General features: G+C 38.4%; 2 protein-coding genes across 12 annotated transcripts; both read left to right on the top strand.

Annotated features, from left to right (window-relative positions):
* The first annotated feature begins 62,202 nt into the window (after positions 1 to 62,202).
* ZMAT1 (zinc finger matrin-type 1) lies at positions 62,203 to 97,558 on the top strand. 11 transcript variants are annotated; one of them, XM_032330695.1, is made up of 7 exons: positions 62,203 to 62,548; positions 76,798 to 76,904; positions 83,386 to 83,487; positions 83,565 to 83,739; positions 85,415 to 85,696; positions 93,586 to 93,685; positions 95,035 to 97,558. In XM_032330695.1, exons 1-7 carry the CDS (start codon positions 62,269 to 62,271, stop codon positions 96,347 to 96,349), a joined length of 2,361 nt encoding a protein of 786 aa, XP_032186586.1. In that variant the 5' UTR covers positions 62,203 to 62,268; the 3' UTR covers positions 96,350 to 97,558. The 11 variants fall into 11 exon arrangements, with proteins under 11 accessions (XP_032186586.1, XP_032186587.1, XP_032186585.1 ...); XM_032330696.1 differs by having other exon boundaries at positions 85,412 to 85,696; positions 93,643 to 93,685; XM_032330694.1 differs by having other exon boundaries at positions 62,204 to 62,548; positions 85,412 to 85,696.
* Positions 97,559 to 121,142: 23,584 nt separating this feature from the next.
* Positions 121,143 to 131,331, top strand: LOC116583508. The gene is given in 5 exon segments (XM_032331582.1): positions 121,143 to 121,784; positions 121,787 to 122,031; positions 124,718 to 124,888; positions 129,704 to 129,811; positions 129,973 to 131,331. Coding segments are annotated over 2 exon segments (807 nt in total). The 5' UTR covers positions 121,143 to 121,169; the 3' UTR covers positions 121,979 to 122,031; positions 124,718 to 124,888; positions 129,704 to 129,811; positions 129,973 to 131,331.
* The last annotated feature ends 12,848 nt before the right edge of the window (positions 131,332 to 144,179 follow it).

Here is a 144,179-nt window from a genome sequence, read left to right as displayed (position 1 = left end):
TTTTGCTCAGCTTCTTTATTCTCTGTCATTTGGTCTTCTATATCACTAATTCTTTCTTCTGCCTCATTTATCCTAGCAGTGAGAGCCTCCATTTTTGATTGCACCTCATTAATAGCTTTTTTGATTTCAACTTGGTTAGATTTTAGTTCTTTTATTTCTCCAGAAAGGGCTTTTATATCTCTCGAGAGGGTTTCTCTAATATCTTCCATGCCTTTTTCGAGCCCGGCTAGAACCTTGAGAATTGTCATTTTGAATTCTAGATCTGACATATTACCAATGTCTGTATTGATTAGGTCCCTAGCCTTCGGTACTCCCTCTTGTTCTTTTTTTTGTGTTGAATTTTTCCGTCTTGTCATTTTGTCCAGATAAGAGTATATGAAGGAGCAAGTAAAATACTAAAAGGGTGGCAACAACCCCAGGAAAAAATGCTTTAACCAAATTAGAAGAGATCCCAAATCGTGAGGGTGGAGAAAGGGGATAAAAAGAGGTTCAAAAAGGAAGAACGAAGAAAAAAAGAAAAAAGAAAAAAAAAGAAAAGAAAAGAATTAAAAAAGAGAGAAAACAAATAGGAAAAATATAAAAAAGAAAACATATATATATATATATATATATATATATATATATATTAGATAAACTAGTTAAAAAACGTTAAAAAAGAATAAGGTAAAAGTTAAAAAAAATTTAACCAGAAGGTGAGAAAAAAAACAAAAAATGAAAAAGAAAAAATTAAATTAACTGCAAGACTTAAAAAAAATCACAGGGAAAAGCCATGAGTTCCATGCTTTGCTTTCTCCTCCTCTGGAATTCTGCTGCTCTCCTTGGTATTGAAACCGCACTCTTTGGTAGGTGAACTTGGTGTCGGCTGGATTTCTTGTTGATCTTCTGGGGGAGGGGCCTGTTGTAGTGATTCTCAAGTGTCTTTGCCCCAGGCGGAATTGCACCGCTCTTATCAGGGGCCGTGGTGAGTAATCCGCTCGGGTTTGCTTTCAGGAGCTTTTGTTCCCTGAGCGCTTTCCGTAGAGTTCCGGAGGACGGGAATACAAATGGCGGCCTCCTGGTCTCCGGCCCGGAGGAGGCGAGAGCCCAGGGCCCCGCTCCTCAGTGCGCCCTCAGAGAACAGCGCCCAGTTACTCCCATCTGCCTGACCTCCGGCCGCGCTCCGAGCTCACCGAGCCTGCGACCGGTTCAAGGTAACAACCGAGCTGTGAGCTTACTGTCGGCTCTGTCTTTGTAGCCGGCTTTCCCTTTCCAATACCCGCAAGCTCTGCGACACTCAGACACCCCCGATCCTTCTGTGACCCTGCGGGACCCGAGGTCACGCTGACCCCGCGTGGGCTTCGCCCCGGTTTAGCCTCTGGAGCGATGTCCATCAGCGGAACAGACTTTTAAAAGTCCTGATTTTGTGCGCTGTTGCTCCGCCGCTTGCCGGGAGCCGGCCCCTCCCCCCGGGGTCTATCTTCCCGTCGCTTTGGATTCACTTCTCCGCCGGTCCTACCTTTCAGAAAGTGGTTGTTTTTCTGTTTCCAGAATTGCTGTTCTTCTTCTCTTCGATCTGCCGATGGATTTTCAGGTGTTTGCAATCTTTATTTAAGCTATCTAGCTGATCTCCGGCTAGCTGAAGTAGTCTCAGCCTGCTACTTCTCCGCCATCTTGACTCCTCCCTCAATAAAATCTTTTAAACAAAGAAAAATACCATATGATTTCACTCATATGTGGAATTTTTTAAAAAGATTTTGCTTATTTATTTGGCAGAGAGTGAGACTACAAGAAAGGGAATACAAGCAGGGGGAGTGGGAGAGAGAAAAGCAGCCTCCCTTGATGTGGGGCTCAATCCTAGGACCCTGATATCATGACCTGAGTCAAAGGCAGATGCTTAATGACTGAGCCACCCAGAGTCCCCCACTCACATGTGGAATTTAAGAAACTCAAACGAGCAAAGGGACAAGAGAGAGAGAAGCAAATGAAGAAACAGACTCTTAACTATAGAGAACAAGCTGATGGTTACCAGAGGGGAGGAAGGTGGGGACATGGGTGAAATAGTTGATGGGGACTGAGGAATGCACTTGTGGTGAGTGCTGAATCACTATATTGTGCACCTGAAACTAATATTACACTATATATTAACTAACTGGAATTTTTTTTAAATTTTTTAAAGTAGATCAAGGAAATAACCCCATAAATGCCAGTGCACTAGTTAAGCTTGAAATTGCTCTAAAACTTTCCCATTGTATTCTGAAGCTGTCAGGGCTCTGAATGCTCTAATCTCCCTGGGCAATTGATGATGGCTAGGGTATTGCTTAATTTCTATTACAATGATCTGTATTGCTTTAAAATCAACAACAACAAAAAAATTAAAACGCCTCTGTTTGGCTGAGAGTCCAAGAGAAAATGTCTGTAAACAATGTAGAGCTAATATCCATAGTTTATGAAGCATGCTTACTATTAAGCAGAGAGAGGCAACTGGATGATATCAACAGATTATTTGTGCAAAGAATAATCAATAGTTATACATAGCAAATAACTGCAAGTATTCCAAAACACATTAGCTAATAAAATACAAATTTAAATCCTAAGAAAAATATGCACGAATACATATTCATGTTATGTAAATGTGTTTATTTACATATGTACATATGTAAATACAATATGTATAGGCGAATACAAATTACATTAACATTTACAGAGAAAGGAGAGTACATGTACAGAGACAAGGAGAGACACTGGAGAAATACATACCAGTCTACAGACAACGGACAACTTTAGGTCAGGAGTGGAGACCAGGTAGGTGGGGGATACAGGATAATTTTATTTTATAAATTTATTTTATAAATATACACTCCCATATTGTTTTAAATAGTATAATTAGGAAAGTCATTGAAATAAAAATTTAAAAATTCAAAACAAAAAATAAAATGCTTTGAAGAGATGTACTCATGAAGTTATTGCTTCAGAAATATATTGAAAGTAAATTTTATGCAGAAGCAAATTTAACAAATTTATCTGAAAACAGGTATTTATGTGTGACTATTTAGCTGAGTCTGTTTCTATGGTAGAAATCTGTCAGTGAGTGTGTGTGTGTGTGTGTGTGTGTGTGTGTGTATGTTTCTATGTCTTAAACTCTTTCACTTCAAATATTGTCATGCTCACACATGCCACTTTCTCATTAGGGCTACACTTCATGTCTGATTTCAAAACATTTGGGGTACCCGGGTGGCACAGTCAGTTAAGTGTCTGAATTTTGGTTTCTGCTCAAGTGATGATCTTAGAATCATGGGATTCCTCAGCATGGATGGAGTCTGCTTAGGATTCTCTCTCCCTCTTCCTCTGCCCCTCCCCCTCTGCACTCACTCGCTCACTCTCTAAAATAAATAAACCTTGAAAAAAAATAAAACATCTTAGAAAGTCATGGATTTAGAAGGATTACTGCCAATGAGTGAAAAATTCCAGAAAGTTCTGCTAATTTCATCAAGACAGACCGTTCTCTCACTTCCACACCCCTTGATAGACTGAGACTTTCAGAGGTGCAATTCTGGCTCTGACTGCCAGGCATATTAGGCTCCATTTTCTACATGTTTTTTCCCCCCAGTGAAAAGGCATAATATTTAGAAAGAGAAAAAATGATTGCTCTGAACCCCAAAATTTCAAACAGTATTTGTAGTAGTTTCCAAATCTTTTTTTTTTAAGCTTCCAAATCTTTTTGAGCAAGTTTTGACATGTTACCTTCTCTGATAGGATCTTATTCCTAGATACAGAGTTGGATATAGAGGGATGGATGAGGCAACTTTTGGAATGCTTTGATTATTACTGACCTTCAAGAGCAGGAAGAAGTTTTAGACACAGTGTCCTCTATAACTTTGCTTAGTCATATATCAAAGTGGGAGATTTCCTGACTTGTTTTGTGCCTGTCTTATCTCTAGAAGTCTGCCTTCTCCCATTTAGTATTCTCATTGTACACTGTGTCAGAACCATCACCCTCAAAGTGACACAGAGTTTCTTTTTAATATACCACTTGTTCTAGTCTTGAAGCTCAGGGTACAGACAGACACATAGATGAATGTAAGTGAGAATAGTAGGGCCTGGGTGTCTGGTTGAGGAGACATTAAGATAGTGACCATGGTCAAGCTCATTTCCAGCCACTCACAGACTCACTACATCACAATGTCCAGTGTTCATCTTATATCAGGGAAGAGATTTTTTTGCTAAAGGTAAGCAGCAGGGGAGGGATGTTCTGAAAATCATCTCACCATCCCAAGGTTTTAATACCTATTTTTTTTACATCAACAATTTTTATTTTTTTAATTTATTTTTTATTTATTTTCAGCATAACTATTAATTTTTTTTATTTTTTCATTTTTTTAATTTTTTAAAAGATTGTATTTATTTATTTGATAGAGATCACAAGTAGGCAGAGAGGCAGACAGAGAGAGAGAGAGAGGAGGAAGCAGGCTCCCCACTGAGCAGAGAGCCCTATGCGGGGCTTGATCCCAGGACCCTGAGATCATGACCCGAGCCGAAGACAGAGGTTTAAGCCACTGAGCCACTCAGGTGCCCCTTTAATTTATTTTTTATTCATTTTCAGCATAACAGTATTCATTATTTTTTCATCACACCCAGTGCTCAATGCAATCCATGCCCTCTATAATACCCACCACCTGGTACCCCAACCTCCCACCACCCCGCCACTTCAAACCCCTCAGATTGCTTTTTAGAGTCCATAGTCTCTCATGGTTCACCTCCCCTTCCAATTTCCCCCAACTCCCTTCTCCTCTCTGACTCCCCATGTCCTCCATGCTATTTGTTATGCTCCAAAAATAATGAAACTATATGATAATTGACTCTCTCGGCTTGACTTATTTCACTCAGCATAATCTCTTCGAGTCCCGTCCATGTTGCTACAAAAGTTGGGTATTCATCCTTTCTGATGGAGGCATACTACTCCATAGTGTATATGGACCACATCTTCCTTATCCATTCGTACGTTGAAGGGCATCTTGGTTCTTTCCACAGTTTGGCAACCGTGGCCTTCGTTGCTATAAACATTGGGGTACAGATGGCCCTTCAATTCACTACATCTGTATCGTTGGGGTAAATACCCAGGAGTGCAATTGCAGGGTGATAGGGAAGCTCTATTTTTAATTTCTTGAGGAATCTCCACACTGTTCTCCAAAGAGGCTGCACCAACTAGCATTCCCACCAGCAGTGTAAGAGGGTTCCCCTTTCTCCACATCCTCTCCAACACATGTTGTTTCCTGTCTTGTTAATTTTGGCCATTCTAACTGGTGTAAGGTGATATCTCAATGTGGTTTTAATTTGAATCGCCCTGATGGCTAGTAATGATATCTATGAAAGACTCACAGCAAATATCATCCACAATGGGAAAAAGCTTGCAGCCTTCCTGTTGAGATCAGGAAAACAACAAGGATGACCACTCTCACCACTCTTGTTCAACATAGTATTAGAAGTCCTAGCAACAGCAATCAGACAACAAAGAGAAATAAAAGGTATCCAAATTGGCAAGGAAGAAGTCAAACTCTCTCTCTTCGCAGATGACATGATTCTTTATATGGAAAACCCAAAAGACTCCACCTCCAAACTACTAGAACTCATACAGCAATTCAGTAATGTGGCAGGATACAAAGTCAATATACAGAAATCAGTGGCTTTCTTATACACTAACAATGAAAATACAGAAAGGGAAATTAGAGAATTGCTTCCATTTACTATAGCATCAAGAACCATAAGATACCTGGGAATAAACCTAACCAAAGAGGTAAAGGATCCTTACTTGAGGAACTACAGAACACTCATGAAGGAAATTGAAGAAGACACAAAAACAAGGAAGACCACTCCATGCTCTTGGATCGGAAGAATTAACATTGTTAAAATGTCTATACTGCCTAGAGCAATCTATACTTTTAATGCTATTCCGATCAAAATTCCACCGGTATTCTTCAAAGAGCTGGAGCAAATAATCCAAAAATTTGTATGGAGTCAGAAGAGACCCCGAATCGTTAAGGAAATGTTGAAAAACAAAAATAAACCTGGGGGGCATCACGTTACCTGATTTCAAGCTTTATTACAAAGCTGTGATCACCAAGACAGCATGGTACTGGCATAAAAACAGACACATAGACCAGTGGAACAGAGTAGAGAGCCCAGATATGGACCCTCAACTCTATGGTCAATTAATCTTCGACAAAACAGGAAAAAATATCCAGTGGAAAAAAGACAGTCTCTTCAATACATGGTGCTGGGAAAACAGAGCAGCTATATGTAGAAGAAAGAAACTCGACCATTCTCTTACACGGTACGCAAAGATCAACTCAAAGTGGATAAAAGACCTCAACATGAGACAGGAATCTATCAGAATCCTAGAGGAGAACATAGGCAGTAATCTCTTCGATATCAGCCACAGCAACTTCTTTCAAGATATGTCTCCAAAGGTAAAGGAAACAAAAGCGAAAATGAACTTTTGGGACTTCATCAAAATCAAAAGCTTCTGCACAGCAAAGGAAATAGTCAAGAAAACAAAGAGGCAATCCACGGAATGGGAGAAGATATTTGCAAATGACAGTACAGACAAAAGGTTGATATCCAGGATCTATAAAGTTAAACTCCTGAAACTCAACACACACAAAACAGACAATCATATCAAAAAATGGGCAGAAGATATGAACAGACACTTCTCCAATGAAGACATACAAATGGCTATCAGTATTCATTATTTTTGCACCACACTCAGTGCTCCATGCAATCTGTGCCCTCTATAATACCCACCACCTGGTTCCCCAACCTCCCACCACCCCCACCACTTCAAACCCTTCAGATTGTTTTTCAGAGTCCATAGTCTCTCATGGTTCACCTCCCCTTCCAATTTCCCCCAACTCCCTTCTCCTCTCTAACTCCCCATGTCCTCCATGCTATTTGTTATGCTCCACAAATAAGTGAAACAATATGATAATTGACTCTCTCGGCTTGACTTATTTCACTCAGCATAATCTCTTCGAGTCCCGTCCATGTTGCTACAAAAGTTGGGTATTCATCCTTTCTGATGGAGGCATACTACTCCATCGTGTATATGGACCACATCTTCCTTATCCATTCGTCTGTTGAAGGGCATCTTGGTTCTTTCCACAGTTTGGTGACTGTGGTCATTGCTGCTATAAACATTGAATACCTGTTCTATAGCCAATAAAAGTTAATCATGCCTTAGACGTGAGTGCATGTTTATAATTAGATTCCCATTGCATCCATCTGAAATCAATGATTTTCAATAAAAAGGGGCTTTCTTCAAGCTGGGTCTTCAAAGGACTATTGTAAACCATCTCTGTTGCCAGAATAAAATTCCCACCTATTAAGGTACCCACCCTATAACAAGATACCAGTGAGATCTCTATTTTCTGGGTCTATTCATCATACTCCTAAGAGCTGTTTCCTAAAATGCTACAACACAGAGAGACCCCAGTTTAATGCCCAGGATGGAGAGCAGCGTTGTGTTTGGACTCCCCTAAGGGACCTGGCTCTGGGTTTACAGAGAAAAAGCATTTAGAACCCCTAAAGATGCTACCATTTGACTCTGGAACAAATGTATTCAGTGGCTATAAGTTAGGGGTGCTCAAATCCTGCTTCCTTGCAGGCTGCTATGTGAAGATGTGGATGCTCACCTCCAGACTGAGCCCAGTAGTCATGTCCATTTATTCACGACCACATGTTGGGTGGTTGGTTTATGCCAAGCAGGAAGACAATTCTGGCAGTAGATCTGAGGAGCAGCCAGGCCCTACTTCTGTGTCTCAACATTTAAGGAGCCACTGAAGTCCCACTACATGCTGTATTCTTTGGGCAGGTTTTCTCATTTACCCCTGGACACATGAATAATTAAAGTGTTAAAATATGCCAAACCACAAGAAGTAATAAGATGCAAATATAAATCCTGAGAAGTCATATTAAGTGGAAAAGACAAGATACAAAAGGAGATGAGTAATGTGATTCCTCTTGTGGAAAAAACCCTGTGTGTGTGCAGGTACCTATGCCCTTGTACCCCTCACCTACAAGGACACATCTTGAAAGGAGGCACCATTCTATGACAACAGACCCCTTTGTGTCAGGGGGTAGGAAACCAGTGGAAAAGACAAGAGACACAGGATAATTTCAATTTATAAATATACTTTGTTTATTGTTTGAAATGTATTTAGGAAGAAAGCATTTTCATAAAAATTTGAACAGAAAATACTTAAGAGACTGGCAAAGGTAATATGAACATATGTTCATTACTTTGGGAAAGCAGTCACTGTATGCAATTTCACATGGAAACAAAACAGATTTAAAAATTGAACCAACAGCACATCTGTGTGTGTGTGTGTGTGTGTGTGTGTGTGTGTGTGTGTGTGTTTCTGGGTCTTCTCTAGCTCAATCACATCAAACACACAATCACAAGTACAGTTTTCTCTTCAGTTCATGCCAAAACTGGACAGTCAATCTCAGGTTTAGACAGCATAGAAAATAGCTGACACAGAGGGACTGCTCACAATAGGTGCAGAATTCCAGAAAGTACTGGCTGAAACCACTAAGCCAAGATCACAACTTCCATCCTTCTCTCCCTCATGAGTCCTTCCATTGATCTCAGCCTCTCAGAGCTGCAATCCTGGATTGGCCACAAGGTGGCATCATCCCCATTTTTCTTTTCTAGGGGAAAGGCTTAGCAAATGTTATGAAACGGTTTATTTACTGTGATACTAATTCTGTTTGAAAAGTTCATATGTATGTTAAAGCAGTTCCGTTTGCTATCCACCCCAAGTCTACATCGCGTTCATTTATGTATATATTCCCTCATCATTGTGGATTGACTTGTCCGCCCTGTGTAACAGTTCTTCCCAGATAACACGGTGTTCGCCTTCATTACCCTCACCCCTATACAGGCTTCCCAGATCTTCTCCCCACTCCTATCCAGGACACATGAAACAGCTGCCCAGACCCTACTGCAACACCCCATCCTTTCTCAGTCACCTCCTGCCTGCCTTGTGCTACCTTTTCCGTTCCTTCTGCTGACTGCTAAGGCGTGCTAACTGCCGTTGGTGTTTCATCGTCGACAGACTCCAGAATATATGGTTTTACAATCTTCTTTTACACCTATAGGTTTTTCAGGTAGAACTAGAATCATTATGTACATAGTTTCAAAGGCAAGGTTTTAAAGGAGGGTATCGTAGGGTTTTGCTCCTTGAATGAACTTTGTAGAGAAGTGTGATGACGAAGATAACATTGATGCCACCTCGTAAGAGAAGCCTGAACTATAGCCTGAATATCACGGAAATGGAAGATAGGAGGGGAGAGGCTGTGCCTAAAATTCAGCCAACAGTTTTCTGGAAGTCTGGGTGGATGGAGTGAGGTGATCGTTGACAGGGTACAGGGATATTGATAGCTTCCAGACAGAAAGTTCAACCTCTTCCTCTACTGAAGAGAAAGCAGTATGTGATAACCAAAAGATCATTTTTATATTTATCCTTAGACCTATGGGTAAAAAGTTAGAGACCAGGACGCCTGGGTGGCTCAGTCGGTTAAGTGTCCGACTCCTGATTTCAGCTTAGGACGTGATCTCAGGGGTGATGATCAAGCCTGGGGCTCCTGCTCCGTGTAGAGTCCTCTGGAGATTCTCTCTCCCTCTCCCTCTGACCCTCCCCCTACCTGGGCGCTCTCTCTCTCTCTCTCTCTCTCTCTCTCTGTGTCTCTCTCCAAAAATAAATTAATAAAAACTTTAAAAAATAGAGACCAATATAAGCAAAAATAGATATATGCCACTTATGGTCTTTGTTAAGCTGCACCTGCATTTATTATGACCATATTTTCATGTAAACACATTGTTAAAGTACATTTCTATGATAAAGTTTTAAGTCACAGCAAAATTTCAGGGTTTTTTTTTTCACCATCTACAAGAATTTATTAAGTACCCCTTCACACATGCCATTTTATAGAATGAACCCTTTGTATGTAGTATCAAATATTTGTCAGGAGCGAGAGGAAGGATTTAGGCAAGATCCTCAGAACTAATCATTCAATTGAATACATTCGATATATATTTTCAATATGAAGTTTCCTAACAACATACCTTCTTTATATTCATAAATATATATTTTTTGCTATTGAAAAATAACTGACAATTAATAGATGAAGAAGATGTGATAGACAGATAGATTACTCAACCATAAAGAAAGAATGAGATCTTGCCATTTGCAGCAATATGGATGGGCCTCCAGGGTACTCTACTAAGTAAAATGTCAGACAAAGAAAGATAAATACCATATGATTTCACTTATATGTGGAACCTAATAAACAAAACAAATGAACAAACAAAAATAAAAACCCATACAGACTCTTAAATACAGAAAACAAACTGGTGGTTGCCAGAGGAGAAGTGGATGAGGGGTGGATAGGCGAAATAGATAAAAGGGATCAAGTGGTACATACTTCCAGTTATAAAATCAATAAATCATGGAGAAGAAAAGTACAGCATAGGGAATATAGCCAACAATACTGTAATAACATTGTGTGGTGATAGATGGTAACTATACTTATCGTGGTGAGCAATGAGTAAAATATAGATTTGTCAAATCAATGTTATATATGTTTCCTTTTTTTACATTGATGTAGTGGTTCATGATTATGGATGCTGCCAAATTTATTTCACTAGCATCACAGTGATGAAAATTTAGTTCCTTTACCATATCTTCTATTGTAAACAATAATACATCTTTCCTTACTATGTCTTCACATGGTGGTAGGGACAAGGGAGTTCTCTAGGGTCCCTTTTATAAGGGTACTAATTCCATTCAAAGGGCAACACCTTGACCTAATCACCTGCCAAATGTCCCACCTCTTAATATCGTAACATTGTGTTTTTAATATGTGAATTGGGGGTGGGGATGGTATATAGACATTCAGTCTATAGCTGAAGAATTAATATATTACCTTTGTTTTGACAACATAATTGCCCAAATTGCTCAGCTTCAAAGAACTTACAGAAAGCAAGGAAAACACAAGGTGAAACTGGAATATTTTGTTGTATTCTATATTTATGTATAATTTGCATTTAAATATACTTCATGATTTGATTAGGGGTAGACTCAAATATTTATGATGTAAAAATGAAATGAACAGTGGTTTAACTGCACAAACTAGTAATCTTACATTAAAAAAAAATCTAGAAGTAGACAATCCAGGGATGTTCCATTGGTTCCATAAAGTGGTAAGTGATCCAGGTTTCCTGCATTCAATATTGGGAGACAATTTTTCATGACATTTCTACATGTCTGTGAGAGTTTTTATCTAGAAGCACATTTTTAAGGATGTTTCCAGAGAAAACAGCCTTGAGTGATGAAATAATGTCTCTCCTCAGATCAGAGGGCAGATTTGATTCCTGGACACGGTAATAAAGATAATGCCTCTCCACTGGGCAACAATTGGTCACAATTCTTGGTCACGATTGGTCACAACTGCTGCAGTCTTTGTATAAAATTGGGGTGTTGTTAAGCTCGGTATTCCTTAGTTGTGACACAGATCTGTTGAATATGCAGTATCAACCTGGATGCTCTGCATTATCCCCATGGGAGTTAGTGGACAAGAGAAAACAATGCAAACAGAACGTCATGTTACATGCTGTGCCAGAAGTAATAAACTGTCTGAATTCATTTAGAAGGTTGTCTTGTCTCTTTACCTAATCTACTAAAGTGTGTCCAGCTAGTGTAGCAGACTCAATAGTCTCTGTTGTGTACGAATTGCTTGACCACTTGAAACTGACAACACTGTCACACATGGTGTATGGTCCTCATTCTCCTGGTTGAAGTGAACTCATCTAACCATAAAGATGGAGAAAAGGGAGAAGAAAGGGAAATGGCATAAAGATGGAGAAAAGGCAGAAGAAGCAATGGCATATGCTAGCAAGGGACTGTCCTGGAGTTGCTTAGAAAGAATACTTCTGCTTACACCCAATAACCCTTACATACCAACCTCCCCAAAGTAGTTATCTCTGGGAAGTGAGGATCTACATTTTATATTCTCTGTATAAGTTTAGATTACTACAGCATACACGTTGAGTATTACCTTCATATCCTTCAACATCATTGGAGTTATACCCTTTAAAATATAAAGAAAATGGAATCGATTCTCTAATTTCCCTTTCTGTATTTTCATTGTTAGTGTATAAGAAAGCCACTGATTTCTGCACATTGACTTTGTATCCTGCCACGTTGCTGAATTGCTGTATGAGTTCTAGTAGTTTTGGGGTGGAGTCTTTTGGGTTTTCCATATAAAGAATCATGTCATCTGCAAAGAGAAAGAGTTTGACTTCTTCACTGCCAATTTGGATACCTTTTATTTCTCTTTGTTGTCTGATTGCTGTTGCTAGGACTTCTAATACTATGTTTAACAAGAGTGGTGAGAGTGGACATCCTTGTTGTTTTCCTGATCTCAACAGGAAGGCTGCAAGCTTTTTCCCATTGTGGATGATATTTGCTATGGGTCTTTCATTTGATGAGGTTCAGGAGTGTTCCCTCTATCCCTATACTTTGAAGCGTTTTAATCAGGAACAGATGCTGAATTTTGTCAAATGCTTTTTTCTGCATCAATTGAGAGGACCATGTGGTTCTTCTCTCTTCTCATATTAATTTGTTGTATCACATTGATTGATTTGTGAATGTTGAACCATCCTTGTAGCCCAGGGATGAATCCCACCTGATCATGGTCGATTCCATTTACTATAGCACCAAGAACCATAAGATACCTGGGAATAAACCTAACCAAAGAGGTAAAGGATCTGTACTCGAGGAATTACAGAACACTCATGAAAGAAATTGAAGAAGACACAAAAAGATGGAAAACCATTCCATGCTCTTGGATTGGAAGAATAAACATTGTTAAAATGTCTATACTGCCTAGAGAAATCTATACTTTTAATGCCATTCCGATCAAAATTCCACTGGTATTCTTCAAAGAGCTGGAGCAAATAATCCAAAAATTTGTATGGAATCAGAAGAGACCCCGAATCGCTAAGGAAATGTTGAAAAACAAAAATAAAGCTGGGGGCATCACGTTACCTGATTTCAAGCTTTATTACAAAGCTGTGATCACCAAGACAGCATGGTAGTGGCATAAAAATAGGCACATAGACCAGTGGAACAGAGTAGAGAGCCCAGATATGGACCCTCAACTCTGTGGTCAATTAATCTTCGACAAAACAGGAAAAAATATCCAGTGGAAAAAAGACAGTCTCTTCAATACATGGTGCTGGGAAAACAGAGCAGCTATATGTAGAAGAAAGAAACTCGACCATTCTTTTACACGGTACGCAAAGATCAACTCAAAGTGGATAAAAGACCTCAACATGAGACAGGAATCTATCAGAATCCTAGAGGAGAACATAGGCAGTAATCTCTTCGATATCAGCCACAGCAACTTCTTTCAAGATATGTCTCCAAAGGCAAAGGAAACAAAAGCCAAAAAAAACTTTTGGGACTTCATCAAAATCAAAAGCTTCTGCACAGCAAAGGAAACAGTCAAAAAAAAAAAAAAAAAAAGGTGGCAACCCACGGAATGGGAGAAGATATTTGCAAATGACAGTACAGACAAAAGGTTGATATCCAGGATCTATAATGAACTCCTCAAACTCAACACACATGAAACAGGCAAACATATTAAAAAATGGGAGGAAGATATGAACAGATACTTCTCCCATGAAGACATACAAATGGCTATCAGACACATGAAAAAACGTTCATCATCACTAGCCATCAGGGAGATTCAAATTAAAACCACATTGAGATATCACCTTACACCAGTTAGAATGGCCAAAATTAACAAAACAGGAAACAACATGTGTTGGAGAGGATGTGGAGAAAGGGGAACCCTCTTACACTGTTGGTGGGAATGCAAGTTGGTGCAACCTCTTTGGAGAACAGTTTGGAGATTCCTCAAGAAATTAAAAATAGAACTTCCCTATGACCCTGCCATTGCACTCCTGGGTATTTACCCCAAAGATACAGATGGAGTGAAAAGAAGGGCCATCTGTACCCCAATGTTTATAGCAGCCATGGCCACAGTCGCCAAACTGTGGAAAGAACCAAGATGCCCTTCAACGGATGAATGGATAAGGAAGATGTGGTCCATATACACTATGGAGTATTATGCCTCCATCAAAAAGGACGAATACCCAACTTTTGTAGCAACATGGATGGGACTGGAAGAGATTATGCTGAGTGAAATAAGTCAAGCAGAGAGAGTCAATTATCATATGGTTTCACTTATTTGTGGAGCATAACAAATAGCATGGAGGACAAATAGCATAACAAATAGCATGGGGTGTTAGAGAGGAGAAGGGAGTTGGGGTAAATTGGAAGGGGAGGTGAATCATGAGAGACTATGGACTCTGAAAAACAATCTGAGGGGTTTGAAGTGGCGGGGGGGAGGTTGGGGAACCAGGTGGTGGGTATTATAGAGGGCACGGATTGCATGGAGCACTGGGTGTGGTGAAAAAATAATGAATACTGTTTTTCTGAAAATAAATTAATTAATTTAAAAATATTAAGAAAACTTGAGGGAAGGTAAATGGCACCATTGTAAATATGGCTTTCCAAAGTTATTTTTAAGTATATACTTCTCTGCTGTATGTGGCAACATGATTAAAAATGGAAATTCCACATTCATCTCAAGTTTTTCACTCCTAAACTAGAATTACGTAAGGAAACACTAAAGAGGGAAAAAGTGGGAATTCAGCAGTAACCTTAGTCCTGGCCTTTGGGAGTTAAGATTGTGTGGAGAAGGAGGGAAAGTAGCAGAGTCCTTCCATTGGAGGAGAAGTTTCAGGAACTGATAAGGACCTAAGGACTGGAATCGAAGTCCCACACCGTTCTGTTTCCTCCTATCCTTCTCTTCCTCCAATGAGAACTTTCTCTTTTGTTTCCACTATTTCATCTTAATTTCTTTCAAGAAACAAGGATCACTTTCCTGGCAATTCTTAAATCTCCATAATAAGAAACACAAATACAAACAAGCAAGCAAACAAAAATAAGGTTTCTTCTCAGTCCCTGAGGTGGAAAATCTCATGAAAGACCTTACTGGTTCACTTGTTTCATATATCTATTCTGAGTAATCACCGTGGCTGGCATTCAGAAAGGTCAAGTGTTTATTGGCTGAGCCTCTGGTAAACACTCCACTCTAATTGGTCCACTGTGGGATTCTTCCCCCATACTATAAATCAGGAAACATTTGCCAGTCAGGAATAGCATTTTTAAAAAAGGAAACACAATAGGAGAAAAAAAATAACAGAATACAAAGTAATAAATTAGAAGATTAATCTTGTCCATTGCTCAAAGTTCATGCTATTTCAGCATTTTGTTTAGCTATTTTGTGCATATGTATTTCCCTGTGTTGCCTGTTTAAAATATATTTCTTAATGCTATTAGTGGTAAATAAAATCTTTGAAAAACTCTGAAACTGAAATCCATAAAACTTAGGTGCTGTAGGCAGGGGTCTTTTCAAAGAACTCTTGCTGGAGGTCAGCTTCAACTACTTTCTAATAGCCTTTTGCTCTCTCATTGGTTGCTGCCAGTAGGAGAACTATCCAATCAGAGTTGAGCTGGCAATGTCTCATTTAAACTAATCCCCTGTGTTTTTAATCCAAACAGTCTTTGGGTTAACCCAATGCCTCTTTGAATATTGTCTTATTATTCCAGAGCCCATCCTCCTTTTTTCCAAGGCAGTCTCAGGCCTGGTTTATTGTGCCATAGGACTTCACAAAACACAAGACTAGGCCAAATCCAAAAGAAGAACCATAAAAGAAAAAGATGTAGTGTAAGAGTTGTGGTAACTTTGTCTACAAGTTTCAAGGAGTAGTACCCCAACACAGAAAACTTTTCTAAGACTATGTGCTTGGAGAACTGCTTTGAACACATTGAGCCTGTGACCACTAATAAGAAATGCTGAACAAATCTCCTGGAAAGGCTGGACACTTGTGAAGCTGCTGTTGCCAGCGAACTGGCTCAAATCACCATTTCTGAGAGCACTGGGCCTACAGCAAGATCCTAATAACCCTAAAGATAGGATAAGGACCTGTTCGCAGAAACAGAAGGCGATTATCTTCATAGCCACTAAAAGTGAGGTGTGGTTAATTAATGTGCTTTTGTCCATTTTGCAATTCTGTCTGTTGTTCTTTTTGGGATTGCCTTGCTTGTGAATAATTCACTTGTTCCCTAGCTTGTCATTTTTTCCAGTTTTTATTTAAATTGAGGGGAGCCTGGGTGGCTCAGTGGGTTAAAGTCTCTGCCTTCGGCCCAGGTCATGGTCTCGGGGTCCTGGGATCGAGCCCCACATTGGGCTTTCTGCTCAGAGGGGAGCCTGCTTCCTCCTCTCTCTCTGCCTGCTTCTCTGCCTACTTGTGATCTCTGTCTATCAAATAAATAATATCTTTTAAAAAAATTCAAGTTATGTGGGGTACCTGGGTGGCTCAGTGGTTTAAGCCTCTGCCTGCAGCTCAGGTCATGATCTCTGGGTCCTGGAATCAAGGGTCCTGCTTCCTCCCACCCTGCCTGCCTCTCTGCCTACTTGTGATCTCTCTATCTGTCAAATAAATAAAAATAAAATTTTGAAAGCAAAACAATAAAAAAGAAATAAATTCAAGTTAGGTAACATACAGTGGAATATTAGTTTTTGGTGTAGAATTCAGTGATTCAACCCTTCCATACAACAACCAATGTTCATCAGTCCAAGTGCTAGCCTTAATATCCATCATCTGTTTAACCCATTCCCCTGCCACCTCCCCTCCAACAACCCTCGATTTGTTCCCTATTGTTTAGAGTCTCTTTCCTAGTCTGCCTCTCCTTTTTAGCCCCGTGTTCATCTGTTTTGTTTCTTAAATTCCACATATGAGTGAAATCATATGGTATTTATCTTTCTCTGACTGACTTATTACACTTTACATAATACTCTCTATCTCCATCCACATCACTGAGCATGACAAGATTTTATTCTTTTTATGGCTAAGTAATATTCCATTATATATATATATATATATATATAATGGAATATTCCATTTATCAGTTGATGGATATTTGGGCTCTTTCCATAATTTAAACATTGTTGATAATGTTGCTATAAACATCAGGGTGCATGTGCCCCTTCAAATCAGTATTTTTGTATCCTTTGGGTAAATACCTCATAGTATAATTGCTGGATCATAGAGTAGTTCTATTTTTAAATTTTTGAGGAACCTCCGTACTGTTTTCCAGAGGGTTCCACCAGTTTGCATTTCCACCAACAGTATAAGAGGGTTCCTCTTTCTCTATATTCTCACCAATATCTGCTGTTTCTTGTGTTGTTAATTTTAACTAGTCTGGCTAGTGTGAGGTGATATCTCATTGTAGTTTTAATTTGCATTTCCTTGATGATCAGTGATGTGGAGCATCTTTCCATGTGTCTGTTGGCCATGCGGATATCTTCTCTGTAACAAATTCTATGCACATCTTCTGCCCATTTTTTAACTGAATTATTCATTTCTTGGGGTGTTGAGTTTCATAAGCTCTTTATATATATTCGGATACCAACCCTTTATCAGATATGTCATTTACAAATATCTTCTCCCATTCCATAGGTTTCCTTTTAGTTTTGCAGATTGTTTCCTTCTCTGTGCAGGAGCTTGTCAATTTAACATAAAACATTTTATTCCTTGAATAATGCATAATTTTCTGTATAAATTTGCCTAGTTTTTTCTTGTTTTTGTTGTTGAAGTTTGCATATGCTTACATCGTATGTATGTTTTACCACATCATATGTATGTTTTATTTTTTTTTTTTTAAAGATTTTATTTATTTATTTGACAGAGAGAGAGATCACAAGTAGGCAGAGAGGCAGGCAGAGAGAGAGGAGGAAGCAGGCTCCCTGCAGAGCAGAGAGCCCGATGTGGGACTCGATCCCAGGACCTGAGATCATGACCTGAGCCGAAGGCAGCGGCTTAACCCACTGAGCCACCCAGGCGCCCCATATGTATGTTTTAAAACTTTAGAAAAGTTTTAACTTTTCTAAACTATGAACCAACCAGGACTTGCTTCAGTAATGTAGAATTGAGAATCATTTTTTATGTCTGCAAGTATTTTTTATTCTTTACAGTAATGAAGATAATTTGCATTAAGTTCTAAAACTGCCCCTTGTTCTGATTGATCATTGAAATTTCCTCTACTTGTACCAAAAATTTCCTTTATGCTTACTGTTACTTTTTACTACACAGAGACAGATAGACAAACAGACACACACACACACACACACACACAGAGTTAATGCTCCACGGAAATCTTTACATGAATTGAATTAAATTCATTAAATAATTCAGGTACAATTTGATCTTTTCAATTCTGAGCTTTTCTCCCCCAAAAAACACGTCCATTTTTTCAAACCTTTTATATCCCTTTCTAGACTTAAATGTTTTTAAGGTTACACATTTTGCTCCACAATATTCATCTGAATTGTGAAATTTAAGTTGAAATGTAAAGTTTAAGTTGTTGAATTCTGTGAAGCATTGCTTTATTGTGCTTTACTGGCTTGCAGCTGTTATTTCTGCTTTTCTTTTTTCCAGGGTTTTCTAGGCATGCAATTGATCCAGCTTGAGAATGCTATTTTGTGTTATCATTTCTGTGGTTCCCTTTCTTGCCTTGATACATTGTCTAATATTTCAGGATAATCACAGTATTGTTGGGTACGAGGGCTTCCTTTGTTCCTAATGTCAGGGACACTATGTATAATCATTAATGCTGGTATTGTTCTTTCTTTTTAGAACTGCTGGACTGACAGAATTATTGCAAAACTTTCAGCTATCTAAAGGTATTTAATTAACATAAAGTACTGAACATTAGCAAATATATTTTTCACATATGCTGAGATGAACATGTTTTTCTTTTGATTAATTAAATGTTGAGTTTTCTTGGGGCGCCTGGGTGACTCAGTGGCTTAGGTGACCAACTCTGGATTTCAGTTCAGTTCATGATCTCAGAGTTCTGGGATAGATCTGTACATTGGGCTCCATGCTTAGCATGAAGTCCATGCTTAGCATGAAGCATTGAGATTCTTTTTATCTCTCCCCTCTCCCTCTGCGCCTCCCCCACAGTTCAATCTCTCTCTTTCTCTCTCTAAAATAAATAAATAAATCTTTTAAAAAGAAAATAATAATAATAAATGTTGAGTTTTCTTTAAATTCTTGGAAAGAATCACACTAAAGCCATTGCTAAGTACCTCAACCATCAACAGAATCCAAAAAACATGTTAAAAACCAAAATAAGTTTCTTTTTTAAGATCCAAAGGTCAAAATTTAATTGAGTTTTAAGAAATGGTTGCATAATAAATCTTCTGTAAGAATTTCCCTGAGGCTAATTTCTTCAGAATTCCCCGTTATATCCAGAGTGGAAAATTATTGCTCTGCAGAGAACACATATAATCATCAGATTTCATATGTGCAGTGGTTCCACATTCTGATAAAATCTAAGCTCTTTTTCTTTAAGTTTCTGAAATAAGTGCTGCAGTCAATAAGGATGTTTTTTTTCTTTTGTGATTTACTGCCTGTGAGTCGCCTAACAAACCAAAAACCAATCTTGTATATAGAATCCGTCATTTCTATTTCTTGTGTTTGTATCTTCTCATTTGTAAGCATAAGCTTAACATCCTGATGAACTAGATTTAATTTCAATTATGTCTATGTTCTAGAAGTTTACCAAGATGGACTTTATACTTGCTTAGGGGCTATAGTCAAACATGGACTTTTCCTCCAAGCTTTACTTCATCAACCTCTAAAGGAGCATCACCTGTGAAACTGCAGGATTGTTATAAAATCTCCTGGAGATTACCATATAGATACAAATTGCAAATGGCCGAAAGGATGACCATCATAGGCAATCCTGTAAGTACCCACAACTTACCCATGTAGGTGTGTCATTTGTGATATTCTTTTAAAAATAAGCTCAATGTCTTGGGGTGTATGGGTGGCTTAGTTGAGCATCTGACTCTTGGTTTCAGCTCAGGTCATGATCTCATGGGTCATGGGATCAAGACCTTCATCAGGCTCCATGCTTATCAGGGAGTCTGCATAAGGATTCTCTCCCTCTGCCTCTCCCCCATTCTAAAATAAATAAATAAGTCTTAAAAAATAACCTCAGTGTTTTCAGGACTGAGTCTGCATTTTTGAGAGGAGGACTAGGCTGTCACACTACTGGAATATAAGAAAGCCCGAGAATGCAAACAGTTGAGGACTTTGGAAAGTAGAGCATGGGACCATTGGGAGCATGGGAGTTTTGACTTTATCTATAGCCATCTGTAAACTTCAAAAAGAAGTTCTTCCCATAGTCCAGCCAACTTCACTTAGGACCAAATTGTAGAATTTGAGTCATAAATTTCAATAGTAATGAGGTGTCCCTTTGTGTGTCACAGATGAATGATTTATTGAGGACAGGGTAATATATGTGCAGACTTGAGTTTCTGCTCTCTTTCTCTAAGAGATTCTTATGTTACGTAAGAAATGAATACCAAAGTATGAGAGTCACATTTCTGACTAGATCTCATTGGTGCTGCCCTAAAACTGGACAGATACTTGCCCCTACACCCAAATCCAACACACAGACAGGGTTGCAGCCACTGCATTCTTATTTGGGCTGTAACATTCCACATCTGGCCATGCCACTGCCCCCTTTATGCAAACACCCTCATCACCCTTCTGAACTCATTACCTCCTCAGACTTCAACATTCTGCCCTCAGTCATCTCTACTTGTTCCCATGACCCACATGGCCAACTAATCTATTCATTTTCTCTAATTTATAATTTAAAAAAATATTTTGAAATAATGTATTTATAAGAAGTTGCAAAAATAGTACAGAGAAGTACTGGTACACTTCCCCCAGTTTCTTCCAATGATAACATCTAACTAAATTAGTACAATATCAAAACTGGGAAACTAACATCAGTATAATCAACAGAATTTAATTAGATTATCACCACTTTCACATGCAATAATTTGTATTCATGTAACAACCACTGCAATCAAGATACAGAACTATTCTATCACTACAAAGTTCTCCTATGCTACCTATTTATAGTCACACTTATTTCCCTATTCCCTTAGCAACCATTAACTTGTTCTCCATCACAATAACTTTTTCATTCCCAGAGTCTTATTCAAATTCAATCACACAGTATGGAACTTTTTTAAAAAATTGAGATAAAGTTTATAGAACATAAAACCAACCACTTTAAAGTAGCATTGAGAACATTCATAGTGTTGTGCAATCATCACCTATATCTTGTACCAAAATTATTTTCACATCTCAAAAAGAAACCACATAACCAATGAAAAGTCACTCCCAATGGTTAAGTGCAGGGATTTCAGGGTTAATCAAGGAAGACAGGATGATGAGAGGCAATAACGCATAAGCTTTATTTGGGTAATACTTGGATACTGTTGCATTAAAGAGAAGTCCCTCCCAGCAAAATGCCATTCAGGGACAAAGACCTGCATGAGGCCACCACCCAGAAGAGGAATAGGGAAAAGAAACTCTCATGAGAAAGGAGGAAATCAGAGAGAAGGCTTACAAGTCTAGGTATTACCACTCTACTGTAAGATGGGAAGTTTGTGGGTCAGAGAACTCTGAAAGGCTGCAGCAATTTGAAGTCTTTTTATTCCTACAGGGTTTATGTTACCTGTGGTTATATGTTGGGTACAGTTTTGTGGAATATGTAAAATTAATATATCTAAATGACTGAAAATATACTTTTGAATATATTTAAAATGATAAAATGTATGCAAATTTGAGTTTGGCTCCGGTGGGGTTTGTAATAATGGCCCAAGCCTGCTGTGAAGAAGTAAACAAGATGGGGTCCATTTTAGGCTAATACACAGAGTCCATCTCTGGCCCATTTATATAATACTCCCCATGCCTCTCCCACCAACTTAGGACAACTACTAGTCTGCTTTCTCTTTATATGGACTTATCTATTCTGGATGTTTCACATAAATGGAATCATATAATCTATGACCTTTGTGACTTGCTTCTTTCACTAAGCTTAATGTTTTTTCAGATTTTTTCACTTTGTAGTATGTATCAGTATTGCATTCCTTTTTATGTTCAAATAATATTCCATTTTGGGATGTATTACATTTTATGTACCCATTCATCTGTTGATGGACTATTGGGTTGTTTACATTTTGAGGCTATTATGAATACTGCTGCTATGAGCATTCACAGGCAAATATTTGTTTGAATACCTGTTTTCAATTTTGGGAGGGTAACATACCTGCTTTTGGAATTTGGGGGTCAAAAGGTAGTTATGTGTTTAACTATTTGAGAAACTATCACACTATTTTCTACAGTGGCTGCATCATTTTATATTCCCACCAGCAATTTTCTAGGGTTCCAACTTCTCCACAATCTGGCCAACATGTGTTATTGTCTGTATTTTTAATTTTTTAATTGTTTTTAAATTTTAAAATTTATTTACGCGTTATTTGAGAGGGGGAGAGAGGCAGAGAGAGAAGAAGAGAGAATCTCCAGCAGACTCCTTGCTGAGCATGGAGCTTGTCCTGGGGCTGAATCCCATAACCCTGAGATCACAACCTGAGCAAAAATCAAGAGTCAGATGCTCAACAAACAAAGCCACATAGGTGCCCCAGTATTTTTTTATTATAAACATTCAGCTAGGTGGGAAGTGTTTTCTTATTGTGGCTTTGACTTGCATATTCACAATGACTAAAGACGTTGAGCATCTTTTCATATGCCTGTTGGTCATTTGTGTATCTTCTTTGGACTAATGTCCACTCAAGTCCCTTGCCCATTTTTTAACTGGGTTGTTTTTCTTGTATTGTTGAGTTTATATACTCTGACCCTTATCAGATATACACTTTTCAAGTGTTTTCTTCCATTCTATATGATGTGTTTTCACTCTTTTGATAGTGACACTTGATGCATAAAATATTTTAATTTTCATAAAGTCCAGTTTTTTCTTGTTGGTTTTTGTGCCTTTGCTATTATTTCTAATCTGGTATTCTTTTTCTCATTATTTCAAAGATGTACAAATGGTCAACAGACACATGAAATGATGCTCAACATCTTTAGTCATTATGGCTTGCTTCTTCAGGCAGGCCTGTATTGCTAGAGATTTCCCCTCTAAAACCACTTTTCCTGTATCCTAAATGTTTGAATCACTGTGTTTTCATTTTTATTTGTTTCCATCCAGATAATTTTTTTAACTTCTTCTTTGAGTTTGTGGTTGACCCATTCATTGTTTAGTAGCATGTCATTTAACTTCCAGTTGTTTGTGGCCTTTCCAGATTTTTTATTGTGGTTGATTTCTAGTTTTATAGCATTGTGGTCAGAAAACATGCATGATATAACTTTGATTTTTTTGAATTTGTTGAGACTTGTTTTGCAACAAGTGATCCACAGATCACAATATGTGATCTATCCTGGAGATCACATGTGGACTTAAAAATAATGTGTATTCTGCTGTTTTAGAATGGAATATTCAGAATATGTCTGTTAAATCAATCTGCTCCAGTGTGTTATTCAAAGTCACTGTGTTTCCTGAATTTCTATTTGAATGATCTGTCCAATGATGTAAGTCAGATGGTAATGTACCCCTACTATTATTGTATTACTATCAATTACTTCCTGTATGTTTGTTATTAGCTGCTTTATGTATTTGGATGCTCCCATGTCGAGTACATAAATATTTACTATTGTTAAAACTTCCTGTTGGATTTTTCCCTTTATGATTATATACTGTTCTTCTTTATCTCTTGTTACATTTCCCTATTATCACTGTATTTCTGTGAATTATTTCCATTATCTTTGTTATAAACAGTTTGGACTCCTTCAGCTCTTGTTTATCTGCTAATAATTTAATTTGTCCTGCATTATTTAAGGGAAACTGCTGGGCATAGAATTCCTGGTTTACTTTTTTTTTCTTTCATCCCTTTAAAAATGTCCTCCCATTGACTTCTGGCAACATGGTTTCTGATATGAAATTGGCTGTTAATCTTATTCAGTAGCCCATATCTATAAGAAGTCCCTTCCATCTTACTGCTTTCAAGACTCTTTGTCTTTTGACAGTTACACTTTAATGTATCTCTGTGTTAATATCTTTGGATTTTTTTTTCCTTAGGGTTTACTCAGGTTCTTAACAATGTAAATTCATATCTTCATCAAATTTGGAAAGATTTCAGCCACTATTCTTTCAATTATTCTCTCTTCCCCCATCTCTCATCTCCCTCAGATTCTCATATGTGTGCTTGATGGTGTCCCATAGGCCTCTTCTGCTCTGCTCATTTTTTTCTTTCCTTTCTTCTTCTGCTCATATACCTGGATAATTTCAAATGTCATATCTTCAAGCTTGCTGATTCTTTCTTCTGCCTGAAGAACCAATGAGGCAATCTAGCATTTTTTTTCATTTCAATCAAATTACTCTGCTCCAAATTCATACTTGACTCCTTGTTAAAATTTCTGTCTTATTCTCTGAAAAACAATCTGAGGGTTTTGAAGGGGTTGGGGGTGGGAGGTTGGGGGAACCAGGTGGTGGGTATTGGAGAGGACACGGATTACATAGAGCACTGGGTGTGGTGCAAAAACAATGAATACTGTTAGGCTGAAAATAAATTTTAAAAAATTTCTGTGTTATTATTATTATTATTATTATTATTTTCTGTCTTATTACTGATATTCCCTTTTGGCGAGGTATTTCATTCCTGACTTATTTGCATGCGTGTGTGTGTGTGTGTGTGTGTGTGTGTGTGTGTGTGTGTGTTTCAGGGCTTTTTTTTAAAGATTTTTATTTATCTATTTGACAGACAGAATTTATAAGTAGGCAGAGGAGAAAGGCAGAGAGAGAGAAGGAAGCAGCTTCCCATCAAGCAGAGAGTCTGATGTGGGCCTCGATCTCAGGACCCTAGGACCATGACCTGAGCCGAAGGCAGAGGCTTTAACCCATTGAGCCACCCAGGAGCCCCTGTTTCAGTTTTTTTACTTAAATTTTAGTTAGTTAATATATAGTGTAATATTCCTTTCAGGAGCAAAATTCAGTGAACCCTCACTTACAGATAACATCCAGTACTTAACACAACAAGTGACTTCCTTAACACTCATCACTCATTGAGTCAATACTGCCACCCACCTCCCCTCCAGCAGCCTTCAGTTTGTTCTTCATAGTTAAGGGTTTCTTCTGATTTGCCTCCCTCTTTTTTTCCCTTTCCCTTATGTTCATCTGTTTTGTTTCTTAAATTCCACATATGAGTGACATCATATGGTATTTGTCTTTCACAGACTGATTTATTTCACTTATAATACACTGTAGCTCCATACATGTCATTGCAAATGCCAAGATTTCATTCTTTTTCATGACTGTAATATTCCACTGTATATATTTACAACTTCTTTATACATTCATCTGTTGAAAGACATCTGGACTTTTTCCATATTGTCCTATTGTGGACATTGCTGCTATAAACATTGAGGTGCCTGTGCCCCTTCAAATCACTGTTTGTATCCTTTGGGTAAATACCTAGTAGTGCAATTGCTGGGAAATAGGGTAGCTCTATTTTTAACTTTTTGACAAACCTCCATACTGCTTTCCACAGTGTGTGCACCAGTCTGCATTCCCAACAACAATGTAAGAGGGTTTCCCTTTCTCCGCATCCTTGCCAACATCTCTTGTTTCCTGATATGCTAATTTTAGCCATTCTGACTGGTGTGAGGTGGTATTTCATTATGGTTTTGATTTGTAGTCCCTTGATGCTAAGTGATGTTGAACACTTAGTCATATATCTGTTAACCATTTGTATGTCTTCTTTGGAGAAATGTCTGTTCATGTCTTCTGCCCATTTCTTGACTGGAATTTTTTGGGTTGTGTTTTTTTGTTTTTGTTTTTGTTTTTTGGTGTTCAGTTTGACATGGTCTTATACATTTTGGAAACTAGCTCTTTATTGGATAAAACATTTGCAAATATCTTCTCCCAATATGGAGGTTGCCTTTTAGTTTTGTTGACTGCTTTCTTTGTTCTGCAAAAGCTTTTTATCTTGGGGCACCTGGGTGACTCAGTGGGTTAAAGCCTCTGCCTTCAGCTCAGGTCGTGATCCCAGGATCCTGGGATCGAGCCCCACACTGGGCTTTCTGCTTAGCAGGGAACCTGCTTCCTCCTCTCTCTCTGCTTTCCTCTCTTCCTACTTATGATCTCTGTCAAATAAATAAATAAAATCTTTTCTTTAAAAAAAGCTTTTTATATTGATGAAATCTCTATAGTTCACTTTGCTTTTATTCTTCTGGCCTTTGGAGGCCTGTCTGGCAAGAACTTGCCATGGACTAGGTCATAGAGGTTGCTGCCTCTGTTTTCCTCTAGGGTTTTTATGGATTCTGTCTCAGATTTAGGTATTTCATCCATTTTGGGTTGATTTTTGTGTATAGTGTAAGAAAGTGGTCTAGTATCATTTTTCTGCATGAGGGTGTCCAATTTTCCTATCATCATTTGTGGGAGAGACTTTTTTCCATTGAATATTCTTTCCTGCCTTGTTGAAGATTCATTGACCATATAGTTAAGGGTCCATTTCCAGGATCTCTATTCTGTTCCATTAAACTATATGTCTGTTTTTGTGCCAATACCATACTGTCTTGATGATTACAGCTTTATAATACAGGCTGAAGTCCGCCATTGCGATGCCACAAGGTTTTTTTCAACGTTACTTTGGATATTTGGTGTCTTTTGTGGCTCCATACAAATTGGAGAATAGTTTGCTCCAGCTCTGTGATAAATGTTGATGGTGTTTTTATACAGGTTACTTTGAATTTGTAGATTGCTTTGGGTAGCATAGACATTTTAACAATACTTGTTCTTCCAATCCATGAGCATGGAATATTTTTCCATTTCCTTGTGTCTTCCTCAATTTCTTTCATAATTGTTCTATACTTTTCAGAGTACAAATCCTTTACCTCTTTGGTTATATTTGATTCTAGGTATCTTATGATTTTTGGTGCAACTGTAAATGGGATTGATTCCTTGATTTCTCTTTCTTCTGCATCACTGTTAGTATATTGAAATGTAACTAACTCCTGTACATTGATTTTATATCCTGTGTCTTTGCTAAATTCCTGTATGAGTTCTAGCAATTTGGGGATTGAGTCTTTTGGGTTTTCGACATAAAGTGTCCTGTTGTTTGTGAAGACTGAAAGTTTGATGTCGTCCTTCCCCTTTTGGATTTTTTTATTTAATTTATTTTCAGTGTTACAGAATTCATTGTTTATGCACCACACCCAGTGCTCCATGCGATACAGGCAGTCCATAATACCCACCTCCAGACTCCCCCAATCTCCCACTGCCGCCCCTTCAACTCCTTCAGATTGTTTTTCAGAGTCCATAGTCTCTCATGGTTCATCTGCCCCTCCAATTTCCCTCAACTCTCTTCTTCTCTCCATCTCCCCACATCCTCTGTGTTATTTGTTATGCTCCACAAAAAAAAATGAAACCATATGATAATTGACTCTTCCTGCTTGACTTATTTCACTCAGAATAATCTCTTCCAGTCCTGTCCATGTTGCTACAAAAGTTGGGTATTCATCCTTTATGATGGAGGCATACTACTCCATAGTGTATATGGACCACATCTTCCTTATCCATTCATCTGTTGAAGGGCATCTTGGTTCTTTCCACAGTTTGGTGACCGTGGACATTGATGCTATGAATATTGGGGTAGAGATAGCCCTTCTTTTCACTACATCTGTATCTTTGGGGTAAATACCCAGGAGTGCAATGGCAGGGTCATAGGGAAGTTCTATTTTTAATTTCTTAAGGAATCTCCACACTGTTCTCCAAAGTGGCTGCACCAACTTGCATTCCCACCAACAGTATAAGAGGGTTCCCCTTTCTCCACATCCCTTCCAACACATGTTGTTTCCTGTCTTGCTAATTTTGGCCATTCTAACTGGTGTAAGTTGGTATGTCAATGTGGTTTTAATTTGAATCTCCCTGAGGGCTAGTGATGATGAACATTTTTTCATGTGTCTGATAGCCATTTGTATGTCATTCTTGAAAAAGTGTCTGTTCATATCTTCTGCCCATTTTTTGACATGGTTATCTGTTTTGTGTGTGTTGAGTTTGAGAAGTAATTTATAAATTCTGGATATCAACCTTTTGTCTGTACTGCCATTTGCAAATATCTTCTCCCATTCCATGGGTTGTCTCTTTCTTTTGTTGACTGTTTCCTTTGCTGTGCAGAAACCTTTGATCTTGAGGAAGTCCCAAAAGTTCATCTTCGCTTTTGTTTCCTTTGCCTTTGGAGACATATCTTGAAAAAAGTTGCTGTGGCTGATATCGAAGAGGTTACTGCCTATGTTCTCCTCTATAATTCTGATGGATTCTTGTCTCACATTGAGGTCTTTTATCCATTTTGAGTTTATCTTTGTGTACGGTGTAAGAGAATGGTCAAGTTTCATTCTTCTACTTATAGCTGTCCAGTTTTCCCAGCACCATTTATTGAAGAGACTGTCTTTTTTCCACTGTATATTTTTTCCTGTTTTGTCGAAGATTAATTGACCATAGAGTTGAGGGTCCATATCTGGGTTCTCTACTCTGTTCCACTGGTCTATGTGTCTGTTTTTATGCCAGTACCATGCTGTCTTGGTGATCACAGTTTTGTAATAAAGCTTGAAATCAGGTAACGTGATGCCCCCAGGTTTATTTTTGTTTTTCAACATTTCCTTAACGATTCGGGGTCTCTTCTGATTCCATACAAATTTTTGGATTATTTGTTCCAGCTCTTTGAAGAATACCGGTGGAATTTTGATCAGAATGGCATTAAAAGTATAGATTGCTCTAGGCAGTATAGACATTTTAATAATGTTTATTCTTCCGATCCAAGAGCATGGAATGGTCTTCCATCTTTTTGTGTCTTCTTCGATTTCTTTCATGAGTGTTCTGTAGTTCCTCAAGTACAGATCCTTTACCTCTTTGGTTAGGTTTATTCCCAGGTATCTTATGGTTCTTGGTGCTATAGTAAATGGAATCGATTCTCTAATTTCCCTTTCTGTGTTTTCATTGCTAGTGTATAAGAAGGCCACTGATTTCTGTACATTGACTTTGTATCCTGTCACATTACTGAATTGCTGTATGAGTTCTAGTAGTTTGGTGGTGGAGTCTTTTGGGTTTTCCATATAAAGTATCATGTAATCTACAAAGAGAGAAAGTTTGACTTCTTCATTGCAAATTTGAATGCCTTTTATTTCTCTTTGTTGTCTGATTGCTGTTGCTAGGACTTCTAATACTATGTTGAACAAGAGTGGTGAGAGTGGGCATTTTTATTGTGTTTCTGACCTCAACAGGAAGGCTGTCAGCTTTTCCCCATTGAGGATGATATTTACTTTTGGCTTTTCATAGATAGATTTTATGAAGTTCAGGAATGTTCCCTCTATCCTTATACTTTGAAGCGGTTTAATCAGGAATGAATGTTGGATTTTGTCCAGTGCTTTTTCTGGATCAATTGAGAGGACCATGTGGTTCTTCTCTCTTCTCTTATTGATTTGCTCTTTCACATTGGTTTATTCATGAATGTTGAACCATCCTTGCACTCCAGGGATAATTCCCAGCTGGTCATGGAAGATAATCTTCTTAATGTACTGTTGGATCCTATTTGCTAGGGTCTTATTGAGAATCTTAACATCCAAATTCATCAGTGATATTGGTCTGAAATTCTCCTTTTTGGTGGGGTCTTTGCCTGGTTTGGGGTTCAGGGTAATGCTGGCTTCATAGAAAGAGTCTGGAAGTTTTCCTTCTGCTTCAATTTTTTGAAACAGCTTCAGAAGAATAGGTGTTATTTCTTCTTTGAAAGTGGTAGAATTCCCCAGGAAATCCATCAGTCCCTGGGCTCTTGTTTTTGGGGAGGATTTTGGTCATGGCTTCAATCTCGTTACTAGATATCAGTCTATTCAGGTTGTCAGTTTCTTCCTGGTTCAATTTTGTAAGTTTATAGTTTTCCAGGAATGCATCCATTTCATCTAGGTTGCTTAATTTATTAGCATATAACTGTTGATAATAACTTCTGATGATTGTTTCAGCTTCCTTGGTGTTAGTTGTGATCTCTCCCTTTTCTTTCATAATTTTATTAATTTGGGCCATCTCTCCTTTCTTTTGGATTAGTTTGGCCAATGGTTTAGTGATCTTATTGATTCTTTCAGAAAACCAGCTTCTAGTTTCATTGATGCATTCTACTGTATCTCTAGTTTCTATCTCATTGATCTCTGCTCTAACCTTGATTATTTCCCTTCTTGTATGGAGTTGGCTTAATTCGTTGTGGATTCTCCAGTTCTTTAAGGTATAGAGACAGCTGCTGTGTTCTGGATTTTTTCCATTTTTTTGAGGGAGGCTTGGATGGCTATGTATTTCCCCCTGAGGATTGCCTTTGCTGTATCCCATAGGTTTTGGACTGAAGTGTCTTCATTCTCATTGGTTTCCATGAATTGTTTCAGTTCTTCTTTGATCTCCTGGTTGATCCAAGCATTCTTAAGCAAGGTGGTCTTTAGCTTCCAGGTGTATGAATTCCATACAAACTTTTCCTTGTGATTGAGCTCCAGTTTCAAAGCACTGTGATCTGAGAATATGCAGGGAATAATCTCAGTCTTTTGGTATCAGTTGAGTCCTGATTTGTGACCCAGTATGTGGTCTATTCTGGAGAAGGTTCCATGTGCACTTGAGAAGAATGAGTATTCTGTTGTTTTAGGATGGAATGTTCTGTATATATCTATGAAGTCCATCTGGTCCAATGTGTCATTCAATGCTCTTGTTTCTTTACTGATTTTGTGCTTGGATGATCTATTACTGAGAGTGGTGTGTTAAGATCGCCCACTATTAATGTATTCATATCAATATGATTCTTTATCTTGATTAACAGTTTTCTTGTGTAATTGGCTACTCCCATAATGGGGGCATAAATATTTTCAATTGTTAGATCTTCGTGGTGGATAGTCCCTTTAAGAATGATGTAGTGTCTTTCTGTATCTCTGACTACAGTCTTTAGTTTAAAATCTAATTTATCTGATATAAGAAGCACTACCCCGGCCTTCTTTTGAGGTCCATTAGCATGAAAGATGCTTCTCCATCACTTCACTTTCAGTCTGGGTGTATATTTAGGTTCAAAATGGGTCTCCTGTAGACAATATATGCATGGGTCCTGTCGTTTTATCCAATCTGCAACCCTGTGTTGTTTTATGGGCGCATTTAGGCCATTCACACTGAGAGTGATTATTGATAGATATGTTTTTATTGACATCTTGTTACCTTTGAAGTCTTTCTTTCTGTAGATTGTCTCTATATTTCTGTTCAATGCTATTCTTAGGATTTTTCCTCTTTTATAGAACCCGCTTTAATATTTCCTGCAGTGTCGGCTTGGTGGTTGCATAGTCTTTTAAGCCTTGCCGGTCTTTGAAACTCTATATCTATCCATCCATTTTGAATGTCAGTCTTGCCGGTCTTGGAAACTCTTTATCTCTCCATCCATTTTGAATGTCAGTCTTGCTGAATTAAGTATTCTTGGCTGCATGTTTTTTCATTTAGTGCCCTGAATACATCTTGCCATCCCTTTCTGGCTTGCCAGGTTTCTGTGGACAGGTCTGACATTATTCTGGTGGGCTTTCCTCTGTCCATAAGGAATTTTTTTGTCCTAGCTGCTTTCAAGAGCTTCTGTCTACAATTATGATCTATCATTCTCATTATCAGTTGTCTTGAGGTCTTTCTAGATTCTATAATCTTGAGGAGAGACCGTTCTGCCTCTAGTACAGGAATGCTGGTTCCATTCACAAGATTGGGAAAATTTTCATGGAGAATTTGTTCAACTATATCTTCTAGCTTTCTTTCTTTCTCCTCCCACTCAGGGATTCCAATAATTCTGATGTGGAACACTTCATAGCATCATTTATTTCCCTAATTCTGTTTTCATGGCTTCTAAATTGTTTGTTCCAGGCTTCCTCCTGATCCTTTTTCTCTGTTTGTCCTCCAGATCACTAATTCTATCTTCTGTCTCAGTTACCCTAGCTTTTAGAGAATTTAGATTAGATTGGAACTCATTGAGAACATTGTGAACATCATCCCTGGTGTCTTTCACTTCTGCCCTAATCAATTCTATTTTGTAATCCATGGCTTTCTCCAACCTAGCTAATGCCTGGATAATTGTTAGCCTGAATTCCTTTTCCAACATATTGTCTAGGTCCATAGCCATTAGCTCTGTTGCAGAAGGCCCAGCCTCTGAATTTTTCTTCTTTTGGGCATTCCTCCTCCTAGTCATTTTGGTGAGAGATGGCTGAATGGATGTAGCTAAATGTATCGACCATGGTGCAGGCAAGGTTTACCCTGGAATGCTTCTGAGCAATCAAGAGTCCCCACCCAAAAGAAAGAAAAAAAGAATCAAAAGAGAGAGAGAGAGAGAAAGATAGAGACAGGAATAAAAAAAGAAAGATAAAATAAAAGAGAAGGCCCAGCCCAAATGGGCCCCAAGGTAAGATTTATGAATTATACAAACAAAAACAAACAAAAAGACTGATAAAATAGGTGACAAGAGAAAAATAAATAAATACATAAAAACAAACAAACAAACAAACAAACAAAAACAAAAGGAACATCGTCAAAAAGAACTCCAAGTATAAGATTTATATACTACCAGGACAAACACAAATACACAGAAACAGTGGCAGAAGAAAAAGATGGGAGAGTGGTTATAAATTCTCAGTGTGGGTGAGGAAAGTTATTTTGATTCTTCCTGGATGTATCTTGATATCTTTGTTAAAGGACTCAACTTTCCTAAGATAAAGGGGGATTAAAAACTGGTTTACCTATAGGGGTAGCATTGATTGGGGAAAGGGGATTACCTTGAAGTTTAACTCTATATGAATATTAAAAAATAAAAATTAAAAAATGAATAAACTAAAATAAAATAAAATTTAAAAATTTAAAAAATAGAAAAGCAAAAGAAAAACACAGTATATGTATCAAAAAGATCAGGTTAAATGCTTATTATGGAATTTGATGTGCTGGACATCTCATTGTGTTGCTAAATAGGTTAAAAATTATCCATAAAAAAAAATGAACCAGAATAGTGGGATCGAATTAAAAATAAAAGTTGTATCTATGAAGTAGTGGTGGTAGTTTTCTTGTCTTTTTGTTTGTTTGTTTGTTTGTTTGTTTATTGGTTAGTTTTCTGGAGATGGGTCTGTTGATTGGTTTTTCAGGCACTGTTCCCTGAATTAAGTCCTCCTGCCCCCGTCAAGGGGGTGGGCTCTGAGGAAACCGGTTTTTCAGGCTTTTGTTCTCTGGAGGTTTTGTTTGTTTGTTTGTTCATTTGTTTTCTCTCGCCTTGGCAGCTTTTAATGGTTTCTGGAGGTTTAAAGGAAAGCAAACTGCCTCCAGACCTCCCTCTCAGAGAGAAGCCTCAGTTCATTCTCCTCTGGGTGCTCCAGAGTACATAAATTCCCCCTCAGCCACTGGCAGAGCACGTTCCCATTCACAGTCTCTGGGGTCACAGGAACTCTGGCTTGTACCCAAAACCACCATAGCCGCAGCTGTCTGAGCAGCTCCAGACCGCCATAGAGGTTCCAAGCAGCGGTAGCACACTGAGATTTTCCCACTGGCCGAGCTGGGAGTGCTCAGACTCTCCCGGGTGCACGGTCCTCCCTCAGGGGAGGATGTGGGATGCGACTCAGACTCTGGTAGCATGGCGCACATGGAGAGTGCAAAGGGCTGTGGTTCTGCTGGCTGGAGCTGGCGAGGCTCCCTGCCCCTCATGGGAGCTGCCACCCAGACGCTCTCAGGTGCTGGCAGCTCAGGGACCAAGACCTGGCTTCTTCACTGCACTCTCTCTGGCTCAGCACCAGGGGTGGCTGTCCTGGGTCCGGGGACTTAAGCCCCTGTCCCTAACCACCCCAATTCACACAATTCCCCCCCACCACGATCCTTTGCTCTTTTTGAGTGCTTTCAACGTGACTCCAAGTTAATGCTGGTCTCCAATCGCAGGGCACTCTCATATTGGGGTATTACTTTCCAATGGGTTGCTTCTGGTGGCTCCCTCCCCCTTTTGTTTATGTTCCGATATCAGTCTGATGTTCCCACCCGCTTTACCTGCCCACTGGTGTCTTCTTCCCGTAGAGATCCAGAAGTGGATAATTCTAATCTCAGGCTGATTTCATGGGTGATCAGAGTACTTTGGTAGGTATCAGCTCGCTTTAGGGTGCAGGTTGAAATGGTGCCTCCTCCTACTTCCCTGCCATCTTGTCCCAACCCCCCCGGATTTTTTTTTTTTTTTTTTTTTTTAGTTCTTTTTGCTGTCTGGTTGCTGAGGCTAGGACTTCTAAAACTATGTTGAAAACAGTGGCGAGTGTGGACATCCCTGTCATGTTCCTGACCGTAGGGGAAAAGCTCTCAATTTTTCCCCGTTGATCCTGATATTCGTTGTGGGTTTTTTATATATGGCTTTTATGATATTGAGGCATGTTTCCTCTATCTCTACATGGTGAAGAGTTTTTATCAAGAAGGTTGCTGTATTTTGTCAAATTCTCTTTCTGCATCAATTGACAGAGAGAAAGAGCACAAGCAGACAGAGCAGTAGGTAGAGGGAAAGGAAGACACAGGCTCCTTGCTGAGCAGACAGCCCTGTGTAGGGCTTGCGGGGACCCTGAGATCATGACCTGAGCAGAAGGCAGACACTTAACTGATTGAGCCACCCAGGAACCCCATTTCTGCATCAAAAGAGAGAATCATATGGTTCTTATACTTTCTTTTATTAATATGATGTATCATGTGGATTGATTTGGGGATGTTGAACCGCCCTTGCAGTCCAGGCATAAATCCCACTTGGTCATGGTGAATAATCCGTTTAATGTACTGTTGGATCATAGCAGCTAGAAAGATTCATGTGATATTAAGGGCTTCTAAGGCCTGAGCTGTTTGATATATATGGTCTTCCAGAAGTCATGATATTGTATGGGTGTGCATATAACAAAGGTCAATTTGTATAAGGTAGGAGGAGTGGAATGGAAGAGTAGAGTATGTGGCCCAGCTGAATGAGAGTGGTACCACAGGACAACAAGTAGCCCAAGGGGGCTTGGAGGGTAAAGTTTCTGGTGGGAAAATATTAATCAGTTCAGACATATGAGGGCCAAATAGTCTTTTTTTTTTAAAGATTTATTTATTTGAAAGAGACAGAGCACAAGCATGGGGAGAGGCAGAAGCGGAGAGGGAGAGGGAGAAGCAGACTCCCCACTGAGCTGGGAGCCAGAGGTGGGACTCGATCCCAGGATGTGGAGATCATGACCTGAGCCGAAGGCAGCCGCTTAACTGACTGAGCCACCCAGGCACCCCAGGGCCAAATAGTCTTAATGGAGGGACAAGGCCATGTATAATATTGATTCATGGTGGGAAGCAGGAAGGGTGTGGGGTCCATGAAATGAATGGTGATGAGGTAAGGAGAATGCTGGGAAGAGATGCAGGGATAAGAGTGGGAGAAGATGATGAGCAGTCATTTTGGATATCAAACATCTCCACGAGGACAGGAATTAGATGCAAAAGTAGTTGTCCAGGCTGAGGCACTAGGTAGCAGATCCAGCATTGCTAGAGGTTTAGCTCTTAGGTGACATGCTGTTATATAGATATTGTCCAGCAGATCTGAAAACACAGAAATTGGAGATGACAACTGGGGAATAGTGGACAGTGAAGTGTGGGTTGTTGGACAAAGGAAAATCATAGTTACTGCAGTTGTGGCGGTCACAATGGGAAGTAATATGGGGGCAGTTATAGGGATGGTTTCATGGCTAAGTCCCAAATGTTAAGCATAGTAGGGAATAGAGTCTTGGGATATTGTGAAGGGTACATTTCCCTTCATGTACCCAAGAGGGGAAATTAAATGGTATGGCATCAGTTGGAGTAAATCGGCTAACTGATAGGCTGCTAACTTGCACCAAGAGGGCATGCATGAAGATGGAAAATAGTGGGTCAAGAATAAATCTAAACAATCTACCTGGAATTCCTTGATGCATCAGGGATATATAATGGAGACTGCCAATAAGTTTTAGTTCCCCAAAAGTTGTCCTTATATTATATAAGAGAGGATATGGAATCACAGAGATGTAGATAAGCAAAATGGATGGGATCTTCACTTAAGCAGTCGACAATAACCATGGTGGCATTGACATTAGGTAGTTATGGAACAGAGGCTTGAATACATAGAAATTGAGGCATAAGGTAGTGGGACAGAGAAAAGAGGGAAGCTGGGAAAATTATAGAGCATCCAGGCAGGCATACAAGTGAGGTGGAAGAACCAAAGGTTGAGTTTGGGAACAGAGAAGAGGTTAGATCTTTATTTAGCGGGTTTTGGATTGGGATTGTAGGAGCAGGACATCTTAGGGCATCAGTGTCAAGGTTTGAACTGTCAAGTTGTACTGATATCGCTATTTGAAATATGTATATCTACTAGGTAATTGTCACCAGTAACCAAACTGTGGAAGGAGCTGAGATGCCCTTTAACAGACAAATGGATGAAGAAGATGTGGTCCATATATACAACAGAATATTACTCAGAAAGGATGAATACTCAGCTTTTGCATCAACATGGATGGTACTGGAGGAGATTATGCTGAGTGAAATAAGTCAAGCAGAGAAAGTCAATTATCATATGGTTTCACTTACTTGTGGAGCATAAGGAATAACGTGGAGGACATTAGGAGAAGGAAGGCGAAAATGAAGGGAGGAATTAGAGGGGGAGATGAACCATGAAAAACTATGGAATCTAAGAAACAAACTGAGGGCTTTAGAGAGGAGAGGGGTGGGGGGATGGATGAGCCTGGTGGTGGGTATTAAGGAGGGCACATATTGCATGGAGCAATGGGTGTTACATACAAACAATAAATCATGGAACACTACATCAAAAACTAATGATGTACTTACTGTATGGTGACTAACATAACTTTATAAAAAATTAAAGTGTTGGGCTGCTGGGCTAAGGCTGTCACTCTTGAAGTGACAGTACTTGTCTATATTATTGTCATATGTTATTGGTTTGTGGATGGTAACTGCAAGGATTCTGCTGTGGTAGGGGCTGGGAACTCCTCACATGAATTGGAGCTAGCTTCAAGACCTTGAGGCAAAGTTCTGCACTTGAAAAACTGTTACAAAAGTGGCTGAGTATCTGCCTTTTGCTACCCTCCAGGAGTCATGGAGTAATTTTTTTTTATGAGAAATTGTGAAGTACTTGAACATTCCAAACAAATAAGATAAAAAGAGCCCACGTATTCTGGCCTTGAATTGAAGCAGTAGAATCTCATATCCAAGCCAAAAGTCAAATAAGACACAGAAAAGATGAGCAGAACCAGAATGCTCACATTTGGGGGTCTTTGACATATAGTTTCTGGTGTGCTAGGTGTGCTAGGGGTGCCTGTTTATTATTATGGGAGTCATGTGCATTGTCATCTTGGATCCTATAGTGTCTCCTTATTTGATATCACTGTAATGAGGTAGATCCAGAGATGGTATCCTATTTAATAATGCTGCCTCTGAGAACTAATTTAAGATCTTCTTTTCTTCAGTGGAAGATTCATACAGTTGTTGGCATGGTATCAGGTGTGAAGACCTCTAATTCCTGCAAAGAGAAGCTTCAGTTAACCAAATTTTAAAACTGTGACACTGGGGGAAGGACAGCCGACTTTGGCAGAAAGCTTTCTTGTGGCATATAGAATAAATATTGGGGGTAGGAGTAGATTCTCAATTTTCAATGAACCTCATTCTATTATTTGCCTTTCACTGGACCTCTTTCTATTATTTGTTAGATACCAATCTAGCATGATTTATGCTAGATAGAAAAGTGAGAGTAGAATGGGGAGAAGTCATTAAGTTGAAGATGATGTTACATTTGAGTATTGTACATCTAGACTTATAAGTGAGAAATGCCTGTTTTTGACTATAAAGGGGATGATGAAAGGTTAAGGAATAAAATACCAAGCACAAAAAGAGATCTAGTATATAGAAATATTTAATAAAAACCTAACCCCAAACTTCTAGCCAATTCCATGATAATTGACCAGAGTTATGTATTTTTTATGAGCACTTTTCTCATCTGTGAAACAGAAATGGATGTACACACCATGTAAGTGTAGTGATGAGTAAAAGAAAGAAAGCACATAACTTATGTAGTGTTGTTAGTGGCATTTAACAAATTATCAGTATATATTAAATGAATACATTACTTGTACTCCTCCCAGCCAGCCAAAGGAAAATAAAGATTAGTGGTTGGAAACTGAGGAATCTTAATGCATTCTGTCTAATCCAGTACCCTCCCTCTGGCACTGTTACATGAACAGACCCATGTAGATCCTTGGCTGGGAAATGGGTGGTCTGGGAAGTTCCTTGGTGGTTTAAGGAAAACTGGTCAGTTCTGTTTGTAGGTGGTTGACATTCTGGCATCCACTGCTTCAGTCTGCATCCAGGCCACCGTCCTAGGGTCCCTAAATCCCTGCACACTATAGTTTCATTGGTCTGACTACAGGCCTTTGACATTGACCTACCAGCACCATGTGATAATGTATCCACTTGGTAAATGTGAAATTGTATTATTTGCATTCATAATAATAATTTTAGAGGAAAAATGTTATCACTGAATATGGCTATTAATTATGTTTTCTCTATACCTTTTCACAATCTGTATTTAAAATAGATTGCAACAGAGGCACCTGGGTGACTCAGTGGGTTAAAGCTTCTGCCTTCAGCTCAGGTCATGATCCCAGGGTCCTGGGATCGAGCCCCACATCGGGCTCTCTGCTCGGCAGGGAACCTGCTTCCCCCTCTCTCTCTGCCTGCCTCTCTGCCTGCTTGTGGTCTCTCGGTCAAATAAATAAATAAAATCTTTAAAAAAAATAGATTGCAACAGATATGGTTTTGAGTCATAGTTCAGTGCCATGTGGTGAAGAAATCCAAAATTGCAGCTTGGACATGACATAGCAAGTAGCAAGGAGTTGAGGGGACATGAGGGGATTTTATAGGGTATAGAATAATCAGAGCACTCAAACACCAAATCACATGACAAAAAAGTATCATTTAGCCCCTTTCTCAACTAAGAAAGTTATGGGGGTGTGTGAAAGAGAGATAGAGAAAATGAGAGAGAAAGAGAGAGAGATCAGATGTGTTCAGGAGTTAGAGACATACTAAGAAAATATATGGCATCATATATTATATTATTGAAAAATATGTATGTACTATATGTAAACACCATAAATATACTATAATATATGCTTGAACAAAAAAATGCAGTCCTTTTGTAAAAGGTGCTTACAACCTCATTTTTTTTGTCAATGATACATATTTAACATCTTTGAATTAAAAGGAAATACATTTAGACCAAATCATTTTTCCATTTTAATTAAAAACACCACTTATCTTTTTTTTAAGAATTGATTTACTTAGTTGAGAGATAAATTGCACAGTCAGAGGGGTAGAGGGGGAGGGAAAACGACAAGCAGTCTCTGCACTCAGCTGGAGCCTGACTTAGGGCTCAATCTCATGACCCTGAGATCATGACGTGAGCTGAACCCAAGAGTCTGACAGTCATTTGAATGAGACACCCAGGTGCCCCTAAAAGCCCGATTTTATCCTATGTTTTAAAATTTGTATCAGTTTCTTCTGCTGACCAAATTAACAAATTTAGGGCACAAAATATATATTTAGGGCAGATATATATTTCCATACAAGAGGATATTTTTATGTTGCTGCCTCTTTCTTTGCCATATCTCAAGATAAATCAATACCAATATTTAGATGTATAGTCTCCAGATTTTGTGTGTGTGTGTGTGTGTGTGTGTGTGTGTCCATACCAGGAAGTGTAAGTTACCTCCTGTGACTCAGGGATTGCCCATCTTCAAAATGGGAGCAAAGAAAACTTCCTTATATGATCTCTGGGAGGAGAAAATGAGAAAACCTAAGAAGGCTTGTCACATTGGGCACTGCCTTCTCCCGCAACATAAAAAGTTACTTTGATATTTACCATTCCAGGTCTATTGTTGTGTAAAAAACCATCACAGAATTTAGTGGCAATAAACAACTGTTCTCACCAACACTGTGGGTTGGGAATTTGGACAGGGAAGAGCAGAGACAGATTTTCTTTTTTCCATAATCTCTAAGGCCTCAGATGGAAAAAAGCAGAGGTTCAGGGTGACTTCATGGCTAGGGCTGATATCATATGAAGTTATCCAGTTGATGCTAGTTGTGGGCTGGGGCCTCAGCAGAAACTGCTAACCAGACATCTGTATGTGATATCTCCATTGATCTGGGCTTCCTCATGACATGGTTATAATGTTCCAAGAGCAAGTAACCCAAAAGAAAGGAAATAAAAGCTACAGTTTCTCCATGCTTGTACCCAGAAACTGCCAAAGTGTTGCTTTGATGTATTCTAATGGTTAAAGGTAGGTCATAAGCATGCCCAGGTTCAAGGGGAAGGACCACATACCCTACCTTTTGATGGGAATGTCAAAAAATTTGTGGACATGGTTTAAAATCACCATGCTTCCTTTTGGTTCCTTTTTTCCTACTGACTTTTCACAGTAGTAAGTACCAATAATCCATATTATTTTTAAATTGTTGTTTATCTTTTAGTGTCCACTTGGATTTTCAAGGATTGAAGAAAGTTTATATGGTCCTCATACTTTGAAAAACCCATGGAATTCTGCATGACTTCTGTGTACCAGGCACTGTGCTTGCTCCTCAACATAAATTACCCCAGTTACCCCTACAGCAAACCTATGATGTAAAATATTAGCAACTGCATTCACTAAATGAGGTCTTGGGTAACAGAGTCACTGAATGAAAAGATTGATATTGTAACCCCAATCCTAAAGACATTATATTCAATGCTATTTCTTTTAACATTGGAGCTGTTTTTGAAAAGAACCCCTGAAGTAAGATCAATAAAAATGTGAAAATTGACTCCATAAGTTGTATGTCCTGTAAGCTCAAATATCTAATATGGCAATATATTAATAGAGAATGAGCTATGGAGACACAGTGTTTTATAAATTATATGCGTTCCACAAATGAGAACTGTAGTTCAAATATGTGTTGAAAATACAGTTGAAAAAAAAGGTTGAGTGTATTGGCTGTTTTTATGATCCTGGTGCTCTTAGGCAGGTCACACACTGGATGTCTTGGGATCGAAGTCTTGATCAATGACATATTCATTGCATAAGTGTATGATCTCATGGGTATGGAACCTATATGGGAGAGCAGTCCTGGTTTACATTTTAAATTCTAGTGTTGGTGAGGAAGGACAGAAATGTATCTCATTACTTCATTGTTACTGTAATGGAGAAACAGGACTCAGTTGAGAAAAGGAAGGCATTGTATACAATCTAGGAGGGAAGCTGGCTGCTCTTAAGGCAAGGGACACATTGTTCATTGGGAATTGTGTGGACTCTCATCAGATAAAAGCTAAACTAGATTCCATTTTTGTAGCAAAATGATAATTAATAACTTTAATTCAGGGTGCTTTAAAGCACTTTCACATCTTTTTCATAAAGCTGAGACCTCCTACCCAGGGTTACTGAACTCAAGGCCTTTTCTCTTGCTAATAATTGACCTCCATCTGCCTGTTGATGCTCCTATGCTTTAATATCATGAGCCGGAAGGCAAGTAATTAAAATAATTCATTTAATCTTCATATTCCTCTGCATTTTCCTGGATGTTTGAGAAGCATAGCAGGTGAAAATCAAGCTGATAGGTGAAGTAAAGAAGCAAGGTAAAGGGATTTATTCAAGGTTCTTATAGAATTATGGGGTTAATTCTGGTACCAGGACCCAGACAGTTCTCCTGAATTTACTACAGTGGCTTCTCCAGCAGCCAAACTATTGGCTTTATTCCTTACTGGCTTTTTTCCTTGATAAGTGGTATCTCATTTTTAAAAGAATCTGTGTATAGATAGATAGATAGATAGATAGATATAGATATAGATTAGATATAGATATAATCTTTGTCTCTCCCTCTCTCTCTCTCCCTGTATGTGTGTGTGGACAGAGAGACAGACAGATGGACAGACTTATCACATTGTTTTCAAGATTCAGTGATTATAGGATGAAGAAGAAAATAATAATTTTATCATTTTTCTCTTTGTTCATGTATTTTCTTAACCCCTGATTTTATTGTATAGTATGATTTAAGAGAAAATTCTCCAATGAGCCCCAAAATGAAATGATGGTACAGAGGACAGAGCATAATGGTGGTACAGCTAGACAGAGAATTAAATTCAGGAGAGCCATCCTGTTGGGCCCATGCATAACTTACATCCTTTCCATTAATAGTTACTCCCTTCAAGTGACCATTTTGCTGACACTATACTAATGGGAACTGATTAAGGTCAGTTGGCTAGATTATTCTCTCTACTCAATTGTTTGGTACCTTATTCCATGCTCCCTAATGGATGTTAACATATACAATACAAAGGTGTTCACTTTTTGCCTACTCCCAAGAGTCAACCCACATCCCTCCTCACAGACATTTTTGTACTGGATTTTCTCATCTCTCACCTTCCAGGACCCTGAACAACTTGACAAGTCATTTCCCACTGCCTGTGTATTCATATATATCCTCACCTTGGGCCAGTTTTCTTTGAACTAAGGTGAATGACCAGATGTTAAGCACATTGGGAAGCTTTACCCTTAAAATGGGTTTCTTTCAGCCATGGACAGACATTTCTCCAAACAAAATATACAGGTAGCCAATAGACACACAAAATGATGCTCACTATCACTTATCATCAGGGAAATGCAAATCAAAACTAAAATGAGATATTACCTTACACCTGTTGGAATGGTTGAAATTAACAACAGAAAAATCAACAGGTGTTGGTGAGAGTGTGGAGCAAAAGGAACAGTCATGCGCTGTTGGTGGAAATATGAATTGGTACAGCCACTCTGTAAAACAGTATGGAGGTTCCTCAAAAAGTTAAAAATAGAAACATCTTATGATCTAGCAATTGCACTCCTGAGTACTTACCCAAAGAGTACAAGAATACTAAACAAAAGGGACACATGCACCCTAATGTCTATAGCACCATTACTTACAATAGCCAATATACGGGAACAGCCCAAGTGTCCTTTGACTGATGAATGGATAAAGATGTGGTTTATATATACAATGGAATATTATTCAGTCATAAAAAGAAGGAAATCTTGTCATTTGCAACATGGATGGAGCTAGAGAGCATAATGCTAAGTGAAATAAGTCAGAGAAAGACAAATACCATAGAATTTCACTCACATGTGGCCTTTAGGAAACAAAACAAACAACAAAAGGGAAAAAATGAGAGAGAGAGAGACAAACCAAGAAACAGACTCTTAATTATAGAGAACAATCTGATGGTTACCAGAAGAGAGGAGAGAGGGGGATGTAACCCAATAACAAATAAGCCAAGGGAAAAAATAAGTGAGACTGAGAGACAAAGCAAGAAACAGACTCTTAACTATAGGGAACAAACTGACAGTTACCAGAGGAAAGATGGGTGGGGGGTGGGTGAACTAAGTGATAAGGATTAAGGAGTGCACCAGTGCAGATGAGCACAGGGTGTTGTATGGAAGTGTTGAATCACTATATTGTACACCCAAAACTAACATAACACTATATGTTAACTAACAAATTAAAATAAAACACTTTTAAAAAAAGCATCATCTGGCTCTTTGTTGAGGAAAAAAAAAAGCATCATCTGGCTCTTTCTTGAGACTAGACTGAAAGATGATAAGTATAAAAGATGGGAAGTTATAAAGCTATCAAAATAATATAGACAAAAGACTCAGGTCTCTCATGTCAGCATGGTAGCATTAGAGGCCATCATAAATGAATGAATGCTGAGCAACCTAGCAAGTCTCAACTCATTTAAACAGATTTAAATCATACCGAGAGCATTCTCTGACCACAATGTAATGAAATTAGAAATCAGTAACAAAAAGATATCTGAAAACTCTCTAAATATTTGGAAATTCAGTGACAAATTTAAAAATAACCCGTAGATTGAAGAAGAAATTTAGAAAGGTGAAACTATAAAACTTTTAGAATAGAATTAGAATAAAAACAGAATATACCAAACATGTGGCGTGCAGCTAAAGCTAAAGGGGGGAAAAAGAAGGAAAACAGAAACAAACTCATAAATACAGACAAGAAACTGATGGTAGTTGGAGGGGAAGGGAATAGAAGGATGAGAAAACTAGAAGAATAGGATTAAGAGGAAACAACCTCCAGTTATAAAATAAGTAAGTGTCAAGGATGAAAATTATAGCACAGGGAATACAGTTAATGATATTATAATATTGCTTATCATGACAGATGTTAACTACATTTATCATGGTTAACACTGAGTAATGAACTGTCTAATCACAAATCTTCTACACCTAAAGCTAACACTGTACATCAACTATAATTCAATAATAAAACTTTTAAAATATATAGCAATAGGTGCTTATGTTAAAGAAAAAGAATGACCTCAGGGGATGGGTGAATAAGTGGAGATTAAGAAAAAAAATAGATATCTTTCAGAGCTACCTCTGAAAGAGACTTATTGAAGCAGCATTACATTTTCAACTTACACATACCATCCATGAATCCATGAATCAGGGTCAGGCCATTTCTTTCTCAGTCAGCTACTCATAAAGGAACTCTCATGGCCATAAATGTGAGTTGAGACCTGAGGCTGTGATGTAAAAGTATTCTTTTTTCTTTCTTAAGGATTTTATTTACTTATTTGTCAGAGAGAAAGGGAGGGAGAGAAAAAGAGAGTGCATGTGGGTGCACAAGCTGGAGGAGCTGCAAGTAGAGGGAGAAGCAGGCTGCCCACTGAGGAAGGAGCCTGATGTGGGACTCCATCCCAGGACCCTGAGATCATGACATGAACCCAAGGCAGATGCTTAATCACCTGAGCCAACCAGGTTCACTTAAAATTTAATAATTGAGCACCACAGCTACCCACTCCAGTAGTTTAATTATGTTCTCTGGATGTGCCCATGCCAAAACTCAGCCATGTTTTTTCTTATTTATTTATTTGTTTGTTTGTTATGTTCTTTTAATTTACAATGAATTGTGGCTGGGTCCAATCAAACTCAAAATTTACTGGGTCTGACAGTATCCAGCTCATGATGGGAAAATCTGGCTATATGTTCACTTGGTGTTGCAGAATCAGGTGTTCTGTCTCAATAACATGACACAGGCTCTTTTTTGAATGGTGTCTAATTTCCGTTGTCAGTGGTATGGTCTTCATCCAGAACACCATACAGTATGTTGTAAATCTCCTATTGATGCTTGCTATTAATTCTATCTGTAATCTATTCTTCTACATGTACCTCTGATACCATAAGATCTGTTCAGTCTTACGGCCCAAGCAGAGGGTTGTTTATACCCCAACTGGACCTGTTGCAGGGCATTTTCCTACTAGACTCTTAAAAAATTCACTGGTATGAATTTGTGATGGTTTTATCTCCCACTCTCTGGTCCATAAATGTTTTACTAAAGACTTAAATGTACCTTTGAGTTCTTTCTCATCTAATCCAATTAAATGATGTCATCTATATAGCAAACCAAAAGGATGTTCTGCAGAATGTCCACGTGTTCCACATCTCTTGAGACTATATCATAACAGAATTTTAGTATTAACATATCCCTGAGACGAAGCCATAAATTAGTAAGTTGTTTAAATCATGTGAATGTAAACTGCACTTGAACATTCTTCGTGGTTAGGATGAAAAAGAACATATTTGTTAGATTAGTGGCCACATAGCACGTACTTGAAGCCATGTTAATCTGCTCTAGCAAAGATACCACATTCAACACAGCAGATGGAACTGGAGCTAATACTTGTTCGAGTTTGCGATAGTTTACTCTCTTCTTTCATAATCCTCTGGTCCAGACTGATAAATTAAATGAGAAAATGATGGCATCATTATTTAAGTCCTGCATCCTTTTAGTATTTAAGGGTCTCAACAAATTTCTGCCACTCCCCATAGGATTGTGTTTTTTTTTTTTTTTTTTTTGATTGACTGAAGTGTAGAGCTTCAGAGGATTCCACTTGGATTTCCCCAGATGATAACTTTTTCCTCACAGGCTAAGGAACCAGTGTGGAGGTTCTGTCGCCTATCATGTATATCCATTCTAATCATATTATTTGTGGATCACAGAGATGGCAAGCAGATTATTTCATGGACTCATTAGAACAACAATGAACCAAACATTGACAGACTCATTAGAATCACAGTGAGTCAGTCTGGGCTAATTCATATGCTCCCTCTCCAGCAGAAGACCACAAATATGCTTCATGTCTTCAAACATCAATATCAACTAGAGTCCTACATCCAAAAGCTAAAAATGTCCTCAGTGTACAATTAGCTAAGGTTATGGATTGTCCCTTTGGAAAAAGACTAAGAACCATTAACATGGGGGGAGACAAGATGGCGGGGAAGTAGGAGGAGGCGCCTTTTCAGCCTGTACCCTAAAGTGACCTGATTACCTTCCAAAGAACTCCAGTCACCCATGAAATCAGCCTGAGATCAGAATTATACACGTCTGGATCTCTACCTAAGCAGAAGACGCCAGTGGGCAGTCTTTTTGTCTGTTTTTATTTGTATACTTCATAAATCTTGGGGCCCATCTGGGCTGAACCTTCTCTTTTATCTCACCTTTTGTTCCTCTCTCTCTCTCTTTCTCTCTCTCTCTTTTTCTTTTCCTTTTTTTTTTTCTCTCATTTGGGTGGGGAACCCTGATTGCTCAGAAGCGTTCCAGGGTGCACCTTGACTGCACCACGGTAGATACATCCAGCAATATCCATTCAGCCATCTCTCACCAAAATGACTAGGAGGAAGAATGCCAAACAAAAGAAAAATTCAGAGGGTGGGCCTTCTGCAACAGAGCTAACGGCTATCAACATAGACAATATGTTGGAAAGAGAATTCAGGCTAACAATCATCAAAACAATAGCTAGGTTGGAAAAAGCCATGGGTAACCAAACGGAATTGATTAGGGCTGAACTGAAAACGACCAGAGATCATGTTTTCAATGTTAGGGAAGAGCTGAAAGCTACCAGGGATGAGCTTCACAATGCTCTCAATGAGTTCCAATCTAATCTAAATACTCTCAAAGCTAGAGTAACTGAGACAGAAGATAGAATTAGTGATCTGGAGGACAAACAGATAGAGAGAAAGGATCAGGAGGAAGACTGTAACAAACAGCTTAGAAACCACAAAAACAGAATCAGGGAAATAAATGATACCATGAAACGTTCCACCATCAGAACTATTGGAATCCCGGAAGGGGAGGAGAAAGAAAGAAGTCTAGAAGATATAGTGGAACAAGTCCTTCATGAAAATTTTCCCAATCTTGCGAATGAAACCAGCATTCATGTACTAGAGGCTGAACGGTCTCCACCCAAGATTATACATTCCAAAAAAACAACACGACACCTGATAGTCAAATTAAGGAATTATAATTGTAGGTATAATCACTTGAAGGCCGCTAGGGCAAAGAGGCTCCTTACTTACTGAGTAAAGCCCATCAGAATAACATCAGAACTGTCCACAGAGACCTGGCAAGCCAGAAAAGCCTGGCAAGATATATTCAGGGCAATAAATGAGAAGAACATGCAGCCAAGACTACTTTAGCCAGCAAGACTGACATTCAAAATGGATGGAGAGATAAAGAGATCCAAGACTGGCAAGGCTTAAAGGACTATGCAACCACCAAGCCGACACTGCAGGAAATATTAAGGGGGGTTCTATAAAAGAGGAAAATCCTAAGAATACCATTGAACAGAAATATAGAGACAATCTACAGAAAGAAAGACTTCAAAGGTAACTCAATGTCAATAAAAACATATCTATCAATAATCACTCTCAGTGTGAATGTCCTAAATGTGCCCGTAAAATGGCACAGGGTTGCAGATTGGATAAAACAACAGGACCCATCCATATGTTGTCTATAAGAGACCCATTTTGAACCTAAAGATACACCCAGACTGAAAGTGAAGGGATGGAGAAACATTTTTCATGCCAATGGGCCTCAAAAGAAGGTTGGGGTAGTGATTCTCATATAGGATAAATTAGATTTTAAACTAAAGACTGTAGTCAGAGACATGGAAGGACACTACATAATCCTTAAAGGGACTATCCACCAAGAAGATCTAACAATTGTAAATATCTATGCCCCCAATATGGGAGCAGCCAATTACATAAGAAAACTGCTAATCAAGATAAAGAGTCATATTGATATGAATACACTAATCGTAGGAGATCTTAACATGCCTCTCTCAGAAATAGACAGATCATTGAAGCAGAAAATCAATAAAGAAACAAGAGCATTGAATGACACATTGGACCAGATGGACCTCATAGATATATACAGAACAATCCACCCTAAAACAACAGAATATTCATTCTTCTCAAGTGCACATGGAACCTTCTCAAGAATAGACCACATACTGGGTCACAAATCAGGACTCAAACGATACCAAAAGACTGAGATTATTCCCTGCATATTCTCAGATCACAATGCTTTGAAACTGGAGCTTAAATACAAGGAAAAGTTCAGAAGGAACTCAAACACCTGGAAGCGAAAGGCCACCTTGCTTAAGAATGCTTGGATCAACCAGGAGATCAAAGAAGAACTGAAAGAATTCATGGAAACCAATGAGAATGAAGACACTTCAGTCCAAAACCTATGAAATACAGCAAAGGCTGTCCTAAGGGGGAAATACACAGCCAACCAAGCCTCCCTCAAAAAAACTGAAAAAACCAAAACACACTAGCTGTCTCTACACCTTAAAGAACTGGAGAATTAACAACAAATCAAACCAACTCCACACATAAGAAGGGAAATCATCAAGATTAGAGCTGAGATCAATGAGGTAGAAACCAAAGATACAGTAGAACGTATCAATGAAACTAGAAGTTGGTTTTTTGAAAGAATGAATAAGATCGATAAGCCACTGGCCACACTAATCCAAAACAAAAGAGAGAAAGCCCAAATTCATAAAATTATTAATGAAAAGGGAGAGATAACAACTAACACCAAGGAAGCAGAAACAATCATCAGAAGTTATTATCAACAGTTATATGCCAATAAGCTTAGCAAACTTGATGAAATGGATGCATTCCTAGAAAACTATAAATTCCCAAAATTGAACCAGGAAGAAATCGACAACCTGAATAGACCAATATCTATTAACGTGATTGAAGCAGTGATCAAAAACCTCCCAAAAAACAAGAGCCCAGGACCTGATGGATTCCCTGGGGAATTCTACCAAAATTTCAAAGAAGAAATAACACCTATTCTCTTGAAGCTGTTTCAAAAAATTGAAGCAGAAGGAAAATTTCCAGACTCCTTCTATGAAGCCAGCATTACCCTGATCCCCAAACCAGACAAAGACCCTACCAAAAAGGAGAATTTCAGACCAATATCACTGATGAATATGGATGCTAAGGTTCTCAACAAGATCCTAGCAAACAGGATCCAACAGCAAATTAAAAAGATTATCCACCATGACCAGGTGGGATTCATCCCTGGGAAACAAGGATGGTTCAACATTCACAAATCAATCAATGTAATAGAACAAATTAATATAAGAAGAGAGAAGAACCACATGGTCCTCTCAATTGATGCAGAAAAAGCATTTGACAAAATCCAGCATCCATTCCTGATTAAAACGCTTCAAAGTATAGGGATAGGGGGAACATTCCTGAACTTCATCAAATCTATCTATGAAAGACGCACAGCAAATATCATCCTCAATGGGAAAAAGCTTGCAGCCTTCCCGTTGAGATCAAGAACAAGACAAGGATGCCCACTCTCACCACTCTTGTTCAACATAGTATTAGAAGTCCTAGCAACAGCAATCAGACAACAAAGAGAAATAAAAGGTATCCAAATTGGCAATGAAGAAGTCAAACTCTCTCTCTTCACAGATGACATGATACTTTATATGGAAAACCCAAAAGACTCCACCCCCAAACTACTGGAAATCATACAGCAATTCAGCAATGTGGCAGGATACAAAGTCAATGTGCAGAAATCAGTGGCTTTCTTATACACTAACAATGAAAATACAGAAAGGGAAATTAGAGAATCGATCCCATTTACTATAGTACCAAGAACCATAAGATACCTGGGAATAAACCTAACCAAATAGGTAAAGGAACCTTACTTGAGTAACTACAGAACACTCATGAAGGAAATTGAAGAAGACACAAAAACAAGGAAGACCACTCCATGCTCTTGGATCTGAAGAGTAAACATTGTTAAAATGTCTATACTGCCTAGAGCAATCTATACTTTTAATGCCATTCCAATCAAAATTCCACCAGTATTCTTCAAAGAACTGGAGCAAATAATCCTAAAATTTGTATGGAATCAGAAGAGACCCCGAATTGCTAAGGAAATGTTGAAAAACAAAAATAAAACTGCCGGCATCACATTACCTGATTTCAAGCTTTATTACAAAGCTGTGGTCACCAAGACAGCATGGTACTGGCATAAAAACAGACACATAGACCAGTGGAACAGAGTAGAGAGCCCAGATATGGACCCTCAACCCTATGGTCAATTAATCTTCGACAAAACAGGAAAAAATATCCAGTGGAAAAAAAGACAAGTCTCCTCAATACATGGTGCTGGAAAAACTGGACAGCTATATGTAGAAGAATGAAACTCGACCATTCTCTCACACCGTACACAAAGATAAACTCAAAATGGATAAAAGACCTCAACATGAGACAGGAATCCATCAGAATCCTAGAGGAGAACATAGGCAGTAATCTCTTCGATATCAGCCACAGCAACTTCTTTCAAGATATGTCTCCAAAGGCAAAGGAAACAAAAGCGAAGATGAACTTTTGGGACTTCATAAAAATCAAAAGCTTCTGCACAGCAAAGGAAACAGTCAAGAAAACAAAGAGGCAATCCACAGAATGGGAGAAGATATGTGCAAATGACAGTACAGACAAAAGGTTAAGATCCAGAATCTATAATGAACTACTCAAACTGAACACACACAAAATAGGCAATCATATAAAAAAATGGGCAGAAGATATAAACAGAGACTTCTCCAATGAATACATACAAATGGCTATCAGACACATGAAAAAATGTTCATCATCACTAGCCCTCAGGGAGATTCAAATTTAAACCACATTGAGATATCACCTTATACCAGTTAGCATGGCCAAAATTAACAAGACAGAAAACAACATGTCTTGGAGGGGATGTGGAGAAAGGAGAACCTTCTTACACTGTTGGTGGGAATGCAGGTTGGTGGAGCCTCTTTGGAGAACAGTGTGGAGATTCCTCAAGAAATTAAAAATAGAACTACCCTATGACCCTGCCATTGCACTACTGGGTATTTACCCCAAAGATACAGATGTAGTGAAAAGAAAGGTCATCTGTACCCCAATGTTTATAGCAGCAATGGCCACGGTTGCCAAACTATGGAAAGAACCAAGATGTCCTTCAACAGAGGAATGGATAAGGAAAATGTGGTCCATATACACTATGGAGTATTATGCCTCCATCAGAAAGGATGAATACCCAACTTTTGTATCAACATGGACGGGACTCGAAGAGATTATGCTGAGTGAAATAAGTCAAGCAGAGAGAGTCAATTATCATATGGTTTCACTTATTTGCAGAGCATAACAAATAGCATGGAGGACATGGGGAGTTAGAGAGGAGAAGGGAGTTGGGGGAAATTGGAAGGGGAGATGAATCATGAGAGACTGTGGACTCTGAAAAAAAATCTGAGGGGTTTGAAGTGGTGGGGGGAGAGGTTGGGGTACCAGGTGGTGGGTATTATAGAGGGCACGGATTGCATGGAGCACTGGGTGTGGTGAAAAAATAATGAATACTGTTATGCTGAAAATAAATAAATTTAATTAAAAAAAAGAACATAGTAGGAGAGATAAAAAGCTTCCAGGACAAACAAAAACTGAAAGAATTTGCAAAAACACCAAACCAGCTCTACAGGAAATACTGAAAGGGGTCCTCTAAGCAAAGAGATAGCCTAAAAGTATTAGATCAGAAAGGAACAGAGACAATATACAGTAACAGTCACCTTACAGGCAATACAATGGCACTAAATTCATATCTCTCAATAGTTACCCTGAATGTTAATGGGCTAAATGCCCCAATCAAAAGACACAGGGTATCAGAATGGATTAAAAAAACAAAACCCATCTATATGTTGCCTACAAAAATCTCATTTTAAACCTGAAGACGCCTCCAGATTTTAAATTGAGGGGATGGAAAAGAATTTACCATGCTAATGGACATCAGAAGAAAGCAGGGGTGGCAATCCTTATATCAGATCAATTAGATTTTAAGCCAACGACTATAATAAGAGATGAGGAAGGACAATGTATCATACTCAAAGGATCTGTCCAACAAGAAGATCTAACAAATTTAAATATCTATGCCCCCAACGTGGGAGCAGCCAACTATATAAACCAATTCATAACAAAATCAAAGAAACACATCAACAATAATACAATAATAGTAGGGGACTTTAACACTCCCCTCAATGAAATGGACAGATCATCCAAGCAAAAGATCAACAAGGAAATAAAGGCCTTCAGTGACACACTGGACCAGATGGACATCACAGATATATTCAGAACATTTCCTCCCACGGCAACAGAATACACATTCTTCTCTAGTGCACATGGAACATTCTCCAGAATCTATCACATCCTGGGTTCTAAATCAGGTCTCAACTGGTATCGAAAGATTGGGATCATTCCCTGCATATTTTCAGACCACAATGCTCTGAAGCTAGAACTCAATCACAGGAGGAAATTTGGAAAGAACCCAAATATGTGGAGATTAAACAGCAACCTTCTAAAGAATGAATGGGTCAACCAGGAAATTAAAGGAGAATTGAAAAATTCATGGAAACAAATGATAATGAAAACACAACAGTTCAAAATCTGTGGGACACAACAAAGGCAGTCCTGAGAGGAAAATATACAGCGGTACAAGCCTTTCTCAAGAAACAAGAAAGGTCTCAAGTACACAACCTAACCCTACACCTAAAGGAGCTGGAGAAAGAACAAGAAAGAAACCCTAAACCCAGCAGGAGAAGAGAATCATAAAGATAAGAGCAGAAATCAATGAAATAGAAACCAAAAAAACAACAGAACAAATCAACAAAAGTTCTTTGAAAGAATTAATAAGATTGATAACCCCCTGGCCAGACTTATCAAAAAGAAAAGAGAAAGGACCCAAATAAATAAAATCATGAATGAAAGAGGAGAGATCACAACTAACACCAAAGAAATACAGACAATTATAAGAACATACTATGAGCAATTCTATGCCAACAAATTTGACAAACTGGAAGAAATGGATGCATTCCTAGAGACATATAAACTACCACAACTGAACCAGGAAGAAATAGAAAGCCTTAACAGACCCAAAACCAGTAAGGAGATTGAAACAGTCATCAAAAATCTCCAAACAAACAAAAGCCTGGGCCAGACGGCTTCCTGGCGGAATTCTACCAAACATTTAAAGAAGAACTAATTCCTATTCTCCTGAAGCTGTTCCAGAAAATAGAAATGGAAGGAAAACTTCCAAACTCATTTTATGAGGCCAGCATCACCTTGATCCCAAAACCAGACAAGGATCCCATCAAAAAAGAGAACTACAGACCAATATCCCTGATGAACACAGATGCGAAAATTCTCACCAAAACACTAGCTAATAGGATTCAACAGTACATTCAAAGGATTATTCACCACGACCAAGTGGGATTTCCAGGGCTGCAAGGTTGGTTCAACATCCGCAAATCAGTCAATGTGATACAGCACATCAATAAAAGAAAGAACAAGGACCATATGATATTCTCAATAGATGCTGAAAAAGCATTTGACAAAGTACAGCATTCGTTCCTGATCAAAACTCTCCAAAGTGTAGGGATAGAGGGCACATACCTCAATATTATCAAAGCCATCTATAAAGAACCCACCGCAAATGTTATTCTCAATCGAGAAAAACTGAAAGCTTTTACGCTAAGGTCACGAACACAGCAGGGATGTCCATTATCACCACTGCTATTCAACATAGTACTAGAAGTCCTAGCCTCAGCAATCAGACAACAAAAGGAAATTAAAGGCATCCAAATCGGCAAAGAAGAAGTCAAACTATCACTCTTCGCAGATGATACGATACTATATGTGGAAAACCCAAAAGACCCCACTCCAAAACTGCTAGAACTTCTACAGGGATTCAGTAAAGTGTCAGGATATAAAATCAATGCACAGAAATTGGTTGCCTTTCTTTACATCAACAACAAGACAGAAGAAAGAGAAATTAAGGAGTCCATCCCATTTACAATTGCACCCAAAACCATAAGATACCTAGGAATAAACCTAACCAAAGAGGCAAAGAATCTATACTCAGAAAACTATAAATTACTCATGAAAGAAGTTGAGGAAGACACAAAGAAATGGAAAAATGTTCCATGCTCCTGGATTGGAAGAATAAATATTGTGAAAATGTCTATGCTACCTAAAGCAATCTACACATTTAATGCAATTCCTATCAAAGTACCATCCATCTTTTTCAAAGAAATGGAACAAATCATTCTAAAATTTATATGGAACCAGAAAAGATCTCGAATAGCCAAAGGGATATTGAAAAAGAAAGCCAAAGTTGGTGGCATCACAAATCCGGACTTCAAGCTCTATTACAAAGCTGTCATCATCAAGACAGCATAGTACTGTCACAAAAACAGACATATAGATCAATGGAACAGAATAGAGAGCCCAGAAATAGACCCTCAACTCTATGGTCACCTAATCTTTGACAAAGCAGGAAAGAATGTCCAATGGAAAAAAGACAGCTTCTTCAATAAATGGTATTGGGAATATTGGACAGCCAAATGCAGAAAAATGAAATTGGACCATTTCCTTACACCACACACGAAAATAGACTCAAAATGGATGAAGGACCTCAATGTGAGAAAGGAATCCATCCAAATCCTTGAGGAGAACACAGGCAGCAACCTCTTTGACCTCAGCCACAGCAACATCTTCCTAGGAACATCACCAAAGGCAGGGGAAGCAAGGGCAAAAATGAACTATTGGTATTTCATCAAGATCAAAAGCTTTTGCACAGCAAAGGAAACAGTTAACAAAACCAAAAGACGACTGACAGAATGGGAGAATATGTTTGCAAACAACATATCAGATAAAGGGCTAGTGTCCAAAATCTATAAAGAACTTAGCAAACTCAACACCCAAAGAACAAATAATCCAATCAAGAAATGGGCAGAGGACATGAACAGACATTTCTGCAAAGGCATCCAGATGGCCAACAGACACATGAAAACGTGCTTCATATCACTCAGCATCAGGGAAATACAAATCAAAACCACAATGAGATATCACCTCACACCAGTCAGAATGGCTAAAATTAACAAGTCAGGAAATGACAGATGCTCCCACTGTTGGTGGGAATGTAAGCTGGTGCAACCACTCTGGAAAACAGCATGGAGGTTCCTCAAAATGTTGAAAATAGAACTACCCTATGACCCAGCATTTGTGCTACTGGGTATTTACCCTAAAGATACAAACGTAATGATCCGAAGGGGCATGTGCACCCGAATGTTTATAGCAGCAATTTCCACAATAACCAAACTATGGAAAGAACCTAGATGTCCATCAACAGATGAATGGATCAAGAAGATGTGGTATATATACACAATGGAATACTATGCAGCCATCAAAAGAAATGTATTCTTGTCATTTGTGACAATGTGGATGGAACTAGAGGGTATCATGCTTAGCGAAATAAGTCAAGCAGAGAAAGACAACTATCATATGATCTCCCTGATATGAGGAAGTGGAGATGCAACATGGGTGATTAAGGGTATAGGAGGAGAATAAATGAAACAAGATGGGATTGACGGGGAGAGAAACTATAAGTAATTCTAAATCTCACAAAACAAACTGAGGGTTGCTGGGAGAAGGGGTGGGGTTATGGACATTGGGGAGGGTATGTGCTATGGTGAGTGCTGTGAAGTGTGTAAACGTGGCAATTCACAGACCTGTACCATGGGGGATAAAAATACATTATATGTTAATAAAATAAAAAAATTTTAAAAAATCTTCTAATGGACACTGTTACTTGTGCAATACATGTATTTAACTTCACTGTCACTTAAATGCACAGAACAGTCTCTAGCGTAAAGAACAACTCTAGACAAGACCTATGCTGGTGTTTCCTAAAGCAAGAGCTGCATGGTGGTGTAAAGAGAATGGACAGCACAACATATAAAAATCATGGTCAGCAGAGCAGAAGAAACAAGACAGAATGAGGGGCTGAAACCGTTGCATGACTCCAAACTCCATTGAGTGTTTAAATAACAGATTCCTAAACATATTCTTCCCTTAACCAATCATAGAAAATAAACATATTATGTAAAACACTTCCCTATAGTTCTCAAGCAACAAGAACTTTTTGGAACTTTCTAGTATTTATGTGGCATAGGAATCATTAAAGTGATTTTGGTAGAAGTTTGGATGCTAAATTACATCTAGGATGTTCCCTTCAGACTTTCTCTAGACTAACATGAAAGTTATTTGTGTGTTTGCAATGGAGGTGGGGAGCAGAGAATGAGGAAGAGAATATATGAAGATGTATACAGAGATAAATACATTAGGCATACACAGATATATTTTCTGTTAAAGCTCTACATACTCTCCTTCTCACATATATGTATGACAATAAATATATTTTTATTGACAACCTTTCATGTCAATAAAAATATACTTCCATAACATCAATTACCAATCAGATACACCCTATGCTATCATAGTTTTATCTATAACTATTTCTACTTAAATAGTGGAGAAATATGTAAACTATTTTGTATTTTCCTCATAACCCTGATTTGCCATGTCCTCTCTATTCTTAGTATTTTTATATATTTTCCAGATATATTTTATGTATATTTATATATAATTCAAATGCTATATATTCATTCATAAATATGTTTATTTAAAACCAGGTAACATTAGGGGGACCCGGGTGGCTCAGCATACAACTCTTTGGTTTTTTGGCTCAGGTCATGATCTCAGGGTTGTGAGCTTGAGCCCTGTGTCAGGCTTCAGACTCAGTGAGGAATCTGCTTCTGTTTCTCTTTCTCTCCCTCTGCCCTGCCCACCACTTGTGCTTCCTCTCTAAATCCTTTTTTAAAAATAAATAAAACTAAGTAACATTATATGTATGATTTTATGCATTTCTTATTTGTGTGTCTCAATCTGTGTATTTGCTTTTCTTTAATTTCATTGTTGTTGAACAACTGTGGACATTTGCCATTGTTTTTCACCTTTGATTTGTTTGTTAATAAAACATCACTGTTTTACTTAGATTTGTTTTTATGTCAGATATATTATTTATATGCCACTAAATTATGTTTTGATTATTCCTTTCATTTTATTTTTTTTAAGGTTTTATTTATTTATTTGACAGACAGAGGTTACAAGTAGACAGAAACGCAGGCAGAGAGGAAGGGAAACAGGCTTCCTGCTGAGCAAAGAGCCAGATCCCAGGACCCTGGGATCATGACCCAAGTTTTTTTTTGTTGTTTTTTTGGGGGGGGGTTTTACTGGTTTCTCAAATATGCAGATATATTCCTTCATTTATTTTGGTATCTCTGACTTCCACCTTAAACCTTTTACACATGCCTCTACCTGCCTTTTCTTTCTATGATATGGGGAGTTGGTAGTTAAAGCTTAGTTGAGGCAATACAGTGCCCTCCCTGTAGCCCAGTGATGTAAACAAACCATTTCAATCACTAAATTAAAAACCACAGAATAGTTCATTACATTAACAAGGTTCAGTTCACATTCCTTAAGTGGGATTAATGAACCCAATATAACATCACTGCTGTAAGAAGACAAAATTATGGAAAACGTCTAGCCCATGGCAGGGTTTTGTCAATTTTTACATTCTGCAACATCCCACTTCCTTTCTCTCCTGTTAAAGAAATTAATTTGGCATTCACTTAGTAGCATTACTGTCAGAGAGAGCAGTGATAAGTGTAAAAGGAAGAAAGGAAAGTAAATGCTCATTGTCATAATGTATGACTGATATCTGGCGGCATTTTTTGTATTATGACACATCACCAAATGGAACTAGGGAATGCGGAGAAAATTAAGTAACTACTTTGTTTTATTTCACGCACTATACTCTCCCCCCTATTTACTGTTTGATTTAACAGCAGGCACATTATTTTCTCTGGAGTTTAAGAGGGCATAATTAATTCCATAATTTAATAAATATTTGTTGGTGCACTGTTGTGGAGGGGAATGCAAACTGGTGCATACACTGTGCAAAACAGTATGGAGTTTCCCCAGAAAGTTAAAAATGGAGCTACCTTATGATCCAGCAGTAGCACTACTGGGTATTTACCCAAAGAATATAAGACTACTAATTTAAAGGGATACACGCACCCCTATGTTTACAGCAGCATTACTCACAATAACCAAATATGGAAGGACCCCCAAGTTTCCTTTGATGGAATGGTTAGAGAACATGTACTATATATACAATATATTTTTTATCATAAAAATAATGAAATCTTGCCATTTGCAATGACATGGATAGAGCTAGAGAGTATAATGCTAAGCAAAATAAGTCATTCAGAGAAAGACAAATACCATGAATTCACTCATATGTGGAATTTAAGACACAAAACAAAACAAATGAAGAGAAAAATAAGAGAGAGAGAGACAGAGAGAGGAAAATCAAGAAAAAGACTCTTAACTATAGAGAAGAAACTGATGATCACCAAAGGGGAGGTGGGGGGGGGAGATGTTTTAAATAGGCGATGGGGATTAAGGAGTACACTTGTGATGAGCACAGGAAGTGTTGAATCACCATATTGCACACCTAAAACTAATATAACACTATATGATAAGTAAGATAACAATAGAAACTTAATAAATATTTATTGAAAGCTATAGTCCAAAGATAGGAAATTATAACTATCACACAGAGGTCAGGGGACTGCAGAATACTATTGTTAATTTTACATGTCCTCCAGAGACTTTGGGTGCAAGAGTTGTGTAAGAATGCTAAAACCACCACAAAAATTCATATTTTATATCTTTCGAATCCATATAAAGATTGACTTTCACCCCCATTCCATTTTAAGATGTCATACAAATGTGTATCATTGGTAAGACCTAAACCATATTCAGAATCCTGCTGGCCAAGAAATCTGAGAAATATAATTCATAGGCTTCCAATTTTTGCAACACATGGGAGTGCATAGAAAGAGGTAGAAAGGCTTCCCAGTGTTAGCTGACAATATCAAAAAGGTCCTCTGAGTTTTATTCCTCTAACACTTCTGATGATTTTTTAACATACCAGATTTCCTATATTAAATCTTTTCTGTTTATAAAAACCTAGTGCAGGGCACCTGGGTGGCTCAGTGGGTTAAACCTCTGCCTTCAGCTCAGGTCATGATCTCACGGTCCTGGAATCGAGCCTCACGTCGGGCTCTCTGCTCAGCGGGGAGCCTGCTTCCTCCTCTCTCTCTGCCTGCCTCTCTACCTACTTGTGATCTCTGTCTGTCAAATAAATAAATAAAAATATTATTTAAAAAACCTTATAAAATACCTAGTGCGGTTTCTCTTTTGCTGACTAAGTCCTGAGTCATGTATACTCCCCAAAGATTTTGATTGAATAGTTTTAATACAAGTGGATGGCGATTCATATTTTGAGAAGCAATATTTTTAAGGGCCCAATCAATGTTTTATTTAATATAAAACACATATGTAATGTACAACATATATTATGCATATCATTTATAACTTGGAATACTATATAATGAACATGAACCTTGAATAAATCAGATTCCCATCTCCTTCTCTCTTTAGCCTTGTCTTGTCCTCCTCTTCTTTAATGAAAAAGATGAAAATCATCAAGGATTTTTTAAAATTCCAGGATAAAGTCTAAAGTGGTAGTTTTGGGGCCTCACATAGTGGGTTCAAGGAAAGTGCTGATGGGGGTGAGGGCAGGACAGCCAGCAAGGACATGGATGGAACTAAAGGGTATTATGCTAAGCAAAATAAGTCAATCAGAGAAAGACAATTATCATATGATCTCTGATATGAGGAATTTGAGAGATAGGGTAGGGGCCGTGGGGGGAAGGGAGGGGAAAAAATGAAACAAGATGGGACCCGGGAGGGAGGAAAAACTATGAAAGACTCTTAATCTCAGGAAACAAACTGAGGTTTGCTGGGGGGTGGGGGAGGAGGGATAGGGTAGCTAGGTTATGGACACTGGGGAGGGTATGTGTTATGGTGAGTGCTGTGAATTGTCTACGACTGATGATTCACAGACCTGTACCCGAGAAGCAATGTTTTTGAGGGATTTCCTCTCCCTACGCACAATATTGGAAGGGATAAAATTGCATTCCCTCTCTAGGCTTTCCTTGTCCTATTGGCTATTTCAGTGGAATATTTCTATGATCTATCCAGTAGATCTATCATTGTTTTGATAAGTAAACATTGCACTAACTTCCAGAAAGACAGGATAGAAAATTAGAGAAACCATTCAGTACCTCAGATAATTGTGGGTAAGTTACCGAACCACAAAACAGCAAAGACATGTTCCTGAGAGCCCAGTATTCCAAGTCTTCAGATTTGCTAATCTGAAATGCAGTCAATACTGCCAAATTTTCAGATGCTTTTAGGAAACTTTTTCTTGGCATGAAATGACCCTTTCAAACATTGACAAGGAAGTAATAAACAACTTTACAGTTAAATAAAACATTTCTGTGGGACAGACCTAGGGATTTAGGGACATAGCCTTAGGAACCACTGGTTCAAGACCTTGACTCTAGGACTCTACTGTGCTGGAGTACAAGTATTCAAAAATAAAACAAACTGTCTCTTGTATCAGAATGTTCCCAGGCTATGGAGAAAAAAGGAGCATAATACAAATATGCACAGGATATAGGGGCAGCACAGAGGAGGGTGGGATTAAGTCTAAGTGACAGAACAGGTTACTGGAGGAATGTATTATCTGGGTTTCAAGGAGTGTATAAGGGCTCATGAGACATGTGCTTAATGTGGGGAAAGTGCATTTCAGGAAGAAGGAACAATATATACAACATTGCATAATGAAATGACAGTATTCATAGGAATCTATAATTAATATTGCAGAATCATAAAGTAAGAGTGGTGAGGTGGGAGCCATGAAGGAATTGAAATCAGAGGAAAGGAGACCAGTAAGACAAAAGCCATAGTTCTGACAAGAGATGGTGACTTGAAATAGGGTAATGGAAATAAGACTGGAAGGGAGAATACCCAAGAGAAATTTTTGCACACAAGCACCAGGACACATATCCATCAATAGGGAAATGAATGGGATATTATACAGCATTAAAAGTGAATGAGCTACAGCTACATAAGTGAATCTTAGAAACAAAATGTTTAGCAAAAGAAAAAGGTCCCAAAATGCTACTTAGAAAATGATACAAAATGTTCTGAATTTGAAAAGTAAAAAACATTGTTTAGGCATATATGTATGTAATAAAAATATACATAACAAGAGCATGGAAATAGTAAATGTAAATCAAGATACTGGTTTCTTTAGGATGGCAGTTGGCGGAAAATGTTGAGAAGTTTTAAATTATCAGTAATATTCCAGCTTTTTGGTTGGGTACCAGATTCACAGGTTTTTACCATAATTTAAAAGGGCAGATGGATCGATAATCGTCATTTACGGCCCCAAGACGAAAATGTCATGACCAAATATTCTGTTTATTTCTGTTCTCTGTACTGATGGCTGCAAGAAAGACATATTTTGGAGGTGAAATCGGTTGGTTTCCAGACGTTTTTTAAACCTTAAATTGGTTTTAGATCAGCTCCTCCAAAGGAAGAGGCCTCACTGTGTGAGGCCCACGTGCTTTTACATCCCGCGCTTTTTGCCCTTTGCCCTTGGCCATCATCGCTTCCCCTCCAAAGGGAAACGAGTGACGCCAGGCGGTGGGGAAGGGGGAGGGGCAGCCCGCGGGTCTAAAGAGTTCCTATTGGTGGGGAGAAGGAGCGAGAACGAGGCTCGAGCTGAAGCGTGGAAAAGAGGGGTGAAGGGGGAGGGGCTAAACGGAAGGCGGGGCTAAAAGAGCTTAACGGGAGTGAGGCGCAAGTGCAATTGTCCGCGCGTCGCTGCGATGGCGGCGGCGCCGAGCACAGTTACGCCGCTGGCGGCAGAGTCTTCCCCTCAGGAAGCTACCGTGTCTGCCGCCTCCTCCTCCTCCTCCACCGCCTGCGCGGCGGCGGCGGTGGCGGCGGCAGTGATTGTGCCTGCCTCCTCCGCCACCTCCACCTCTGCCAGCCCGCCTGCCGGTGGCTGTGGCGACGGCGGCGGCGGCTTTGGCGGCTCCACTATGGCGGCGGCGGGGAGGGGGGGCAGTAGTTTTAAAGTAGACACCCGCCCTTGCCTCAGAGAAGGTGAGTTCCCGTCCTGGGCTGTGGGAGCGGCCCCATCTCCTTCGCTGCCTCTCTTCAGCCTGTCCGAGATCGGACTGGGCGCGGTTAGCCATCGCCCCACCCCCCACCTGCTGTGGCGCAGTAAAGGCCAAGCTCGCCCCGCCCCGCCCTGCCGTAGTAGCCCCGAGTGTGCAAGACGGACCGAAGCAGAGAGGGGCTTCCCTACTTCGCCCCCACAAAGGATGAAGGGGATCCCCAGGAAAAGGAGCTGCAGGTATTCACAAGGCAGGAGTTCGAAGGGAAGAGAAATACCACATAGTTTTTCTCCCAGCGAGGGTGCCTCAGTATGGTCTACGAAGCTGAGGTGCGATTTGGTTAAAAAAAAAAAAAGAGAGAGAGAGAGAGAGAGAGGAGGCAAGGTAGAAGTGCTGTGGAACTGGACGGTCAGGAAAAGGGAAGGAGGACTGATGGAGAAAGGGGGCAGAGATTTTTTTAAAAGGCCGAAGAAATAAGTAAGAGGGAGGAAACCCCATTTGGTGAAATTCGTCCTGCAGTGTAGAAACTTGGAGTAGGGTATTTAAAGAGAAAGGAGGTTAGGAATCTGGGAAGGTTAGAGTGTATACTTGAGCTTTAAAATAGGAGCTATTAGATTTTAGGATCATAGGGTCTGGTGGAGGGCGTTGTACTAAGAAAAGAATAAAGGAGTAGTGTGGTAAAAGCACAGGTTTCAGAAATCACTTTGGAGAGTTTTCTTTGGCTATTTGAGAGTGTGACCTTGTAGAGCAAGGTTTAGGGGCCCATCTCTGAGATGATTTTGATTTTAATAAGTGCTGTTGTACGTGCCAACACATACTACTCCTAACATAAAAAGATATTTCTTGGCGATTTCAGTAATAAGTGGTTTCTAGTTAACACAAAATACTATATACTAGTAAACAGACTACTAATAATAGCAAACTGTAAATTTTGCCATTGAAATGTGTTTTAAAACAGTGCTTGAAAATGCTTCTTAGATTATTGAGAGCGATTCCACTGCAGAAGAGCTCAGTAAAGCATTTAGCCATCGTCAATTTCGTAATTAATTTCCAGTATTTGTGTGTTACCTTATGTTGCTAACTGGCCTCCAAAGTGAAAGATGTGGACAACAAAATGAAGTAGAATAATTTAAGTTCCTTTTTCTTTGGAGGACACCCCATTAAAATTACCCCATAAAAATGATTTTCTCTTCACATTTTTAAATGGTACATCTCTCTGTGCTATTTCATAACCTTTCACACCTTTCACTTTGGAGGAATGGCAAAGCAGTAAAAAAAATCCTTTATAATATTGGTCACAGGCACATTACATAAATGCCACTTACTTAATATGGAAGTCAGAAATACACTGTGATAATGGTGATGTCTTTTTACTTATTAACTCTCTTATTGAAGGCAACTGTTGAAAGACTGTAGTGTCTTTAGTCAGTCTGGATTTGTACAGCTGTTTCAGGATCAAAATATGAAATCTGGATTTTTTTTGTTTTTATACCAAACTATGTATAACTAGAAAGAAGGAAAGAACAATTTTTAGAGGTGTTTGAGATCACAGTTCAGTCTGGCTGTCATGGCCTTTCCACAGTATCTCCAGTATTCCAGTATCTCATGGATATCTCACGGAGCAAATGGCTTTTTGCCTGCCTTTGTGACTGGCTTGATTATAGTATCTTTGTATTTATGTATTGATGGCTTTAAGAGATAGAAATTAATAAAGTAGCAGCAATACCCTGTAAATACTATTACTAGCTGGCAAAATGAAGAGAGCTCTAGCATAGGTAAGTGGTGCAGTGAACTTAGATTCTGTTGTTCATATACTAGATTTTGTGACCCTGAACAGATCACAAACTTCCTGAATTTGGGTTTTGAAATTTCTGGAATAGAGGTTTTAGACCAGCCAGACTCCAAGGTTGATTTCAGATCTGAAAATATGAACCATGATTTTGCAGTTCTGCATTGATACTCTCGATGGCATTTCCATGGCTGTGTAGTAGGACAGTAATTCATAAGCCCTGAGAAACTTTGGCCATAGTTCCCATTTGACATTCAGTGAGTAATGAAATCGTGTTGTTAGTGTTGAGACCGTTTACTAGGATGTGAAAAACCAAATATAATTGCTACCTAAAAGTTACCTCTTACCATTTCATTTTAGGTAAATATCCTTCATTAATGTTTCACTCCAAACCAAAACTCTTATCTTTCCACTTAACAAAAGATAAATATGTGATACAGTACACTATCGAAGACATTGTTAGGTCTCAAAAATATTTTTGTTTAGGTATTTATAGAGACTATAAATGGTTGCCAGTAGTACAATAATACGTAAAGGAGAAGAAAGAAAAATGTTGCTTAATGGTGTATCTTTTGCTTGTTTGTTTTTTGAGCCTTCGTTAGGAAATTGGTCTAAACAGTGACAAAGAATTGTCAGGATTCCAGTTATTATAGGTCCACTTCAGATAGATCCATTAAAAGTGGTTTGATCAGGAGTTTGCTAAACTATTTTCAACTATAGCCAACATCTTTCTTGGGGTTGGTAATGAGCAAATGTTAGTGGAGATTAGAAATTGCCAAGCAGAGGAGATGAAAAGCTTTCAATGTTACAAATGGGAAATTGGGTAATAAAAACAAAACAAAAGAAATGCCAAGTAAATGGGCATATGACAAAATACATAATTCGTAGTAAGAGGAGTCACAAGATTTTATAGGACACTTCATTTTTCTTTTTTTTTTAAAGATTTTATTTATTTATTTGACAGAGAGAGATCACAAGTAGGCAGCGAGGCAGGCAGAGAGAGAGAGAGAGAGGGAAGCAGGCTCCCTGCTGAGCAGAGAGGCTGATGCGGGACTCGATCCCAGGACCCTGAGATCATGACCTGAGCAGAAGGCATCAGCTTAACCCAGTGAGCCACCCAGGCGCCCCAGGACACTTCATTTTTCATTCAATTCATTCAATTTCATTCAATTTTGAAAGTGTTAAAAAACATTTTCAAAAATGTTTAATGGCTCAAAAATGAACTTTCACCCAGTGTTGATGTCCCAATGTAATCATAGTAAAAATCAAAATGAAAACAAATCCCTTTTATTTACCTCTTACTTTTAAGAAAAATAATTTTTTAAGTGGGTTGTGTTTTAGATTGGAGGACATGCTGGCTTTTTATTTAGTTAATAATCCGTTTGCATAGCAATTACCCAACAATTACCTTTGTCTCCATGTTATTCAGTAAAGTTTAGTGCACCATAAGAAAACCTAGTTAATGGCCTTTCCTTCATTTATTCAGGAATCGTTTATTTAACACTGTATGTGTGTGTGTGCCAGGCACTACGCTAAGTGATGAGGATATAGGTGGATTAGACATGGCTATATTAAAGAGCTCAATAGTAGTGCTTGATAGTAAAATTATAAAATGAATAAATAAATAACTGGGAAAAATACAATTTTAAATAACACTTGTCAAACTCTTAAACTATCAGGACTGCCCCATTGTTTATTATAAATCTGTATTCTGCCCATGGTGTCTTACATACTACAGGCACACTAAAACACATTATATTATAAATGTAGTATCTAGAAAGGAATAATTAGCAAACTGTTAGAATTAATTTTTAATTCTTTACATTTGGCAGGGTGGGGCTGTCTGGAGCGAGGTTAATGACCACTTACTCGTTTTTGACCCCCTGTCCTTAATTAGGTGTCAATATATGATAATACTAAGTGTGTCCCCTCCTGTATTCATCACATATCTGTTAGGGTATGAACTTTGATTCTTTTCCACCTGAAACTAGTCTTGGAGATCCATTCACATTTACTAACCTGTGGCATGGTACTTTTCTGACACCAAGTAGTTGTCATAGGATCAAGTAAATATACACAGGACTTGAATTCATTTTATAACTTTACAAACAGGCAGGATTCCAGAGATAATGAGCCACAGAGTGCTAATAATTATGAAGGTCAGGGACTTAGTTTAAATAAAGACAGAGTTAATACTGAACATGTAACTAGTACTCCCAGCTATTTCTTTAATTACGTTGTATTTTGTAATTCTCAATATGCTATAGGAAAGCCTTCATTATGTTTTTATTGTAACAATCTATGTAAAATAGCTAAACTTGACAAATTTGTGGGTCAAGTAATAATCTTATAAACTGAGAAAGTAAGGATACTAGATAACATTCTAACTGAGTGTTCATAATGCTCCCAGGTACAAATCTGCATTTCTGGCACAAATAATCTTTCTGAAGACTCCTTAAGTGGGTTGTGACATTTAGTGGGGGAAAAGAGTTAAAACACCTTGGCAAGGTTAACATGTTCCATTTTCCACTTTAACTTAGTGTTGAGCCCTGTTTATCTTTCTATATATGATGGTATTAAAAAATTGTAAAGGTCAAATCAGCTATTAAAAAATCGTTTTAAGATAAAATGTTTGAGGGAGGCTGTCTCAAAAGGTGTAATCATGGAGAAAAAGCACATAAGCTCTTTGCAGAATTAAAATGATGATTTCTCTGGTTCATTAATACCTGACTACATCTGAGACTAATAGTAAAATTTATATTTATATTATTGCAGACAACTCTTCTGAGCTTTGCTCCATTCTTGTCACTTTATTAAAATAGGATGCAAAGACATTTTTTACGATGCTGGGTTTTTTTGCAAGATCAGTTGGACTGTGAAATTCCCACTTCAACAAAGCATTAAAGCAGTTAATAGCTAGTTATTGCCAAACACATCTGATGGGTTGTCTTGAGGAAGAAATTTAGTGTTTTGTACAACTAAATCTAATTGTCATGCAACAAACGCAAGTAAGATTCCTTTTTTAATTGTAGCCATTTATATATAGAATCATCTATTTTGAATAAGCTTAAACTTACCAAGATAACCAAAGAACATTTCATTGGAGTGAACAGAGAAAGTTCTTATACTTAAAACTGAAGGATGTTACAATCTTCCTTTCCTCGGAGATCCTGTATGGATTTTTTGTTTGTTTGTTTGGTTGGTTTTGTTTTGTTTTGTTTGTTTTTGAGAGAGAGAGAGAGCCTGCAGCCATGGTGCCTGGCACTTGGGGAAGGGTGTTGGTGTAAAAGGGAGAGAGAATCTTAAGGAGGCTTCCCGCCCAGTGTAGAGCCCAACACAGGGTTCGATCTCAGCACTGTCAGATCATGATCTGAGCCAAAATCAAGAGTCAGACACTTAACTGACTGAGCCACACAGGCACCCCAGATCCTGTATGTTTTTTAATTTCATTAGTGAGAGTGGACCAAATTGTAGGCATAGATTCATTATTTTTTTCTGACTCATGGCCATAAATATTTTTCTTTTATCACAAAATCTATTACATCCTAAATTATCTGGTGTTGTCTAATAGTATTATAAGAAAGTTTCAAATAGGATAATTTGGATTTCACACTTATTTGCATTTTTGGATACAGAAGTTAAGGGTATTTTACTTTAGCATAATAATGCAATTATTCGGAGTAGATACAATCCAACAAAGTTCTCTAAAAATGAGTTTCTGGAAGTGAATCCTCTGTGCTTTTTGTATCATCAAAGGCAGATAACAAGCTGAATTGAATACTTTTGTATCAACATAAGAGATTCTAATCCACAGGATGTTAATTATTGGTACTTATATTTGTATTTCACTTATTTAAAAACATCCCTCAGCTGTTACTAATGCCTCTTCTCAGACTTCTGGAACTTCTTCATAGTCCAAATCCACCTGAGTCTGGAATCATGTAATTTAACTTCCCCAATCCTTTGTTTCCTATGACCTCTTTGGGCTTTTTAGCTTCCTTACTTTGAAATGAGAACAGTAGACTAAATCTGTCTATAAACTAGAACCAATTTTGCTGCATAAGGGACATGTGTCAATGTCTGGAGATATTTTTGTTTGTCACAGCTGGGGAGTGCTACCAACTTCTACTTGGTAGAGGCTGGGGATGGATGCTGTTAAATGTCTTACCATGCATAGAATAGCCCCTCGCAACAATGAATTATGTGGGCCTAAGTGACAATGGTGCTAAGATTCAGAAACGCTGGACTAGATGATCTCTAAAATTACTCTGATCTGAAATAAACTTATTGTAAAGATGTCCTTCATTTATTTCACAGAGAGAGAAAGCGAGCAAGAGCAGGAACACAAGCAGGGGGAGTGGGAGAGTGAAACCAGGCTTCCAGCCAAGCAGGGAGCCAGATGTGGGCCTGGATCCCAAACCCTGAGATCAGGACCCGACCCAAGGGCAGACACTTAAGGACTGAGCCACCCAGGCACCCCTGAAATTAAGTTATTATATATAATGTTAAGTAAAACTTTGATCTACTGAATTAGTAAACAAGCATACTTTATCAAGTGATTATGTGTGTTAAACATTTTTTTTTAATTTTGTTTCATTTAATAATCACCATGTCCTGGGAGAGACATTGTGTTTCTGTACTTTTTAGATTAAAAAAAAAAAAAAACTGGCTCAGAGTGGTTAAACAATTTGCTCAAGGATATATAGTTAGAAGTAGAGATAGGATTTGAATCTATTTGACCAACTCAAAAGCTTATTTTTCTTCCTACTACCCACTGCTGTAGGTCATAGTTTTTTTGGCCCATTCCAAATTTTTACGAAAATTTTGTTTTCTCAAATCATGTAAACATTCCTGTAGGAAAGAAATAAGGAGACTAAACACTTGGGAGACCCGGGTGGCTCAGTCAGTTAAGTGTCTGCCTTCGGTTCAGGTCATGATCCCAGGATCCTCCAGTTGAGTCCCACGTTGGGTTTCTTGCTCAGTGGAGAGCCTGCTTCTTCCTCTGCCTGCCACTCCCCCTGCTTGTGCTCTCCCTCTCTCTCTGAAAAGTAAGTAAAATTTTAAAAAAGACTAAACACTTTCATCAATAGAAAATTAGTTGATTCTTTCTCTCACCAAAGGCTAACACCATACAAAAATATAATCAAATTGTAGGATTGCCAGATACTTGAACTTTCATATCAGATCCCATTTATGGTTTGTCACAAAACCACTCTTTCATTCAAAATAACCCTTATGAAAATTAATTAATTAACTCATAATTGTTATTCAAGAGAGGATCACTTAGGTGATAACAGAAAAACAAAGGTTTATTACTTGCTCATGCATTTTCCTCTGAGTGATAGGTTGACTGCAGGGCAACTGCCTGCCCTTCATGCTGTGGTTGAGGGAGGAGAAGCTGCTTTTGTCTTTTATTTTAACTTTTTTCAGTATTTTATTACATTTCTTATTGTGGCCAGATATACATAATGCAAAACTGCCATTTTAAGCATTTTTAAGTGTGCAACTCAGTGGCATTAAATACATCCCTGTTGTTAGGCAACCTTCACCACTATCCATCTCCAGAAATTTTTCATTGTCCCAAACTGGAACTCTGTACTGGCAGGTCAGAGTTTTGCTATATGACCATATTTCTCCAACCTAAAGAATTTTCTGGTGTATCTAATTTCTGGAAAATAAAATATTTAAAAGATATTCTTAGTATATTAACAGTTGACAACCTAAGGAACTGTACTGTTTATTGTGACCACAGTGGACAGCATTGCAAAGCTGTTTTACTCTCTTAATATTCTGAATTTAAACAGGAGTATACATTAAACATTGGTTTTATTTCATCTGTTCCATATCCTTTAAGCTGTAACTCCATTATCAGCCTTAGTTCTCTTTCCATTTTGAACCTAGTTTTTGATAGTGCTTTCCTATTTCCTATTGCTTTTTTTTTAATGGTAAAATGTAAAGAAGTGCTATCATCATGAGAAACTCCTATGTTTCAAAGACCGTATATCCCAGTCTTCCTTTGAGAGTGCACCATTATATCACTAAGATCTTGCAATCAAGCTACACTAAGATGGGCTTTGATTCTGAGTATAAAATCTTTCTCCCCTATCCATATCTGTTTTCCAAATTTATTTTTTTTCTTTTCCAAATTTATGAGGGAATATAAAATTCATATATGTCAGAGAATGAAGAACAGTTGAGAAGTACTATTCTAGGAATATTAAAGCAACATTGGAAGATATTTATCTTCCCATGTTCAAAGAACTTTACTTGCTGCAGATGAGGAATGAAGTCACACTTCACAGCATTTATTGTTTTGTCATTTGATATTCTAAAGTGTAATCTACTTACATTTTTAACCCTAGCTCTCCTAACTTCTAACTAAATTAGATTGGAAGATACAGGACCCTCTGCCATGAATTTGGTGTATACATTGTCAGAAAAGAAAACTGATCCACTTATACCTAAATTATAACCAAAATAATACCCTAATTTGCTAAAAAAAAAATTATTGACACTAACTGTAATGACCAAAACATTATATTTAGTAATAGAAGTGCTGTGTATGTTTTTGCAAAAACATGCCTTGGAGAGAATCAATTTTAGGGTTGGGGCATAGATAAGAAAATGCAGATAACAGAGGAATAGGGGAAGAAATATTGGGACCTTTTGAATTTTTAGGCCCTAAAGTCTGTACAACTATCACTGCTTAAAATTTCAAATCATCTTTTGTGTTTCCTGATAGACTTATTATTTGGAAAAAGCTAAGATATTTGGATCCTTCTATAAGTGCCCCACCAAAATTTTGCTTCTCTATGTATTTGTATCTAAAATACAACATTTTCTTATTGATAACTATCAACCCGTATATGGTCAAGTACAAAGAAACTTCACAAATGGGTATCTGGAAGATTGTGTTATGTTCTTAGTCATATAGCTAGTTAATAGGGTAAAGGCTAATGCAGGCTCTCATTCTAGTGTTTTTTACAGCTCTTACTGCTTTGGGAATTAAGAATCTCTATAAGCCATATTTAACAACCAACCAAAAAAACTACATTTGTTTCAAATTCTGACCAGTATATAAAGAGAAAAGATGTAAAGAGAGTGTAGAGAAGAAAAGGAAAAAGAGGAAGAAACAAATTGTCAAGTTTCTTCAGCTATTCGTTCCTACCAGAATCAGTTCCAAAGCCCCGGTGAGAACACTTACTTTGTGAGAACACTTATTTTAGTTCATGGCATATAGTGAGTCCACAACAAACATTAGCTTCTGTTCCAGCCATCTTCCTCACAGCCAACATCATTTATTCACATGATCCCTCACTTAACATCTATTCCCTGAATTTGGCCTGTCCTCTAGGTCTTCCCCCTGAGACAGGCTGGGAATATCACCAATTTCCTCTCCCACTTTCAGAATTGGCTATATAGGTCATTTTTTTCTGGGAGTCTAAAAATCGTGTCTCAAATGGTGGGGATGGGGGTATAGCGGGGTTTAAAGGAACATTTTTTAGCATCTCTTGTGAATTGGACATGTATTTCTTATATATACCAAACTTAGGAAGTTTCTCATTCAAGACTTTGGCTTTTATTTTTATTTAATTTAATTTTTTTTCAGTGTTCCAAGATTCATTAAGAACTAGCTCTCAGGGAGGCATCTGGGTGACTCAGTGGTTAATATGCCTCTGCCTTCAGCTCAGGTCATGATCTCAGGGTCCTGGGATCGAGCCACACATCAGGCTCTCTGCTCAACGGGGAGTCTGCTTCCCCCTCTCTTTCTGCCTGTCCCTCTGCCTACTTGTGATCTCTCTCTCTCTGTCAAATAAGTAAATAAAATCTTTATTAAAAAAGCAACTACCTTTCAGAGAAATCCTGGGCAGAATTGGGCACTTACTAACTATGTAACTTTGGAGAAATAGCTTGACCTTCCCAATCTTAAGGTATAACCTTAGAAAGTAGCAATCATTACATCGATGTCAAATTTAGGGGAAATGCAGTTTGAAGAAAATTTGGCAGTGTGGGATGCCCTCTGAAAAAACAATACCTTATCATGTATGATTGTTCTCAGCAAAAAGCCAGTTTCTACAAGCCTCCTGTCTACAAATGCAGGATCTAAAAAGATCTTGAAAGGCCAGAATTATTGGTAGAATCTAACAAAGGAGAACTTAAATGAGACAAATATAAGTGTATTGGGTCTTCTAGGGAGCCATAAAAATTTCTTTCCATATAACTATGTCCTGGAGTGCAGACTTTAACTAGCTCAAGGTGAAAGAGAAGGTTGTATTTTAGTCAAAAGTTAACCTAGCATGAGCCAATAGTATGATATGCCCACCAAAAAAAATGGCAAATTAGGCTATATTTATAGAAGAGAAATATTCAAAACAAAGGTGAATACACTTAACACTAAGGAGCTGTATACTTAAAAATGGTTAAGATAGTAAATTTTATATTATGCATTCTCATTATAATAAAAAATGAGGTGATGATCTCATTTTACTAGTTTGTAGTTATTGTGACCCCATTAAGGGTGATTGTGCTTAAGTTACACTTTATGAATGGCTGGGATTTAGGAAAACTAGTAAGAGGACTAGAAATCATGCTACATGACAGAACTGGGGTCAATTCACAAAAAGCTAAGGTGGGCGGGAATAAAGATGTACTGATTCTCTTAAAATATTTGAGGATTGCAATTTTAGGAGAGGGATTATACTTAAAATGACTTTAAGGAATAGAACTAGGACCAGTGGAAGCTCTGAGACAGTATGAGGCTCAGCAGTGATGCATGAGCATCACCAGGGAACTTGTTAAAAAAAAAAAACTGTATGTTCTTGGTTCCCCACCCCAGAACTACGAATAAGAAGTTCTGGGAATGGGACCCAATAATCAATTAATCTTTTAACAAGTTTCCAGGTGATTCTGATGAACGCTAAAGTTTGAGACCTGCCCCCCTCCAGGAAAACAGATTTTTCAGTTCAAGAGATTCAGCAACAAATCACCTGGAAAGCTTTAAGAAATGGTGTTGGGGGGGGGCAAGAAACTATGATGGGGAACCACTCTCAGAGATTCTGGTTAATTGGTCTTGATGGAGTCTGGGTATTGGTATGTTTTAAAAAAATAACTTGGAGACTTCAATGTGCAGCCAGGGTTGGAACTACCTTTGTGAAAAGTTGAACTGGCATCACTAGGTAGGCTGTTTAAGAGATTACCTGGGGGACCATATTTAACAACACAAATTCTTGGGCTTCAACTCCAGAGATTTATATAGATTTGAGGTCGTGCCAAGGAATACTTTTTTTCTTTCCTTTTTGTTCTTTTTTTTTTCCCAAAAATCATTTCAGGTTAGACTAAAGCACAATTAGCTTGATAAGTATCATAGATGACAGAACCTGTATATCAATCAGCTTAGTCACCAAATAGATATTGGACAGCCATTATTTGTAAGGATCTGAGCCTGTCCTGTAGGGCAGTGATTCCCAACATGGTTGATTATCAGAATCACTTGTGGTTGGATTGAACCACCCACAGAGATTTTTAGTTCAGCATGTATGATTTTGGAAAAACTGCATGTGAATTTGATGTGATACCCTGATTGAGAATAATTTTTACATGAAGATTTGTACCTGAAAATTTGAATGTAGATTTTATCATATTTGAATTGATTAGGAAAGCATGCTATTTAAAGAAAATTAGGGTCAGTCCTCCTAAGTACATTTTAATCTGCATCATCATTCCAGTATCTTCTTATTAAAATACAGATTTTTGTATATTTTAGTTTTTGATTCACTGAAGTCAGAACATCGGCACATTCTTTATATTACAGTCACAAAGAACACCCACTGACAAGTAATTGTGGGTGAATTTATTTGATTTAAGGTCAAAGTTCTGCTTCTTGCATCAGGAACATTTTGTAAGCTTAAATGTGATAGATCTAAAAGCTTATCATATTCATAGCAAGTTCTAAGCTCAGGATTTATGCCCCTTGGTTTTGATAGTTACGTCTCTTATGTCCATGTCTTCCTTTCTGTGCCTGCTGCCCTTCCTCTGGTTCAAGCCTCAATGACCTCTTGCCTGCAACTGATTCCTAACTCTTATCCATATTTTGAGCTGCTTCTTTTCCCTTTTTAATTTTTTATTTTTTATAAACATATATTTTTATCCCCAGGGGTACAGGTCTGAATCACCAGGTTTACACACTTCACAGCACTCACCAAAGCACATACCCTCCCCAATGTCCATAACCCCACCCCCCTTCTCCCAACCCCCCTCCCCCCAGCAACCCTCAGTTTGTTTTGTGAGATTAAGAGTCACTTATGGTTTGTCTCCCTCCCAATCCCATCTTGTTTCATTGATTCTTCTCCTACCCACTTAACCCCCCATGTTGCATCACCACTTCCTCATATCAGGGAGATCATATGATAGTTGTCTTTCTCTGCTTGACTTATTTCGCTAAGCATGATATGCTCTAGTTCCATCCATGTTGTCACAAATGGCAAGATTTCATTTCTTTTGATGGATGCATAGTATTCCATTGTGTATATATACCACATCTTCTTGATCCATTCATCTGTTGATGGACATCTAGGTTCTTTCCATAGTTTGGCTATTGTGGACATTGCTGCTATAAACATTCGGGTGTACGTGCCCCTTCGGATCACTACGTTTGTATCTTTAGGGTAAATACCCAATAGTGCAATTGCTGGGTCGTAGGGTAGTTCTATTTTCAACATTTTGAGGAACCTCCAAGCTGTTTTCCAGAGTGGTTGCACCAGCTTGCATTCCCACCAACAGTGTAGGAGGGTTCCCCTTTTTCCACATCCTCGCCAGCATCTGTCATTTCCTGATTTGTTAATTTTAGCCATTCTGACTGGTGTGAGGTGATAACTCATTGTGGTTTTGATTTGCATTGCCCTGATAATTAATGATGTTAATTATAGTTATTCTTATCTTGGACAAGCAATTTTTAAAGAAAGCCTCTTTAGTGCATATAGAGATACTGAAAATTAAGCTTAGATGAAGATATCTGACATAACTTTTAAAATAAAAATCTTTACATGTGCCTGGGTGGCTTAGTCAGTTAAGTGGTTGGCTCTTGATTTTGGCACAGGTCATGATCTCAGGGTCCTGGGATTGAGCCCCTATATTGGGCTCTGCACTCAGTGGGGAGTCTGCTTGAGGATTCTTTCTCTCCCCCTCTCCCTATGCCCCTCCCCCTGCTCATACACTCACTCCCTCTAAAATAAATAAATCTTAAAATAAAATTAATATATTTAAAAGTTTTTAAATAGAAAGTTTTACATGTGTTTTGCAAAAATTAAAACAAGATAACTATAAAGAATAAAATATTTAAGTTTCTCCCTTTGTTCCTTTTCTAGCCCCATTTCCCAGAGTTAACCACTTTTAAATTTAATTTATATCTTTGCATATTTTTTCTATGTGGTGTATAATTAATTTTTGTTACTGTTGGGAACTAGATGTGTTATATTTTTTCTTCTACAATGGAAAATTTCCTTTGGTAATAAGTTATATTTGTAGTTAAGTTGTATTTATAATATAAGTTATATTTATAGTTATAGTTATATAAATATAGTTATATTTATAGTTTGCCAACAAACTATAATATTTACTAGTTAAAGATTTTAAAGAGAAATTCAAAATCTTACCAGTATGCTTGGTTTATCAATTTAATGTATCTTTGACATTTCTCTATGAATATGTGGTATCAACTTATTCATTTAAATAGCCAAATGGTGAGCAAAATGTTTATGTTTTGTGATTTATACCTTATAGATAATGAACTTTGGCAGAATACATTGCAGCTATTAAGAAACTTAGAACTGTAGACCTCAAGCATAAATGCAGAAAGTTTCAGTATGTGTTATTACTACAGTGAGAAACACTATAGCATAATTTCTAGATGTTCTTACATGACCCTTACTTTGAGGGGCTTATGTGAGACATGTTTTGCCAGATGGGTATGCAGTCTTTTTACAACAATGGAGTATGTCTGCCCACCATGACCAAAGTTTCTCTGTGGTTCCCACCACAAAGAAGATAACATTGGAGCCATAGCTGTCACATAGCCATAGTGACAGTCTTAATGCTTTATTAGGATTATCTCTTGTAAAACAAAAGTCCAAGGCTGGGTTTTTTAATCCTGCCTTTCATTATGGGTACTCTAGATCATCCCATGAAGCTCATGTAGTTACTAATAACCCCATAACTTTTCCTTTGGAATGATATTGACTAGACTTATCATACCAACTAACTTCCTGTATCAGAGATTAGAAATTTACTTAATATTGAATTGTATCCTCAATAAGCAAAGAGCTATTACTATAGTCTCATAGGCACTCAGATTTGAGTGACACAAGAAATAAGATAGTTGAATGAAAATGATACTTCCAAATATTCATTAATATGATATACAGTCTCACTTCCCTTTATTTTATTCATAGATATGATTTGGAATGAACAGGAAAAGACTGAACTTTATACAGATAACTTTTGTAATGTATGTGGAGTGGTGTTACAGTTTGAATCACAAAGGATTTCACATTATGAGGTAGGTTAAAAATAATGGGAATAGAGTCTAAAGGATATTTTTATTTTATTTTTTATGGTTTAATGTATACATGTATTTATATATTTGTTTATCCTCTACACTCATTTAAAGGAGGTTTTTAAATGTAGTCAATAAACTTCCTATTTTGTTGTTTTTGATTCTTATGAAAATCCTGCAAAGTAGGTGATATTATTTCCCTTTGATGGATGAGGAGACTGGCTCAGAGAGTCAGTAACTTACTAGCTTAAGTTTGGGGATTTGGGGTTTAAAATCATTATTTTTTATTCCAAAGCTTCTTTACTTTTCTTCACACCATTCTGCCTCCCTTTGTAGTCATCAAGCCACTATATCCTTCATGTCCTTGTAGTAAATATAAGGGAGGCATTATAAAGCTTGAGTAGAAGGGATATTATAGAACTCGAGTCTTCCTTTATAGTAAATAAGGGCTATAAAAACAAAATGAACCAGTCTTGCACTTGACTTAGCCAACATTTTTTTTAAGCAGAACCATAGGATTCTAAAGCTAGGAGAGGGAATATTTAAGGTTCTTACTCCTTTGATTTATTGATTTAAAAACAGACTCAGAGGGGTCATGATTCTTTGTAGCATCATTGGCGTGACCAAGCTTAAAAATGATTTCTTTTGATTTCAAGTCCGGTGTTCTTTTCTTTCATTTGGTGTTGCCCTTCCCTACCCCATTTCTATATCATAGGATGAGCTATTGGATTTCTTTCATTTCTAGTGTCTGGGTTACCAAAGGTACTAGATAAATTTACTTTAAAAAATACAAAGCCAGCTTTACTTTTTAAAACGCACTTTGTCTTGTCCATTGCAAATGTTACTGGCAGCTATATTTCAGCTCTTATGTTGACTGGGATTCAATTACTATAAATTACAGATAGGGAAATTTTGTTGGCTATGGATTGAGAGGACCTACATTCAGGCTTTAACCCCATCATTGTTGTGTAACCCTGGACAAGTCACTTTGCTTCTCTGAGCATGTTTCTTGAACCTGCAAAATTGGGGTGGTAAAATCTCACTCACTAGGCTCATGAGAATTAAATGAATCAAATTATTGGACAGTGTCGAGTACATCCTCAGCCCCCAGAGTTCAAAGATTTGGAGTTAGTAAAGAGATACACAAAATCAAGGGGACTCTGTGATAACTGTGATTCAAACCATTTGAATTTAAATTTGAGAAAATAGCTTTTTGTGAGCTTATGAAGTAATAGTATAGAAAATACACAAAAATATGAGAAAGTAGCATCCAGTTATAATTCTGTCACTTGTAGGTAACTATTATTTAACTTCTCTTTTGCTGATATGATTCCACTATGCTTTCTACACACACATGGGTACATACACTTTAACAAAATATAATTTTTTATATGATTTTTACTTCTTTTTTCATGTAAGAGCATGTTCTGGACACCTGTCCTATTGCTACATCTTTTTATTTTTTTTGTAGTGTTTTAAGGACAATAAAGCATTATGTAATGTTATAGCATTTTTATTAATAAATATTTATTAAGAACTACCAATACCTCAGAACTTGGATGGTTATAAGGATTAAATTGTAAATAATACAGTGTTCTTATCTTCAGAGAACTCTGCAAATAATGCAGGCAATAAAAATATATTGCAAAATAAAATTTATGATATTAAAAAGCAAACAAAAATAAGTTTACACATTGTATAATTACAAAATATTTGCTAGTAGCCTATAGTTAAAAATTTGGCACTTTATAAATTGAAATTGATATTTAAATGAAATTGATATTTAAAGTATTGCCAATTCTAGTACTTTGAAAGGTTATACATTTTTCAGAAAGGCTGGGTTTTTAAAAACATTTTATAGAATTCTGAACCTTTGAAAAGCTATTCTGCTCTGGGAAAATTTGGAGAGAGCAAAGCTAGACTTCCTGAGAGCCAAGTTTATTATATTATGAAATAAGTACTTTTAAACTGAATTGTTTAAATTCCAGAGTGCACTTTTGAAAAGAAATATGGTTTTTTTTTCTGTTTAACTACAGTGAAAGACTGTACACTGCCAAAGCAGGCAAAATGGTAGACTACTTAAGTTGACATACACAAAAGCAGTAAAAATGACAGAATCTACATTCCCCACTGGAATTTCTCATTTGAATTTTAAAAAGCTAGAATGAGAATATTTTAAAATACAGTTTCTCTTGGCCCTAGGAGTTAGGTATTGATTTATTTTCCTGAGATTTATAGCCCTCATACTTGAAAAGAAAAGCAATATGGTTTTAATAAGAAGAGAAAATGAGCTGTACATGTTTCTTAAAATTCCATTTGTTAAGGATTTTATTATAGATTTTATAGGTTACCATTTTTTTTCTTTTTTTCAAATTTTTGTATAATTCTTATTAGTTAGTTAACATACAGTGCAATACTACTTTTTGGTGAACAACACGTACGTACAACAGCTGGTGCTCATCATAAGTGCATTCCTCAGTCCCCATTACCAATTTAACCCACCCACCTACCTCTCCTTTTGTTTTCTGTAGTTGCATTTATTTCTTGGTTCACCTCTCTCTCTCTCTCTCTTTTCTCACTTTATTCGTTTGTTTTGTTTCTTAAATTTCACATGTGAGTAAAATTGTATGGTATTTGTCTTTCTCTGATTGACTTATTTCATTAGCATTATACTCTAACTCTACCATGTCATTGCAGATGGTAAGATTTCATTCTTTCCTATGGCTGAGTAACATTACATTGTGTGTATGTGTGTGTGTGTGTGTATACACACACTACATCTTTATCCATTCATCAGTTGATGGACATTTGGGCTCATTCCATAATTTGGCTATTGTTGATAATGTAACATATTTTTAAATTTAAATTTCAGTGCCATCTGTTAGTTTGGTGCTTATGATTATTAAATTATCAAATTGAAATTATACATAACCTTCCATATATTTGAAAGTATTTCTGTACACATACTCTACTTGAAAAGATGATTTTTTTCCTCTTTAGTATACAGCTTGGTTAATACTATCAGACTATCTCAGTGTATAGTATTTATTGCACATGTAAAATAGAATAGTACTGTTGAACTTTTGAATGTTTCTTATTTAAATTCCAGTTAGTTAACATAGAGTACAATATTAGTTTCAGGTGTACAAAATAGTTATTCAGCACTTCCATACAACACCTGGTGCTCATCACAAGTGCACTTCTTAATCCCCATCACCTATTTAACAATTTCCCCACTAACCTCCCCTATGGTAAACATCAGTTTTTTCTCTATAGTTGAGAATCTGTTTCTTGGTTTGCTTCTATCTCTCTTTTTTTCCTTAGTTAGTTTCTTTTATTTCTTAAATTCCACAGATGAGTAAAATCATATGGTATTTGTCTTTCTCTGACTTAACTTCCTTAGCATTATACTCTCCCTCTCCTACTCCATACATGTCATTGCAACTGGCAAGATTTCACTCTTTTTTTTTAAAGATTTTGTTTATTTGTCGGAGAGAGAAAGAGAGAGAGGGAAGGAGGGAGAGGACAAGCATAGGCAGGGGGAGTAACAGGCAGAGCAGGCAGAAGGAGAAGCAGGCTCCCCGCTGAGCAAGAAGCCTTATTCAGGACTGGATTCCAGGACCCTGGGATCATGACCTGAGTTGAAAGCAGACCTTTAACCAACTGATCCACCCAGGCATCCCAGATTTCATTCTTTTTGATGGCTAAGCAATATTCCATTGTATATATATACCATTTCTTTATCCATTCATCAGTCAATGGACACTTGGGCTGTTTCCATAATTTGGCTATTGTAAAAAATGCTGCTATAAACATAAGTGTTCATGCATCCCTTTGAATCAGTATTTTTGTATTCTTTGGGTAAATACCTACTAGTACAATTGCTGGATCATAAGGTAGTTTTACTTTTAACTTTCTGAAAAATCTCCATACTGTTTTCCAGAGTGGCTATACCAGTTTGTATTCCCACCAACAGTGCAAGAGTGTTCCCCTTTCTCCACACTCTTGCCAATACCTATTGTTTTGTGTCTTGTTGATTTTAGCCATTCTGACAGATAAAAGGTTACCGCATTGTAGTTTTGATTTGTATTTCCCTGATGATGAGTGATGTTGAACATCTTTTCATGTGTCTATTGGCCATCTGGATGTCATCTTTGGAACAATGTCTATTCATGTCCTCTGCCCATTTTTTAACTAAATTTTTCATTTTTTGAGTGTTGGATTTGGTAAGTTCTTTATATATTTTGGATATCTTCTTTGCAGATATCTTCTCCTATTCCATAGGTTACCTTTTTGTTGTGTTGATTGTTTCCTTCACTATGCAGAAGCTTCTTATATTGATGAAGTCCCAATAGTGTATTTTTTTTAATTTTATTTTTTAATTTATTTTCAGCGTAACAGTATTCCTTGTTTCTGCACCATACCCAGTGCTCTATGCAATCCGTGCCCTCTCCAATACCCACTACCTGGTTCCCCCAACCTCCCATCCCCTGCCCCTTCAAAACCCTCAGATTGTTTTTCAGAGTCCATAGTCTCTCATGGTTCACCAATAGTGTATTTTTGCTTTTATTTCTCTTGTCTCAGGAGACATATCTAGAAAGAAGTTGCTACGGCCGATGTCAAAGAGAAGGTTACTGCCTGTGTTCTCCTCTGGAATTTTTATGGTTTCAGTTCTCACATTTAGGTCTTTAATCCATTTTGAACATATTTTTGTGGATGGTGTAAGAAAGTAGTCCAGTTTCATTCTTTTCCATGTTGCTGTCCAGTGTTCCCAAATGACTCCGACAAAAAACGCTAGAGCTGATAAACAAATTCAGTAAAGTCTCAGGACACATAATCAACATATAGAAATCTGTTACATTTCTATACACCAATAACGAAGCAGCAGAGAGAAGTTAAGGAATCAATCCCATTTACAGTTGCACCAAAACCAGTAAGATAGCTAGGATGAACCTAACCAAAGCAGGGAAAGACCTATAGTCTGAAAACTATAAAAGACTGATGAAAGAAACTAAAGAGGACACAAAGAAATGGAAACGAACCCACAGCACTAGGGGCAATTAATCTTTGACAAAGAAGTTTTGAGTTTTAAGGATGTTGCGCTTATTAAAATTTCTTTTTATATTTATATTTAGATGTTTAAACAACCATTTTTTGCACTTATATCATATAGATATGTCCCTTCATTTTCTTCAAATACCTCTAAAAGTTCTGTTTCTCATGTTAAATTTTTTACTCATCTAGTATTAAATTTTGCATATGGAGGAGGGTGTTTATGACAATTTTTCATACAGATAGCCTGATGTCCCAAGACTGTTTATTTCACAGTCCATTCTTTCTGCATTGGTTTGTGTGGTACTTCTGTCATATACTAAATTTCATATATATATTCTTGAGACTATTATTCTGTAGCATTGTATTGCTTTGTTTGCCTTTCTGTACAGTAGTTTCACCTCATTACTATAGCTTTAAAATAAAGATATGTGGTGGCGAAATTTTACATGAAAAAAATCATCATAAAGTTAAAAGACAAACAGCATATTGAGTGGTATTTATAACAAGAGATAGGACTATATATATAAAATTTTATCTCTTAAAAAGGAGATCTGAAAGAAAGAAAGCAAAATGTTAACATCTGTTAAAACAGAGTGGTGGGTATGGGCTTCAGCTGTATTATTTCCTGACTTTTCTGCAAGATGGATGTATTTCATAATTTAAAATTCTATAGATAGTGATTATATCACAGCATGTGCTCAGGAATACTAGTTTCCCTTCTACCTACACCAACATTTTTGTTATTCTTATTTATTTTGTTACACATTTTTAGAGATTTTTCTAATATGCTTAACTTAGAAGGTTTAAAATTTTCACAAAAAAGAATTTTGAGAGGTAAGCAGCACAGAGCTGGTATGACAGTTCCATGACAACAGTTCCATGATATCATCAGGAACCTAGGCATTTTCTGTCTTTCTATTCTGCTGAACTAGCTTTTGTCCTCAAGATCCCCTAAAGTCCCAGATGACTGCTGGAACCGTGATTTTAATTCCAGAAACAGAAGGGAAGAAGGTTGGAAGGGCTCATCCCTCAGCATGTTAAAGAGATTTCTCAGAACTTCCACCCAGTGGTTCAGATTATATCTTATTGGCCAGAATCTAGTCACATGGTTACATTTTGTGGAAAGGGAGGCTGAAACATGCAGTCTTTTAGCTGGGTATACCGCCCAAGACATGTAACTAAGAAGAAATTTGATATTGGGAAGCCACCAGGAGTCTCTGTCAACAACATAAAAGTTATTGATCTCTGAATTATAGCATTTTCATTATGAGATTCAGAGATTTGAAAAAAGCATGTGAAGCTCCTTCATAAACATGGTACAACACCACATATATTACAACTTACAAGTGCTATCCTCAAATCCAAAGAGGTGTAAACGCAGGGTGCTTCTGTTATTGCATAAATGAAGTCATATTGTATCTTTTTTCAGAGTGAAAAACATGCTCAAAATGTTAGGTTTTATTTTCAAATGCATGGGGAACAAAGTGAAGTGCCTGGTAAGAAAATGAAGATGGATGTTAGGAATTTTCAGGTAAGTAGCCTATATTGATGTCGTAATTCTAAACTTTGAGTTATCAAATCATTTTAACAAGATTGTGCTTATTTCAGGTCCATAGAAGTGAAGTAGTGGACAGAAATAAATTTTGTGATCTCTGCAACATGATATTTAGCTCCCCAATTGTTGCTCAGTCTCACTATGTAGGAAAAGTCCATGCTAAAAAATTGAAGCAATTAATGGAGGAGCATGATCAGGCATCTCCATCAGGATTTCAGCCAGAGATGGGTAAGATTACATTCACCTCTTTAGCTTCAGTACAGGGTCTCCTGATCATTTTTTTTCCAACTTCGCTAACCATTTTTTTACTGGAGAGACTTTTACTCTGGAGTAATAACTTGATTCCTCTTCTTCTGCCCAGTTAATCTCTTTCTGTGTCTTTGTCATTTAATATGGAGATTATAATTGCTAGCTGAATTTTAAGAAATGTTATGACCTTTCCCTTTTCATTTATTAAATACAAATGAAAGCAGGTGATTTGTTATGCTGCTATGAAGAAACAACAAAAAGCAGCCTGGGCTCTCCATTTTCTAATCAGATGATAAAATCTCACTTAGCTCCTTCTTCTTTTCCTTGCCATCAATCTCATTTTTTCTTCTTTAGTTCTTCCTAGAACATTACTCACATATGTGTTCACACCAGTATTTTCACTATAATACAGTTATGATGTAGTGTTTTCTGACTATAACTATAAGCAAAAAAAAAATAATGTTACAGAATCTCCTTCTACCCTGATAGTTCACTTCATTCCTCTTATAAATATAAAGTGCCATCAACATCATCAATCAGTAATGGGTACTTATTTTAAGCTAGATCACAAGGACACACAGAACTATAAAACATTGCCTCTTTCCTCCTTCCAGTGATGTTGAGTCATCAGCACATGAGATATCTAACCTAAAGATCTCGCTTCTGGCCTAAGGTGGCAGAGTACACCCTAGAAAACTGAACTTGTATTTTGAAAAATTTGTGTGCTAGAATAAAAAATGAGATAATTAATCCTCTGTAAAAAATAATATACTACATTCTCACTAGTTTCAACACTTTAGGAATAAGGCATGCGTAGTATGGAAAATTTACCAACATAAATTTCCAACTCATATGTGAGGCCTCACCCTACCTTAAAACATACTGTTTTATAAACATCTAATGAATCATTGAACACTACCTCAGAAACTAATGATGTACTATGCAGTGGCTAACTGAACATAATAAAAAAATAAATAAAAGAATACTGTGAATAATAATATAAAAAATTAAACCAGAATTATTTTTAAACTTATTCTAGTCTAATTTTTGTGTATTTGTTTGTCTCCCTGTCTTCTAAAGAGGGTTGGAATCAATATTCCCTACAATAGAAAGCATCTTGTAAAGTCTTGTTTTCAGTCCCCCAAACTCATCAATTTAAGCTCATGTGGGATACTAAATGTAAGAACTCTGAAATAACTATAATTGTAGAAACATATAATTTTACAGACTTAAACAACTGCATAAATTTTATTTTGATACAAATACCACAAATCTGGACTGGATAGACTTACTGGGGTACTCAAGAAAGACACCAGCTTAGAAGTTGGTACCATCTGTTTTACCCTCACTAATTTTAAGAACCATCCTTTCATTGATTATTCCAATAAAGATAATTAGCCAATGCCTGATGTTGAATATTCCTTCTTGTACTTATGTTGAAGAAACCTGAAGACAGAGTTGTATTCAAATTTCTATTCCCACAGAAAAGTAAATTCTTTTTAACCTGAGTGCCTTTATCCAACAGCCCTGTGTGGAAAAAAGCCCAGAGATAGCAATTTTCAAAGAATTCTGAATTCCCCTAATACTTTGTAATGAATGTAGCTCTAATAACTGAATATATGTTGATTACTTCTCATTACAACTATTTCAGCAGGTGTGCCTCTTACTACTTCTGCAGAATCAACTTTTCTGAAGCCCCTTGCTGTCAAGCCTCCTCCAGGTGGGATTAAAGACAAGACTATGCCTTCCTCTTCCAGCAGTGCTTTGGATTTGAATAATCCAAACAAGTATTGCAAGCTCTGTCCTGCTTCCTTTAATAGTCCATTAATGGCCCAACAGCATTATGTTGGGAAAAAACACAAAAGAAATGAAGCTAGAAAGAAGTTTGTAGACAACATAAGAGAGAAACCTCTTCCAGCAAAATCAGATGCAAATGGTAAACAGTAAAAATATCCCAAAACTCTTTTCATAGGAAGTTTATATTTTATAAAACATACTGACTTATGTATATATCAGTTTGCTGTAGGTTGATAGTACTGATGGTATTATACAATTTTAGATGAGTAAGGACTTCAGAGTCCATCTAGTTCTGTCTGTTGGTTTTCTAGAAAATGAGACTCAGAAAAGTTTAGATGACATTTATTAATTATAGAATCAAATATAGGTATCCCCATGGTTCCACGTTATATCATAGGTACATAAGGAAGTATTTTTAATTAGTGTTGTGTGCTTACATTATTCAGTCACTAAGTATGGCTTAAGTGTCTCTAGGGTGCTAGGCTAGTCTTTGTTGGGAATACAAATGAGGATATACCATTTTCACTGAAGGAGCAAGTGTATAAAGTTGTTGGGTTTATAACACTTCATTGCAAGAGGCTACAGACATGAATTTTTGTGTACATATTTTTGGTAACTAGAGGAGTGAAACACCATGGTTCAGAAAACCTTCATTGAGGAAGTATATGATTTAGAGTGGTAGAAGTGGGAAGGAGAATTAACAGAAGAGCTAGAAAGAGTGGCAAGAATTCAGGCACAATAAAGATTCTGATCCTGACTGGAATAATCCACTTGCTCTTCTAACCATATTTTTTTTTCATTTTTCCCCCCACAGGCACCTTCTCACTACTAGTGTATTTTATTCCTTTTTCATATTCTCCCTTCCATCCACTTCTTTTCCTCCACTTGCTGTTATTTTTCAATTCTTTTCTTACTAGAACTTTCTGCTTCATGTGAAAATGTTCATTTCTCCCACCTTGAAGCCCTATTCTTTGTCATATGTAATTCCTTATGTTCTGGTTCTTCTGTGTCTCTGCTTCTTTTCTGTTTTCTTCGGGGGATTTTTTTTAATGCATTACCTAAATGTAGGTGTTCCTGTGGCTCCATTCTTGACCTTATTCTACAAACATGATCTAAGCTGTTCCCCTGATTTCATCTCTTATCTGTATGCTTATGACCTTTCTGTCAAGCTTTGGATTCATATCTCCAACGGGCAGCTACTGCTTTACCTGGATACCTCATATCCATTTCAATTCCACTCAGTCACTCAGAATAGAAACCTGTAGTTAACTGTGAATTCCCCAACACTAACTTCTTTACTTTTTATATCTAATGAAACACCAAGCCGTGACTGTTTTACCTGTTCCCTTATCTCCAGCCCTACTCTTCCCATACTAGCTCAGGCCCTCAACACCTTTCCTAGAGCTTTGCTACTCAAAGTGTGGTTTGTGGCCAGCATCATCAGCATCACTTGGGAGCTTGTTAGAAAAAAGAATTTCAGGCCTCATTGCAGACCTACTAAATCAGAAACTGCATTTTGACAAGATCACTAGGTGATTTGTTCTCGCAATAAATTTTGAGAAGCATTGTTCTAGAATATTGCCACAGCCTCCTAACCACTCTCCCTACCATCAGTTTTGTCTCTCCAAATCTACCCTCAATTTAACCATGAGAGTGTTTCACCTAAAGTACACATCTTTCCATGTCACTCCCTACTTTAAAATCCTCGCTTGATTCTCCTTTTTCTGGGGATAAAAATCTAAGCTTCACAGCTCTTTATCATCTTTCCCTGCATACGTTCTCCAGGCTTATCCCCTGCTACTTCCTGCCATATCTGTATAGGTCAGAACCAACAAACTGCTTATGGTTTCCAGAAACCATTACCGTATTTCTTGTTTCTGTGCCCTTTTTCATGCTGCCATTTTACCTGAAACATCTCCATGTTCCTCTTCTTTATCTAATTCCTACTCATTCTTTAACATACTACTTCCTGGGAAGCCTTTTCTGTTCCTTCAAGACTTATCTTCTGTGCTTCCTTAACCTGCATGTATAATTTTCTCTCCATGTGTCTTTACCTCCTACTAGAATGTGTAAGGTCTTTGAGGAAAGGGATTTCACCTAACTCTAATGTATTTCCAGTGCTAGCGATAGAAACTGGCACAGAGTAGGCCTCCCTCAATAGCAATTAGTTTAATATAGAATCAGTGAACTACTAATCTTGATATATTGAATGCTAACCCTGCGTTTATACTATTTAAGTTTCCCAATTAATGTGATTCAACGTATCCCAAAAAGTTATATAGAGATCCATGTTTTTATCTAGTAATTTGAAGAATGTTGATTTAGGCAAAAGTAGAAATAAAAGTGGTAGAGTTTCAGAACACTGAAAAGAAATAAAATAAAAAAAAGTGGTAGAGCTTCTAAAAGTAGTAGATGTTTGGAGAAATGACAAGCTTTAACTTGTTAGGGTATTTTTCCTATTGCTAGGGTGAGGATATCTGAAATAAGTACCTTCTAGTTTAAAGACCAGCATTAGGTAAAATTGGAACTGAGTCAGCTATGAGAAGTGTATATAGCCTGGTCAAAACTAAAGGGAGAGTCATGTTAGCATTCTGAAGTTTCAAGATTATTAGAATAAAGGAAGGATATTGGTAAAATTTTCATCTGGCCAGGGAGGAAGGCTGACCATTAGCATAATAGAGCTCAAAGAACAAATTTCCAGCCCTGCTTTTGACTGTTCCATTTTAAGAACAGTAAACATTTGAGGATTAAAAAAATAGCTAGAGAATTTAAATTAGCTAATGAGAATTTCAAAGAACAGAAGAGCAGAAGCCCATATTATAAGCAAGCAAGTGGTAAGACAGAAACAGTTTGATATATGACACTTTGACTTTTTCATTCATCAGCCCATCTTCTCCCTTCTTTCTGTCTCTGCCTTTTTTTCCATCTGTTTTGTTTATATATGTTCCTACTATACCTAATCTCTGTCTGTCTTCATCATTCTCACTGCTTTCTTCATGTCCCTCATCCAGCCCAGATCTTATTAGCACAGGAATGGCTACCATAACGATATGGAACTAAAGTATGTATGTATTTTTTATTTATTGTATTTGTTTTGTTTATCTTACTAATTTCTAGCTTCATTATTGCACTTAGATATCTCACCTTCACCTGTAACTCAACATACCTAAAATCGAATTAATAATCTTCTCTAAAACCAACTTAAATTTCCCAAGATTCCTGTCTTTGCCTGTTGCACCATTTCTTAGTTACCTGCATTTGAATCTTTGAGGGCATCTTCAACTACTTTATTTTCCTCTGTCTTGCCCATCAACAAGTCTTATCAAGTCTTATTAGAACTATTTTTCCTTTCCATTACATTTCCACTATCATCATTTCACACTTCAATCCTGTAACAACCTCCTGGAGGGCCTTACATATACCTCATTGTTACTCTCTTGTTCTTCAGTAGCAAGATTTCAACCCTGGATCAGTTCCACAGTCCCCATTTTCTACTTTTACATTCAGGATACTGAGTGATGCTGTTGAAAATTTTGTAAAGCTAGAGACTGGGTACCTTGATAGAGTCTTGGAATCCCGTCTCTGTGGACTTATCGTCCTGTTTCCTTTACTTTTCCCTTCACTTTCCTCTCAGCAATGATTTTAAAACCCACACCATTGTCCAGGACTCTCTTCCACTCTTCTACGCTTCCCCCTCTCACACCTTTCAGATAAACTCATCTCCCACATTCAATCAGTCACCAAGTTTTGCCAGTTTTTTCTTTTTTAGTTTTTCCAGTTTTAATGGTATATTTCACCAATCTCCCTGCTCCTGCCTATCCCTACTGTGTTCTACCTCATGCCCTCCTTATCTCTTGCCTTGTCTAGTTATTTACATACATGTGGTCTCCTTACTTTGAGGCTTGTTCCTCTCAAATTTATCCTCCATATTGCAGGAGAGACTTCTCTAAAACACACAGCTGACCATGTCACTTACTGCTTGAAGCATTTCAAGGTTTCCAAATTCACAGGATAAAAAGTCTAGGCTCCTTAGCATAACACTTACATCTCTCTGACCTGACACCCTTTTGCCTTTCCCATATTGTCCTGTTATATTTTATTCTACAACAATTCCAAATTTTAAGAAGTTCTTAAAACACTTCTATGTTTCTATCATGCTAGTCCATCTCCATACAATACTATTCTCAACTCTTTTCAACAAGATAACTATTGTTCATCCTTCCAAGTTAACTAAGGCATCATCTCTTCCAGTAGCCTTCTTCAGACCCCCATACTGTGCTAAGTGCCTCTGCTTCTTTGAGCTCCCATACCCCCTAAGCATACCTCTTACCTTTTACCAAATGAGATTGAAATCCTTTATTTATATGTTTCTCACTTGCATTTGTGAGCAACCTGCCCATTTTATTCATCTTGTACCCGTAGAATCTAGCGTGATGTTTGGTGCCACATAGGTGCTTAGTGTTTTTTGAACAGATTATTTGAAGTCAACACATCATGCTCATTTCTGTCTCTCCCATATCTGATACTGTTTTCATCCCCTGGAATGCCCTTATCTGCCTTCCTTATAATTCAAAACCTTCTTATCCTCCCAGATCCATCATAACTTCCCTCACTTGTCTGGCTGCTGATATTCTCCCCCTCCTCTGATTCCTCATAGATTTCACTGTTCATTGAGAGTTGTGCTAATTATAGCCCATTAAATGAGTTAGCCTCCTTAGACAAAAGATTATATTTTACCCTGCAATATCCATCTTAGCACTTTATATGGTAATAAGTACAGTTTTTTTCATTATTTGCTAATTGTTTATTGAAAGGCAGTGTCATATAGAAGGATAAACATAGATTGAAAGATATGTTTGAAGTCACTTACCCAGTTGTACCTCAGATTCCTCAGGTGTAAAGTGAAAATAAGGCTACTTCACAGGATTTTCAAAGGATGAAATGAAACAGCACAGTACCCATCACAGAATAGGTGCTTAACAAATGTTACCTTTTTTTGAAATGTTTGTTCTCCTGTTGTAATTTAAAAACAGGTAAATTAGACTTTTTCTACTTTTCTTCATAAAGTAAATTCACATTAAGCTGTATTTTTCTTTATATGAGGCTCTCAATTGGTTATTTTCCATTTAAGCTATTAGACCAATGGTTCTCACCTTGACTACATGTTAGAATTATGCAAGGAACTTTTAGAAATCTCAGTGCTCAGGCCATCCCACAAATCAATTAAATTAGAATCCCTAGGACCTATACATTAGTGTTTTGTTTTCTGATTTTTAACTCCCTAACTGATTAGGATATAAAGCTAAGATTGAGAACCACAACAGTAGACTATAAAGATAGGTACTTCCCCAATCTGTGCTTTGAAAACAAAGGTCTCAGTCTGGGGAGTTATAAGATAGATCTGTGATTAGGAGAAAAATGGGCACCACAGGTGTTTGGTTATGGGAAATTCTGAAAGGTACGAGATTTGAAGAAGCTTGAGTTTCTGAATGAAGTCAGAAATAAGGAATCCTAGCAGAGCTGAGGGCAGCAGAGCTGGATAGGGACAAGGAGCAGACCAAGACAGAAGAATAGAAAGTATAAGAAATAGAATAGATTAAAGAGATTTAGAGTATACTTACCTTGGTGAGCATTAAGTAATGTATAAAATTGTTGAATCATTGTATTGTTTACCTGGAACTAATGTAACACTATATATTAATTATATTTCAATTAAAAAAGGAAAATATAAACATAATGGAGGCAGGTTACAGAAGGATTAAACCAGGAATTTTGATCTTGGAGCCAATAAATAGGCTTCATATCTTCAGAGAAAGTGTTTACACCATTTTTATATATTATTTTCTGAGATGTCTATATCTAGAAAAACATAAAGAATATCAGTGTATGAAAAAGACAAGAGCTAAGGTTATAGTAATCAGACCACAGAGTTCCAGAACTGCCTCTGGACCTTTCATATGTGACCTACAGCTTCTCTAAACCCATATATTACCTATATTATAATCTTCTGATATAATTTGTAAAAAAAAAAAAGAGGAACTGAGGAGAATATTATGTATACTGTATACTTTATAAGCACTAAACAAATATGTAAAACCCCTAAAATCTAACCTGAGTTTATAATCATAATGAAGATTGGCTCAATATTAGGGCAGTGGTGCTCAATGGCTGTATAAAAAAATCATCTAAGAACGCTTTCAAAAAGTAAGAAAGCCTGGTTCCACTCCTAGAGATTCTGATTTAAACGGTCTGATGTGGAGCTGTAACATGAATATTTTTAGGTTTCCACATGGTTCTAATATGTAGCTAGCATTGAGAACCACTAACCTAGAGGAAATCAGGATTCCTGCTTATCTTGCATAATTTCAGTGCTCTCAAAATGTATGGTGTTGGCCAAGCAAATCTGAATGTTAATTTTTGCACTTGTTAAATAAGGATATTAATAATTTTTTGAAAAGTTTGTTGTGAGCATGCATAGTCCTGGCTTTAGACCTTGGCTTTGCAGGAAGTCCAGCATCTTCACGGTAGATAAACCTCAAATCAGGAACTGACTGGACCACAAACAAACTTGGCAAACATTGATAAATAATCAAAGAACAAGAAAGGCATTCCCTTAGTGTATTTCCCACACATTCTCTAAGAATAATTACCTGAGCTATTGTTAAAATACAAATTCCCTCTCATAGAGACAGTGTATCATGTTCTCCAGGGGAGGGAACTGGGGGTCTATATTTAAGTAATGCTCCAAGTAATTCTTAGCAGAGAAGTCTGGGAAACACTGTCATTTAAGTTAATACACTGTCATTCTGGTATTGATTTATGGTAGGAGGAGATAAATATTTTTTCAGTCCTCAAGGTTTTTAAAACTTGGATCTATCACCTAGGTATCCCTTTTTTAGGATCAAATAATATGGGAAACCAAATTAAATCTGTAAGTGTCTTGGTGAGCATGAAATCAGAGCACTGGCAGAGAGGATAGTTATGAGGAGTCATTCATTCAGTCTTTGGCATAACCTGCTGAGTTCTCCTGGGCCCACTAGAGTATCTGTCAATTGTAAGCAGACTCCTCGTGTTCTTCCATATTATTGTATTTCTTTCCCCTTGACAATATTCTCTTGTTTCTATGAATGATCTTTGCTTGGACAAAGCCAGTATACTTGATAATAATTAGTTTAGCATCCTTTGGATGATTAAATTGCTCTTTGATTTAAAAGATGACCTCTCTTGACCCTAAAATTACTGCAGCCACCAATTTGTTGCCTCTTCTTTAGGGTGGGATTATTTCATATTTAGCTTATGAAATTTATTAACTTGCTACTTCTGACCAGAAAGGAAGTGGAAGAATAATGAAGTTAAGAAAATAAAGATTAATTTATCCCCTGCTTTCAATTCTACCTAAGAAGCAGAATAGAAAGGTAGCTCGTATAGCTATAGTTCTTGACTCTTTTGAAGTGGTAACTAGTAGTTTTGTTTTAGAATCTTGCTTTCAGCTTTTATCCTGAGAGTGGGGCTCACTGAACCTCTCTCCTTTCTAAAATCTGTCTGTGGAAATTACTTTCGATAAACTAATGCACTACAGTGATTTCAGGTAAGAGAGTAAAAATTTGCTTTTGTTTAATCTTTTGGGACCTTTCAGGTTTTTCTTGGGCAGAAAAAGAATTAGGAGCAAGCAGAAAGGTTGGTTAAGGGATTAAGAGATTGGGCGTACTAAATTTGAAGTGCCTGCTGCACTTTGATGTAGAAACAATAGGCAGGCAGATAGCAGTTTCTAAAGAAAGAGTCCAAGCCTAGAGAAGCAATGTGATGTAGTGTAAAGAATTCTGGGCTCTAAATTAAGAAGTATGAGCACCGAGAGGTTATCTCTATTACTAACTGGCTCTTTGAGTTTGACCAAGTCATTTGACCTCTCTGGACCTTACCTTCAAATTGGGAAAGTTCAGTAGATAATCTCAGTAAATTCCTGTCCAGTTCTGTGATTCTAAGTGTGTCCACATTGATCTGCTTAACTTGGACTCTCTATTTTTTCAGCATTTAGTATGAGAACCTACGTTTGTCATATTTGTAATATCACCTTTACATCTTTAGAAATGTTCCGGTCCCATATGCAAGGAAGCGAACACCAAATTAAGTAAGTATTTTTTTTTTTTTTACCAAAATGCTCCTGTGACAACAAAGGGCAGAGCTTCTGTCAAGTACCCTTGCATGTATTTTACAAACTTTCTAGGCATTCATTTCCCTATGAGGGGATACTGCTATAGGTGATGGCATTTGTAGGTGATAGTATTTGATACTGCTAAAAGTGATGGTATTTAAATCCCCTAGGGACTTTCCTAGCCAAGATAGTATACTGGCAGAGCTGGGTAATTGGCACCCCTGCTAACCAGACAGCATTGTCCTTTCTGGAGAAATGCTAAAGGACCATTCTCATTGAGCCATACAAACTCAAATAAGTCTTGGAAGGTTGCTTAGTTTCAGGAGATACAGTGATCTGGTCATCATCCTTCTAGCAAGGTACAGTGGTTAAGAACAAAGGTCTTGCTGTTGGACAGATCTGGATTGGAATATCAGATCTGTGTTTCTTTTTTTTTTTTTAATTTTTTATTTTTTATAAACATATGTTTTTATCCCCAGATCTGTGTTTCTAACAAGTATATGACTTTTGACAACTCCAATATGAAGTGGCTGTAATGAAATGTTAAAAATTTTAAAAAATTTAAAAAAAGAAATGTTAAAAATATTTGTAAGGTGCCTGGCCTGACATATAATAGGAGCTCAATAAGTATTTATTCCATTCTATTTGATTGTTTTAAGGAGAGGATTAAGTGGACAATTAGGGATTGGATAAGTCAAGTAGCAGGACAGAGGGGCACTTAACTATTGTATTTTTTGTTTGTTGCTTTAAAAATCAAACCATAGTGTTTCTGTTACATTATTTTATTCTGGTAGAAAATATTTCTACTTTGAGTCTGAATACTTAGGAGCTAAATTGTCTGATTAATCTTCATTTAGACGCTTTTTTTTAAATCTCAGAGTTCCAGAATAAATATCCACTATATTTGTAGATCTATACAAGAAGCTAATTAAAACTTATAAAACAATGTGACATTCAGATCAGACCATTTGGGGGCATTAAATATTATTGACCCTTTTCCACATATCCCAACATGCCTTACCTTTTAAGTACTAAGACAGTAGCAGCTATGTCTACATCTTTGTACCCATCTTCCCTTTTATCTCAGCCCTTTTTTTGTGTGTAAAAAATCATGAGGTACATGGGAAGTATCTGACTGTCCCTGCTTGCTGCTTCTTTTTGGTGTAAAAAGTGATGATTTATAGCTTTTATATTGCAGTAGGTTTTTAAAAATTTGCTTGGGCTTTTGTTGTTTTTGTTTTTCCAAACTAATCTTTTGGAAAGCAAAGAAAATATTCATAATAAAATAACCTAGTAACAAGAACTTTCTGCTGTCTTCTTTGCAGAGAATCCATTGTTACCAATCCAGTGAAGAATTCAAAGACACGAGACTCTTCCCAAGATGAATGTGCAGATTACATCCAAGTGCAGAAAGCCAGAGGACTGGAATCCAAGACTTGTTTCAGAAAGATGGAAAGGGGTTCTTTGGAAACCCGTGGGTACAGGGAAGTAGTTGATTCCAGATCCAGACATAGAATGTTTGAACAAAGACTCCCATGTGAGTCTTTCCGCACATACCCAGGATCATATAATATTTCACAAACAGGAGAAAACCAGTTACCTCATTGTTCACCAGCTCATTCAAAGAAGACCTATGACTCTTTCCAAGATGAACTAGAAGATTACATCAAAGTGCAGAAAGCCAGAGGACTAGATCCAAAGATTTGTTTCAGAAAAAAAAGAGAGAACTCTGTGGAAACCCGTAGGTACAGAGAAGTTGATTCTGGACCCAGACAAAGAATGTTTGAGCCAAGATTTTCACTTGAGACTTCTCAGACCTACCAACAGCCATATAATATTTCACCAGTAGAAAGCCAGTTACATCACCGGTTACCAGCTCATTCAAAGAGGACTTACGATTCTTTCCAAGATGAACTTGAAGATTACATCAAAGTGCAGAAAGCCAGAGGATTAGAGCCAAAGACTTGTTTTAGAAAGATTAGTGATAGCTCTAGAGAAACCCGTAAGTACAAAGAAATGGTTGATTCCAAACATAGAATGTTTGAGCAAAAACTCCCATTGGAGGCTTCCCAGACCTATACAGGATCATACAGTATTTCACAAGCAGTAGAAAACCAGTTACCTCATTGCTTGCCAACTAATGACAGCAAACAAAGACTAGACTCCATGACCTCTTGTCAGCCCATCAGAGACTATTTCTCAGAAAAACCAGTACCCCTTAGCCTTAGTCAGCAAGAAAATAACTCTGGCCCATACAGTGTAGAATCTGAAGTTTACAAGCACCTCTCTTCAGAAAACAGTACCAGTGACCATCAAGCAGGTCATAAACGGAGACATCAGAAGAGAAGAAGGCACCTGGAGGAAGGCGAAGAAAGGCCAGAGAAAGAGCAGTCCAAGCATAAAAGGAAAAAGAGTTGTGGGGATACTGATCTAGACAAGGACAAGAGCATCCGACAAAGGAAAAGAGAGGGAGATAAAGTCAGTGTCAGTTCAGGAAAGCTTAAACATCGGAAAAAAAAAAAAAGCCATGGTGTACCTACTGAGAAAGAAGAACGTAAGCACAAGAAAGAGAAAAAGAAATCTGTTGAAGAAAAGACAGAAGAGGAAATGCTTTGGGATGAATCTATTCTTGGATTTTGAGCTTTCAGTTTTGTTTACCCAAAGATTAATAGAAGAAATATCTAAGAATATGGATTTAGACAAACAGGAACATCTAGTAAAGAGAAGGAGCAGTGGATACAGTCAGTATCAGTTTAGGAAAGCTTAGTTTTTGTGTGTGTAAATTGGAATTGAATTGAAAGAAGAAACAAGCTTAAACCTACCCTCTGAGAAAGAACATAAGAAAAACATAAAAACACAACAAGAACAAGAGAAAAGGAAACCTGTTGAAGAAAAGACCAGAGTCAGTGTTTTGGGAAGAGTCTGTTTTAGGAATTTGAACATTTCATTTTATTTGCCTAAGGATGAATTGAAGGAATCAGTTTAGAAAATGGATTTAGACAAAAAACAAAAACATCCAATGAAGAAGAGAAGAGGTGAATATGGTCATTGTCAATTCAGGAAAGCTTAGTTTGGGGGCAGGGTGTAAAAACTGGAAATGAATTGAAGGAAGAAACAAGCATAAACCTAGCCTCTGAGAAAGAACAACATACCAACACAAGAACAGAAAAGAAAAGGATACCTGTTGAAGAAAGATGGTGCTTTGGGATGAGTCTGCTCTTGGATTTTGAACTGTTTTTAGTTTTTACCCTTAAGGTTAAGTTGAAGAAATAAGTTGAAGAGCTTGATTTCATGAAATTGTTATTTGAATTTTCCTAAGTGAACAGTTAACTTTAACCTCTAACAAAAGCCAAGTGAAGTAAAAGTATTCAATTTGCCTTGTCCTCAAGGTACTTTTCCTCATTTTCTTAAAAGAAAAATTACGTTTCTTACATATAATGTAATTTTGTTTAATGAGGTTGTCCCTACTTCTGTTCATCAAATTGCTGTGGTGGTGAATTATTTACCCATGGGAGATAATCTATTTTAAATGAGAGAACTACCAGGCATTAAAGAATCCATTCCTTGTTTAGGTTTGTGTTAGTGTTGTTGATATTTTATTGTTGTTGTTGTGTGTCTATTTGTTTCTTGGTTTTCTTCAAGAAAAATGTATGAAGCGACTTAGACCGATTTTTTTTGTTAAATATAATTTGCAGTGTATTTTTGTATTTTCTAAATCTGAAAGTGAAAATGGAAGTCTATAGTAAGTTTAGATGATATATAGTTTTAAAAAGCTCTCAAAAAGTACTGATACAAAATCAGTCTATATTCTGCAAATGTTTATATTATAATAAAGTGTTTTAATTTCTACATATTGTTTTGTGTAACCAATCATTTGCCAGCCAAAGATGATTTTATTTGGGGAATGAGAGGAGAAACAGTTATGCAATTTGTACCTCTTATGAGATCACAATGTGAGATTGTAATAATTTCATTTATTTCACATCTTGCTTAGTAGAAGCAGACTTGAGTTCAGTTTTAAGTTAAAAAATTCAACCAACTAAATAGCTTGAAACTGAAAAAGGAATAATTTCCCAAGTGGGAGAGGGCTGTGAGAGTACATTACCTTTAAATGTTTCATCTTGATTTTTTTTTACACTGGTGCTCCCTTCTTTTATGATTGGCACCTCCTGTAAATATTGAACATCACCATGGTACAGTAGAAAGAGGAATACTGGGAGTCAAAATCCCAGGATTCTGGTCTCAGTTGTACCATCAAGTTGCCATGTGACTTTATGGGAATATTATCAGAATCCAACATGGAGTCATCAGGAATAGGAAGAATAGGCTATAGTATTCCCTTGATGTGTTAATCTTATCAAAAAGGTAAATAAATTTAGATGGTAATGTATCTGCATGTAGCCAACACATTTAATAGTCCTTTTTCCTTGAGATTTTGTTGAAATGGTAGATGTGAGCCAAAGCATAATATGATTGATTGGGTTTATACCAGGTTGGTATAGTCTGAAAGGGAGTTAGATAGCTCTCAAATTAACTTTTCTTCCACAAGACTTTGGTTGGTATAAGATTATTTGGTGCTACACTACTACTTCTCTTTTTTATTTATTTATTTTTTTTATTTCCAGCATAACAGTATTCATTATTTTTGCACCACACCCAGTGCTCCATGCAATCCGTGTCCTCTCTAATACCCACCACCTGGTTCTCTTTTTAACACATCTGGTATAGTGGTAAAAGGAGAGGGGAAAGAACCACAGCAGAGCAAATAGACTGTGAATTAGCAAATAGACTGTGAATTAGCTACACGAATGGCAAGATCTTTTTCTGAATTTGGCAAAAAATGCAGCTCTTTTCCACAGAAAACGCAAGACAAGATTATTGAATTGTAAGCATTTTTAGAATTGGTGAATTATTTTGCAGAAGTCCCATTTTTTATGGAAGGGTGGAGGGTAGAAATTCAAAACTATACATCATCAGAATATTCACTAAGACACCAAATTGCTCTGATCTTTTCCAAATAACTTAAATAGATCAATGATTTATTAAAATTAGCAGCACACAATTTCATCAACGTTGTGTAAATCATACAAAATTTTAACATGAAAATCATTTAAATTATGTGGGGTGGCAAGTTTGGAGAGGGAAAAGTGTGTGCTGTTGACTACATTCTTGGGAAAGTTACCAGGGACTTGCTCTAGAAATCGGTTTTGAAAATGTCTAGGACAAAAACCGTTTTGACAAAAATAAAGTTTAGGGGCACCTGGGTGGCTCAGTCGTTGGACCTCTGCCTTTGGCTCAGGTCATGATCCCAGTGTTCTGGGATTGGGCTCCCTGCTCAGTGGAGAGCCTGCTTCTCCCTCTCCCTCTGCCTGCTGCTTCCCCTACTTGTGTGCTCACTCATGCTCCCTCTCTGTCAAATAAAATAAAATCTTAAAAAAAACCCTTTATGTTAACTCTATCATAAAATTAGTTTTCTATTAACCAAAAAGTATTTTCTGGTTGAAGCTGGGGACAAAGACCTGGAGCCTGACTTTGGCAAATTTGTTCTGCTCTTAACTTCTCCTCTCAGCACTGGGAGGTGATAATAAAAATCAAGATATTTAAATATATATGCAGGTCCCAAAATCATCTCTACTTCTGGAGTTGAGGCTGAATCTAGCAAGATGAAATTTAGTAGTGTTACTATTAATGCTTTTGGCTGTAGAAGACAATACAAAAATATATTTCAGGGGGCATAGTTTTAAGATATTACATGTGAAAATGTTGAGATTTTTATTACATGCTTAGTCTGAAAGACTAATGCACTCATCTAGACATAAGATCACTTATGATGTAAGACAAATAGTGTTCACACAAGTAAATTAATAACACCTAGCTTCATAGGTATATACTCAATAGAAGATGGGGGGCAAATTTGGGCTGAATTTGGAAAATAGTTTTCAAAAATTGCAGCTTTAGGGGAAAAATGGAATTGACCGTCTTGTCATATGCAAGTCTTAAATTATAAGAGCTGTCAGCATTGAGCCAGGAAGGAACCTGGGGGAAAAAATGAAAAGCATAGGTTCTATTCCACAAAGAGCACTCTAACAGGGTAAATCGACCAATAAATAGGAAATTGCAGTATAAATTTGATAAAGTCTACAATATGAGCGCTGAAGGATGCTGTGGTTAGGTAACAAGCTTAATGGACTGGGAAGTGGGCATTCAGGAAAGACTTCCCAAAGGAAGTGATACCTAAGCAAAACTTTTCCTCTCGGTTCAAAGTCATTTCTTTGCTACATCCACTTGGCTATCTAATAGGTACTTCAAACAATATAGGTAGCTACACCGAGTGCCTCCTTCTGCCATTACCAACCATTCACCTCTCGGTTTCCCCCATTTCTGTAAAACTGTCCAATTGTTCAAGCCAAAAACTATTTTTGAGAACCTCTTCACTTTTACATTAGTCTGTAAACAATTCTCCTTGATCATATCACCAAAATATCTCTCTTGATGTTCAATTCTCTTCATTGTCACTGCCACCACTCCAAACTGAGATATAATCTCTTGATCAAACTAGAAAAGTAGGTTTGAGAACAACTGAAACATTCAAAGAAGCCATCAGAGGTTCTGAATTACAGATGAGTGGGGAAAAGCTACATAGAATCAGTGAGAGATCAAGGAGTGTTGTGGTGAACTAGGCCCATAAGGATTTCTGAACTATTCATCATAGTATTTCCTACAGAACAAACCCACACACACAAAGAAAACTGTTAGTTTCAGAAATCAAATGGAACAAGACAGAAACGCCGTGGGTAAGGAGAAAGGAAAATTCAAATAGTAGTGGATAGGGAAAGAATCCAGAGAAAGAAGATCCCAGGAAGTATTATGAACAGCAAAATAAACTTCTGAAGGTAAGAGTAGCAACTTAGAAAGCCAGATCTAGTAGAAAATGAACACACCAGAAAAATGTAGACACAAATTAAATGAAAACTAACCTAACCCAGTGTTTTAAAATAAGCTGAAATAAAGAAAACGTTCATGAGCTTTGATACAGAACATAAATTCAGAAATAGAACCCAGAAATAGATAACAGAAAGATGTAAAACAAAGCCTGACAGAACTAAGTAAATAAATGTAAAACCAATTGGAAATTAAACTGCCAAGAATACAAGAGAGAAGAGACACTATGTTAAAGATAGGGAAATAAAGAATAGAAAAAGGAAAATAAAGGCAAGTTTTTGAAAATTATATAGATTGTTAGAACAAATAAAGGACTGCCAATAGGAGAAAAATTTGTTGCAATGGAACTGTTTGTGCTGCCCCAAATCACCCCTGCCCCCTGTCCCACCATCTCAGGACAAGACACTCATTTCCCCCAACTTTTAGGGAATTGCCTTTGTCTGAAGGGAACAGTGCCTTTTAAGATCATGCCCTCTCCTGGGGACTACCTGCATCCTTTCGTGAGATAATGTAGATGTATACAAAGGCCAAGATCTCCTGTTTCAAATTTGGGCACCTCTAAAAGACCATCTTAGTTCCAGAACTCCCCATGGGATCAGACAAAACCTTTGTTGTAATTATACCACAGTTCAATTTCTCTGCTAATCCTGCTTCCCTTTCTACCTCATAGCGTTGTTCTTTTGAACATGCCCCTATAAACTATCTACAAAATCTTTGTTTCATCATTATTTCCCCCCAAAACCTTACCTAAGACAGGTGGTATCAGGAAACAGACTCCAAAAATGGGATTTGCGGAGCAGGAAGTGAGGATCCTGTCAATCATGGCAGTTGGTAAAATACTGGTAGAAAGTAGTCCACAGTGTGCTACAGCAGTACAATTGTTAAAATTTTCACCAGGTATACTAGTGAAAAGGAAGGTATGTGCAAATATACAAGCAGTTGAGAGGATTGGGGCAAACAGCAATTATCTAGAATCCAATGGCTCTTGCTGAGTGACATTCACATATTGGAGAGAGAAAATGAAAGGCTTAGAGAATTAATTACCAATTTAAAGCAAAATATTAAAGTCCGAAGACATCTTTGATAGCATATAAAGGGATTTCCAGCTCTATCTTGAAGTCTCATCTCCCATGGGTCTTCTATCTTGAAAAGATGGACCAATTCTAAGATGGTCAGAAAATAAACAGATTGCCCAGTTAAATTTGAATTTCAGAAAAAGAGCTATTTTTGAGTATAAATATGTCCAATGCAGTATTTGGGACACAAATACACTAAAACAAAATTTCCCCACTAATCTGAACTTCAAATATAAAGGAATTTTTAATATTTTTTTATTTTTTTATATTTTATTTCTTTTTTTAATTTATTTTTTATTTATTTTCAGTGTAACAGTATTCATTGTTTTTGTACCACAACCAGTGCTCCATGCAATCCGTGCCCTCTATAATACCCACCACCTGGTACCCCAACCTCCCAACCCCCACCCCTTTAAAACCCTCAGATTGTTTTTCAGAGTCCATAGTCTCTCAGGATTCACCTCCCCTTCCAATTTACCCCAACCCCCTTCTCCTCTCTAACTCCCCATGTACTCCATGCTATTTGTTATGCTCCACAAATAAGTAAAACCATATGATAATGACTCTATCTGCTTGACTTATTTCACTCAGCATAATCTCTTCCAGTCCCGTCCATGTTGATACAAAAGTTGGGTATTCATCCTTTCTGATGGAGGCGTGGCCATTGCTGCTATAAACATTGGGCCCCTCTATTCACTACATCTGTATCTTTGGGGTAAATAGCCAGTACTGCAATTGCAGGGTCATAGGGAAGCTCTATTTTTAATTTCTTGAGGAATCTCCACACTGTTCTCCAAAGAGGCTGCACCAACTTGCATTCCCACCAAAAGTGGAAGAGAGTTCCCCTTTCTCCACATCCTCTCCAACACATGTTTTCTCTCTTGCTAATTTTGGCCATTCTAACTGGTGTAAGGTGATATCTCAATGTGGTTTTAATTTGAATCTCCCTAATGGCTAGTGATGATGAACATTTTTTCATGTGTCTGATAGCCATTTGTATGTCTTCATTGAAGAAGTGTCTGTTCATATGTTCTTCCTATTTTTTTTTTATTTCCAGCATAACAGTATTCATTATTTTTGCACCACACCCCGTGCTCCATGCAATCCGTGCCCTCTATAATACCCACCACCTTGTGGGAGGTTGGGGTACCAGGTGTTCTTCCTATTTTTTTATATGATTGTCTATTTTGTGTGTGTTGAGTTTCAGGAGTTTAACTTTATAGATACTGGATATCAACCTTTTGTCTGTACTGTCATTTGCAAATATCTTCTCCCATTCCATGGGTTGCCTCTTTGTTTTCTTGACTGTTTCCTTTGCTGTGCAGAAGCTTTTGATTGTGATGAAGTCCCAAAATTTTATTTTCGCTTTTGTTTCCCTTGCCTTTGGAGACATATCTTGAAAGAAGTTGCTGTGGCTGATATAGAAGAGATTACGGCCTATGTTCTCCTCTAGGATTCTAATGGATTCCTGTCTCACGTTGAGGTATTTTATCCATTTAGAGTTTAGTTTTGTGTACAGTGTAAGAGAATGGTCGAGTTTCATTCTTCTACATATAGCGGCCCTGTTTTCCCAGCACCATTTATTGAAGAGACTGTCTTTTTTCCACTGGATATTTTTTCCTGCTTTGTTGAAGATTATTTGACCATAGAGTTGAGGGTCCATATCTGGGCTCTCTACTCTGTTCCACTGGTCTATGTGTCTGTTTTTATGCCAGTACTATGCTGTCTTGGTGATCACAGCTTTGTAGTAAAGCTTGAAATCAGATAGCGTGATGTCCCCAGTTTTATTTTGGCTTTTCAACATTTCCTTAGCGATTCGGGGTCTCTTCTGATTCCATACAATTTTTTGGATTATTTGCTCCAGCTCTTTGAAGAATACCAGTGGAATTTTTATCAGAATGGCATTAAAAGTATAGATTGCTCTAGGCCTTATAGACATTTTAACAATGTTTATTCTTCCGATCCAAGAGCATGGAATGGTCTTCCATCTTTTTGTGTCTTCTTCAATTTATTTCATAAGTGTTCTGTAGTTCCTCGAATACAGATCCTTTACCTCTTTGTTTAGGTTTATTCCCAGGTATCTTATGGTTCTTCATGCTATAGTAAATAGACTCGATTTTCTAATTTCCCTTTCTGTATTTTCATTGTTAGTGTATAAGAAAGCCACTGATTTCTGTACATTGACTTTGTATCCTGCCACATTACTGAATTGCTGTATGAGTTCTAGTAGTTTGGGGGTGGAGTCTTTTGGGTTTTCCATATAAAGTATCAGGTCATCCGTGAAGAGAGAGAGTTTGACTTCTTCATTGCCAATTTGAATACCTTTTATTTCTCTTTGTTGACTGATTGCTGTTGCTAGGACTTCTAATACTATGTTGAGCAAGAGGGGTGAGAGTGGGCATCCTTGTCGTGTTCCTGATCTCAAAGGGGAGGCTGCAAGCTTTTTCTCATTGAGGATGATATTTGCTGAGCGTCTTTCATAGATAGATTTGATGAAGTTCAGGAACGTTTCCTCTATCCCTATACTTTGAAGCGTTTTAATCAGGAACGGATGCTGGATTTGTCAAATGAATTTTCTGCATGGATTGAGATGTCCATGTGGTTCTTCTCTCTTCTCTTATTAATTGGTTCTATCACATTGATTGATTTGCAAATGTTGAACCATCCTTGTAGCCCAGGGACGAATCCCACCTGATCATGGCGGATAATCTTTTTAATGGGCTGTTGGATCCTGTTGGCTAGGATCTTGTTGAGAATCTTAGCATCCATATTCATCAGTGATATTGGTCTGAAATTCTCCTTTTTGGTAGGAACTTTGCCTGGTTTGGATATCAGGGTAATTCTGGCTTCACAGATAGAGTCTGGAAGTTTTCCTTCTGCTTCAATTTTTTGAAACAGCTTCAGGAGAAGAGGTGTTATTTCTTCTTTGAAAGTTTGGTAGAATTCCCCAGGGAATCCGTCAGGTCCTGGGCTCTTGTTTTTTGGGAGGTTTTTGATCACTGCTTCAATCTCGTTAATAGATATCGGTCTATTCAGGTTGCCGATTTCTTCCTTGTTCAATTTTGGGAGTTTACAGTTTTCCAGGAATGCATCCATTTCATCAAGTTTGCTAAGCTTATTGGCCTATAACTGTTGATAGTAACTTCTGATGATTATTTCTGCTCCCTTGGTGTTAGTTGTGATCTCTCCCTTTTCATTCAAATTTTTATGAATTTGCGCTTTCTCCCTTTTCTTTTGGATTAGTGTGGCCAATGGTTTATCGATCTTATTGATTCTTTCAAAAAACCAGCTTCTAGTTTCATTGATACGTTCTACTGTATCTCTGGTTTCTACCTCATTGATCTCAGCTCTAATCTTGATGATTTCCCTTCTTATGTGTGGAGTTGGTTTGATTTGTTGTTGATTCTCCAGTTCTTTAAGGTGTAGAGACAGCTGCTGTGTTCTGGATTTTTCAATTTTTTTTGAGAGAGGCTTGGATGGCTATGTATTTCCCCCTTAGGACCGCCTTTGCTGAATCCCACAGGTTTTGGACTGAGAGTCTTCATTCTCATTGGTTTCCATGAATTGTTTCAGTTCTTCTTTGATCTCCTGCTTGATCCGAGCAATTTAAACATGGTGGTCTTTAGCTTCCAGGTGCTTGAGTCCCATCTAAACTTTTCCTTGTGATTGAGCTCCAGTTTCAAAGCATTGTGATCTGAGAATATGCAGGGAATCATCTCAGTCTTTTGGTATCGGTTGAGTCCTGATTTGTGACCCAGTATTTGGTCTATTCTGGAGAAGGTTCCATGTGCACTTGAGAAGAATGAGTATTCTGTTGTTTTATGGTGGAATGTTCTGTATATATCTATGAGGTCCATCTGGTCCAATGTGTCATTCAATGCTCTGGTTTCTTTATTTATTTTCTGCTTTGATGATCTGTCTATTTCTGAGAGAGGCGTGTTAAGATCTCCTACGATTAGTGTATTCATATCAATATGACTCTTTATCTTGATTAGCAGTTTTCTTATGTAATTGGCTACTCCCATATTGGGGGCATAGATATTTACAATTGTTAGATCTTCTTGGTGGATAGTCCCTTTAAGAATGATGTAGTGTCCTTCTGTATTTCTGACTACAGTCTTTAGTTTAAAATCTATTTTATCTGATATGAGAATCACTACCCCAGCCTTCTTTTGAGGCCCATTGGCATGAAAGATGCTTCTCTATCCCTTCACTTTCAGTCTGGGTGTATCTTTAGGTTCAAAATGGGTCTCTCGTAGACAACATATGGATGGGTCCTGTTGTTTTATCCAATCTGCAACCCTGTGCTGTTTTATGGGTGCATTTAGGCCATTCACACTGACAGTGATTATTAATAGTTATGTTTTTGTTGACATCGTGTTACCCTTGAAGTCTTTCTTTCTATAGATTGTCTCTATATTTCTGTTCAATGCTATTCTTGGGATTTTTCCTCTTTTATAGAACCCCCCCTTAATATTTCCTGCAGTGTCGGCTTGGTGGTTGCATAGTCTTTTAAGCCTTGCTAGTCTTGGAAACTCTTTATCTCTCCATCCATTTTGAATGTCAGTCTTGCTGGATAAAGTATTCTTGGCTACATGTTCTTCTCATTTAATGCCCTGAATATATCTTTCCAGCCCTTTCTGGCTTGCCAGGTCTCTGTGGATAGGTCTGACGTTATTCTGATGGGCTTTCCTCTGTAAGTAAGGACGCTCTTTGTCCTAGCGGCTTTCAAGAGATTATACCTACAATTATGATTGCTCAATTTTATTATCAGGTGCCTTGATGTTTTTTTGAAATGTATAATCTTGGGTGGAGACCGTTCCGCCTCTAGTACCTGAACGCTGGTTCCATTCGCAAGATTGGGAAAATTTTCATGAAGAACTTGTTTCACTGTATCTTCTAGACTTCTTTCTTTCTCCTCCCCTTCAGGGATTCCAATAATTCTGATGCTGGAACATTTCATGGCATCATTTATTTCCCTGATTCTGTTTTCTTGGTTTCTAAGCTGTTTGTTCCAGGCTTCCTCCTGATCCTTTCTTTCAATCTGTTTGTCCTCCAGATCACTAATTCTATCTTCTGTCTCAGTTACCCTAGCTTTGAGAGAATTTAGATTAGATTGGAACTCATTGAGAGCATTGTGAACATCAGCCCTGGTAGCTTTTAGCTCTGCCCAAACATTGTGAACGTCATCTCTGGTCGCTTTCAGTTCAGCCCTAATCAATTCCGTTTGGTCATCCATGGCTTTCTCCAACCTAGCTATTGCCTGGATAATTGTTAGCCTGAATTCTCTTTCCGACATATCGTCTATGTTGATAGCTGTTAGTTCTGTTGCAGAAGTCCATCCTCTGTATTTTTCTTCTGTTGGGCATTCCTCGTCCTAGTCATTTTGGTGAGAGATGACTGAACAGATGTAGCTGGATGTATCGACCATGGTGCAGTCAAGGTGCACCCTGAAACACTTCTAAGCAATCAGGATTTCCCACCCAAACGAGAGACAAAAGAAAAGAAAAAGAAAAAAAAAAAAGAAAGAGAGAGAGAGACAGGAATGAAAGGGAAGATGAAAGAGAAGGTTCAGCCCAAATTGGCCCCAAGGTACAAGTTACGAAGTATAAAAACAAAAACAGACAAACAGAAAGACTGATAAAAGTGTATGACAAGAGAAATATATATATATATACTATATATATATACTATATATACTATATAGTATATATGTATATATATATACTATAAGGACAAACACAAAAACACAGAAACACTGGTGGAAGAAAAATATGGGAGAGTGGTTATAAATTCTCAGTGTGTGCGAGAAAGGTTGTTTTGATTCTTCCTGGATATATCTTGATATCTTTGTTAAAGGACTCAACTTTCCTAAGATAAAGGGGAATTAAAAATTGGTTTACCTATAGGGGTAGTATTGATTGGGGAAAGGGGATTACTTTGAAGTTTAACTCTATATGAGTATTAGAAAATAAAAATAAAAAGGAATAAACTAGACTAAACTAAACTAAAATTTAAAAAAAGAAATTCATAAAATAGAAATGCAAAAGAAAAACACAGGTGTATGTATCAAAAAGTTCAGGTTAGAAGGTTATTATGGAATTTGCTGTACTGGACAGCTCACTGTGATGGTAAATAGGTTAAAAAAATAATCTATATATAAAAATAATGAACCAGAATAGTGGGAATGAGTTAAAAATAAAAGTTGTCCTATGAAGCAGTGGTGGTTGTTTTCTTGCAGTCTTTTTTTTTTTTTTCTTGTTTTGTTTTCTGGGAGAGGGGCCTGCCACGTGGGTTTTCAGTCAATGATGTTCCCTGAGTTAAGTCCTCCCGCCCCCTTAAAGCGGGTGGGCTCTGAGGAAACTGGTTTGTTTCCAGGCTTTTGTTCTCTGGCAGGTTTTATGTTTGTTCGTTTTTTTTTCTCTCACCTTGACCGTTTTTGATGGTTTTTGTAGTTTAAGAGGAAAACAAACTGCACCCTGACCTCCCTCTCAGAGAGAAGCCTCAGTCTGGCTTCAGAGCCCAAATAAGTTCCCCCTTGGCCTCTGGCAGAGCAGGTTCCAAGTTGCAGTCCCTGGGGACGCAGGATCTTTTTTCTTGTACCCCAAGCTATGGCAGCGGCGGCTGTCTGGGAGCTCCAGACTGCCAGAGAGGTTCCACGCAGCGATCGCACACTGAGATTTTCCCACTGGCCCGGGCTGGGGGTTACTGGTCTTTCTGGGTCCAAGAGCACCCAGCTTGTATGCACCTCTTTCAGGGGAGGCTGTGTGTCACGCGCACATCTCAGTCTCTGAGAACGGGGCACAGGTCTGAAAGCACTAGCCTGGGCCTTCGCCCACCTCTGTGAGGGGAGAGTTTGGGGTGCGCGTCTTAAGCTCTGAAACAATGGCACCGGTCAAAGGGCATGGGCTGGGCCTTTGTATGTCTCTCAGGGGAGGATGAGGGGCACACGTATCTCAGGCTCTGTAGCAGGGCCCACGTGTTCTGCCCTCCAGCGTGGCTCCCATCCCCTCACAGGAGCCCGAACCCACGCATTCTCGGGCGCGCTGGCTTAGGGACCAAGACCTGGTTTCTCCACTGCACTCTCTCTGGCTCAGCGCCAGGGGAAGTTGTCCTGGGACAGGGGACTTAAGCCCCTGTCCCTAGCTGCCCCGATTCCCACAATCCCCCCCCCCCCCCCGCGATCCTTTGCTCTTTTTGAGTGCTTTCAACCAGACTCCAAGTTAATGCTGGTCCCCAGACACAGGGCACTCTTGGATTGGGCTATTACTTTCCAACCGGTCGCCTCTGGTGGCTCCCTCCCCCTTTGTTTATCTTCCAATATCAGTCCCCCGTTCCCAGTCTGCTTTACCTGCCCACTGGCATCTTCTGCCCCTGTAGAGATCCAGACGTGTTTAATTCTGATCTCAGGCTGATTTCATGGGTGATGGAGTTCGTTGGTAGGTAATCAGCTCACTTTAGGGTACAGGTTGAAAAGGCACCTCCTCCTACTTCCTTGCCATCTTGTCCCCTCCAGATTTTTAATATTTTTTTATTAAATCTGACAGCCCTACCCATTTCTTCCAATTGGTTGTTAGCATTCCCATTGCCTGAAGATGCTATTTAGCCCTCTGCCTTGCCAAACTCGAAACCCTCAGTTTGTTTCCTGGAGTCAATAGTCTATCAGGGTTCATCTTTACTTCTGATTTCCCCCCTTCAGTTTTCCCTTCCTTCTCCTAATGTCCTCCACGCTACCCCTTATGTTCCACAAATAAGTGAAACCATATGATAATTGTCTTTCTCTGCTTGAATTATTTCACTTAGCCTCGTCTCCTCGATTCAAATGTTAGGTATTCATCCTTTATAATGGCTGAGTAATATTCCATTGTATATATGGACCACATCTTCTTTATCCATTTGTCTATTGAAGGGCATCTTGGCTCCTTCTAATTTTTAGGTACATTACAGCAAGACTGAAAAGGGAGAATTCATGAAATCTTTAATTGGCTAACTGAGGGTAAACAGTGTATCAGGAAACTGTAACTGTGATTCTTTTCAAAAGATTAGCTGTACATTAAAAAGATTATCCACCATGACAGGTGGGATTCATCCCTGGGTTACAAGGATGGTTCAACATTCGCAAATCAATCAATGTGATAGAACAAATTAATAAGAGAAGAGAAAAGAACCACATGGTCCTCTCAATTGATGCCGAAAAAGCACTGGACAAAATCCAGCATCCGTTCCTGATTAAAACGCTTCAAATTATAGGGATAGAGGAAACGTTCCTGAACTTCATCAAATCTATCTATGAAAGACCCACAGCAAATATCATCCTCAATGGGAAGAAGCTGACAGCCTTCCCATTGAGATCAGGAACACGACAAGGATGCCCACTCTCACCACTCTTGTTCAACATAGTATTAGAAGTCCTAGCAACAGCAATCAGACAACAAAGAGAAATAAAAGGTATCCAAATTGGCAATGAAGAAGTCAAACTCTCTCTCTTCCCGGATGACATGATACTTTATATGGAAAATCCAAAAGACTCCACCCCCAAACTACTAGAACTCATACAGCAATTCAGTAATGTGGCAGAATACAAAGTCAAAGTACAGAAATCAGTGCTTTCTTATACAGTAACAATGAAAATACAGGAAGGGAAATTAGAGAATTGATTCCATTTACTATAGCACCAAGAACCATAAGATACCTGGGAATAAACCTAACCAAAGAGGTAAAGGATATGTACTCAAGGAACTATAGAACACTCATGAAAGATGTTGAAGACGACACAAAAAGATAGAAGACCATTCCATGCTCTTGGATCAGAGAATAAACATTGTTAAAATGTCTATACTGCCTAGAGCAATCTATACTTTTAATGCCATTCTGATCAAAATTCCACCAGTATTTCGCAAAGAGCTGGAGCAAATAACCCTAAAATTTGTATAGAATCAGAAGAGACCCCGAATTGTAAGGAAATGTTGAAAAACAAAAATAAAGCTGGGGGCATCACGTTACCTGATTTCAAGCTTTATTACAAAGCTGTGGTCACCAAGACAGCATGGTACTGGCATAAAAACAGACACATAGACCAGTGGAACAGAGTAGAGAGCCCAGATATGGACCCTCAACTAATCTTCAACAAAGCAGGAAAAAATATCCAGTGGAAAAAAGACAGTCTCTTCAATAAATGGTGCTGGGAAAATCAGACAGCTATGTGTAGAAGAATGAAACTCAACTGTTCTCTTACACCGTACACAAAGATAAACTCAAAATGGATAAAAGACCTCAACATGAGACAGGAATCCATCAGAATCCTAGAGGAGAACATAAGCAGTGACCTCTTCGATATCAACCACAGCAACTTCTCTCAAGATATGTATCCAAAGGCAAAGGAAACAAAAGCAAAAATGAACTTTTGGGACTTCATCAAGATCAAAAGCTTCTGCACAGCAAAGGAAACAGTCAACAAAACAAAGAGGCAACCCACAGAATGGGAGAAGATATTCACAAATGACAGTACAGACAAAAGGTTGATATCTAGGATCTATACAGAACTTCTCAAACTCAACACAGAAAAAACAGATAATCAGTCAAAAAATGGGCAGAAGACATGAACAGACACTTCAATGAAGACATACAAATGGCTATCAGACACATGAAAAAATGTTCATCATCACTAGCCATCAGGGAGATTCAAATTAAAACCACATTGAGATACCACCTTACACCTATTAGAATAGCCAAAATTAGCAAGAAAGGAAACATGTGTTGGAGAGGATGTGGAGAAAGGGGAACCCTCTTACACTGTTGGCGGGAATGCAAGTTGGTGCAGCCACTTTGGAGAACAGTGTGGAGATTCCTCAAGAAATTAAAAATAGAGCTTCCCTATGACTCTGCCATTGCACTACTGGATATTTACCCCCAACGATACAGATGTAGTGAAAAGAAGGGCCATCTGTACCCCAATGTTTATAGCAGCAATGGCCACGGTCGCCAAACTGTGGAAAGAACCAAGATGCCCTTCAACGGACGAATGGATAAGGAAGATGTGGTCCATATACACTATGGAGTATTATGCCTCCATCAGAAAGGATGAATACCCAACTTTTGCATCAACATGGATGGGACTGGAAGAGATTATGCTGAGTGAAATAAATCAAGCAGAGAGAGCCAATTATCAGATGGTTTCACTTATTTGTGGAGCATAAGGAATAACATGGAGGACATGGGGAGATGGAGAGGAGAAGGGAGTTGAGGGAAATTGGAGGGGGAGGTGAACCATAAGAGACTATGGACTCTGAAAAAACAATCTGAGGGTTTTGAAGGGACGGGGGGTGGGAGGTTGGGGGAGCCAGGTGGTGGGTATTACAGAGGGAACAGATTGCATGGAGCACTGGGTGTGGTGCATAAACAATGATTTCTGTTACACTGAAAAGAAATAAATAAAAAATAAATTAAAAAAAAAAGATTAGCTGTCATCTATCTTACTGCATCTGTTATATATACAAGTCAAGGAAGTTTGTTAGAAAAAAGGAAGTTTTGGGATGCCTGGGTGGCTCAGTGGGTTAAGCCTCTGCCTTTGGCTCGGGTCATGATCTTGGGGTCCTGGAATCCAGCCCTGCATCGGGCCCTCTGCTTAGCAGGGAGTCTGCTTCCCCACCCCCTCTCTGCCTGTCTCTCTGCCTGCTTTTGATCTCTCTCTGTCAAATCAATAAATTAAATATTTTTTAAAAAGAAAGAAAAAAGGAAGTGTATCTGGCACTCTCCAAAGAAACAGAAAAACAGGAAGTATGTAGTATTCTTTCCCTTTAGTTTAAAAAATGCTCTAAGAAGAGGTTTATTTGGATCCTTGAATTTTCAACCACCACACATAATTGTTTTAAGGCAACTGGAAACAGCTCGTTTAGCCTCTTGCAACCTTATTTTCCTTATCTATAAAATGGATATTAAAAGAAACTCATCTCACGAGGTTATTTGAGGATAAAATTTAAATAAGATAATGTGTCAATGCATGTTTGACAAATACTGAACTCTCAATACATATGGATTAAATTAGAATATCAAGTAGAGAGTAACAGTTGGGAGATCATTACTAAATGCTACATTACGAGGTGGCAACCCCAAGAAAAAGTCCTTTCCAGTCATAGCTGTCCAAAAGCAAACTGGCTTGTCTCAAGAGGTAATGAATACTGGCAGTGTTCAAAGGCAGACTAGTTATTAGAGTAGGTTGTGTGGGGAGCTCTAAAGAATTACATGTAGGGTTCAATACAAAACTTACTCTCATTATCCCTCATAACTTCAGTCTTATTTTTTCTACCTTACTTTCCTTTATCTTACAATTTCATCTCTTAAAAAAATCCTGTCATCGGAAGACATTCCTCTTGGGAATGGCAGGGACAGCGCTCATCTCCGAGTTTCCAGCGTTTCTAGCCTGGCCTTGCTGATGGCCTGCTCTGCCAGTCTCACAGTCATCTGGAATTTAGCGCCGATATCAAGGAGGTACTTGACGGTATCCAGTCGACAGCTCTCGATGGCTCTAGACAAAGGAGTGGAGTTGTTGATGGAGACGGCATCCATCGCCGCTCCAGCTTTAACAAGAAGCTCAACGATGTCTTGTTGGCCTGCGTGGAATGCAAAATGAAGCGGAGTCCACAGGAAATTATCTGTTGCATTAACGTTAGCCCTATAAAATAAGATAGATGCATAAGCTGAAAATGGGGGTTGTTCCAAATGCCAGAGCCTGGAAATGCAAAGCAAGATTTCATATTAGTGTTACCAAGTTGTTCAAATGTGAGCCAGGGAAGCTCCGAGTAAAGTTAAACTCCATTCCATAAAAAAAAAAAAAAATCCTGTCATCAAGCCTATATCTTTGTAAGCTGCCTTGACATTTTTAAAATAAAGATTGATATAAAAAATAACAAATTTCACAAAAATTATAAGTGGAATTGAATCTAAGAATTAACATTTTTGTGGTTTCATTTTTTTGTCCTAGGAGAGATTTTGTAGGGAAAGTGTGCCTTCAGAGAAAGTGAGAAGTAAATATAAATCACAAACTCCTTCCATTGTCACAGTTTTTAGGCTATTGCCTTGTCGGTAGGCATTTTGCCATCAGCTATGACTTTATAATAATGAACTTATAAATTAATAATTATATTGTCACCCATTGGTTAAGTTCAAGTTTATAAATGCTTTCACATTCCACCTTTATTATCCCAAGTTCACAGATGAGCAAAGTAAGGTTTTTAGTGATGTGCCTCAAATCACACAACTCCCTACCTGTAGGCAGTTAATATCTGTAAATCCACTGTAGTGTGTCTAATTTGTGAAACACCATATCCCTTGAAGAAGGCACCACTCTGCAAGAGTAGAATGTCATCATCTACCAGAAGTCATCATCTACCAGCATATACCAATGCCCAAAGTATTTGGAAAGAAGAGAGAAATAGTCTTTTCTAAAGTGTTCTTCTACCAGAAGGAATGAGACTTTCAATTCCATCAAAAAAGGTTTAGGGGTGCCTGGGTGACTCAGTTGGTTAAGCAACAGCCTTTGGCTCAGTTCATGATCCCAGAGTCCCTGAATCGAGTCCCACATCGGGCTCCCAGCTCCATGGGGAGTCTGCTTCTCCCTCTGACCTTCTCCCTTCTCATGCTTTCTCTCTCTCTCTCTGTCAAATAAATAAATAAAATATTTAAAATTATAAAAGTTTAAATCCTATAGGCTAAGGACTGTCCTTTGTAAGGATGCAAACACCACTCAAGGGGTAATTTATTCAGCCATTACCAGCCACTAATTTCCCCTATGGAAAAGTAGCAAGAGAGAAAATAGAAAGCTCAAGGAAAATTTCAAGATGAGAGAGAACTGGAATGATATTTGAGTACCAGTATTGAGCTAGGCACTTTCACATTGTTATCTCTTTGAATTTTTTAATTCTGAAAACCAAGTGGGAAAAAGAGAGAAAGCAAATCTCAGAGAGGTTAAGTCCATTGGCCAAGATCATAGAATTAGGGGCATAGCTGGGAATTGAATCCCCATTTTTCTCACCTCGGAAGCTGATCTGTGCCAGGAAGTTCATTATTCCTGGAGAAATGCTGACCCAGAATGCCCTTTGGGTACAAAGACCCTAGATAGACCCTGGGTGATCTTATCCGTTAGGCACAGGAGGCACAATGCCTAAGTATCATGTAATTTTTAGGAGTCCGTGAAAATGGTTTAAGGAGGTGATGCCACTCAAAATGGCAGAGTAGCAAGCTCCAGGGCCCGGCCCATCTACAAAAGCAACTATTTGGGGCAAAAACTGTTAGACTCAACTTTCACAGAATTCTGGAATCTAGTCAAAATCTTAGAACAACTAGAGGAATGCTTAATGAAGAAAGAAGCTGCAGCGTTTTAGTAAGAGAGAGTGGTGACATTTTAAATACCTCTCTTACCATTCCCATTCCCCAAATCAGCAGCAGCCATGAAGACTCCTGGTGCAGGTTACTAAGTGCCAGAGGGAACGGTACAGACCTTATTCAGAAAGAACGGTGGTTGTGTGTTTCAGCTCCACTGGCAGCTCCTTGAAAGAACATCTCAAGTGCTTTCCATTGTTTCTTTTGCCTTGGAGAGTTCCCAGGGCTGGAGTGACTGCCCAGGCAGCATTTGCTGACAGCACTTGTAATGTCCATTTTATGTACAAACTTGGCTGAGCCATGGTGCCCAGATATTTGGTCGAACATTATTCTGGATGTTTGGAAATCGGTCAGAGGGGGTGATGAACCATGAGAGACTGTGAACTCTGAGAAACAAACTGAGGGTTTTAGAAGGGAGTGGGGTGTGGGAATGGGTGAGACTGGTGGTGGGTATTAAGGAGGACACGTATTGTATGGAATACTGGGTGTTACACGCAAACAATGAATCATGGAACACTACATCAAAAACTAATGATGTGGGGCGCCTGGGTGGCTCACTGGGTTAAGCATCAGTCTTCGACTCAGGTCATGATCTCAGGGTCCTGGGATGGAGCCCTGCATCAGGCTCTCTACTCAGCGGGGAGCCTGCTTCCCCCACCCATGCCTGCCTCTCTGCCTACTTGTGATCTCTGTCAAGTAAATAAACAGAATCTTAAAAAAAAAAAACAAACTAATGATGTACTATATGGTGGCTGACATAACACAGAAAGAAAGAAAGAAAGAAAGAAAGAAAGAAAGAAAGAAAGAAAGAAAGAAATAAATCAGTGAATTTTGAGTAAGGCAAAAAACCCTCTGGAGGACATGGGGAGTTAGAGAGGAGAAGGGAGTTGGGGGAAATTGGAAGGGGAGGTGAACCATGAGAAACTATGGACTCTGAAAAACAATCTGAGGGTTTTGAAGGGGAGGGGGGTGGGAGGTCGGGGTACCAGGTGGTGGGTATTCTAGAGGGCACGGATTTCATGGAGCACTGGGTGTGGTGCAAAAATAATGAATACTGTTATGCTGAAAATAAATTTTTAAAAATGGAATTTAGGATTTAAGGACATTACATAGAGCTGTAACGTTCTTGACCTTGATTTCCCCACTATATTTGTTCCTTAAATAAAAGCTTTTTTCAGGATCAATCAAAAAAAAAAAAACCCTCTGTACAGGTGGGCTTCATCCAACCAGTTCATGGCTTTAATAGAATAAAGATTAATCACCCAGAGCAAGAAGAAATTCTGCCAGTAAACTGACTCTGGATTCAAACTGGGTCTTCAGCCCAAAATCCTATCCTGAAGATTTTTTACATATTGATGAGGGAGCAGGAGGCTGACTGAGGACAAAGCAAAAGCTGGCGCCTTGCACCCCCTCTTCACCCATTCCCCTCCATATGTGTAGCATTCCTCAGGAACCCCTGACTGCCATAAAACGGTAAATAGTTAACTTGCAGGGATTGCAATCCTGCAGAACAGGAATCTCCCTTGCCCTACAAGATGTCCTAGAGACCTAAACAGGGAGGTTACCTTATCAATAGCACAAATTTCCAGAGGCAAATAACTCTTGGTTCCTGAAGCCCTAATGTCCCCCTCCCACCATAAACTGGAGGAGACTGGGGTAGAAAGGAATGTAAATGATAGCCAGATCATAATGCCCCACCAAGAATCCCCCATTATCTTGATGTTAGTGCCTGACCTAAAGACGACATTGATCAAGCCATAAGGGCAAAGACTCCCCCCGGCACCTTGTAGGCCCTCCCTAGAATGTGAGAACTCTGTCGAAATCTCCCATTCCTTCACCACCTCCCCCCAACCGTGGGGTATATAACATGCCCACCTTCACAACCTGGGGCAGCAGCTCTTCCTGCCCGCGGGTCCTGTCCCCGTGCTTTAATAAACCACCATTTTGCACCAACGACGTCTTAAGAATTCTTTCTTTAGTCGTCGGCTCCGAACCTCCTCACCCCACCGAACCTGACTTAGGTTCTGGGACTTCATCACATACCAACTCCCAAACTCATGTGACCTAATTCCTTAAGACAAACAAATAAATAAACATCCTGCTGGTTCTGTTTCTCTGAAAAATCTTAATACAATGTTGGTACTGAGAAGTGAGGTACTACCTTAACAAATGCCTAAATATGTGGAAGTGGCTTTGGAATTGGGAATGGGTAAAGGCTGGAAGAGTTTTGAGATGTGTGCTAGAAAAAATCTGGATTGCCTCGAAGAGACTGTTGGTAGAAATGTAGATGTTCAAGGTGATCCCAATGAGATTTTTAAAAAGAAAAGAGATTTGGAACACTGAAAGGATAAAATAAAATTTAAAAAAGGAAAAATAAAAGAATAACAGGTTATAGGAAACTGAGGAAAGATGATCCTTGTTACAAAGGGGCAAAGAACTTGGCCAGATTGTGTTCTAGTATTTTGCAGAAAGTAGAAATTGTATGAATTTGGATATTTAGCATAGGAGATTTTAGCAAAATATTCAAGGCATTGCCTGGTTTCTCTTTACTGCTTAGGATAAAACATAAGAAGAGAGGGGTAAATTGGAGCAGGAATCATTAAGCAAAAAATATCAGGACATGATGATTGGAAAATTCTGTCTATCCATATTGCATAAAAAAAAATGAGAAAGCATGTTCTGGGGAGAACATGAAAGGTGTGATTGGACAGTCAATCCAGAAAAGAGATGATGGGCATGATTCAGTCTAACCAGCAATCTCAGCAGAAGCCAGAAATAGAGATGGAGTTATACCAGCAGAAACACTGCCAGCTCTGACTGAAGAAGACAAAGAAGAGACAAAATGAAGAAAGGCTATAGGACAGAACCATAGACCTATCCAGCTGTGAATATGTGTTGTCCTTCAAGAAAAAATAAGAATGACCCCAAAATGGGACAGTGTCTTCCTGGGTTTCAGAGAGCAGGGCCACTTCTTTGGTTTCAGATGGCAAGGCCTAGGGTCTTGGGAGCAGAGCTGCCACCCAGAGACAAGGGGGTAGGGCTGCTACCTCAGTGGGCTCAGATTCCACTGCTGTGGGCCTGGAGGACAGAGCATTGAGCCAAAGAGAACTATTTCTCGGGATTCCAAATCAAATGGAATTTTCCCATTAGGTTTTAGACCTTGTTTGTGATCTGTAATTCCTTTCTTCTTTCCAATCTCGACCCTTTTGGAATAAGAATCTGTATCCTATGCATTTCTTACCATTGTATTTTGGAAGCAGTTTAACTTATCTGATTTTTCAGGTTCACAACTGGACAGGAATTTTGCCTCAAGATGAATAATCTCTTAAGTCTCACCCATCCTTGATTTGGATATTTAGGTGAGATTTGGGATGGAGAGTTAATGCTGGAATAGGTTAACACTTGGGCTGTTGAGATGGGGTGAATGTATTTTGCATATGAGAAGGACATGAATTCTGAGTATCCAGAATGTTGATTGTTATGGACTAAATTGTGTGCCCTCAGAATTCATATGTTGAAATCCTAATTCCCAGGACCTCAGATTGTGACTATATTTAGAAATTGCGTCTTTAAAGAGGTGATTAAAATTTAAAAAAATAAAATAAAATAATAAAATAAAATGTATTTGTAGCATAAATAAATAAATAGGTGATTGAATTAAAATGTGACCCTTAAGATGGGCCTGAAACTGATTTGGCTTGTGTCCTTACAAGAAGAAGAAATTTGGACACACACAAATACCAGGTATCTGAGCACACAGAGTAAAGAGCATATGAGGACAAAGCAAAAAGGTGGCCATCTGCAAGTCAGGGAAAGAGGCCTCACAAGACACCTTGACCTTGGACTTCTAGGTTCCAGAACTATGAAAAAAATAAATTCTTCTTATATAAGGCACCCTGTCTGTAGTATTTTGCTATGGAAACCCTAGCAAACTAACACACCAGTCTAGAGCAAAGGGCAAGAGTCAAGACAAGCAACAGACAGACTGATAAACCTGGGAGAAAAAGGTTGGGAAAAAATATGTAGGAAAATGAGGGCTTTTAAAAAGCTCCTGTGTATATCAAGGAATCCAGAAGTTCTCCTACATTAAAGGAAAGACATTTCACATTTCATGCTTTATGTTTGTCTGTTAATTTTTCAAGTAATATACAGTGATGTTTTCATAATTACCTGATAAATTAATCAATTAAAAGGAAAAAGTAACCTTATCACCACTTACTCAATCCTTCCGTTAGACCACTGTCACTCTCACAAATACACTGTTCCCTCCTTACACTAAAGATCTACTTGTGTAGATGTTTCACATAGGCACCTGTATCAAAAACTAAGATTGATCCATGTGACTCCTGGGTTCCTAGAAAGGGACTGAAAAACTATATATATATATATATATACACACACACATATATATATGAGTCACAACTCATATATGAGTTGTGACTCCATCGAAATAGAAACAAATTAGCAACACAATTAGATCTCATATTGGCATACATTTGTTGGAAAATTTCTTGTGAAATTACCTAGAGGGGCAAGAAAGTTATGAGAGGAAGATTTTTTTTTATCAGAAGTCAGACATAAGGTTACATCTATCATACAACAAACACGATCCCTGGCACATAATACATGCCTAAAGATTCTGAGATTCCTTATAAGTGGGAACATGTCATCACAATCTTGTATGCATTTATAGAAATTTAATTAATTCACTCAACAACTATTTCTTGAACACCTTCTAAGTGCAGATACTATTATAAACATTGAGATATAGTAGTTAACAAAAAAGACACAGGCCTCTGATTTTGTAAGTGAAGGAGACAGAAAATAAATTAAGTATAATATTAGTAGGATAGAGAGTAATAAATGCTCAGGAGAAAAATAGGGAAGGAGGATATTAAGAGTGGGAGTCCGGGAATGAAAAGGTAATAGGGAATGAATAGGTAGTAGGGAAGTAATGAACAGGGGATATAAACATGGCAGCTAGGGGACACCTCAGTGATAAAATGATTTTGAAGCAAATACTCTGAGGAAATCACAGGGATAATCTAGGGGGTATTTCGGAAATAGTATTCCAGGTAGAGAGAATAGCAAATGCAAAGGTCCAGAGGACACAGCATAATTGGCATATTCACAAAGCCACACAGTGGCCAGCTTGGCTGGAATAAAGTGAGGGAAAGGAAGCATAATAAGAATGAAGTCCTAGAAGGAACCTGGGGATGAGATCATGTTGAACAGTGTTAAAGTGCTGGCCTGAAATCATACTCCAGCACTTCAACCATTCTCCTTCCAGTGCCCTCAAGTTCCTCATCTTATCATCCTCCTTGTCCCAAGCAGTGATCAGAATTCCCATACAACTATATATTTTTTGTAATACAAAAACTTGGAAGGAACTATTTCTTCCAGGTTAATTTCTAGGAATGGTATGGTCAAAGGATCTGTATATTTAATATGTAAATGGAATAATATCCTTCATATTTTAGGGTATGATAATTTTCCCAATATAAAGAAAAATCTTCCAATCCGGTAAGAACATGATTCACAGCCAAATGAGTACATTACAAAGACAAGAACAGTGTTTTGGGTTCAGAAAGACCACAATTCCAATATGATCTTCGAGATTACAGCTGAACTTGGTGGTGTCCTTGGCGGGTGGGATTAGGGGTTGGCAATCAAAAAGTCATTTGTTACCACCTCCGTCTTTCTTTTTGGTGGCTGTATGACCCTAGACAATATGCTTCTCGTTTTCTCAGTTTCCTCATCTGGAGAATGGAGATGATTATCTTCCTCACAGGAATAAATGAGATAACCTATATGTGGCACATGGTCAAACTTTCCTGGGTTCCCTACAGGGCAGCAACTAGGGAACCCACCTGCAAGGAGCCTTGTGCCAGTGGACATTTAAATAGCAATAGTAGGCATAGGCTGGGCCCAAAGCCCTTGCTGTGGAGCTGAGGCTGGAGTGGGCGGGGAGGGGCGCTGGAGGCGGGGAGGACGGAGGAGGGAGGAGGCAGCGGCTACGGGAGCGGCTGGCTGGAGGTTCGCACCGGGCGTGTAAGTAAACTGCGATGCTGTCTCGGGTTCGCCGGCCAGTATGCCGCCGCCGGTGCCGGGCTCACACTGCCTCGCGCCCTAGTGCCTCCGAGCCAGCCTCGTGCACCCTCGCCGTCTCCCCGCGGCCCCCGGCCCGCGCCCCTCGGGTCCCGCGGCTGATCCGCGCGGGATGTGACCTCTTGCAGCTGCCTGGCCTCCTCTGCCGCTCGAGGGGCCCCGCCTTTACTTGCGTTTGGGGGTTGGGGGCGGGGAGCGGCACGCGGATCCTGGCATTGGAGTTCCCGGGCTTGCAGCGGCCGCTGCAGCCTCATCCACGCACCCCGAGCGCCCCTTCTTCCCAGAGCAGCGGCGGAGAAGGCGAAGCGACCGGCGGGGCCGAGGCAGACGGGGCTCAAGGCGCGCAGGGCGGCGGGGACAACGGGGGCGGCGGCGGGGCCGAGAATCCGGCCGGAGGCGACACGGTGGCGGCCGGCGACAAGGAGCGGAAAGTGGGGTTGGCGCCCGGCAACGTAGAGCAAGTCACCTTGGCGCTCAGGGCTAGAGCTTTCAAAGTCGCAACCCTAACTGCTGGAGGGCGGCGGCCCCGACGACTGGCTGCGGAAGACCCCGCAGGGCATCCAGCTCCTGGCCAAGACTCCTCCCCACCCCGCCCAGCAGCCCTGTCAAGAGGAACATCGCCAAGTACCGGAGTATCCAAACTTTGATCTACGACGCCCTAGAGAGACCGCGGGGCTGGACGCTGCTGTACGACGCGCTCGTACTCTTGGAGCTACCTAAGCAGCAGAACTGGGATTCTCGCAGGAGTGTTCCACCTGTGTCCTAGTGCTCTTTTCACCATGTCACTGTTGTCCCCAGTGACTGACGATGTGGAAAAAGGTAACAGACTGAAACGCTACCTTCTTGGGTGAGACGCTTTGTACAGCTGCTTTTCTGAAAAGTCCCCAGGGAAGGAGTATCTGGCTAGCTCAGTCAGTAGAGCATGAGACTCTTCCCATTATAAAATGAGTAAGTTCTGGGGATCTACTGCATAGCATGATGACTATAGTTAACAATACCGTAGCTGAGAGAGTAGTTCTTAAAAGTTCTCATCACACATGTACACACAGAGGTAATTATGTGAGGTGCTAGATGTGTTTATGAACCTTATGTGATAAGTCATTTCCTTTTACCTGTGTATCAAATCGTGACATTATACATCTTAAACTTACACGATGTTATATGTCAATTATATATCAGTAAAGGAGGAAAAAACACAAATGAAATTCATGATTCTGGACTGGATCCCAGATTGAAAAAATAAGTAACAATGAAGGAAAAACTAAGCAGCAATCGCATTGATAGGAGTGTATTACTGGATCCAATCCCTGAAAGTGTAAATTTTATTTACTGGTATAACCTTAGGCTAAAATTTAAAATTTCAATAAAAAGAAGAAAATGTAAAGAAGCAAATAAAAGTCATTATATGTACCTCCAATTAAAGGTAATTTTTTTTTAAATTTTTATTAAGATTGTAAGCTTGACAATAGATATTGCTTATTACTTACTAACTATGGCATCCTGCATGAGTCAAAAACTGCATGACCAGGGGGTCTGGGTGGTTCTGTCCGTTAAGCATCTGCCTTTGGCTCTCCTCATGATTCCCAGGGTCCAGGGATTCAGTCCTGCATTGCTCTCCCTGCTTGTGCGGAAGTATGCTTCTCCCTCTGCCTGCTGCTCTGCCTACTTGTGCTCTCTAGCTCTCCGTCAAATAAATAAATAAATAAAATCTTAAAAAAAAAAAAAACTACATGATCAACTCAATAGAAGCAGAAAAAGCACTAGAGGAAATCCAACACCCATTCAGGATAAAATCAAACTAGAAATATCAAGGAACTCCCTCAACCTGATGAAGAGCCCATTCTACCAGAAAATCCTAAAACTAATAACCTGGGGCGCCTGGGTGGCTCAGTCTGTTAAGCATCTGGTCTGCCTTCACGTAGGTCATGATCTGAGGGTCCTGGAATCCAAGCCCCTAGTCCTGAGGCTCCCTGCCTCAGTCTCCCTGCTTAGAGGGAGAGTCTGCTTTTCCCCTTCCCTCTGTCCTTACCGCCGCCTCCCCATCTCCCCATGCTCTCTCTCATTCACTCTCTCTCTCAAATAAATGCACAAAATTGTTAAAAATAAAAAATAAAACTGGGGTGCCTGGGTGGCTCAGTGGCTTAAAGCCTCTGCCTTCCTCTCAGGTCATGATCCCAGGCTCCTGAGATCATGCCCCACATCGGGCTCTCCGCTCAGCCAGGAGCCTGCTTCCTCCTCTCTCTCTGCCTGCCTCTCTGCCTACTTGTGATCTCTGTCTGTCAAATTAATAAATAAAATCTTGAAGAAAATCAAAAAAATAAAAATAATATCCTATTTAGTGGTGAAAGACTGAACATTTCCCCCTAATATTAGGAACAAGGCAAGGATATTTGCTCTTACTGGTTTTATTCAGCGCAGTACGGTAGATACTAGCCACTGCAAAGAAGTATGAAAAAGAAATGGAAGGCATATAGATTGCAAAGGAATAAATAAAACTATATTTGCAGGTAACATGATCTTGTGTGTGGAAAATCCTAAGAAATCTGTAAAAGAAATACTAGTGCTAATACACAAATTTTGAAAGATCAATAATGTCTGTATACTAGAAATGAACAATCAGAAAATGAAACTAAGAAATCAGTTCCTGGGAGAGTATGTGCTATCAGTTCCTCAGTGCTGTGAAATGTGTAAGCCTGACCATTCACAGACCTGTACCCCTGGGGCAAATAATACACTATATGTTAATAAAAATAATTAATAAAAACTCCTTTATCTAAATGGGAAAAAAGAAATCAATTCCTAAAGTAGTGTAAAATAGAGTAAAATGCTTAGAAATAAACTTGGCAAAATAAGTGCAAGGTTTATTCACTGAAAATTATAAAAGCTGAGAGAAATTAAAGATCGAAATTAATAGACATACATGTCACACTTAACAACTGGAGGACTGCCCTGTTTTCTCTTGCTCCTTCTGGGATTCCAGTTAACTGTGTTAGAATTATTCACTGTATTATCTTTAATTCTTGCTCCCTCTTTTTAAGTATGTTCCATCACTTCTTCTCCACAGGCTTCGCTCTAGATATTTTCTTCAGACTGTCTTTCATTTTTTCACGTGGAGAACTCACTATGACCCTTAATATCTAACACCACACATTCAGGGTAGTTTGAATTGTCCACCTAGAGCACAGAAGCGAGGTGAGGGTTAAGGACATTAATTAACTCATTCCACGTCACCCAGCCTGAACACATCAAGTCCTTACTGCTGTGCTTGCTCACTCCTGGGTGGTGAATTCTCCCCACCTCTCACCTCCCAGGAGGTACAGGGCAGCCTTCCTATCTTCTGTGCTATATTTCTTTCTCGATTATAAAAATCAGTGATATTTCTTTATTAGCCATGACAGCATCCCAGGATCTTTTTCTTGGTTTTTAGTGTTTTCTACTTTGTGTTTTATTTTGTGTTGTCTTTTTTTCTTTTATTGATTTTTATGTGTTTTTTTTCCAATTTCAGAGCATGATACCAAATTAGCTTCTTTCAAAGAACAATACGCTGGGGTGCTTCCCAAGGGAGGTATGATACATGGTCTGAACAAAGCGGTTCTGGGATTCGTTCTTCACCCCTGTAAGAGCAAGATAGAGATGCAAAAATGGATGATGCCAGTGAGGGTCCCTGGATAAGATAGTAAGTGGCTGAAGTGTGCAGGGATAGGTGTGAATTGGGAAGATTAAGGGAGTGAATAATGGGTATTTGCAGGTTATTTGTTTTGCTTATTTCAGTCATTATCACATAGCACTTCCGTCTCAGCACATATAAGCCAGCTACTTGTTTTTGAACAGTCATGCAATACTTTTATGACTTTCATGAACCTGTTCATTTCCTGACAGACACTTAGGTACCAGAATTTTTCTCCTGTGGCATACTGCCACAAAGCTCATTCCACTGCATACGATGCAGTAAATGTGGAGGCATGTTTCTGTCATATAGATCAGGATACGGCACTTTGCAGTCAGAGTATCTCTACTTTGATCCTAATGGGTGTTACCTCTTCTTCCTCCATCCCAGATGCCTTCATGACAACCACTTGGACTGTACCAGGGCCTTATAGGTTCTTGCTGTGCCCAAGATAAGCTTTGGGAGTTTAGGCCATATGAGAAGGATGAGACTCAGGGCTCCAGGCTTTGCTGATCTCCCAACTCCCTCCCTTCACTTCTTCCATGTTGTGATCAAGGTTAAGAAAAGGCTTTCATGAAGCTGTTTGTGATCCTGAAACCTAAAATTCTGAAAGGAGACATTGGTCTTGTCACCTTCCTAACCCTAATCTTTCTTCTCTGGCCTGCAATTGAGGTGAGAGGCTCAGCTCACCCAAAGAGCCAAAGGTTACGTGGTAAGGGTGACACCCGTTCACGCAAATGACTGGTTTTTCTCTGTTTTGTCCCAGTATCCCTGATAATTTTGATAATAAAGAAGGGCACTTCATGTTGTGTCAAATCCCTGCAAAATCCACTGGAGGTGGATATTAGTTCACTGGTCCACTGAGGAAGAAAGGAAAAGTCAGAGGGTCAGCAGCTTTTGGAGAACAGTGGGGTAGAGGTTCAAATCCTGGAGCTCTCCTCCAAAGCCCAGGATGTGTATGATCCCCAGAGCCATGTAGCTGCAGAGATGGGGAATGTTCTATTACCTTGTTACACCTGGGGGTGGTGTTCTTTTCCCCTAGTATATTAGTCAAATGTTTTTATGCAGAACAGTATAATTTCTTCATCATACAAATCTATTCAATTTTTGAAACAAATTAAATAAAAATTAAACATCCATTATAATTAAACATGTATTATAATTAAATATATATTCCATGCCTAATCTTACCATCCAGCCAATAACTTTGCCCTGAATTTAAAAATTCCTGCGAAAAAAAAATTATCATACTAATTTTATCAGTGAGGGTGTTAAATTCAAATTGTTTTATAAACAAGCTTGTTTTAAAAACATAAATCTATTTCACTGAAATTCAGTTTATTTTTGAGAAACACTAGGTGAAATAAAGAGACTGCACCCAGCTGAACACCTAAGGACACACAAAAGGGTACACACATACCCCAAACATCGACCAGCTCCCTCAGTTCACAGTGCTTGCTATGAGCCGTACCCATCCACATCAGGTGTTAGAATGTTCTAATTCAGATCACTTGTTTTCCACCACTTCAAGGAAACTGACAAATTGTAACCCTTTAGACACCCACTTATACAAGCAAACTTCACATTGATATCAAGTAAACTGCCATAAATATTGTAGTGTTTACATACGTGATCATTTAACAGGTCTGAAACAGCACTACCGTTATTAGGTTCCTGTTTTATTTCTAATGAATCAGTATTTTAAAATATCCCAATAAATCCCGGGTCCAGATGCCTTTACTGTTGAATTCTATCAAATATTTAAAGAACTAGTACCAATCCTTCTCAATCACTTCCAAAAAGTAGAAAAACAGGGAATATTTCCTAACTCATCCTATGAGGTTAGCATTACCCAGATACCAATGCCAGACAGACACTACAAGAAAACTACGGACGAATATCTCTTATAAATACAGACACAGAAATCCTCAACAAAGTACTAACAAACTGAATCCAACAGCATATTAGGAAGACTCTACATCATGACCAAGTGGGATTTATGCAAAGATGGTTCAACATTAGAAAATCAACATTTTTTTTAAAAAAAGAAAATCAATGTATTAAGAAGGGCATGGGTTTTGATGAGCACTGGGTGTTATATGTAACCGATGATTTACTAAACTCTACCTCTGAAACTAATGATGCATTATATGTTGGCTAATTGAATTTAAATAATTTTTTTTAAAAAACTAAACATAGGGAAGTTCTATTTTTAATTTTTTTAATTGAATTTATTTATTTTCAGCATAACAGTATACATTATTTTTTCACCACACCCAGTGCTCCATGCAATCTGTGCCCTCTATAATACCCACCACCTGGTACCCCAACCTCCCACACCCCCCCCGCCACTTCAAACCCCTCAGATTGTTTTTCAGAGTCCATAGTCTCTCAGGATTCACCTCCCCTTCCAATTTCCCCCAACTCCCTTCTCCTCTCTAACTCCCCATGTCCTCCATGCTATTTGTTATGCTTCACAAATAAGTGAAACCCTATGATAATTGACTCTCTCTGCTTGACTTATTTCACTCAGCATAATCTCTTCCAGTCCCGTCCATGTCGCTACAAAAGTTGGGTATTCGTCCTTTCTGATGGAGGCATAATACTCCATAGTGTATATGGACCACATCTTCCTTATCCATTCGTCCGTTGAAGGGCATCTTGGTTATTTCCACAGTTTGGCGACCGTGGCCATTGCTGCTATAAACATTGGGGTACAGATGGCCCTTCTTTTCACTACATCTGTATCGTTGGGGGTAAATATCCAGTAGTGCAATGGCAGAGTCATAGGGAAGCTCTATTTTTAATTTCTTGAGGAATCTCCACACTGTTCTCCAAAGTGGCTGCACCAACTTGCATTCCTGCCAACAGTGTAAGAGGGTTCCCCTTTCTCCACATCCCCTCCAACACATATTGTTTCCTGTCTTGCTAATTTTGGCCATTCTAACTGGTATACGGTGATATATCAATGTAGTTTTAATTTGAATCTCCCTGATGGCTAGTGATGATGAACATTTTTTCATGTGTCTGATAGCCATTTGTATGTCTTCATTGGAGAAGTGTCTGTTCATATGTTCTTCCTATTTTTTTTATATGATTGTCTGTTTTGTGTGTGTTGAGTTTCAGGAGTTTAACTTTATAGATCCTGGATATCAACCTTTTGTCTGTACTGTCATTTGCAAATATCTTCTCCCATTCCGTGGATTGCCTCTTTGTTTTCTTGACTGTTTCCTTTGCTGTGCAGAAGCTTTTGATTTTTATGAAGTCCCAAAAGTTCATCTTCGCTTTTGTTTCCTTTGCCTTTGGAGACATATCTTGAAAGAAGTTGCTGTGGCTGATACAGAAGAGATTACTGCCTATGTTCTCCTCTAGGATTCTGATGGATTCCTGTCTCACGTTGAGGTCTTTTATCCATTTTGAGTTTATCTTTGTGCATGGTGTAAGAGAATGGTCGAGTTTCATTCTTCTACATATAGCTGCCCAGTTTTCCCAGCACCATTTATTGAAGAGACTGTCTTTTTTCCACTGTATATTTTTTCCTGCTTTGTCGAAGATTATTTGACCATAGAGTTGAGGGTCCATATCTGGGCTCTCTACTCTGTTCCACTGGTCTATGTTTTTATGCCAGTACCGTGCTGTCTTGGTGATCACAGCTTTGTAGTAAATCTTGAAATCAGGTAACGTGATGTCCCCAGTTTTATTTTTGTTTTTCAACATTTCCTTAGCAATTCAGGGTCTCTTCTGATTCCATACAAGTTTTAGGATTATTTGCTCCAGATCTTTGAAGAATACCGGTGAAATTTTGATCGGAATAGCCTTAAAAGTATAGATTGCTCTGGGCAGTATAGACATTTTAACAATATTTATTCTTCCAATCCAAGAGCATGGAATGGTCTTCCCTTACCCCAAAGATACAGATGTAGTGAAAAGAAGGGCCATCTGTACCCCATTGTTTATAGCAGCAATGGCCATGGTCGCCAAACTGTGGAAAGAACCAAGATGCCCTTCGACGGATGAATGGATAAGGAAGATGTGGTCCATATACACTATGGAGTATTATGCCTCCATCAGAAAGGATGAATACCCAACTTTTGTAGCGACATGGACGGGACTGGAAGAGATTATGCTGAGTGAAATAAGTCAAGCAGAGAGAGTCAATTATCATAGGGTTTCACTTATTTGTGGAGCATAACAAATAGCATGGAGGACATGGGGAGTTAGAGAGGAGAAGGGAGTTGGGGGAAATTGGAAGGGGAGGTGAATCCTGAGAGACTATGGACTCTGAAAAACAATCTGAGGGGTTTGAAGTGGTGCGGGAGTGGGAGGTTGGGGTACCAGGTGGTGGGTATTATAGAGGGCACAGATTGCATGGAGCACTGGGTGTGGTGAAAAAAATAATGTATACTGTTATGCTGAAATTTAATTAAATAAAAACATACAGAGAGTCTGCTTTGCCCTGGTATGTCTACAGCAGTGATTCTAGGGCAAGTGAGGGCAGATGAGCCTGTCTGAAAGGGAGATTTAGGGATGGTAACGTGGGAAGGGGCTGGTGCTGGAGCTGTACCAGCTGGGCATCTCTCAGCCCTCTGATTCCCTCCTCTTGGCTTCTCGGAGACTTGATCACCCATGATATTGAAATGGTACCAAAGCCTAGACACAGCATGGCTGCCTCCCTGCAGACCTATGAAAAGAACATGCCTGAGGTGAGGACTCAGGGCCAGTGCTGAGACTGATGGTGAAGGTGGGAAAGATTAGGTAGAAGAGACAGGTTGGTCTCAGATATCCCCTTTTGGGATCCTCACTCTAAATTTTTCCTCACCATAGCTTTTGCCCTCGAACCTGAGCAACAAGACACCCTTTCAGCTGGATGGCCTGTCTGACACTGTGCAGAATGTCGCCGGCATTAAGTACTTGAACCTCTCCAACAGTGAGGTGAGGTGTGATACCCAGATCCTTCTTTGAAAGGAAGGTGGGAGTGCTCATGGGATGGTGACAAGTCAGGGAAGTGGATTTGTTGGAAAAAAGAAGAGCTAGGCGTGCAGGGTCATCCTGGCCATCTTTCTCTGCTCCATGTGTTTCCTTCCCATAATTAGAGGTGATGTCTTCAGAGGAGCTGGACAAGGGCAAAAGTCTGCAGCCAGAAGAGATGAGTGCCGACAGAAGCCCCCTGTGCACTGCCTTCCCTGATAAACCAACCAACATAAAGTCAGTTGTACACTGTGTCACCCCATGGGACTCTAAACTATGCCTGACGGTACCTATTTGGAGGAGCCAGCAACTCTGTTCCTTTGCAGGAGACCAGAATCCCTATGCTCTCCTCTTTGTGTTTTGTCCCTCACCTGTGCTGAAACATCTCCTATTTGGATTAAGAGGCTAGAGTATAGCTTCTGAGCCCTGGCTCAGGCCAACAGACAGAGGGGGAGGTTCACTGAGACTTACTTTTCTTGGCAAGAAGGGCCGGAAGTGGAGCTGAAGCTGCCTAATGTGCCTCAAGTTAAGATGGCTCTTGGATCTGTAATAGGATGAAGAGGTGGGAGAATTTCTGGGTCCATTTATGGGGATCTGAATAGAACAGGGTAAAAAGGGAGCTGTGGGGTGGAGAAAAACAGTGGAAGAAGAAAAATATGGGTTAGGGGGAAATGCCTTCTACATGATGCTAGGTCCAATACTCCTCTATAGAATGCAAAACATTATTCTCTTATACCTGTGAGTATAATTTTCAACTCTGGATATACAGAAAAATCCCCTCCAATGTCCAGACTCAAGAAATTGAATCAGAAAAAAAAAAGAAAGAAATTTCATCAGAATATCTAGGGGTAGATCCAGTCATCAGTGTTTTTAAGGCTCCCCAACTGATTCTCATGAGCTGTCAAAATCAAAAGCCTTATCTAATAGTATATTAGTTTTCTAAGGCAAAGTCATCACAGACTGAGTGGCTTAAGCAATAGAAATTTATTTCTCACAGTTCTGAAAACTAGAAAGCCAAGGTCCAAGTACTTATAGCATTAGTTTCTTCTGAGGCCTCTCTTCTTGCCTTGCAAGTGGTCACCCTCTTGCTCCTTTTTCACATGGTCATCCTTCTGTGCACACACACTCTTGTTATCTCTCCATATTTCCTAAACTCCTCTCATAGGTAGATAATCTAATCAGACTGGCTTATGGCCTATCCTGATGGTTTCTTTTTAACTTAATTACCTCTTTAAAGGCCCTATCTTCAAATCCAGTCATATGCTGAGGTACAGAGAGTTAAAGCTTCAACATATGAATTTGGGTGGGACGCAGTTCAGTTGGTACAGATGGTATAAGTAATATCTTGGTCTGAGAAGTTCAGGTGCCTTTTAGCAGCCTTCCTGTGACTACCACACAACACTTTTACAATCACTTTGTTGGGCAGAAGTTGGTCATGTGGCCACACATAGCTGCAAAGGAGACCACCAGTGTGGTCTTTTACTGCCAACACTACTATCCAAAATAAATTTCAGATTCTATTATTTCTTAAAGATTTTAATGATTTATTTGACATGGGGAGAGGGGAGAGAGCAAGCATAAGCAGGGGCGAGGGGCAGAGGAAGAGGCAGAAAGAGAAGCAGGCTTCCTGCTGTGCAAGGAGCCAATATGGGTTTCAATCTCAAGACCCTGGGACCACCACCCAATGGGGAAGGCAAACGCTTCACCTACTGACCCACCCAGGTGCCCTGGGATTCTATTTTTTTTTAAGATTTTATTTATTTATTTGACAGAGATCACAGGTAGGTAGAGAGGCTGGCAGAGAGAGAGAGAGAGAGAGAAGCAGGCTCCCTGCCGAGCAGAGAGCCCGATGTGGGACTCGATCCCAGGATCCTGAGATCATGACCTGAGCCGAAGGCAGCGGCTTAACCCACTGAGCCACCCAGGTGCCCCCTGGGATTCTATTTTTAAGGGAGAAGTATAATTGGTATAGAATATATGTTATACTTTTATACCCAAGACAGCTAGAAGCATCAATTATTGGGCTCTTTCTACCCAATTTTCCAACCACAATTTTCATGGGTTCAAATAAAACTTCTGTTTTAGAGACACCTAAGCTCACTCTTCTGTCCTCCCAAATCCCCTGTCCCATACTGCTTGGCTCTTCACAACTTAACATACATATGTTTAATCACTGTCATTTATCCATTCAACAAATATTTAGTGGTTAACAAAGACATGAGAGGCACTGTGATAGATACTAGAGATAAAGTAGAGAACCTGACAGACATGGTCCTGTTTCCCATTGAGCTTACATTTTAGAGGGGATGATATCTTCAGGGATGAAATGTTATTAAGAAAATAATATGGGGAAACATGATAGAGAGCCAGTAGGCTGCGGAAGGCAGGGAAGAATTCTCTGAAGAAATGACTTTTATCTGATACTCAGCAAGAAGCAGTCAGCTGTGGGGAGATATGGGACCTTAGGGAACAGGAGAGGGTGCAGCAAGAAGAAAGGCCCTAAAATATGAACATGCTTGGCACATGTAGGAAATAGTTTGGATTCCAGTGTGTCTTAGAAGAGTGCTGGGAAATGAAGTTAGAGTAGCAGAAGAGGCCAGGTCACAGAAAGCCCTATGGGCCATGATAAGCATTCCAGATTTTGTTCTTACTAAGATGGAGCCACTGGGGCACTTTAAGAAAGAAAGGAATATTATTATAATATACTTTATTAAAGGTCAGTCTGAATGTTTTTTGTGGAACAGACTGAAATATAGGAGCAAGGGAATGAGGTAGGAGACTACTACAGACATGAGAGTGAGAAGTTACAGTGGCATGGACCAAAGTCTTAGCAATGGAAGAGGTGAGAAGGAGTTTAAAGTGAGATTTATTCCAGAAATACTGAACTTGCTGATGAAGTCCATGTTTGAAGTGAGGGATAGAAAGGAACCAAGTGTGTCTTTTGGAATGTGGATCTTTGCAACTGGGTTAGGGTGGTTTTCTTAGATGAAGAACTGAGTCGAGGGTCAGGTTTAGTGCAATTCCAAGAAATTGACAGTTCTGTTTTGATCATGTTGTTTGTGGAGCTTATGAAAAAATCTGGGTGGGGCCATGTTGTTGGATATATAAGTCTGGAGCTCCTGATAATATTTTTGGCTACAGCAAAAACAAGAGAGAACAACTATACAATTTAACAGAGTAATTCAATCAGAAAATACTTGATTCTACATATGAGCAGGACCCAGCTCTAGATTTTGGAAGGGATATGGAGACATTTTAAATCAACTTTACTGAGCTATAACTTGTGTTCAATATTATGCATCCATTTTAGGTGTATAATTCAATAAATTTGGATAAATTTATCCATTCATACATGTAACTACCACAGTGGACATAAAGAACATTGATATGAAGGCTTTTAAGATCCCTCTCCCTTTCTGGGGCACCTGGGTGGCTCAGTGGGTTAAAGCCTCTGCCTTCAGCTCAGGTCATGGTCCCAGGGTCCTGGGATCGAGCCCCGCATCAAGCTCTCTGCTCAGCAGGGAGCCTGCTTCCCCCCTCTCTCTGCCTGCTTCTCTGCCTACTTGTGATCTCTGTCAAATAAATAAAATCTTTAAAAATAAAAAGATCCCTATCACTTTCTTCATGAAGCTCATCATGCTGTTAGAGGGAAAGAAATGCAGACATGTAAGTGAAAGAAAGATATAAGGAAGTAAAGGGTAAGTTTCAATGACTGTAACAGTTCTTGAAGGATGTCACTTTGGTGAGGGTATCCATTGGAAATGCCTGACTATAACGCAAATACATTTGGGGCAGGAAGCTTGCCATCAACATAAAAGGTCAAGGGAGAAGTCAGGCCAGGCCACAAGACTTTCATCTCCTCAAATATCTCACCAATCTGAAATGCCCATAATTATTCACCACTTTGGCTTAAAATATTTGGAATTATCTTTAGACTACAAGTTATAAAATGCACATAAATATTTCAAGAGTGATGTCTGTGGGATACATAGAAAGCCAGCACTCCACTAACATATGCTTATGGTGTCATAGGAAGATTTTCTGGCAACCGCCTCATTAGAGGATAGGGAACTTCAGGACAAATGAAGGATTAGCACAGCAAGTACTCAATATTCTCTTAACTCCTCTGTTTTCTTTTAACCTTCCTTTGGGATAGCCTGTATCATTTTGAGGTGGCAAGCCTCATAAGGAAGCATGTGACATTCATTTTAGTCCAAAGAAAAGGAGGATTTTATTGGGAGCATGAGTTCATCTAGGGATTGGGGGAAGCCCTAGAAAATGATGTGTGTGTGTGTGTGTGTGTGTGTGTGTGTGTCAGGAGGAGGTATAAACAAAGTCCATGGGCTATAAATTTTCAGTATCTATGTTTATTCTTATTGATAGTAACATGTAAAAAGTGGTCATGGTGAGAGAGATGGAGGCTATGTCGAAGCCTAACAGTGTGAGTCCTGATTTATCTAGGTGGGTGGATATAGCTTTGCTACTGTTGAATGTTCAGTCTTCCAGCAACAGAAACCAATGTTGATCACCAAAATGGGACTGGTTGAATAGACTGGGTCTTTTCACTCTGAAATTGAAAGGCCAATGACTCTTTCGAGAGGAAAATACACATATTGAAGGTAATGGTTTTCTTGTCAGGTCTTGGCCATCACCTTTATCTGAGAGCATAGTGTTTGATCCACTGTCATGGAATTCTCAGAATACATCATATCAAACAAAGAGACCCACTTTATAGCAACATGTATGGAAATGGACCCATAGACATGGGATTCACTGATCATATGATATATTGCACTACCCAGAAACTCCTGCCTAATAAAGGATTAAAATGGATTGCTGAAAGATCAAATGAAGTTCTGTTTAAAGGTGACATTTTAGTAGAATTGGGAGTCATCATCTAGGACTCTAATGTACACCATGAGTAAAAGACTTTTATGGGGTTCTAATCCTCAAAAAAGATAATACATGGATCTGGAAAACAAGGGAGTATAAGAAGGACATACCATTTGCCATCATTCCAACTGACCAGGTTGGAGAAATTTGGGTGCCTGGTTTCTATAACTCTGGGTTATTGAACTATAAGCTACAAATTCTACTCATATACTTCATCTTCCTTGTGCTCATCAACCATCCTGTAAAAGAAGAGTCACCATCCTGGCAGAGGTAATTGACTATTATCAGGAGAGGTATGAACATTATTACACACTGAGAGCAGGAAGAAATATGTTTGGCTACGAAGCAATCCATTGAGTGCTTCTTAGTAGTCCCCTGCCCAGTTTTGACAATAAAAGGATAATGGAGAAACCCACAGCCATAGAAGAATAAAAAGACCAGGAATGAGGGTCTAAATAATGCTACTCATAACCCATTACAACCATCAGCCTTGGGGACTGAAGATGAAGGGAATCTAGAATGGTTAGTGGACGAAAGAGATGAATATTAGTTGTGGCCACACGACCAGATGCAAATATGGACTGGTAATTATTATCTTCTAAGTTTCCTTCAGTAATACAGAACCACTGGGTTTTCTGAGCATATGTGGAGTAGTAGATCCAATTAGAGTAAACGGTAGAGAAATAGGAACTCAGAATAACGTTGCCTTGATATCCCTTTCAGAGAATGACTTGTTGCCCACCCTGTGGCAATTAATATCAACAGATAGCCTTCAGCTATCAGCGGTTTCTGGGATAACATCTGCTGCAGAAAGCTGTCTTGCCCGTAGTCATGCCCTTCCTATGGTGTTCCTCATGGATGGAGGTAGGGTATAAAGGCCCAGCCATTTAGGCCCAATGCCTGAGAAATCTAGTGGAAAGTTTTAGCTCCTCAACTCAACATGGAGAGGGCAAAAGATATCAGACTTGCATCATAGACTGACTTTTCCCTTGGCCTAATCCTACTTCTTCCTCCCCCAATCTATAGGTTTTTTTTTATCCCAATGGAACTCTATAATAAATATCAAGCATATTAAATTCAATCTTAAACATTATTTCCTGAGCTCACCTTAGGACCCCTCCCAGATCCTCTCACTGAGAACTTGCATATTTGTCTCTTTTGTTTAATGTTATATTTCTAGCATCTAGAAGAGTGTCTGTAACATAGTAGAACCTCAATAATTATTGGTTGAATGGACATGTAAAATGGCACAACCACTTTGAAGAATAGTTTGGAAGTTTTTAAAAAGTTAAACTTACACTCTACCTACCATATAATATATCTATTCTACTCCTAAATAATTATTCAAGAGAAATGAAAGGTTATGTCCACCCAAGTACTTGTGCATAAGTTTCATAACAGCTTTACTCATCTAGCTCAAAACTAGAAACAAGTGAAACATCTACCACTTGGTGAATGGAAAAACAAATTGTGAAGTACTGCTCAGCAATAAAAGGAAGAAACTATTTATACACTTAATGATATGGATGAATCTCAAAATAATTTTGCAAAATTGAATCATCTAGAAGAAAAAGAGTATAAGATTATATTTTTCCATTTATATAAAAGTATAGAACATGATGGGGTACCTGGGTGTCTCAGTGGGTTAAGACTCTGCCTTCGGCTCAGGTCATATCCCAGGGTCCTGGGATTGAGCCCCACATCCTGCTCTCTGCTCAGCAAGGAGCCGGCTTCCCCCTCTCTCTGCTTGCCTCTCTGCCTACTTGTGATCTCTCTCTCTCTCTGTGTCAAATAAATAAAATCTTTTTTTAAAAAAGTATAGAACATGCAAACTGACTTACAGTAACAGAAAGCAAATCAGGGCTTGTCTGAGGGTGGTAGAGGGTTTGTAGAGGGAGTGAGGAAGAATTAGAAAAGAACATGAGAAATTTAGGAGGATTAATTAATATGTTCATTATCTTTACAGCAGTTATGACTGCATGCATCTGTCAAAACTTAACAAGTCATACACTTTAAATATATAGTGTTAATTGCATATCAATTATACATCAAAAAGTCTGTTAAAATAGTTATTGATGGATAAAAGAATGAACTCATAACCTAGGACAGTTGTTTCCCAGAAACCTACCTCAAATGTATATTCTCTGTTTCACATTTCACAATTGAATAACCAGACCCCTAAATTTTCAGTCTCTGAGAATCTTAGGAATGGACTTTAGAAACATAAGTGACCCTTCTATCCTTAACCTTTTATATGGAAGACTCAACAAGTACAGCCCCACCCCAAACCTTGGTTTAAAAAAAAAAACTGGTATGAAAGATCTGGCCAAGACTAGGCAGGAGTGAAGACAGCTGATATTTCATGGGCAAAAATGAACTTGCTGAAATTGTTGGCAGTAGGCAGGAAAACCATAGCTCCAACTTACACCATCTGTTGAGAAAAGACATTGTGGACCATGGGCTGAAAAGTCCCTGTGGTGAAGAAGAACTATCTTTGAAGTTATGAGAAGGAAATGAGAGAATCAATGTGACAATGAAAACAATATGCAATTCTCCCATACTTTAAAGAGGGGAGATATAAAAAAGTATCCTCTATGTGCTAGAACAAGGTAATGTATATGAGGATTCAGTGATAGGAAGCCATGAGAAGGAAATGGTTCCACCTAGGACAGAGTTTTGGCGAGAAGAGATGGTTCATGAAGGACAGGGACTGATACTCTTCCATCTCATAAATCTTCAGGGAAGAGAGGCAAGACTGCCTAATGAAGAGTCTGGTGATGTTTTATTGTGCACTGCGCCAGGTAACCTCTTCCATTGTATACCTGAGGATAATATAAAAGGCACCTTGAATAATTTTTGTAATTAAACTTATCATTAGTAGAGAAGTGAGAGATAGATTTCAGCACCTGCTGCCAAAAATGGCCCTAAGTGTCCCAATAATATTGTGCTTCAATAAAGTTGTCACCCTGTATTGCAAAATATTTCAACCAAAGTTGAGGGGTTAAATACAGGCCTTCAGAGAAATGGAATAATTCTGAAGAAACGTGGAGAGAAGTTTCAAACTTGCTGCAAGCACAGCTGTAGCAGATGCTCCAGTCTTCTTCAGAGAGGTTTTAAAAACATGGAATGGATTTAGACAGGTGCCTGCTGCTTCCCACTCCTACCCTGTGCCTGTTCCACGCTGTGCCTGTTTAGTTGGCTGCCTGCCAGTCCTAAGAAGAAAAGATCTAAATTGCTCTGGTCTTTTTTTGGCAGCTTGGTTTTTATTTTATTTTTTATTTTTTTAAAGATTTTATTTATTTATTTGATAGACAGAGATCACAAGCAGGCAGAGAGGCAGGCAGAGAGAGAGGAGGAAGCAGGCTCCCTGCTGAGCAGAGAGCCCGATGTGGGGCTCAATCCCAGGACCCTGGGACCATGACCCAAGCCGAAAGCAGAGGCTTTAACCCACTGAGCCACCCAGGCACCCCTGGCAGCTTGGTTTTTAAAATGAACATTTACCAACTTTACCCCACTCCAGTGCCTAAAGAATGACGAACTACCTGTTGTAGAATGAGATGCAATGGCTATTACAGGAACCAGTAAAATAGAGTGAGGATGCAAAAAAATTGGGGTTAATGTTGATCTGAGGTAGGAATCCTAACTGTTTCAAGTAGTACAAAATATAAGGGTGATTAAAGGCTCTGCATTAGGGGCACCTGGGTGGCTCAGTTGGTTAAGCAACTGCCTTCAGCTCAGGTAATGATCCTGGAGTCCCAGGATCTAGTCCCATATTGGGGGGGGGGGGTCCCTGCTCAGTGGGAAGTCTGCTTCTCCCTCTGACCCTCTCCCCTCTCATACTTTCTCTATCTCTCAATTAAATAAATAAAATCTTAAAAAAAATAAAGGCTCTATTTTAGATACTTTTACCGAATCCCCCAGTAATCAGATCCATACTCTGGTCTCTGCCTTGGAAGGTACCTATGACTCCCAGTTTTTTAGTCTTTTAGGATTCTGCAATTTGTTTCTTAGGCAGTTGGTATTTAGTTTCTGTGGTCTGCTCAGTGTCTGTTTTCCAATTTCCAAAATTTTGCTCAGATTTTTTTGTCTTCTGTCCTTTTTCCCCAACTTTTCTTCATTTGAAGAGGTTTTCTACTGAGATCAAAAAAGCATTTGTATTCCATTTTCCATGAATAAGCAGAAGTTCATGAATAGATTTTTTTCTAATAGTTCACTGTGCTTTCATTTCTGGAATAAATCCTTTGTGATCTTATTTCTTTATAAGATATTTGTTAGTTCAGTTTGGTATTATTTTACTGAGAATTTTTACATCTATAATTATACATGTACTATAATTTCCTTTGCTTATATTGTCTTTTTCTAATGTTTAGTGTCCAATTTTACTAGAATTACAAGAGAAGATTTTTAAATCTTATTGACTTTAATGATAAATGTTTTCTCATCTGGACTAATTGGTGGATATAAATATATCTGAATAAATAAAAAGAATAGTCTTAACATGTGGAAAGGGACCATTACTATTTCAAAAGCACTGCTCTATGAAAAGAGGCAAAAAAAAAAAAAAACCCTTCTCAGTACATGGACTATTACCAATGAAACTGGGATAAAATGTTGCTTTGTTCAGGGGACTTCACTAAACTGGCTTTGTTATTATAATGTATATCTTGAGGAAAAGCCAATAAATTATGTTTTTTTATTAGGTATCAGTGTTTTTTAAGTTTTTATCTAAATTCCAGTTAGTTAACATACAGTGTAATATTAGTTTCAAGTGTACAATATAGTGATTCAGAATGGCTAAAATTAACAACACAAGAAACAAGTATTGGTTAGAATGTGGAGAAAAGGGAACGCTCTTGCACTGTTGGTGGGAATGCAAACTGGCACTGTCACTCAGGAAAACAATAAATTATAAGTGAATAGAGTCTTGCCCATTCACTTCCATGGTGCTATTGTAAAATAAAAGTAAAGCCCTGACTGGATCTTCACAGTGCTCAGCTCTCGTCCCAGGTCAGGCCAGAACAACTCTTCACAGTGGCAGACCCAGGAGAGAGTCCCAACATTCTCCTTTATCTTTCCTTCCACCCTGACTTGATATCTACTACAATTATTCCTCTGCCTATGTTATCCCTTAAAATGCACTGCCTTCACACTAGGCATTTAGATTCAGGTGAGAATCATGGTGGTTAATTTTATGTGTCAACTTGACAAGGCCCCAGGGTGCCCAGATATTTTGGTAAAATGCTGTTTCTGGGTGTGCCTATGAGGATGTTTCTGGATGAGGTTAGCATTTGAGTTGATAAACTGAGTAAAGCAGATTTCCCTCTTCAGTGTGGGTAGGCACCTAATTGGTTGAGTGCTGGAGCTGGAATTCTTCCAAGAGGTAAGCCTACATCATTGGACAGTGTTTCACTTCCAGTTATTTAGATAGTGGAAATGAGTAACCAGAGCAATCTCTTGAGGACCTACAACCCCCAGGCTTTCCCTTTTGACTACTTCTTCCTATTGAGTAAGCTAGATCACTTTCAGAAGCTTCACTTAATCTTTAATTATCCCTCACCTATGTAAGATGCTCAAGGAGTGTAGGTAGAAGTTTTTCTGAAGATACAAAGGCCAAGATCTCCAGAATGCCTCTCTGAAACTCATCAAGTTAGAGCCAAGCATAGGTTTCCCTTCCATAAATTTATGCTGAATCACTTGGGAGCACTGGCTGCATACCTGGGGTCCTGGTCTGCCAGGGGCTATTAACAGTTAAAGGGAAGAAAGGTACATGCCTGGAATATAACTATAATTCATTCATTCATTCATTTATTCATTCATTCATCCAAGCATGTCAAGCATAATGATAAGAAGGGAAAATAAGACCATTAAAAAAATCAGGCAATGCCCTTGTCTTCCTGAAGCTTCAGAGTCTATACAGAGAAAGAAAGAGGTTCTGGGGTAAGGGAAGTGTTTGGGTCCCTATAGTGTCTAACCCCAGTTTATAAAGTCAACTCTTCCCCTTCTGCATAGACAAAGCTGGGACATGAACTAGAACAGAAAGCTGTTCACCAGGAGCCTGTCCATTGTGTAAATAAAAGGTTGAGGAACTAGATTTCTCAAAATTCCACCCAATAAAACCCTTAGTCCTTATTATAAAACACTTAAATTTCACTTAATTCTTTAAACAATCTGAGGAGTGTAACTAATTATTTTATCTCTATATCTAATTAGAAAGTTAAGGTTAAAGAAGATTGAGTGTCTTAAAAGAAAATAGGAGGCATACTGATAATAAGAAAGTGTTAAACTTTAAGCTATGAAATCTTAACTAATACAATATACTGGCTCCCATCCTTTAGGTCCAGGTCAAGGTAGTGGCAAAGCAAATTTCTTAGTCCAAAGCTTGGAAGTTACTGGCCCTTAGAGAGTCATATGAACTGGAGAAGCTATAGTATATTGAAAGCCTAACGTGCCATCCTCCTGCCTGATCTGTGTAATTGTTCCTGTCTCTGTTCTGTTGTCTCATAATAATGCCATCTTAACACTGGGCTTTATTTTGACTGGATTATTTCTCCCAAAAGTCATATGTTGAAGTCCTAATTCCCAGTGCCTCAGAATATGACTACATCTGGAAATGGGATCTTTAAAGACATGATTAAGTTAAAGTGAGGCTGTTATATGCCTTAATCCATTCTGACTGGTGTCTTCATACTAAGAGGAGCTTAAAAAATGCAGAATCAGACCCATAAATATAGAGAACAAACAATTGTTGCCAGAGGGGAAGGGAACGGGAAATGGGCAAAATGAGTGAAGAGGAGTGGAAGATACAGACTTTCAGTTATGGATAGAATGTCACAGGAATAAAAGGCACAGCATAGGGAATATAGTCAGTGATATTATAATAGCACTGTATGATGACACTTGTGCACATAGCACAACCTATACAGAAGTTGAACCACTATGTTGTACACCTGAAACTAACATAAAATTGTGTGTCAACTATACTCAAATATAAAAAATTTTAAATAAGTAAATCCATTTTGTTTTTTTTTTTAAGAGAGATCACAAGTTGGCAGAGAGGCAAGCAGAGAGAGAGAGAGGAGGAAGCAGGCTCCCTGCTGAGCAGAGAGCCCAATGCGGGACTCAATCCCAGAACCCTGAGATCATGACCTGAGCCAAAGGCAGAGGCTTAACCCACTGAGCCACCACCCAGGCGCCCCCATTTTGGTTCTCTTTTTTTTTTTTTTAATTTTCAGCATAACAGTATTCCTTGTTTTTGCACCACACCCAGTGCTCTATGCAATCCGTGCCCTCTCTAATGCCCACCACCTGGTACCCCGACCTCCCACCCCCCGCTGCTTCAAACCCCTCAGATTGTTTTTCAGAGTCCATAGTCTCTCATGGTTCACCTCCCCTTCCAATTTCCCCAACTCCCTTCTCCTCTCTAACTCCCCTTGTCCTCATTTTGGTTCTTTTTTAAAGGTGCTTAAGACACACAGACGCCAGGATCATGTGTGCATAGAGACCATCATGTGAAAAGACAGCAAGAGGGCACCCATCTGCAAACCAGGGGGAAAAGCCTCAGAAGAAACCAAACATAACAATACCTGATTTTGGACATCTAACCTCCAGAACCATAAGAAACAAATTTCTGTTGTTAAACTACCTAGTCTGAAGTATTTTTGTTATGGCAGCCTAAATAGTCTAATACAAGCATTATGAACATGTTGCAGAGTTTTGCAGGTTATAAAGCAGGTATAATAGCCTGACACAGAAAAGATGAAAATAAAGTGATGATCAATGACCAGTAAAACTAAGAGAAAGATGTTTTATTTATATTAGTATCAGGCACCCCCCCCCATGTGTATTAGAGTGTGCTGACAGGCACTCATTGATGTAACTAAACATTTTTTTAATCCTAAAAAATTCCTGGTAATCATCTCAGAGGAAAAAATATATAATATGACTATCAGGTCTGACAGGAGAAAATCTGACTTTTCTCAAGAAAAGTTATAATTAGAATTTCAGTGTTCTGATGAAAGAAGCTGATCTCGATCACCATCAAAATGTCTAAGTATGGCTTGAGCATAAGTGGGATAGGTGCAATTCTGCTATGTCTTACACTGTGATCTGTCATCTGTAAGTACTTACAGAGACTAGAGTTGAGCCAGGCATCAGATCTTGATGTCAGACTCCTGTGACTGTACATAGAGGCTTCCTAAATCCAGTTTGAAGTTTCATAATAGGTTTTATTGTAAATACATGGCTCCATTTTCATAACCTGCATTTACATGTGTTCCATAAATGATTCTTCCAAAATTATCTATAGAACACCAATTTTCACAAATTATAGTCACTTGAAAAAAAAATCACAACTTCCTTCAGTAGTCTTAGAACTACAAACACACAGTCTGTTGTCGTCCTTACTAAAATATTCAAATTTAACCATGGTACAAAATTTACTTCAGCTTATTTATGTAACTATGTTATACTGCAGGTACTTGGCAAAATAATACCATTGCTTTTACAACACTTTTTTCCCAAGTCAGCAAACCAGTAAGGCCACATCAAATTTATTATGGATATACATACAAAAGCTTCAGTTTTCCACACAAATCAGCAGAAAAGGTGTTCATAAAACTGCAGTTTAAAAAAAACTGCATTGTATATTCTTCTTTGTTCTTTCTAGGAAAGTTCATAGTATATCTTATATACACAATAATACCTAATTCAGATTCTACTCATTTTTAATCTTTGTAATTCCAGCAAGAGCCAGGTATTATGTTTAAATTCTGCAATATTTCTTTTTTTGGTATTTATCTAAAAGGAGATGTTTTCAACTATCATTTAACATTATATACCACATATTATATAAATGAATATTACATATATTATTACAATTATATTTATACATTAAAATAAATCTAAGTGTCTTAATTAGTTTCAATTTTGTTTTATTAGTTTTAATTACTGGTAGTACCTGAAATTATTTAAATGGCATTTCAAAGAGGTCCTCCATTATCTCAACTTTTCAGAAACTGAAGATGGCTGTCCATTTAGTCTGAATAAGGAAGACTGAATTAATATTAATTTTTTTTGAGAATCTAGTGGGTGATCAAAACACAAAGTTTGGATCCAGAGTGTCTGGAAGCAATCCCTGGCTTGACATCTATAAATTCTATCTTCTTGGGCAAGTGACTTAACACATATGTGTTTCAACTTCCTCATCTGTGAAAACTGAAAAAATAAAGATAGTACATACTCCATAGAATTACCCCTATTAAATGAGTTAATATTTTTAAGCCCTTGACTCATAGTAATTATTATACTTCTTTTTTAGATTAACAGCTAAAATTCACTTACTTGGTTCACTTTAGTTTCCTTTAGACTTCCACAAAATTAAATCAACAATGCTTCTCTGTAACCACTCCTTAGGCTTTTGAAGTAATCACCACAATATGGC

This window comes from Mustela erminea, chromosome X, assembly GCF_009829155.1.
Source record: "Mustela erminea isolate mMusErm1 chromosome X, mMusErm1.Pri, whole genome shotgun sequence".
In the NCBI taxonomy this organism is placed as follows: Eukaryota; Metazoa; Chordata; class Mammalia; order Carnivora; family Mustelidae; genus Mustela; species Mustela erminea.
This window is presented reverse-complemented; position numbering and strand designations above follow the sequence as displayed.

Coding starts and splice junctions, on each gene's coding strand:
- ZMAT1 (XM_032330694.1), top strand. CDS start 62,269: ATGGCGGCGGCGCCGAGCACAGTTACGCCGCTGGCGGCAGAGTCTTCC. Junction 83,740..85,411: donor AGGATTTCAGCCAGAGATGG/GTAAGATTACAT, acceptor CAACTATTTCAG/CAGGTGTGCCTCTTACTACT. Junction 85,697..93,585: donor AGCAAAATCAGATGCAAATG/GTAAACAGTAAA, acceptor CTATTTTTTCAG/CATTTAGTATGAGAACCTAC.